This window comes from Scatophagus argus, chromosome 14, assembly GCF_020382885.2.
Source record: "Scatophagus argus isolate fScaArg1 chromosome 14, fScaArg1.pri, whole genome shotgun sequence".
NCBI classification, from domain to species: domain Eukaryota; kingdom Metazoa; phylum Chordata; class Actinopteri; family Scatophagidae; genus Scatophagus; species Scatophagus argus.
Window position 1 is genome coordinate 2,229,792 of NC_058506.1, and position 104,731 is coordinate 2,334,522.

At 39.6% G+C, this 104,731-nt stretch overlaps 1 protein-coding gene across 1 annotated transcript; it reads right to left on the reverse strand.

The window, feature by feature from the left end:
• Positions 1 to 12,935: 12,935 nt before the first annotated feature.
• Positions 12,936 to 96,230, reverse strand: pknox2 (pbx/knotted 1 homeobox 2). The gene is made up of 17 exons (XM_046411473.1): positions 95,395 to 96,230; positions 84,689 to 84,767; positions 53,127 to 53,233; positions 50,595 to 50,731; positions 34,951 to 35,122; positions 32,436 to 32,621; positions 32,134 to 32,269; positions 30,695 to 30,792; positions 25,733 to 25,852; positions 25,443 to 25,519; positions 24,611 to 24,789; positions 23,826 to 24,081; positions 21,731 to 21,743; positions 18,331 to 18,523; positions 15,171 to 15,313; positions 14,647 to 14,861; positions 12,936 to 14,108 (listed from the first exon to the last, which is right to left on the reverse strand). The coding sequence occupies exons 3-17, from the start codon at positions 53,211 to 53,213 to the stop codon at positions 13,265 to 13,267; spliced, it is 2,856 nt and encodes a 951-aa protein (XP_046267429.1). The 5' UTR covers positions 53,214 to 53,233; positions 84,689 to 84,767; positions 95,395 to 96,230; the 3' UTR covers positions 12,936 to 13,264.
• Positions 96,231 to 104,731: the final 8,501 nt, after the last annotated feature.

The window sequence follows — 104,731 nt, forward strand, 5'->3', positions numbered from 1 at the left end:
ACTGAAGCTGTATTTGAAAAGGAGCCACATGGTGTCATTTAGAGGTTTTAGTCAAGAGAAACACTAAGCCAGTTTTCAACTGGGTCACTTGATAAATAGCTGTATTGACTAAAGGCCGGGCATATGATGTCAAAAGAAGAGGACATGCTATGGAACACGTGACAGAGGCAATAAGCATCATTTATAACTTGAATACAAGCAGACTCAATTCTACAAACCTAACCACTGCCTGATATGAAAGACATGCCACACAATGAATATATATACAGCACAAACACCAAGGATTGTACACTTGCAGGATTTTTCAGGTTCTGCTTTTTTTGCTGGCAGGAGCACACTGAATCCCTCAGGCCTTGAATAATGTCACATAATCAGTAAAAGTCTGAGAACAGATGCGAAAACCGGATGAGCTTCTTCAGTTACATTGGAGAGGCAGTGTAAAAGAGGCAACATCTAGATTCACCTTGAGCACAGAGATATAGTAAAACCTTTTATGTAGCTAATATATTCTCCTCAAAAAGTCAGCTGTTAGGCAAGTGTGAGTCACATTGACTCTTTAAAATAAAATAAAAAAAAAAAACAAATAAACCTTCACCTTTTAAATCATACCATGCATTCAAAAGTGCTCTCAAAAATCTTTCACAGGCTCAAATGTAGCATCATTGAGGTCTTTAATGGCCGTTCATCCCACTGATGTACTAAGATATGTGCTTTGAGCACAAGAACATCAATCAGAGCACATAAATGCACACTTCAGAAGAGAAACAGAAACTGAAACACACCTACATGAACACATGTATACACACACCTCTCTGGCATATGATGGATCACGACCGTTGACAGATGAAACAGATGTAGATGGGCCAACACCTGGCAGATTTCTATCAGTCTTTGCTTCTCTCCCTCTTTTCATTTCTCTCTCACTTAGGTAAGTCATCGGTCAATGTGGCACTTTCATTCAGCAGTATCAGGTAGACCGCCGTATTTATTGTATGGAGGCAACATGCTGCTAGCACCACATCTACTCCCATACCTCTCCCCTCCCCTCCAGTCGGTACAGAAACCAAACTCATTTCTGCGACCTCATTTAAACCAGAACAATGGAAACTGATGTGCCAATAAAATCCACACCACCCACTGCTCTTTCATCTATAGGTGAGAAAAATGCACAACAGGGCATGATAATCAAGCTGGAAAATGTTATTTTAATACTTGAACTTTCAGCACAACAAAAAGAAGCTATATCCACAAGGAAACATTTGTGTTTTGTACACAAGATGCCAACGGAAATCAATCAGTTGTAAATACTGAGACAAGATGGATGATCTGTAGGCAATGCCCAGAGAAACAACAATACTTGCAGTAATGAGAACAAATAGTAATTAGCAACACCAATCTGTTCAAGATGAGAGAAGATCCTGTGTCAACTAACATGACAGTGGGTTGCACATTCCCTGAAAACTTCATGGTTTATTCAACATTTTACCTGATATTGAGGCAAGCAGGATATAACACAGGATGCTGTCAATAAATTAAAGAAATGTAGTTGAATTGTTAATAATTAACCAATTAACCACTTAATTAAAATTACAACTTCTAACTCCAAGATAGGCTCTCGTTTCAACACATTGATAGTGTTGTCTCATACAAGGTTTTTCAACAGTCTGTGGAAACAGCATAGATCACATGTGTCAAACTCAAGGCCCGCGGGCCACATCCGGCCCGGCGTATAATTATATCCGGCCCGCGAGCTCATTTCATATAGATCTATTATTATTGTGACCAATGGCCCGCCAATATGAAGCGCTGATAACACACGAACTACAGGTCCCAGGCATGATACTGCTCTTGTGTTCTGTTGTTTTGTTTCAACAAGTTAAAACATGGTGCCAACGTGCTGTGTCGTGAACTGCCACAGTCGTTCACACGATCGCTTCGGTAAAATAAACGATCGGGTGAGTTTTTTTCTCATTTCCTACGTGCACGCAAAGGACCTCGGATCTGTGAGCTAACAAGGAGACACCGAATGGCCTGGGTAGCAGCCGTGAGATGACCAAACATCACTTTCAGTACAATCACCCGACACATGTTGGTGTGTTCACGGCATTTTCAGACTGATGTTGGTGGTGTTTTTCTGAAAACAAAATGAATGCCTGGCTTTCTTCCTCTGCTTATTTCTGTTTATCCGTAACATGTCATTGATATGTCAGGCACAAAATCTCCTGATCTGCTACCTGCTCATATGGTGACAAACACCAGGCCTGCGCTTTACAAAGAAAGTTAATGAAACTATGCCTGATGGTGATAATAAATATTGTAGTTCACTAGCAATATATAAAACTATATTCCAACTACTTTAATTGAGCCATAATAAGTCCTCTGTGAGATCATGCCATTTACTCAAGCAATAATGTCTTGCAAGTCTTTTCAGCTTATTACAAACATTCTTGTGAGAAAGTTTTTTTTGTAGCATGTTCGTATTTTTACTTGTTTTGACAGGAGATTTTAATTTATTTTATTTATTTTGGAATGATATTCCTGTCTGTTTTTATTCTGTATGTTTAAAAATGTGTTCAAAGTGTTAACTTTAGATCGGCCCGCGATCTAAGGTGTGCTTTGAGTTTTGGCCCCCTGTGCAACTGAGTTTGACACCCCTGGCATAGAGGTTCGGCGTGGGTTCATCATAGCTAATAAAGAAATACTGACAGGGAGATCATTGGCTGTAAACAGTGTATGAGAAAGACACTGCAGTCTGTAGCCTGGTGTAATGATATTGTATTAAACAACCAATAAGCACATGGCTAAAGCGATGACTTCTCCATTGCCAAACACAAAACGCATGCAAGACAAAACAATCTTCTGTTGGGTGACTGCACTGAGCTATGAGCTACAAGTCTGCTGGAGTGGGCTGAAGTTCACTCCAAAAGGAAATGCACTCTTGAATTCATTGGTCAGTTGGGCTTCAATTGAAGTAAGTGGGAGAGGACTACAGTGAATTGATGCTATATGCCTGAAGTTTGGTGATTGAATGTAGTCATACCAATAGTGGTTCACTTCCCTTTGTGCTACCATGGTAGGTGACAATCCAACATCAGTTGTCAGCCATCTGTCTAGTGTCTATAAGTGAACCCAGCACAGAGTCTACACCATCTTTGCCATGTATTGCTGACTGCTGATACAACAACAGTGTGTGCGTGTGTGTGTGTGTGTGTGTGTGTGGGGGGGGGGGGTTAAAATCATTATATTAGGACTTAAGAAGCTATTTTTAAACCACTCTTTATGTGTCATAACTGTACAGGCTTGTAACCTCAGACTGCAACATGCTAGTGCTGCTATTGCATAGTGCAGCACTTGCTGTCTGACATCTGCCAACAAGGTTGAAGGATGTTTTAAAAGCTGAAGGATGTTTTTGGTCTAATATGTTGGTTTGTCTGTTTGTCAGCAGTATTATGAAATTTGGCGTGAGGGCTGTAGCCAGGGTCAAAAAACACCCCATTACACCTTGTGAGTGAGGGAGTGGATTCAAATAAGATACACAATTTATTTTTTACTTGTGTAGGTAGCTTTAGTAGGATTGGGTTGGCCCCTCTTCTCCTGCGTGGTGGTGGTGGTCAAGCATAAAGAGACGGAGCGGCATCAGCTAAATCAAAGAAGTAAATCAAACTGGTTAAGTTCTAGAGCACATATAAATGCCCTCCGCACAACCCTGCAGACAGGTGCCCCATTGCCAGATTTCACAAAAGCATCTGCAGTTTTATTATTTAATTCATACATCCATGACACTGACAGAGTACAGAAGAGATGCAGACACAGATGTAACACAGTCACAACATTTTCAGCCTGTAGTCCAACCTCATACCTGGCACTCTGTCATTGTCTGGGGACTAAAAGCCTACTATCTAGAGACGGACACCCAGAAACATGACCAATGCAACAAAATAATAACAACAGGAAGAAAGGCACAAACAGGGTGTCTGGTCACCACTGCTTAGTGCCTGAACTATGTAGTGTCTCTTGTACAAAACAGAGAGCAGACAATGAGTGAATGAGGTAGGGGCTTCAAACAAAGCCATCATCTTTTTTCTTCCTTATTAAAACCTGGCACCTACATTACCAACAATGCAACTAGACCATGGGTGACAGTCAGAGATTCTAGTGTGAAAGGTGATTTAAAAAAATAGCATAAAACAGGAAAGCAGGTGATTAGTTTTAATTTTGTGAGGTCACTGTGCAATATGAAGAATCTGATAAATTGGTTGTGCTCCATACTGATGCTGCCGGACACCACATCTAATTGAATTTGCTACTACAAGACAGAGGTCAAACTGTTTCCAACTATTCCACTCATGCAAATGAGTTTGGGCCTTTGAATATCCTCTTTCATCAAACTGAACAGACCTGACACGGCTCGCAAAGAGCTGCATAACGATGTACCTGATTCAGCATGAGCACTTACACCACCAATGTGTCAAAGAAGAACCGGGCCTTTAAATGCTACTGGGGTGTGTTTTGCGTCCCTTTTAGAGACTCTGAAGCCTTCTACAATCTTGTTCTTTAAGTGTTATATATTATATACACATTTAGCATTTCTACAGATGTGGATGTAAGTTATGTGAATTTTGGTGCACATATATATACCTGTTCTCGTGCAAATCTGGCTCGAGTTCCATCAACCAAAACCAAACTGGAATTCTAAGATGTTTAAACAGCTTTGCCCTAAAGGCATTTTATTACGTTTTGATCTTGGAACTTCAAACGTATGTATGGTACACATGCAATAATATAATGTGAAGGTAACTAGGGAGGTGGTGGTAAGGAAGGGTGTGTGCTCCTTGACTGCAATTATTACAGACTGCCACAAGGGAATGAGCAATGAGTGTCTGTCTGGTGTAAGTGTAAATATCTCGTAAAGTGTTTTACTGCTGCCAGGAAAATTCTGTTTACACCCATCAGTCAGTCTGTTGGTCTGTCTGTTGGCTGGAAATGTCAAGAAAGGAAGAGCAGATTTTCAGTAAAATCTGGTGAACAGATTGGACCCATATATTGGACTGTGGTAGTCATCTGGACATTAGATTTTCTCCATTTATGGAATTGCCATTTTCTAGCCTTAATTGTGAAATTAACCGAAGTAGGACTGATTCCAAATCTGAAGAATGTTGGCAGAGTCCAAAAAGATCAGCTCAAGTTGAAAGCTCACTGATCTGAGAGAATGGTTTGTGTGTGTGTAAGTAGTAAACTTAATTTTGATGAACACATTTCTCAAGTAAAAAAATAAAAAGAACCTAAAGATGAATCAAATTATATGGCATAATTATTCACCCACTAAAACTAAGCATATAAAAAGAAGCTGCAGTCACATGCAGAGAACAAATGACATTAGTAGAGCTGCTGGTATGTATCTTGCTTAGCACTTGCACTGTGCTAATGTGTTGTCAATTCTTTCCTCAAACAACCAGGATATTATTTTAGAGTATGTGATATAAATGGCTAAATAAATGAATAAGCTGAAATGATATGGAAGCACTTGCTCAGTGCTCTGCAGTGGAGAAGTGGAGTAGATACGTGACATACAGTATCCACACCTGTCAGGACATTATCGCTGTCAGGATTTGACAGCTCTGACTGAAATACATTGTCAGCCACCCTTTTTCTGTGTCATCCCACATGCTTACCCGCTGACAGCTATACTTGACTTTGACATCTAAGGTAAGCAGCTTGCCAGGGCTATGAGTCAAGAATGAATGTTGGACTGGAATCATACAGAGGGTTGGAAAACCTTAGACTTGGAATACTGTTCTGCAAAAGTGGTTTCAGTTGCTTAAAAGGTTCATGCAAGGTAGCATTCTGTAGTTTTTTTAGTAAGACTACACTGTATTTTATGTTGTACTTAAATATAAAATAGATTTAATAATTTAAAAATTGTTTTGTGGTATTAAACTGGCATCATTATTCAATATAGAAAGAATCATTCGAGGAAAAAGGCAGGCTCTCATTCCATTTGGCAAGAAATATGTGATCATTCAGTGCAGGGGTGTTACTAGTCTTACAGCTAGACTGGGGCACCGCCCCTCCCCCCTATACCCATACCCATACTACCCATAACCCATACTTTTTTGTTTTTGTTTTTTAAGGAGCTATACTGCTATAGTATGTGCTATACCAGTTTCATTATTATGCTTGACTCATATTATAATCTGTGAGTCTGAATTTCATCTTTTGAGTATAGACCTACTTTACAAGACCTATTTTTGTGTTGTGTTGTGTTGTTTTGTATTTTATGTGTCTAATTTAAATGGTCACGAGACTTTGTGCATGTATGGATAAATGAAAGGGAGGAATCCAAACGAGGTGGCACAGCAGTTGTATGACAGAAGGTGAGCAGACCAGGATAGTCATGTTAGCTCAAGATGTTAAGGATAATCAAGAAATCTAAGTTGAAGAAGGCGTCAGAAAATCATGTCAGGCCGCAAGAGAATTAGCCTATTTAGTCAACAAGGTTAGTCAACAAGAATCAAGTGCACTGCTTTTTTTAACCTGTCTTTTGATTGTGATGCCCAATGTTTCTTGCAAATGACCTGGACTACAAGTAAACTAAATTTGTTGCTTAGTTAGCAACGCAGTCAGATACACCACTCCTGATGTTCAACATTACACTCATTTGAGATAAGAATCGATCACCAGCAGCATAATGATTGGTTTAGACGTCGATGCAACAATGTGACGTTTTATGCTTTTTTTTTTGGTTTTTTTTTCACTAAATTATAGAGATTTTAATTTTAAATGAATGAGTTTCTATTTAAAAACTGTCTGGCGTTGAGTTACTATCCCTTAAAGCTACAGTCAGTTTCGTGTGTTGATACATGGATAGCTACATATGTGTCACAGTTCACTTGCTGTACACGCACCCTGACATATGTTGCAACACTTTGGAGTAGAAATACAAACTCTCTGCCCCGAAGTCATGAATCTAAATTAATGTACTGCCATTTTCGTTGAAGATTTTACCGGGGCGTAGGACGTAAATATCGGGGCACGTACCCCGGCAAAAGGGGTTTTGTGTGTGCATGGTTCAGTATACATTGTGCTAAAGCTTCCAGCCCTTGCTTGCTATCATCAGCTTTTCCTCCACTAATCCCGCTCCCCCCGTGGAAATAGCCTGTGTGGTCCTTTCAGATTGTTTTGTCTAAAGTGAGGGGGTATAGCTGTGGACAGTGACAGTTGGCCATGTGTACTGTGTGTTTGATATGCATGTGTAATGTTTTGTGAAACCAATTTTAACAGTTGCTATTAGATTGTTGTTTTGTTAACTTATAATACTGTATAATCACATAATTTCAATAATGTTTATTAAGATTTTATTCTTTTTTATGTATTCACTTCTAATTGGCTTATTATCTTATTCTCATTGCTTTGATATTTTTGACTGGTTGCCTGAAAAACTAATGCAATAGTGAGTGCAGTAGCAGCATTAGGGGTACTGAGAGCATGATTGCTGAAATGGAGGAAGAATGGTGGAAGAAGGGACAATATTGAAATCAAACATCTCTGCTTGACAGTTGTCTTGTTGATTGCCTGGGGGGAGATGGAAGAAGTTGATGCCAGGAAAGGGACTTGCTGCCACCTCTATAGGCTGCTGCCCTAGGGCAAAAAAGACATTAAGGAAAATCAAGCGGTAGACTTTTGCCACTTAAATTAAAAATGCCCTGATAACTCTGATGAAGCTCTGGATTGATCCGTAAGGGCTGCCTTTTTAAACAAACAATCCCACCACATAAATCTGGACGTGTAGTAGAACGTGTAGTAGAACAGAGAAAATTAATTACTTTCGGAAAGTTATATTATAGATGCAATATCATTGAAAAGTGAAGGAAGCAAAATACTTTACAGCTGGTTTGTGTTGCTGGAGTTGGACATGCAGCACTTTCTGAGCACTCTGCTATAGTAATTATAGCCCAATCTCTGCACTGAAAGGTGGAGAAAAGCATTAGACAGCTCTTCTTGCTGTAAAAGTTTACTGATTTTATAACAGCTACACCCATGGCCTGCATGTGACTTGTTATGTGTAAAATGTCAGTTCTAACAACCAAAAATATGCAGGGCCAACCTCAAAACATTTGGAACTTAAGCAACAACTGGCTGCTAGACCTAAAGACTGACTAAAAGCTTTGGCACCACACTGATAGCTGCTGTATTTACTGTTGCTGTTGACCTCAAATCAGGCACAGGAGAGTTTCTGATAGTGATACACATGCAGTGCCTTTTGTAGGAAATACATGAAGTACAAATAGAATGGGAAGTCAGTGAGGTCCCCCATCTCAGGTGTTGATTACGTGCAGTAAAGACAAGGAATGAATCGCTAGCTGAGCTAATAATGATATCAGTAACGCTGAAATCTGTATGCAGTCACGTAATTTAGGGGATGACCTGGCAAATAATATGATTGGTAGCAAATAAGGCATTATAGATAATTACAGCAGACCCTAGAGCTTCTGGTTACGTTGCATCCTATATGCAACATAGCTATAAAAAACAAAAGAAAGTGAACAACAACTAATCTTGTCTTGTGTAATGTTTCTATCCCCTTGGCTTTTATTTTGATAAATGTACTTTTACTTTGGTGTCCTATGTCAGCTTTATTCATCCGATACATGCATGCATGCATTTTGTTTGTTTTAAAACAAAGTTTGAAACAAATATGAAAGGCCTGTTTGGATTTGAGACCGAAGGTGTTTTCAAGGGTCCATGAACAGACTTCAAGGTGACCAGGGGGACTGATCCTCTGAGACAGACCTGCTGGAGGTCCATCTGTCCCCTTTTTATGATTCCCTGACCTTTGTAGCAGTGAGCAATAATTTTAATTTGTTCAGACTTATTTTACAGGGGAACCGTTCTTGATTAATAAAAAATCTTTTCTAAATGTCAAAGTGACTTGCTTTTGCTTTTAAGACCAACAAAGAAACACCTACGTGATTATATTATCAGCTTCTGCTCCTGTTTGAATAACTACACTGACTTTCATAAACACAGAATAATCAAGATTATTTGTCCTCTTGATAGGTCTTCTTCGTTTATTCAGCCTCAGATGACTTGAGATGATTACGTCATGCGCTTGTATATGTTTTATGAGTCAAATTAAAATTTATAGACCTGACACAGCAGGTGTCAGAATCAAAGACAAGAAGTGCAGTCAGTTCAGAATTGATGAACAGAAAACGCTCTGAAAAGACACACAGTTTGGTCACTTAGAGGAAGGAAGGCGTGCTTAAAAGGACACCTGTGAGTGAACGTTTATTTCACCCTCTGATTATGAAGAGCTCTTCATGCTGAGAGGGGTCAATGAGGACTACTGCAGATTTGACTCCTTTTTGTTCAAGTTTCACTAATTTGTCCACAGTGAGTCACTATATTATTGAGGGTGCTGGAAAAGCACTGAAGCATTAACTGCCCAAGACATTATTAAAATCTATAAGAAATGGAATTTTGGAGTTAGTGTTTGGTTGATGTCGGAAATATTTTGGGTAGATTTATCATCTTAAGAATATGATATGTCCAAAAGAATATATGAATATTATAGTCCCACTATAATCCCTTCCTGACAGGTAGCTTTAGCTCTTCTAATCACTGTGGCAGCAACAGCAAAATGCCTGCATGTGTGTGTTTCTTGCTTAATGTGGCCATCGCTTTTAATTTACGTTTCTGGCTTCATTATGCAGCCATCTGAACGAGGAGGTGAGCTATTCAATCAATTCGATCAATTGTGTCATGAACTGGAGGTCACCTCAACCGAGTTTAATGGTTTACTATCAACTCCTGTTTTGCATGCTGTCACAACTTTAAACTTGTTTTAAATTCCTCAAGTATCAAAGCGTGACCTTGCCTCTTTACAGCCCGCAATTTAAATGGCAAAACAAGGTATTTGTGAACCCACACCACACAGAAGAAGCAAGCCGTATTTCAGGTAACTATCACTTGACATGAACACAGCCTCTGTCATGATTAAAATCACCATTTTCCTCATACATCAGTCGTGATTAGATAGTAGAGTAGCCTCAAAGCAAGCCCTACACCCATCGTGTCCTCTCATTAGCCTTAAACAGGTTCAAGGTTATTATAACAGGCAAGGTAGGACCATGAAATGTAGCTCTAACCCCCTCTACACCACATACACATGCAAAATGTAGAAACAAATATTCTGTTGTTCCCAATTAGAATATAATAAAAACATGACGTGTGTACAATATGTGCAGTATCAGTGTCATTTTATAACTCGGATTATATGTAACATCTGATAGGAGTCATTTATTTATGGTTGTGTGCAGGGGAAGATGTGCAGTCTCATTCTAAGGAGTGAAGCTGCTCTGTAGTTTTGCAGTATCACGGGATGTGGCTGGGGTGGGTATTGTCTTGTAGTATCCATTGAGCACTGCACAGATATCTTATTTCAGTCATGTGCTGCGTTGCCTTCAGATCCTTAACCATGCACATCACTCATGCCAGTTTGTTATGTTTCCAGTCAGGATGCTTTCTATTGCTCCACCGTAAAAGTTAACAAGAAGATTGTTATGGGAATCTCATCCTCTTACGTTTCTTTAAGAATCTTTGCATCCTGCACGGAGCTTGCTGCTGTGCAGTATCTGTCAGAGTTATGTAAATCCTGAGATGATATTGTCTCAGCATTGTTTGGTTGTAACAGAGTCATCGCCGTGATCCAGGCAGGCTGGAGTGACAGTGTAGAGAAAGCTAAGAACGCCTTTAATCTTCCATTCCACTCAGTCAAATCCCGCTTCAGAGCATGAGCGTTATGCCGAACATTTTGGGAAACACTGAGTGCAAACAGTGGTAGTTGGTGTCCAGCCTGCTGACATAGCTGAACTCAATGAAGATTGCCAGCAGTTTCTTGATTCCAAAAGGCAGTGCTCCAATCACAGCAACACCAGCCCCCTCACATTTATTGACTCTGGGAAATTGGCTGCAGCACAGAAGCTTTTACAGACTCTGGCAGAAGAGTCTGGACCTGGTGAATGCCTGATAAGGCTGATTTGAATGAGGCTGCTTTCTCTTTTGTTTTGATTACACAAATTATAAATATCAGCAGTGACCCCACTTGTGATGCACCCCTAAATTAATATATTGAAGCAATCAAAACAATGCAGGCAGTCTGGTTTCGGTGTGACTCAATGATGCCCTCAAGTGGCCTGAGCCAGCCAGTTGCAATAAGACAGCAACAATACCATCACTGACTAACAGATACTTATGTTTTTGCCTTTGTGTTTAGCTCTAAATGAAGTTTGTTCCTGTTCAGAATACCCATTTGAGCACATTCATTAACTCCATCTGTCTGCCTTTTTTCTTGCTCAGTGCCAGATGGATGGCGGGGGATGGGATGGCAGTGAGCAGCAGGACAGTCTAACCATTACCTTAACACAAAGAATATCCAAGAAGTATAAATGCCTTGACTATAAAGTTGTCCGTGGTCCATGACCTGTGACTGTTTTGATAATGAAAAACAAACATCCTTTGTAATTGAACATCCAAAGTAGCCTGCATTTGTGAGAAAAGTTAAGTTAAAAAGTCCAAAAACATAAAACCAAGATTTTTATACATCAAACAATAAACAAAATAGTGTGTCTCAGTCCAGCAAGACCTCCTCTGGAGATCATAATTAAAGACGGATGATATACATACTGTTTATCGGTTGCTTGCTGTATCTTCCAATTAATTAACAGTAAACATTAATATACACAACATTTTGACAAATAAAAAAAAAACTTCACTAGTGATCTAATTGCTGTTGAAATGATGAAGTGTGTACAGCTGCCTTAATAAAATGAATTTGATTATCCAAAATTAGCACATTACAATAAAAACTTCATCAAAGACATTTCATGTTTGTAAATGGAACAGTGATGCCAGAGACAAACCATATACCAATGAAAACAGTATACAGTGTAACCTATAGATTAACAACATTTAAATGTACATTTTGTAGTTTCTCATGCCAGGAGTCTTTCAATAAAAACAAAAGACACAGGCAGTGCGGGATCATGGGAGTTGTTGTCTTCATTGTTATACAGCTACCACTGAGGATGTGATGAAGATTTATTCGCATTACATTTGGTCAGACTTGCTGACTTCCTTCCTCACTCTCTGACTCTCTCATGGAAGTCATAGGGACAAAAAAAAAGTAAATAAATGTGAATGACATCATTGCAGAGATGTGTAGTTCTTGGATTTAATGCAGGCTGTTAATGAGAGAAACAATAGTAATTACACAAACCTTATTTATTTTGAATTTCATACAATACAGTAAAATAAAATACAAAACACAAGAATACAATTTAATTCACAGGAAGACAATACTGATTGACAATACTGACAAGACAAGACTGATAACAAGTATACCAAAAGAAGGAAGCGAAAATAAAAGAACAACAAATACAATATTCTATACCTTACCGCACACAAAAGTATTTTTCTTGTATATGGTAATACTGTGCACATACTTGCTTTGTGTTTTCACACTATAATTACAAAAGCCACTTCCACTTGCCTGCCCTCCTTTGGCTAATGGCCAATTTCTTTATTTAAAAAAAAATGAATGGGATCAAACTAAAAGACAGAAGGAAAGTCTGTTGGAGCTGCAGATGCACAGTTGCTGTAAACTGACAAATCCACATCCATTGACATTTCCAGCCGGAACAATATGCCCTGTCATTTTTGTTTTATTTTATTTAATTTTTTTTGTCTTCAGACCACAGTAACCCTTGTCCTCCACAGTCTTTGTGGATACAGTGTTCTACTGTAGAAATCTACTGTAGATCTACTGTTTTTTTTTTTTTACACTGATTCAGTCTGTAGCTGAGCTCTAGTAATGACTAAATGGTGCAGTCTCCTTCAATTCATGGTACCCCTGGTGGTTTGGCTCTGTAAAAAGACAGAGAGGGCAGTTAGAGCTAGGTAGTACCACAGATCTATCTCTTCTACATTAGCCAATGCTTTACATAGTCTTTAAGAAGTTCAGTTTAATTTCAAAGGAAAATAACAAGCACTATAGTTACAGATAATAAAGAGGAAAAAATGACTAAGCAATGTTCAAATAGTTGAATTTACTGCCTACAGTTGCAAATGTTTCTCAAACTGCTTCCTCGGGTCCATTTGGATATGACCTATTCTGTATTCAGTGGCTGTACAGGGAGAACTGCTTCTGCTGCCTTATATATAAAGCACTTGCTATTCATTTTCGAGACTAGCTGTTGTCTGGAGGTCACTTAATAATTTTCTGTACATCCCAAATGATGTATGTGAAAATAGCTGCTAGCAGAATACGTTTGAGTGTGTAGATAAGCGTAACGGTACCAAGAGTCATATTCTCCTCCACAAGAGGCCTCTTCTCGTTGCAGTTTATCACTCTTCCCTGTGCTGCTCCCAGAACAGTCATGATATCCACTAGGTTGAGCTTCCCCTCCTCCTTGGCCTCCTCCACTTCTTCTGCCAGCTCCATCTCAGCCTCTTCACGTTCTTCCATCTCCTCTTGGGTCAAAATTGCATTCACACCCTGCCCTACATTGGTGTTGCCCACCTGTGGTGGCGCCAGTGAGCACAATGCCCTCACCTGACCATAGGACTTCAGGTGTGCTACGTTGGCACGTAAGAAGAGCAGGATCACATTGAGATCATTCAATGGGCAGCCTAGCCTACGGTGGTTGATAACATCCAGGGCTGGGAGAACCTCATAGACAGAGATGAAGGTGGTGTCCCAAACAAAGAGCCGGATCAGGCTGAAGAGAACTATAGGAGCCAGCAGGACATAGATGGCCCCGTTGGCGACGCTTATCACCTGAAAAACCAACTGGCCAACCATTTTACACTGAACCAGTTCAGGAACCCAGTTCTGATCCCGCAGCATGCCTGTGCGAACAAAGCAGCTGAACTCATCCTGCAGAAAGGCAGAGAGGTGGAAGTAGGCCAGGTAGAGACAGGCAGCAGTCATGAAGGTCAGGAGCAGGAAGCCCCTCAAAAAAAGCATGCTAACAAGGAAGTAGGAGTTTTGTTTGCACTTCATGTATCTCTCCAGTAGAGGGTACTCAAAGTACCGTTTCTTCTTTGCCCTGCAGTTGGACAACAAGAAGAGACTCAATGCCATGTTCTCCTTCATGTTGATACAGTTAAACAATTTTCAAGCTGGGAGTGTCCCAACCAAACCACAATATTCTACTTTTGGCTGCTAGGAACTACCCACCAAAACACCCAGTCCTTCACTGAGACTGTAGGAGGTAAAGAGCCTGGCGCCATGAGTGTGTAAAGGGCAGTTGCTCAGAGAGAGCAATACATTATTCTTCATTTTCCCAATGCATACTTTACCACTTTAATCAGGAGATTAAATAACAGTTTAAGATCACTTCTGTAACCTTTGAATAATATTTCTCATTGGCAGATTATCTTCATTTGCTGCTGCAATGACCTGATTTCTCTACAAGAATCATTAAGCTTTAATTTAGCATGGCATATTCTAGTTTGGGGACAGATCCACACTCATCAGACTGGGTAACTCAAAACATAACCATGAATATGGAAACATTTTGTTTGGAACAGACTTAAAGAGCAATTAATATTCGTGCTACAAGCCAACAGTCACCGCTCTCTTACCGTTTCAGTTCGGCCTGAAATGTGAGGGGGTTCCTAGTGTTCTGACGCATGTCCAGAATGCTCTGGGCCAGGCGGATCGAGCGGTTGTATGACTTGTCCAGTTCATCAATTACAAAGAGTAGGTCTGAGCCCAGTGTGGGCATGACAAGCTGGCGCCAGATCAGAGCAGGCAGGTACATCAACACCGCCATGGCTAGGAGAGAGTAAGGGAACATCTGGATGGGTAGTGAGAGAAAGGGGTGACAAAGAGGAAATGCAGATTGAAAGAAGGTGGCAGAAAAGAGATGAAAGAAGCAAATTAGTTTTTTTCTTTTTGAGACTGAGCCTTGAATATCAGCTGCACTGTGTCTGAATACCTAGCAACAAAAAGCCACTCAGCTTCTTATTACAAGGATATGCATGCATTTTCAGTAGTTTTGCAGGTTACAGCAGAGATAAAACACAGTGTCAGAAGTTTAACATTGTCAGCCACTTGAGGTGTGAATTACAAGTGAAGCAAGCATTATCAGAATATCTCAACTTACTTTGTGTACCCAGAGTGAACGCTCCTCAAAGTTCCCATTGCTGTCAAACTCATGATGCATGAGAGAATCCCAACAGTATGTGTCTACATAGCTGGCCTGTTTGATGGTGAAATTGCTGGGAGGGAAACAGCTGATCTGAGGCCCTGCAGAATAGACAAATGTTGTTCTGTAACATTATCTGCTAATATGGGGAATTAACTTCCTCCTTTGATCCTGCTTTATCAATTTGCCTGTAAGCAATCTCTAAGCACTGGATATTTCTCTCACTCTCTCTCTCACATACACACACACTCACGCATGCACACACACATATACACACACAAACACATTACTGGATGTCCACTACCAGACGAGTATATGTGAGCTTGTGCACACCCTTTTGTTTTCAGTTCTTCCCAGAATTTAACTGAAGAAATCATATGTTTCCAAATGGCAACGTGGCATTTAAAAATCATGGGTGACTCTGCTCCAAAACTGGGCTCCTACACCTTATATTTAGTTCACCTTGATATAACCACATGTAGTGCAACCACTTGAATCCATGCTCTGCACTACTACATCATTTCCAGAGGTTGCTCCACCCTTAAACAGAGAGCTTGGGAGGGAACACATCAAGGGTGTGTCCCACCTATTTCTGAGCCTTAGAAACATGGAGCGCCTGTTTTTACAAGCAACCTCCACATCTGCCCAGTTTTCTGTAAGTAGAAACTCTGCCTCTAATTTGCCATCAGGATGTCATTTCCCCAGCTAGTCCACCTCATTACAGGCAGCCATTTCATGTTCCAATTATATGTTTGTATAATTAATCAACCACTTTTTAACATATTGATAGTGACAACTAAAATACAATTATGGCAGTTGAGGTTATGATGGAGTATATTCATATAAAAAATGACCTTGTATAGATATATAAAGAATGAAGAGGCTGCAGCTTGTATTTTTAGACTGACACAACTCAATATAAGCATGTACTGTATTGTCTATGTTGTTCAGTGTCTCATTTGGTTAGCCACATTTATTCTTTTACATTTATATTCTTTCACATTTTTCAGATGAAAGCAGAATGATACTAACAAGTGAACAACTTATTCCTGTTCTTCAACTTTAACCTACTTATGAAGAAGAGAGCTGCAGTATATTAAACATCATATGGAAACTCGTGGAAATGTATCTGGTCACTCAAAACAATACACTAAATTTATAATGCATTTTAGGCCAATTTGCAGTAACATGTTCAAAGAAGATTTTATTGGAGGGCAACATGGTGATGCTAATGATGAGGACAGATGGTGTAAGAAGTAGACTAAACAGTGGTTGATTCATCGTCATCCATTATTGGCAGCCACATGATGAATTCTTATAGGATATCATTTCTATAAGATTTTTCAAAATGTCTGTCACTTTCTCTGTCCCTGAAGCTGGCCCTCCACAAACAAAGGTATTGGGGTGGAGCATTTGATGTAGTCCACATCCAGGTGTGCAAGCAGGTTAGTACTAAACAAATCAATAAAGACAGATTTTTAGTAATATTAGTACCTACTTCTGTATGGTTACCAAATGAGGCAAAAGGGCTTCCTGATAGTTTGAAGTAAAATTTTGCTGAACACTATAGTGATAGGAGCGATTGTGTTGAAGAAACTTGATTAGGTTTGAAGTGTGGGTCATAATACTACTTCACACTCCTGTATGTTCTTATGCATCTTTCTCTGGGAATCTGCTTTTCCACTTTGCTTGTGAGTGCATATGTGGGTGAATTTGTTGACAAGTCACACTGAATATAAAACAACAGCTCGTGCCTCCTCATGAAATCTTGTTAAATATTCCCCCCCCCCCTTCAGCTCCCCACCCCTGTGAGCCATTTGGCAAAGTGACGGAACTTAAATATCTGCCACTGCTCCTATTTCCAACTCCCACTCCCCAATTAACACTGGCAGATCATCTCCACATTTTTGCTTTGGACAAGAATTCTTGGCTGAGAGTCCAGGTGCAAGTAAACCAGACTCCAGACAGCAGCGCAATCAAGCACTGTTGTGAAACTGACAACCCAGCAGATAGGCAGCCAAGATCTATCAATTGAGCTGCGTACCCAGGCACCACTTCATGTTCAACACCCCCCCACCCCCCCTCTGGTTAATCAACATATCCTCTCATTTGACTCAAATCGGGGGGAGCTGCCACAGAAGAACTTCTCCTTGTAATTACAGCGTGCCAGCGTTAGTGAACGCTGCTCTCAATCATCCCCATGGCAATTAGCATCAGGAGCACTGGGCTGATTGCAGACCAGTGCTGAAGAGACAACGTTTAGTTCAATGTCAAGGGAGTCAGCAATAGCAAAGCTTGTGCTCTTAGACTTGCCACGTATACTTTGTATTGTCAGCTATACTTTTTGCTTTCTTTGAGTGACCGTGGACCGAGAAGTTGAGGACATTGTTTCATGTAATAATAATAGCAATTAAAAACACCAATTTTGATTCAAAACATTTTCTTTCTAGTCTAAAACGCCTCTGCAATAATTGAAACATCAGAACAGTCAATAAACGGTCAATAAAGTTTTCCTTTCACTAATTTTGTGCTGTCATATCATGGTATTTATTATGCTGAGAAGTTCTTATTAGAGTCAGCAGTTTGTGTCCCTTATGAGAGGTGCTAATGTGTTTTCTGACACTTGCATCACAGCATCCTAATTTTGATAAGGAAAGTGCTGTGCAATTACAGCTCTCATTGTTATTGCTCTTATGTCCTCAAGTATGAATTTTAAGCAATGAGGTGATGTCTCTGGAAACAGGATAGTCGTGCTCACTTGTCAGGACCAACGGAGCAGGATTAACTTGTCTCCAAAATAAAACACATTTGGGTCACTTCCTTGGTACATGAATGTGAAAAAAATGTGATTTTTGTCTGGAGCCTTGTGTTAACTTTGAATTAAATCCCATGGGACATAGGAAAAATAAGTAGGCCTATCCTTATATTATTATGTATGATATTCGTCTTTATCACAAGTTCAGCTAAATGCAGTTTAGCAAGTTAAAAATAAGCAATCCAAGGATAAACAGTACATGATTGCTTTATAGAAGACACAAATAGTGCAGCTGGAACATAGCCCACAAAGCCAAATTATAAAAAGAATAAAAAGTACAAAAAAAAACAGAGAGTTGCTCACCCAGGGAGATCTCACGGGCAAAGGCCATGCATACCAGCATCAACGGCAGGCCGACAGACACAAACTTGATGACCTTGTCCAGAGGAAGCTCCAGCTCCAGGTGGTTGATCCGGTTTATCCCAGGGCTGTCCTGCAGCAGGGCATCAGATAACATGGCCTTGGCCGCTGCCTTGGCGATGGACATTTTGAAGGCCTACCAGTGATAAGAAAAAGTTTTTTTTTTTGTTTTTTTTTTGACACAGTCAAGTAGGAAAGGAAGATATTGTGCACTCGCAGTACTGTAAGCACAAAGCAGACTCACGACCTTGTCACAGGTCACCGCTCGCTTTTCTCTATCTTATCTTCTCTGTCATTCTCTGTCGTGCTTCATATTATAAGGCAGAATGCCTATAAAGCCACAGTATTAAAAAATATGTATCTCTCTCAAGTAGTGAATTGCTTTTCAGTGAGGAAGAAACTGAGACAGACATGCAATTAACATCACTCCATAGAAATGTCCTCAACATATTATGAAAGCTGTAACCGACTCACCTTAAGTCTTCCAGGTTTCTTTTGCTATTAGAAATAGAGTCCCTCTTAAGACCTGCACTGTGTTGGAAAGCTCCTAAAGTATTCAGGGAGGGACTCTGTAAATGAGAGGTTGGATCTGGGCTGGGCCAGGCCGAGCCGGGTCTAGCTCTAATTACAGAGACGACATCTGGAAGCATGTAGGCGCCCAGATGGCACTGACTGCAGTAGACCTCCAGTACCCAACACTGGGCCATGCATCGTGTGTGTGTGTGTGTGTGTGTGTGTGTGTACTGTATATATGTGTGTGTCTCTTTGGCCTGACCACACTGTGAGGCATGGTGGCTGTGTCCTACTTCAAACAAGTGAACCATCGCCAGTGGCTTTTTCAGCCTCTGTCATTCTGAGACTATTTTTACAGCACTTCAGCCTCAGAGCTGTTGCTGGCTGAGCTACTTCACCATACAACAGGGATGGTCATGTTTCTGACCCTTGAAGTATGGATATTATTGAGAGGAAAAACTAATCGTGTTGAAAAAGAATGTTTGATCAAGCGGATCTGATGTACACAACCTCTGTGGATGGGAGGAATTGTGAATTATGTCGTTTCTGAATCTGAAAACATGCAGAAGAGTGAAAGTATGTTGTGAAGTGGAGTTCAGTCTTACAGATGAGAAGAGTGTTTGTCAATTGTTGAATTGATTACAGGATAGGTTCACATTCACATCCTATGTAAAAGTGGCTTAAAACAGCTCAGGTTAATGTGAGGCCTCCGCATTGTGAGCTTGTCCACTAGTTGCATTCTGTTTCAGTGCTAAATTCCTTCTTTGCAATGCTGTGATGCTGCTCTCTTGCTGAGCTGCAGTGAAGCAACGCTAACATAAAGTGAGAATTTGTACTCAAAATAGAAAATAGCTTGATCTGGTTCCTTTCAAGCAACACTTGTCAAGCGTCACTTGATCCTTGACCACAATCTTTTCACAGACTTAACCAAGTGGTTTTAGTTAATGAAATTAAAAGGAACCTTTAAGGAAACACACTTTTTGACCACTTAATTGCAGCATGAAAAACCTTGAAACCAAAGAAAGACGTGTTGTCACATTTGAAATCAGTATGACTAATTGGTTATTTACACTTTCAGCTAACACGAAGCAATGTAAGCATTCATCGTGAGTTATGTTTGAGTGCACCAGATGAATTCATGTCTCAGATTCACTCCCCTTTTAGCTCTGTTTTTGGTCTCTTCCACCTCCTCAGGGCAGTGTCTTGCTCTTTTACTGCCAAATGTTCAACTATGTTCACAGTCTACTTTGTCTGTCTGTCACTGCTTAGACACGAGCAGGTAGCATTTAGTGTATTTTGCTCAAAACAGCTACACCTGCTATGGCTGTAAATGCTGCATATGAGAGCAGTGAGTGTAAAGTTGTTTTCCTGAAAGATCCTAAAATGCTCCGTATAGCTGAATATTTTTGCCACTGTGAGCAACTCATTTCATTCCACACTGTGAAAATAAATGTGAATGGTGTGCTGGATGTTGTTTCATGTACCTGTGGGATAATACGATTATTCTTTGCTAAGTCCAGCGTGAGTGATAAAACTGTGAGTTTTAAGGCTTATCTTATTCCCAAGGGCTGAACAGGCACTGGTGTTTGAAAGTTACAACAGTGGCAGTAACTTAACTAGAACTATAATAACTGTTTTGTCCTGCAAATTTCCAGGCAAACAGCAAACTACAATGCCCACATTACATATCAAGTAATCTACCAGGAATGAGAATGAGTGCTTCCACAGTTCTGCCAAACATCACTGCAGCTACTCTTTTCCCATTCAAATGATTGAGCAGTGCTGGCCCAGTGATAGACGGGTGACCTCTCCACAAAAACCTCTAACCGTCATTACATTCCCACACATTCACAAGGAAAATATTGGAGCTGACCATTCTTGCATTATTGCAAGTATTATATTCACTGAACAATGAACCCTGCTGGCCTGAACTGAACCATAATATATAGCAATAACCTGACTGATAAAAAAAAATACACTAGCAAATGATTTATGACCAGTTCTGCTGCAGTGGCTAATGCCATCCCATGATAAATGAAAACACCTACCTTAGTTGCTCCATACTGTATGGAATAGATGATTATATTTACATTTCATCCCACTTGCTTATGAACCAGTGTTCAGACATGACCACTGTTCCTCAGACCTGCTGTGCAGTCCTGAATGGAGTTAGAAGAAATGCTGCGATGCTCATACCCTTGATAAAGTTTTTTTTTTTTATTAGATCACTTCAGTATGGGTGATTTCCCTCCCACATTTGAGAATTTCTGAGCATCGCCTCCTCATGGTGATTTTAAGCACCTAATCACCTCATCACATACTGCCTACATTTAATATATAGTATCATTTTGAAGCCCTGCATTGTGACTGCAATTCAAATTCCTCCCACCAGAAAATGTGGTGGAAGGAGGAGAAAAGTATCAGAGGTGGGCAGTAACAGATATTTAATCAGTGCTGCTGCAATTAACGATGGACCTTTTTCAGGGGGCAGAAAACAATGCAAGTATGCAATTACACACAAGCACAAAAGCTGAGTAACAACAATACAATGTGGCTTATGTAGCAAACACCCACAGGAGTGATAATAATTTCCTCCCAGGGAGCAGAATCCACATTTCAGAAAGTGGAACCCCCCCCACGCTGAGTGCTCTTTTGGGTTCTTTTATGGTAGCTGGCTGAAAAGGTGGGAGAGAGTATGGGTGGGTGTCTCCCAGCAAGATAAATCATAGGCTAGAGAGGCAATGGGTGGGAGACTACACATGTGACAGGAAAATGAGGGCAGTTAAGCCAATATTTAGACTACTAACTCTGTAATCTGGAAATATGTTACAGTGGAACAAGGCCTGAGAGGGTTCAGAAGTGTCACAATGTCAAGATGCCGTGTTGTGATCCTGGCTTAGATATGCAGCAGGGAACAATGCTCATGTAAAGACTGCCTGGTGTTTTGTTCTTTTGTGCAGTGCTTTTCTTCTCTAAATATGGTCATGAATCAACCTGCTAACTTCTTGTTTGGGAATATATAGCTTAGTTTGTTCAGTTTGAAAATATACAGAGCTTTCATATTACAAAGTCAAAATCAGTACCTTTACATGTTTTAATTATTAAAATTGGTCTATTGAAACACAATAGATTATGACAACAAAGTGTACAAATGAAATAGAAATATTCCCTATTGTCTGTCACTTGTCTGTCTGGAAGATCCATTTAAAAAAAGTAATCGAGAAAAGAATATTAATGAGCAACATACTTCACAATGAACAATCAGAACATTCAATATAACATGTTTTTTTTCTTATTCTAGACATCTTCACATTAGAAACGAGCGACTCCATTTGTGTGTTTTAGTACAAAACAGAGAGCTGGAAATTGTTTCACAGTTTCTTCAAAATCCTTCACATAAAATTGAAAGAGACGTTACTAATGAGTTCATTCTCTTTCTCCTCCTGGTCAAAATTGTCTTCTTCCTGGAAAAAGTCTGTCGTGTGGGGCTCCCAAAGTCATTGTCCGTCCTCTGTGTGATTTCTCTCGATGTCGAGACAGGTTGTAGTGACTGGCGGTGCTTGTCATGCTTTCGTTTTGTGACAGAATCACTCAAGGTCACAAAAATACACAAGCAGTTTTCTAAGAGTTGAGGGTTGAAGTCAAGTATGTGCATGGCCACCAGCTAATACAACAGCCTTATTCAGAAAGTTTACAAAATCTACAGTAAATGCTGAAGCACTTGTCATTTGTCACGTTGTTCCTTGAGCTACCCTCTGAGGCCACACAAAATCAAAACTGAATAAATATGCAAACTTTTAACACCAGAATGCAAACATATGAAAAATCTAATATACATACTATAAGTGCAGTCTGTATACACTGGTTTACTACAATTTTTTGCTCATGAGAAAAGAAAAAAAAAAAAAAAAAGATTGTTTCAAAAACCATGCTTGAAAAGATGGGATGCTGCAGTGGGTCAAGTGTTTCCCTCGTGAGGAAGAGACATGCTGAACGTGAGTGCTGTCTGACCTGAGAACCTATGAGTCATTTAAAAGGCATGAATGAGGTGGAAGCCAACATGTACAGTCACTTCTACAGATATGTGGATAGAATTACACCTTTTTACCCTCCTTTTTTTGGCTCCTCAAACTTATTTTAGAAAGGATAAGTGGCACAGTAGCTGTCAAGTCAAGGTGTAGACTGCCAATTGAAAACTGAGAGCACTTTTGGTCACAAGGTAGCATTTAAAAAAAAAACCCAAAACAGACATTTTGGTAACTCATTTAACGATGGCAGGGTATTTAGACAGCTTGTATTCGATTAAGTGGTTGTTTTTCACACACGGACAAAAGTTTTCACTGTGCAAAGATTTTTCAGTTTGTAAGAACAACTGATTAAAAGTCCTCCTTCACCTGTCCATCATTTCCTTTTTCAGTTCATTGTAACCTGAATTCAAAGCAGCCTCAAAATGTCATGGCTCTCTGCAAGCATCAAATGTAATCATCAACTGTTTTTTTTCTTTCTTTTTTTTAATGTTAGCCAAAAAATTCTCAAATCAAACCTGCCGGTAGTAATTTTTTTTAACCTTTTAGTTCCTGTGCCATTTCTTTCCACAAATAGCAAGAGCCTTTAGAGTAAAAAAATGTGCTGCTATCCAAGTGTTTCAAGAGCTCACTGAATGAAAACATACTATATAAAAATGAAACAACACATATTCATCATTAAACTAATATTCGTTCTCTATAATCATGATCGTGATGGTCATTGTGCCTGACTCCGTGGTGGCTCTGCAGAAGAGTCTGATGAATTTAGAGAAAACCTAAAATGCCCTTCAGTGCTCCATAGAGTCACCTTAGTGAGCATTAGTTGTCCTTGCTGAGTCTGAATGAGGCCATGCTGAGGGAACAGCTGAGGTCAAATAGTGTTTTCCTCTATTCAGCTACTCCAGTTCCTCTCCGTGCTCCATGCTCAGATCCCTCCTTACTACATTGGACATTTGCCTGCCCCTGTCATTTTCCTCGTCTGCGTCCTCTTCCTCTTCTTCCTCTTCCATACCTTCCTCCTCTTCCTCCTCCTCTTCCTCTTCATCTTCCTCTTCGGTGCCATCCATAGAGTCGTCAGCTCCCAGCATGGCTTGCTGCATGGCCAGCGTGGCTGAGTCTGATGACAGCGACTGAAGGCTGTCCATACTCAGCTGGTCTGAGGGAAGTCAGGGAAACAGCAGAGGTTAGGAGGCGATTATGACCCAGTATAACAGGTTATATAGTCAGATTTCTACATTAATCTGTCAAAATTTGCTTTTAAGGTACCCAAGGCATAAATTATCTCCTGAATGAAAACTGCTCAAAAGAATATTTCAATACAGGGACAAACATCTCAGACATAAAATTGGCCATGACACAATAAGCCATAAGTCATTTTTCTTGTCTAGCGTGTGTGTTAATATGCTTTCTTCAAATAACCATTCTCAACTCTGAGTTGGACTCATATGTTCAAATACACATTCGAATATTCAACTCATGATTCCTGTAGGAATGATTTTATTTTCTTACATACACACAATAAAAGAGTCAATAGTGGCACCTAGTGGTTATCATTTTAACACCAAATATTAAATTGTACTTCTTAACATTTCTTGCATCAATTTAAATAACCAGTACAATCTAGAGACTTAGGCAACAACTGTAATGTGGCTGTGTCTTCTAGAGAAATGTTAGTGCTGACATACTGTCTGAGTTGTTTCCTGTTTGAGATCTGTGTGTCTGCAGAACTCCAGCCACAATGGAGTCGGGCCAGAAGCGCTGAGTTGGACGATGCTGGGACTTCATCTTCTTTGCTTTAGGAGCTGGGTCTGGGTTACTGGCATCCAACATGGGCTGGAGGATGCGTCGACGAGCGTTGATGAACCTGTGAGAATGAAAGAGGGACATGGGTTGAGGAGTGGAGTTAATGTGGTGGACAGATATACGCTCAAGATAGCCATTATTCTATAAAATATAGTACACACACTTAAAGTAAAGTAAATGAAAGAAAGCACAGCAGTCAGTGCAACATCAGTCATGTGACTAATGTATCACTGAAGGTAGTAAGTATATTCAACAACATTAGCCTCATCATTTAAAATGTTTTTAAATCAAATTTCTAGTTAGAAAAATAAGTGAGGAAACAAAATACAAAACCTAACTTGTTACAACTAACTTTTCAAAAATATTCTTTAACGAACACAATCTTTCCAACCAGGGTAAAACAGGTTGAAGTTAACACAAAGTAGAAGGTTCTGCTTTTATAACCGTCACTTGTTGGAAAGTATATTCAAATCTCTTCCATTTCAAAAAAATCGTATCTTTGAGAACAAAAATATAAAAGTTCAGATTGTGCAGGGAGACGCAATTTGCTCTCAGATGTAATTTATGTCCACAGCCAGGAGGTGGTGCCACCTTGTCAGCAATGTGCTGATGAGCTCCAGTTAATGCAAGTAATTAAAGTCTCCAGCCATATTTCCACTACAAAAATATAAAGTTGTGTCTTACTGTTATGGACACACGAGGGCAGCATCTTACCAGTTGTTAACTTGCAAAAGGGTTAGATTTGTTTGTGCTGCAATCTGCCTTTTCTCATCTTCTGTTGGGTATGGGTGCTGGAAGAGGAAAGAATTCATTGTATTTGACTTCATACTGACTTCTCGTGTTAAAACCAACAATGCAACCGCTAAACATTCTCTGACCACTCCGTGAACTCCCATACATCATCCTGTTCTTCTCCACATTCATAACCACTTCCCTTGAAAAGGCCAACAGACACCCACTTCAGACACAAAGCCATACACACTAGGCCTCCATCTCTGCCTCACCATGAGATGCTGAAAGAGCCAAGAGCGCATGATGTTGGTGGCATGTTTGGGCAGGACACCCCTCTTATTCTTGGACTTCTTGTCTTCGCCGTCCAACAGGGATGACAGGTCCACGTTTACCTTTACAAAAAACACCAGGATGAGAAGGGGGAGAAGAAAAGGAAGGGAAAAGGGAGCGGATGGTAGGGCTTAGTTATTGTTGCCACGGAAACAAAGGGAGACTACCAATTACCTATCTTTTTTTTTCAGTGGCAAGGGCAGAAACACCTCCTCAAGTGTCACCATGGTAACTGAATTTGAGTAATGACACTTGTATATATATATGTGTGTGTGTGTGTGTGTGTGTGTGCGTGTGTGTGTGTACATGTGTATAAAGTGGCACCCTGAACTATGTGGAGACACAAGAGGGTCAGTAGTCTGTGTAGTCTGTTTGGTGCTTGAACAGGGAGCAGAGGGTTAGACAAGCCTAAGTTTGGATTTCACTTAGTTTTTGGACTTAGTTTTGGATTTTTGTTGACTTGAGCCTATCTTTGTGTTCAGTGAGAAATCATTATTCAGATGTTATTGATGTTATTGTCAGCATTGAGAGTGCTGAAGGATGAGATGCTCCCAGAGTACTGACAGCCATTAACAGCCTGTGCTGTACATATGGATGTGTGTGTGTGCATGTGTGTGAACCAGTGTGTTTGGTCTAGCTAAACAGTACTTGTGGGGACTGACTGTTCAGAGTACACTGTTCTTCAGAGGACATTTAGGGCTGTGATGGTCAATAAGCGATTGGACTGTGGTTTCAATCACGGTTAAGCGAAGGTTTGTGAAAGTCTGAGATGTTCTACACACAAGGATGGGGATCCAGAGTGACAGATCTTACTCCTCTGTGCCATACAGCTCCATTGTATTCCCAAAACCATTAAAAACACATAAGTGAATGTCACTATTGTACTGGGTGACATGTTCCTTCATTCCAGTGAACAGACATACTGCGGTTTATTTTAATTCAATCCCACGTACACCATCCTCATCCTGCTGCCCCAATTATTCACAAGAGCACCAAATGTGAATTAATCCATCACTGAAAAAAGGCCCCAACACATGAATAATTTCCGCCTGTTTTGAGTAATTTTTGTGAGCCATTTTTCGGGACTTTTATCTTCAGTAAGAACCTTTGTACTATATTGGCTCAATGTTAGAGACAGGAAATACTGTTATGAGGCAGTGTACAGTGTGTAATGCATTCATAATGGTTTATGACTATGCTCATAAACACAAATGATATTTTCTGATCTACTATATCAACAGCCATGGAACATTATGGATGTGACTTCAATTATCAGTTCAAATGTCTCATCGGTGCTCTTGTTACGAGTTACAAACTAAACCAATGTGCCTTACAATATATTATGACTACCTACACTCACCTATACAAAATAATCACTTGAGATGCTGGATTGTTTGAAATGCAAAAAAATGATAATGCTGCCAGGACTTCTATAACAGTCCTTACTGCATTTGATTGATGTGCGTCAGAAACCATTATGTGTGTTGATTAACGTAGTCACAAAGCATTATGAATGCATTACAGTCCTCTTCACTTACATCTCTCACTTAAATCTATTTACACAGTCATCTCCCACTTAAGAACAAAACGTTTGTCTCCGCATGGTAAACCATTAAATACTGGAGCTAGGTGTCAAGGAAAAGGTTGAGGTTAGGATTGTATTTGTTGTGTTTACACGTTAGCTTCACATTCCCCAAAAAGAATTCAAGTCAAGTTTTCCTCAGTGAAAGAAATTCCAGTATGTGGGTGTTCATTTTATTGTGGATATAAATGTATATGTGTGCTCTGAGGCAGACAATATGAAACACAATGGGCCCTCAACAGAAACCATTACCAAACCCGCTCTGACACTATGTACAAAGAGCTATATTTGATATTCTGAATAAAAATACAGAAAAGCGTACACTCATACACATGCAATGAATCACATCACGCACTCCCTGTATTTTCATAAATGTGTGATATAATTACATGAGACAACTCTTTTTAATTTGTCATTGTCATTATACCAAGCAGTAACAGCGACTTTGAGTCTTTTTCTGTTTTTTTCCAAATAAGGTGCCCATTTGTGAAGGGTAAAATACTTCAGATGGGAGCATACCTGTACTTATGAAAATTTCATACGCATAAGCACGCAGGACAAAGTGCATAAAGAAATAAAGAATGCAATTCTGCAAAAGAAAATAAAATTGATTAATTTTATGCAAAGCATAGTAGTGAGAAAAAATCCTGGCAGACTTGGAGATAAATAACAGACAACCCCCCCCCCCCGAACACACAATGCCCATAAGTACACATTCACACACACTCTTATCCCCCCTTATACTCCCCACACAAAACAAGACTCATTACAATTGCAGCTGGGTGTCACGTGGATAACCCTCCTCTTATCCCCCCTCAGCCCTGAGAGCGCATGGGTTCCGGGGGAAAGCGAGGTCGAATTAATTGGCAGCACCAAGCTCGAGAGTGTGATTACTCGAGGCTTGTCGTTAAAGCAGCGACGGGGCTGTGTTCAATTCCCAGCCCACATGTAACACTCTGCCTCAGCTGGGTCATGGCTATTCACCGAGGCCACCTCTGACTGTCAAGCACAGAATTACCTGCCTGAAACTGAGCTGCTCTTCGGGCCACTGCTGCTGCACACGAAGCACTGTTTAAATTCCTCTGCTCCCCAGGTTTTTTATTGATATCTAGAGGCAAATGTTGAGACTGTCAAGGCCGGACAAAGCAGGGCCTCACCGGTGATATGTTACATGTTACATCAACCTAGCTGGGTGCTTTTTCCAGGCTTAGAAATAACTGAATCATGTTCATTCAAATTCCAACTTAGCTGAATCTTTAATTCTGAATTCTGTTACCTATATTCTATTCTGTTACCCACCCACTTGGATTACAGCTTTGTGGTTGACAAAACCACTCATTTTGTTTTCATCCTATTTTTACTACCACTGTTAAGAGCAGAAACGTGACTGTAAAAGGAAAATACATTTTATCAATTGAATTATTGTCTGCATTTTCAACTCGTGGCTCAATAATAATGTGATCTATTATAAATTAAAAAACAAACAAAAAAAGGAAAGAAAACATGGACATTACCATAGACCCTGCTAAGCAGCATGTACATTCGTACCACTTACTCTTGTACAGTTTTTCTCCAAATGAGTTATACTTTATGATCGTTGTCAACAAGTAAAATATGCTGCCCCCAAGTGTTTTGGAAATTTTCACGGCAATGACACTAACTGTGTTACAGATATTACCAATGCTATGGCCAAAGACAAAATTACGAAGAAAATGAGCCGTTTTGTTTTTTGTTTCTTTCTTTCTTGACGAACATCTTATCTGCTCTACATTTGTTGGTCTTTTGTTTCACTGTCAGTTTGGTGTCTCAGTCCTGTGTTGCAACTGTCTTTTAATAAGACAGCACCAATTATGCAGGTCAAATGTTTTGTGCTTCCTTAATTTACAAAGTATTAAAAATAGCTTACTGATGCCTTAAAAACATGAAGGGAACAAATGCTGCATCCTGTGTAAAAAATGTGCAGTGAAAAAAGTTTGAGTCACTTATCTATTTATATACTTACTCACTTTTTTTAAAAAAAAAAAATGTTAATATTTATTATATCTGTTATGGTTAAAATGTAAAGAGGGGAAGTCAACCACAATCAAAAAAAGGAAAGAAAAAAGGGAAAATTCACTGTATTAACATATACTTTAATTATCTGCTTTACTGGAGCCATGTTTAAGCATAACTGAGTACAACGTTTACTCAGCTTTACAAAGCTATTGACAGCAGCCATTAGATCTAATATCGTATATGATGTTGTGTCCCTTCATAACTGTTGTTTTCTGGAATTCCTCTTCTGCAAAAACAAATCACAATTTGTGAATGAAACAATGAAATAAAATGAAACAACACTATGGAATTTATTGTTGTAAAGTTGAAGTTTTCTGGTCACTTCCTGTTTACATACATTCCTGTTTACAATTCTTGCCCTTGTCACTGGATTGGGGTATGTATTTAATGGGGGACCAGAAACACTGAGTTTTTCCTTAATTACTTTGCTACCTCCTGTGCTTGCATGTGCTGCTACTAAGTATGTCACACACAGCTGTTACATCACTGGATGAAATTTGAGGGGTCGGTGGCAAGTGAGGTCTAAGTTGAAACAACCTGAACTGAGCAATTTTGAGAACTGTCCAGTGCCAAGGGTACTGCTAAGTTGGGTGCTGCTGCTCTCCCCATAGAGAAATAGTGGTAATGCCAGTGTGTGGGCAAGTTAAGTGTCTTTTGTTTCAATGTAGCTTTCAGCTAAATTTGAATACAAGGAGGAGGAGGAGACTCATTGACATCCACAACATTCCATTCAGTGAGTTTTCCAGATATCCTAAAACAACTGCCTTTTCAGATGGCATCGACTAAATATAAAAATACGAAAACATTTAATGTGGCATTTAAGTTTTGTGTCATAAAAAAATCCAGTTGCAGGTATTCATAGAGGTCTGACTGTTCTGAAGCCTTTGTTGAGTATATAACACTGTACATAATAATGTTGTGTATTAACTTTGAGCTTTACTTCCTGTATCCGTGTAAATCACATAATCAAGAATATTTGATCCACAGTGTAAATGAAGTTAGTCTTAAGTGCATGTCCGTACATGACATTTACAGTCAAACCTGGCAGGATCCTGGAAATGCCATGAACATCATGAGAATAAACAATTTCCATTTAGTCTGTCAGCGGGGGACTGTGTTCAGACAGAGACAATGAAAAGGCACCCTGGGGGGTTTCTGTGAGATGTAAAGAGGCCCTTTTAATAACAACAAATTGAGAGTTGGTAGTGAGGGCATAGGGAGGAAGCAAACGTGTCGGCTAAAGCATCATCGGTTTGGACACTTTTACCTGTGAGTTTTGGATCTGGATGGTTCCCGGCGGCAGTGTCTGCGTTAACACTTGCCCTTGTGAGGTCACCATGGCAACCGGCTGGTACAGGGTCCCACCTGAGGGGATAATTTGCCGTCATGAGTATGAAGTGGCTTCAGCAGCTACTGCCAGCCACATGTGCACTCCCACCAGAGCCTTATTAACTTCTTGTGAGCCGTGCAAACAAAAACACAACAAACAAGAGACAAAATGATTAAATTCAAGGTGCATTAATGCCCTTTAACCCAGATAAAAAGAGGAGTGGAGTGTGTTTTCGCTACTGGCTTAATTAGTCTTGATCAAGACACTCTCATCACAGTCTGTTTGAGCTCTTCAGTGTGTAGTGATCAAAGGCGGAGGTATTGATTTATTTTGGGTTAAAAGGGATTTCCAGAGGGCAAGATTAACATTTCACTGTACAGCCTTGACATTATAAGAACCTATCAGCCAAGCACCCAGTGAATGATATTATTATGACTCTCTGATACACATATACACAAAACTCAGTCACTATTATATTTTAACAGAACATTAAAATAATAGCATTTAAATGCTAGGATTTACTGTGGATGGTGTGTACTGTATGTGTGAAAGGTGAAATCAGAAATAACTGATTATTCTCCAATATATGCTTTTATCTACTTGATAAATATGGATGGTTGACACTCAAGTCAGTCAGTCAGTTTGTCAGTTTGCATGTACCTTTACAAGAGCTTGTTGTAATCTGTTTAATCCACAGTATTTTAGAGAATGTTATTATTATTATTAATAGTAGTAGTAGTAGTAGTAGTAGTAATAGTAGTAGTAATAGTATTTATATAGTGTGTTTTTCAATGCATTTGCAAAGGGCTTTACAATAAAAAAAATAACAAGGTATAGAAGAAGAATGTTAATGAATAATCATAATACAAATCATGAAACATATTAGATTGAATAATGAGTTTGGTATTTAGGCCACATAGCAGCATTTTGTTTAAGATGTGTTTTAGCAACTATGGTGTCCTGGCTTAGACCTGAATACAGAGAATAATAGTAGCTTAAAGTAGAAGGGATACTTGCAATGCTGTTCTCTCTCAAAATCTCAGAGTTGAAAATGGTTTCATTTTGGCTCAAAGGTCAAAGGTCCACCACCTTTGTCCCTTTATTTTCAAGAAAAAAGTCAAGTGAAGGCACATGCAAATACGATGTAAGACTGATGACTCTGTTGTGACTGATGATAACACTGGACATGTCCAGAAATTGGTGCATTGTAAAACCTGAATAAATGGATGGAAGTTATTAGCAGATTTTACTCTGAGGAGTCAGAAATCCTGTCCTCTATACCACACTGCATTAGAGCACTGATACTATCCAAAATGAATATTGTATGTGTCAGGGTCTTAGCATTGTAATGTTAGCGTGTATAGTCACATGCTCACCTGACACCACTTGAGAGTTGATTGTCGTCATGGCGACATTGCCCTGTTGCAAACCCCCAGCAGGCACCACAATCCCTGAAGGGTTAACAGAGCTGGAGACAGAGGTCATGGATGGAGAGGAGGTCTGAATTAGTTCCTGGGGGATCACAGAGAGACACTAGTGAGTACTGTTGTTTGTGACTCAAATGCCCACAACAGTAAACTATACCTGGTAATAAATGACCAGGTGTGTCTTGGTAACAGCTACTCAGAACAGGATACTATCAAGGAATAGTAATGCCAAGGGAGAGTTCATAACTGACCTGCTGCATGTTGAGACTGGTGTGTGATGGAGAATACGGCCCTCCGAGGTCATTACGGAGGAGGTTGTCACTGTGCATCTTGGTCTTGAGGCAAGTGATGTAACGATTGCAGAAATCTTTACAGAGCTCATTGACCTTCTCTAACTCCAACAGGTGGATCCGCAACACCTGAATGGCCTTTACCATCTGAAGAAAGCAGAGACAGACCATTAACGACATACTACTAAAATGAATGCTTTTATTTACTGTGTGTGTGTGTGTGTGTTTAAAGTCCTATTGATAAATGATTTCAATAATAGTGATTTAAATGTGTTTAAGATATTAATTGGGCTTTAAAGGGATGGTATATTCATTTTCAACTAGCATTAATTGAACATTTTTTGTTTTTTTGTGTTTTTTTTTCAAAAACATTTAGCCATAGCGTTCATACTATTTGTCTATTTGTTTTTAGGGAAACAAAATTAGCAGCAGTTTCTGTTATTGATGAGCAGCGGCATTCAATTTTAATGTTTATTACAGAGATGCATATAGATTACAAGTACACAGGGAGCTGTAATCCTTTCATCCTTCACCCTCTCAAAGGCTGAAATCAACTGACAGAGCTTCCACTGCACTGTCTGTCCACAGACAGGCTGGATGGTGATGGGGATGATAAAATGTGTAGTTTATAGTTTTGGCAGTACATGTCTCTTCATTAGGTTGACCAGAAACATCTTCCATCTATCCATTTTCTATACCGCTTATCCGTCAGGGTCGTGGGGGAGCTGGAGCCTATCCCAGCTGACTACGGGCGAGAGGCGGGGTTCACCCTGGACTGGTCGCCAGTCAATCGCAGGGCCAACACACAAAGACAGACAACCACACACTCTTACACTCACACCTAGGGGCAATTTAGAGTAGCCAATTAACCTAATGTGCATGTTTTTGGTATTGTGGGAGGAAGCCGGAGAACCCGGAGAAAACCCACGCAGGCACAGGGAGAACATGCAAACTCCACATAGAAGGGCCCAGACCGGGATTCGAACCTGGGACCCTCTTGCGATGAGGCGACAGTGCTAACCACTGCACCACCGTGCCGCCCCCAGAAACATCTTACTCAAACTAATATTTACTGTGCTACAGAGAGTACCTCTTCACTCTTCTTATAACCCAACATTACAGCCAACGTTTATGCTTTGGATCTTTCGAAACCTTTGTTACAATCAGTAACCTCTCCTGTATTTCTACCATAGACAGGAATCTATTTAACAGGGGGGGCTTGGTGAGATTGACATTTTGGATTTTTACTTTTCACAGTAACAAAATAGCATCTCACGGTCTTCTTCAGGGAATGCAGACTTTCAGATTTTTGACTATGCAGCTGAAAGCTTTGAAAACTAATCAGTGTTTTGTAAAGCATGCTGTTTCTAAACGTTCAGAATTAATTTACAACCTAAAATCAGTTGTAAAAAAATAATTTCAAATCCTTTAGTTATTTTCTAAACCCAATTACTGTCACTGTATTATGTAAGGTTATAAATCAGCCATTATTGTACAGCAGTAAGCCAGGCGCTTCATGTCTGAATTCAACTCAAAAACAAAGCATTTTTCCCCTGGTGAGTAAGTTATTTGCCACTAACTTGCAAAACAAGAAAATCAAGAAAAATCATGTTAGGGGAACCTCTTACGGTGGAGGAAGATGACATTGACGGAAAAAGCTCTTGACCATGAACATAAAATGTGTAAAACTATGACAAGATTCAAATCTCTCAGTGAATACACAGCATCCATGTAATTCTGTACTTTCTTCTCTTCAGCAGTTATCTGACCATCAACAGTCTGGCTTTTCTCAACTCTGTGCTGAACATTGTAGTGCACTCTCTCAAAGTCACAACTCAAGGTCAACAGAATGGACAGAAAAGTGCTTGGCCAAGGAGAAGATAAATCAGCTAATTAAACTGCACTCACTTAATCAAGGGACCAGTAACTCTTTGCCCATCGCAGCCAGTCAGGCCCAGTGTAACATTATTGCCTTGTGGAAGAGTTAGTGCCCTCTGGGAGGGATGCCCACACCCAGTGCCTCATAAAACACACAGATGCAGGGTTAATTGACTGTTCAGCACTTGTCAGGCTGACATCCCAAGTACTGTAATGGCAAAAGCACACTTTTTTCCTCCTTGTCTCTGTCTTTGTGTCAGTCTGACTTCAGTTCCTCCCCCTCTTTTCTCAGAGAACATGATCAGCATCCTCCTTCTCTTAATTTGCAATTACTGTTAGCTGTTGTGCAAGGGGAAGTGCAGGGGGAGGATGAAGAAGATTACATGAAAAAGGAGGGAATGATTAGGAGTAGCAGACAACCAGGTATTCCTACAGCTTTATTTTTCTTTGTTTTATTCTTCAATCCAGTTATACAACATCCTTAAAATAACGAATGTTGCACCATTGGTTACAACAGAATCGAGGAAAAGTCGATGTACAGTGACTGAAGCTCATGCTAAGCTAACGACTGTCGTGTATGTGACAGCACTTTGCTTACCAAGTTGTCCAGCTCCGGATCTTCACTGAAGAAGGGCTTGTGTTCTCGTTCCTGCTGGTGAACAAAGTTTTCAATGTCCACATCAAAGCTGGCTGATGTGATGCATTCAGATCCCTGTGTGGCCTGCTCACATTTCTCAAACAACAAGGCCAGTAGCGGGAACAACGGATGTCTGAGGAGGAAGAGACACAGAGGCACAGTATGCGTCAGTTTGTGTAGTTTGTGTTTTCTGTGATTTGACTTTAATCTTAATTCAGGTCTACGTTATTGATTGTGTGCTAGAAGTAAATATTGGGTATTGTGTCAAGCGAAGTGAAGCTTTGAAAATCCTCATTTCACTGCATTTCTATAGTTGCAGTTCAGTCTGCTGTTGCAGCCCTTAATTTATCACCTCTACTTTTACCTCTGTTGGTCATTTCCTGCATCAAAACAAAAAACAAAACAAAACAAAACAACCACAGCCTTAGAAAAGGGTGTGAGCCTAATAAATCAACGGTGGGTGTGCAGATGTACAGTATAACTGGCCAACTTGTTTATGGGATAGTGCAGGTGGAAACAAGATGTCAGGTCTAAAAAGAGAAGAAGAATCCAAGACATAATACGAGCTCCACTCCTAAACCCTTCTCCCTCCCTCGCTGCTCTGTTAAAAGTGTGGCAGCTCCATGACATTTCCCTAAAGGACATGCTGAACATACAGACAAGGTTCAGCTAGAGATCAAAAAAAAAGATCTTTAAGTGGATAGGATATGGTCCACTGACAGCGCTAGTCCTCACAGTGTCACCTACATTGTTACCATCTGCCTTTTATAGGGAATGTCACTCACATAAGATCCCCCAGATACACTGTGCAATGGTCCATACTGTGCTGCTGTGTGCAGTACATGCCAAATTATTGAGCATTTCCACTTGGAAGAAAGCTGCTGCCCTAATGGCCAGGGTGACGGAATACTGCAGTGCAATAAAATCTGAGAAGAACTTGAACAGGAGGCTGACGATGAAAAGTTTCAGTGCACATGAATATTTGTGCCCCCAAAGAGCTACAATTATTAGTGGTGAGCTCTGGTCTCTCCTATTCCATCCAGATGCTGCACTCTGCCTCTTCCATCCTCTCACACTGTCCTGTGTTACCTTTGATTTAAAGGAAACCCTAGGCAAACCTCTCAGAATATGTCCATGTCAAATTCATTATGATAAGGTCTCTTGGCAGTATAAGCCCCATAAGCTGCTTACAAGTGGCATATTTCATTATTTCCACGTCCATTGGCTTTGGCTACATAGGGTATAGCCTACAAGAAGGCTTAGAAGGAATAAAGCCAAATTTAATAACAGCAAAAAGCATTGACATAAGAATGAATTATTCTTTTACATGTATGTTTCAAATACAGGACATCCTGAACTGTGTCCTCATATATAGATATAATATAATATGATATATTATGTGACATTTTCACACTAAAATATCTAAAAAGACCTTCGTTATATCACTAAGTCATCAAACTATGTTTTTTGTTTTCCCTGTTTCGACTGAGACACCAGATCAGTATCAAGAGAAGGTGTGCATTTTTGTCACAGTACATATTTTGATACTGCCACCAACTAAAAGAAAAACAAAACAAAACACAGTTTTTAAAATAACGATATTTTTAAAGATGCAAACTGAATTTAGTGATTTTCTTTTCACCTCTGAAAGACTGCAATAATAAGCGTGTTTTCACAACTAACTTCTTTGGCTTGGTTCAAATGAACTCAGGCTATTATGAAAGCTGTCAATCAAACTCTGGTCGAACTAAACAACCAGACTGAGACAACCTAAAAAAGACAGTCCGCTTCACTGGTGTAAAAAAATAACAAGCAGACCAACCACAGGACTTGACTTGTATGAGTTCAAAATCCAAACTATTTTATGGGAGCTCCATAGTATCCCCCCATAAAATCACAAGACGCCTCTTTGTTTGTCCCAAGTTTCGTGCTGTTTGTCACTGTTTATGATAGAGGAGGCCCAGTAGTAGAAGTCCTGACTGTTACATTTTACAACCAGTCGTATCTTGGTGAGCTCTTTATGACACCAGAGAAGGTAAATAAACACAAGGTTGACTGGCTTTCATTCAGAGGGATTTGATTTTGTGTTGGACTTTACTTTGTTAGTAATAAGTCAGTGTGGATGCAAACCAGGATCTGAACACAAAACAGGATTTTTTTTGTTTTTTGGTCCTAACCAAATGAACAAATCTACAAGTGTGAAAGCAGCATAATTTTAAGAAGAAGAAGAAGAATGGCTTTATTGTCAATATATATATTTTTACATACACACACTGAATTTGTCCTCTGCATGTAACCCATCCTTAGTTGAACACACACATGCAACACCCAGCAAATTACATGCAGTGAAACACACACAGGAGCAGTGGGCTGCAGCTATCAAGCACCCAGGGTGCAAATTGGGGGTTAAGTGCCTTGCTCAAGGGCACATCAGCCAGCTAATGAGGGGGGGGGCATTTTCTCTCATTAATCACTTCACCACACACAAATTTGGCCTGCCCATCTGGTGGGGTAATCGAACCAACAACCCTCTGATCACAAGCCGCTTCTAGGCCACAGCTGCCCCCTATATGTAGTCTAGCCTACATGGGAAGGCACAGGCAACTTTTGGTCACTTGCACACCTGTAATTCAGTTCCATGGGTGAATATATGAGTGTGAAGAAGGTTGTTGCTAAAAACAGACAATGAATTAAAAATCTGAATGTTGAGGTTAAATGCACTGAATAGAACACATGTAAATAGAACTGATTTGTGCACTTACTCGTAATTGTTTGCGTAATGATGAGGTATTAGAGGTCCAATTTTTCTCATACTTTTATTTCATACTGTTTCATTGTTGTGGACATGCGCATGTCTGTGGTGAGTGTACTTCGCAGGGGGCTGCACCGACATGGAGGCAGACTGGGTCCCCGCTCAGGCTCTAACCCATGGCTCTCATTTGCAGCCTTTAATAGTCGTCTATATTATACTCTAATCTGCCTGATCCCAATTTAATGCCGCTCCCTCAGCCAGACGTGGCAGGAATACTAAACAGGAGGGTCACGTGCAGAGTGGAGAGCCTCTGCCTTGTCTGTTTAATGTCTGCTTGTGGTGGGGTGGAGGAGAATCTGGGTGGGGGTGAAGGAGAGGGAGGGACTATAAGTGAGAGCAAACAGGGTGACTCCGAGCTCTGCAGATGGTATCTTAACAAGTTATTTACTCTCACATTCAGGCTTAGTTATTTGTGTTATTTTTATTACAGAAAGTGGTTAATACTGCCAGTGGGGTGAGATCATTTAACTTTAAGTTCTCTTTTCTTTTCTATGAGGGTTAATGTCTATAAGAATAAAACAATCATCCCGTGAGTGTTGACATAAATGACACTTTAAGTTGTTGCTTTAAACATCACACAAATCATGCACACTAACACATCTATTCACAGACTTCTGCTGTCAAGGAGAAGTGGCACTGCAGGGCCTGACATCCCAGGGGTATTGTGGGTCGAGCTACACCTTTATTGGCTGGTAAATATATAGACTACTGTGTGAGCATGACAGACAAAACAGCCAGCTGAAAAACAGGCAAATACAGCAATTAAAGGGGATAATCCATATGACAGTAGAATGACTTGCATGTAGGACACAGAAGAAAAACTGCCACAAAGATGTTAATATGCTGTGCATCAAGCGTTTGCCTCTCACAACCCTTAAAAGAAAATCATGTTTTTCATCAGGTTCTTTAAGATTCATAGCACATTTCAAAATAGTAAACAGTAACTTTCTTGCCAAAATCATCATATATCTTGTGAAAAAGAAAAAAAAAAAGATATGTGTCATTATCACATGGTGAGCGCTGTTATGATGAGAAATCTTGGCTATGTTGGTAAAATAAGAAAAAAAAAAGTCCAGTTGATGCCTAAAGAGAAGATGTAGCCTATAAAATGTTTTATATGGTTTGAGTAAAGTTTTATTGCATGCTTGGAGTGATTCAGGGTGTCTTTCCTACTGTCATCTGTTGCTGTTAATAGTCTGTGATAGGAGGGTAGGACATGCCTGAGTCATAGCCTGGTTGCCAACTCTCCATCTGACTGAAAGAGTGTTTGCTCCGACATTTATTGTTATTTATTTGACACTTTACTTGAGATCTGAGAGAGTGAGCCCAGTGAATCTTGAATCTGTATTTCATCGTCAATCCAAATACATATACTAATATACAACTCTCTTTGTTGAATCTTGACGGCTCAGTCTGTAGTTACATTTCACATTCCACATCTTTAATTCTGTCCAAACTCAAAATTCTTTACATCTGACAAGACATCTGCCAAGTGAGACTTTTCATTCATCAGCTGTTCCTTTGGTCCTCCTGTTCTTAAAGCATGTCTTCTTTACTGACACTGAATTTAATTAACATCCAGAAGGAGTGAAATAAACTGCTGAAAATGAATTTGTTCAAAAGACTTGTTGAGCTTGAGCTGAAATGATCCTGAAGTCTGTAAACAACTTGTAAGTTTTATCTAGACAATAACAGAACATTATTTGCATACACTATATTATATTTGCAGTTGATTTCCCTTCTTCTTCTTCATTTATAGATGTGTAAAACATTTCTTCAACATGCAGAGCAAATAAAGCAAAATTGCAATAGTTAAACATATTTAAAGAAACATTTTTCAACCTGCTATTTTGCTTTTTTAACTGGGAAAAAATACAATAGGGTTCTGCAAAACTGATCAACTGGCCTCACTGAAGATTCTGTGCGCCAAAAAAAGCAAGGAACAAACAACCGTCAAATGTGACGTGACGTGTTAAGGCTCGTTATGGGTTTTTGAGATTAGCTTTAGGGCGGATGTGCTATGGTAACTGTGAACTCTAGCCTTTCATTGGTGCTCTGCTACTAACAGCCAGACTCAGAATACATGATGTAAAAGGCTAAAGCTATCAAGGTAATCAGGGTCTGCATGAGAAAACATCTCTCCTTGACGATATACCATTGCACACAGTTGGACTTTGCCAACTTGGAGCGAGGTAAAAACACTACCCTTCTGCGCTTTCTATGACCTTTACACAGGAAGTCAGGATTAAGGTAGATGGGGTGTGAAAAGGCATGCATTTTTATGGACGTGAACATAGCCGCCTGTGTCTGCTATATGTGTGTGTGTGTGTGTGTGTGTGCATGTGTGTGCACGGTCATGCAATGTGTGTTTTCCAGTCCCCTCACTACCTCCTGCAACCAAACTGAGACCCCCTCCACCCTCATGTTGGCTGCCAGAAGCGGCAGGTTCTATCTGCAGTGCGACGGAGTGGAGATTGCTGGCTGGGGGATCATTACAAGGGCCATAAAAGAGCGATTTACAGGACGGCCAGTGAGTGGAGTCAGCGCGGTCCCCACCCTCCAGCACTGCATCGTGCTGGGTCACCAATGAAAAGCTCAAAACGGAGAATCAGAGGCCAGTGGGGGGAGCGTTATGATTTAAACATGAAGGTGAGGGAGCAGCTCCAGTGACATCTGCTTTATGGTGAGTCAAAGGCTGAAGAAAAAGAAGAAGGTGCCACTTTGACATTTGATTAGAGTGCAGTACACATGAAAAAGGTAAAACAAGAGACGAGTTATCATTTATCATTTCCCATACGGAAATTTATTCTGCATTTAACCCATCCAACTTTTAGGAGCAGTGGGCTGGCACGGTGCAACACCTAACTCTGATAGTTCTAAAAGAGTCAGGTTTTGATGGCAGAGGGTATCATGGTCTGATGTTTCAGCTCAATTGGTTTTCTATTTAATTTTGTAATTTTTTTCCTCTTGTGTCTTGTCCAGCTTTACATTTCCTGTCTTATTTTGGTAAGTTTCTTTGGTTCTAGTGTTCCTTGTTTGCACTTCCTGTCTTTGTTCTATTCCCTCTTTTTTTGATTGCTTCCCTGCCTCTACATATATATATATATATATATATATATATATATATATATATATATACACACGCCTGTGCTTTCCTTGTGTATGTTGTTGTCCTGGCAAATCTGGTTCTGCCTACGGACCTTCCGGATCAGTCAATGTGCTGAGCCGAGTTGCTTGAGTTCTTTGAGTCACTTCAGCCAGTATTACCAAGAACCTGCCAGTGAACCTCCACTCCTAAGTCCTCTTGGGTCATGCAAGTCAGAGTCCGCACAATTAAGGGTGCAGGCTGGATCTGTTTGGCACAGTAAGTCCTGCACTCTCACTCGAGTCAGTCGGTAATAATCTGATCAGTTATGTTTCTGTCCATGCAGGAAGTTTTTCTAACTTGATTCCCTGAGTCCCCTGATGATGAAGACAGTAGCAATCCACGTAATTTATGCTATTTGTTACGACAGTTACTTACTAACAACTAGTTAGAACAAATAGGGTAGATTATAAAGAGATTGTGAATGGCACAATTTATAATTTGGTATTTCTATGGGTTGTAGCAGCAAGTGTAGCCAAGGACTCAACAGATCCGGGTTTATGAAGAGAGGGATTCATGAATCTTGGTTATATTTAGGAGTCAGGTGAATTAAACAACTGACTCACAACTCATACATGCCTCGTGAGTTGTCAGTTTGTCTGTGTTTGCTGCCGTCCCTGTGTTCCCCGTTTTTGCTTGCCATTTGGATAATTCTTTGTTTGGACTTTTTTTTTTTGTCTTCCTTCTGTTCCCTTTTGAGTAAGTTTGTTAAATAAAGTTTCTTTTTCATCTTATTCTCTCAGTTGTTGTCTGCACTGAGGGTCCACCATTTTGTGACATTGTGACAGAGGGAAACTGGAGGACATGGAGGAAAACATATTAACACAGGGAGAAGACGAAGGCTTCCCTGATCAGGAATCAAACACAGGGCCCTCTTACTATGAGGTGCCAATGCTAACCATCAAATTATTCTGTTGACAACTCAGCTGTCACTTGATGAAAGCTGCAAGTTTTTTTCAGGTGTTCTGGATCTGAATAAACCTTCAAATGATTTTTTTTCCCATTAAGATACTGTATTGAAGGTCAAAAATTAACTTTCAAGCATTCAAGCTTTCAAGCATTTGCTAACATGGCAAAACATTCCCTGTCAGTCTGTTTAAGTAAGGTTTGCACATTCCCAGTGCTGGTCAATCTGACACTTAATGAACATAATATAAGCAACATGAGCTCTCAGGTTTGTTTGGTTGTAATGCCTAAGGCGGTTTAAGCAAAATATGCAAAGCTCAGTCTTCTTAGGAGACGAGGCTATAAAATCTTAGCTAGCTGACATTTTAGCTAGTTGACATTGATATTAATGACATAGTTTGACTTAATCATGAGCTGATTAAGTTCTTTTAAACATTAGCTTTAATTTGTTTGGTCTCTTGGGGCCAATGGATACATTTTTTAAACAAAGCATTGACATATCACCACCTTTTAAGTTCAAGCTTAAGCTCCATAACGCTGATGGGAGATACAAATTCAGCTGATAATTCTCCTCATGTTCATCACTACAAGCAAGCGACCACTTTTACATTTCTTTCACATTAACTTTTGAGACATTGTTTTAAAATACTTATTATAGCCATGTTAAGTCAATGTTTATTGTGTTATTCATTGGTTCTGAGGCTGTTACAAGCTCAAACTTATTTATTGTCAAATCCTGGTTACTCTGGGGAAAATATGCACAACACCATCCATAAATAGGAAAATGGAAAATAGAAGTAGGACACCATGCTTAGACTCTGTCCAGACAGCTCAGAAAAATGGACATCTGTCTATCTGCACTTCCATCACATATTTAGTTCAGTATATTTAAGAAGAGACAGTGTAAATGTAGAAAAATACATGATAAAAATCAGAATTAGCCAAAAGGGCATCCCTGCCCTAACCCTAACCCTAAGGTGTCAAAAAGGCTTAATAAAATACATCATGTGTTGAAGTTATACAGTCAAAAGCTCCAGAAAAGCTACTAAACCTACCAGTCAGCTAACATTTCCAAGGTCGGTAATGAACCTCCGGTCTCACTAGAACTTATTCCTTAAGTCTGCCACCAAAACGGGAGCTATCAGGTGTTCTCCAGACAATCAAAATGTTAAACCTTCAGATGCAGAGCTGTGCATGAAAACAAGCCCAAATCAAAGCAGTCATGCTTTCACAATAACCTGACAGACCACCAAAGGGGTGCAGAGAGAGGTGGGGGTGGGGTTTGAAGGTATGCATTTATGTGAGTTTGTGTGTGAGTAGGAGAGAGAAAGAGACAGAGAGAGAGAGAGAGAGAGAGAGAGAGAGAGAGAGAGAGAGAGAGAGAGAGGTCTCTCACTCTGTCTGCTCCCCACTGTTTGCCAGTCTAATCAGGCCTGCGTAACCCCGTATATTAGAAGCCAGTTTGTGGTGGAGTCCTGCTGTGTATGCTCCCCAACAAGGCCCCAGTTTCCCCGGGCTACATGTCTGAAGCACACCCTCTCTAAGTGTGTGTGCGTGTGTGTGTGTGTGTGTGTGTGTGTGTGTGTGTGTAAACGCCTGGCACTATCTGAATAAATGCTGTTTCCTTTTCTCTGTACTTTTCAAAAATTGATTGACTTGATTATAACTTGCATTAAGAATTTATGGCCGAACAAAGAAGTGCACTGCACTGCAAAGACTGCACTGTACATGGTCATGGTACATGGTAACTAAAGGTAATAAGTAGGTAATAACTCAGATGAGTGTGTGAACATTTTTTATCAAATCAGGTCTTCCCTCATCTAGATGGTGGTGGCTTGACAGTAAGATGTCCACTGAGGTTTCAGTAAAAAAAAGTTCAGAATGAATGATGATCATTCACTGAAAGTCACACAATCGTATACAGATTTAAGAAAAAAATCTCATCGGTGAAAATTTGAGCACAAACGGATAACTGTTTCCAAAGGATATTATATGACTGCTGCAATAGACAAATGATCTTCTACTTTCTTCTGTATTTGCTGTGGACCACTCTATGCGAAGAAACGATGACAATCATTACTAAGTTTCCCAAGTGAAAAAGAAAAAAAAAAAAAAAAAGAAAGAAAATTGTGAGCTTCCTTTCTCATCCAAAGTCAAGCAGTGAGGAAACTCATAAAACTGGTATCTGAAAGAAACAGCCAATAAAACTACTTGAGCTTTGACACAGTTTCCTGCATTCAGCAGCGGCTGAGCACCAACACATGCTGACCTGCTAAATGGAGGAGGCACGGCCTGTTCTAAGCCCGTCAGACAGCGCATCTTTGCTCTGCTGGAAAGGCAGCACAGTGGTCGAGGATGCATTGATGCATTGTGTCAGTGAGGATAAACAGACTTTATGGTGCATTACAGAGACAGACAAACACAGAGGCGAGCACAAATGAGGAAAACGCCATCCTAAGATGTGTCAAATTAAACACACCCCCTCCTGATGTGTACAGCATGAGAGGTCTTCAAATCTTCACTGCTTTTATGCCATTAACAACAAGTGCATATACAAGCAGAAACACACCCAAAGCTAGAATAATTCCTGTACTTCCTGGAGTTTGGTGACTGTCAGCATGGAGGCATGTTAACCTTCCCACAAATACACACGCACAAAACCTTAAATCTAGTCTCAATGCAAAATACCCAGACTGACCAGCATGAGAGAGGCTTTCAGCAAAGACCCACTACAGAGGGGAGTGAATGATAATGTGCACCATACAGGGCTCCACACTGCAATACTGGCATCTTTGTAAAAGGATCCCACCACTGTCAAAACACAGACTAAATCCAATTTTGTTCCTGTTTTCTTTTACTTTCTGATGCCAATAAAATGTGTTAGATATGATAAAGAGCTGTTTCTTAAGCCAAGCAGAGTCCAGTATGTTTGATGAAAAGGGTCTCAAGCGATTATAAAAGACTGCTTCTTTTATTCTTGACAATTAGTGCAAGAGCACTCTGAGACAGAGTATAGACCATGGAAATGGAGTGAGTGTTTCTCTACACAGCAGATGAGTAAAATATACTTGTCTTGCTACTTATCATCGATTCCCTTAGTTCTCAACATGTAAAGCAAGTGAGCAGTTAACTCAAACAAACTCATGAATGTATGACCTTAATACAGCATATTCTGGTAAACACCAAGTTGTCTGTTAGCATCATAAGGACATTTCCATTTAGAAAAAAAAAAAAGTACTGTTATGATGTCTCTTTCAATTAAGTGCATGTTTCCATCTCTGAGCCAACTCAGCTTTCATCAGCCACGAACACAACATCCCTAACCTGAAAAACAAAAGCCTTTCTGGCTGTTTAATAAGATGCACAGAATCCAGAAGGATCTTTATAGTAAATGCCACAACTCATTAGGCTAATTACTCTATCACACATTTACTCCACTGCTAATAACAAAGTAGGCAGAGAGACAGAAAGAAGGGAGAGGAAACCACACATCTCCTCATAAAGTTGGCATTCTAGCAATTAGTGAAAAGAAACATTAAAGCCCACACAGACTTCCTGAGCAAAATAATTAAAGAAAAAATAGCAGCGATGTTGATTCTCTTTTTCCTTTCTCTTTTCAAAGTCAGCAGCCCCCATATGAGCACTGTGTAGAGAGGCAGGAACACTGGCAGATCAGATATCTATTAAAATAATAGTACTGTTTGTGTCTTTTTACATAATTTGACTCACTGTGGGAGACATGACTCGTGAAGTCAAATTTAATTGCATTTATAACAAGGTAACAAGGTGCTTTTAGTCATTAGGTCCTTGCATGGGCAAAAATAATTCCAAAAATCTGAATGTGCTCAGCCTCCCCTGAATACAGAACAGCAAGGATTTCACTTAAGAGCTACAAATAATCACATTTTAACAGCTCATGCTGATGAATCCACAGCTCTTGTTGCTCCCTGAGCTCAGTGCTGCCACTCTCACTGTTGATCACAACATTTTAATTGGCCATCATACACATTTACAGACTCAGCTGGCTCTATATTCTCCATCGCACCATTTAACTCATGTCCCCTTCTTATTTTATTCTAATCATTTGCTCCCCTGTTGCGTCACATAAAGACACTGATAATGAACATTTTACTGAATGAGAGTACTTCAGAGGAGTCCAACAATAATCCAAACTATGTTAAGTATTCTACTGAACAATGTACTGTATGCATCTATATTGTGTGTGTGTGTGTGTGTATATCTGTATATATCTTAATGTGTAAAATCTCATACCACCACAAAAAAAATATGTATTGTGTATGTATCTGTTAGTTGTAATTGTATAGAACATAAAACATTGCACAATATCAGCTGTATGTATCTAAGAAGTAGTTTCTGCTTTGCATCGTAGAGCTGTGTCAGTGCTATTTTACTCAAAGAATCACTTTTAAAAAAGGGGTGAAAGAACAGTGCAACATACTGGGAAGTATGTTTACTTGCAAGTGAGGCGAGAAGATGGATACAAAACTCTTGTAAAAACTGTTTTTGTTTTTTTTTTAAGTTATGGAGCTGGAATCAGTAAATGACTTTCCGAGTTTAGCATCAAAGCTGGAATCGGAGGGTAACTGCCAGCCTGTCAACACCTACACCCACAAACACCTCTGTAGCCCTCTAAACAAAATGTTGAATCTTGTTTGTTTAGCTTCTGTGCAAACAGAAATTCCATCTGCCTCTCAGGGGTGGATCTACTGGTGTGGCTCGGGGGTGGCAGCATTTTAAAAAAAAATACCTTGTGATCCCAGCTGCTAGCCCAGTTTTTCTAATTTAAAAATACCTTTCTGAACACTGTGGCTAGTTGGAAATTTAGAAGTGATAAAACTGAGTGCATCTGAATACAGCAAGAGATGACATTTGTCATAGACTGCGTGCTGCTACCCCTTCCCCAATAGGAGGTGTGAGCAACTTTGCATACATTCATAGCAAGTCTAGGTGAGAAGTTGTGAGGATGAGAGGGAGATGTGGGATAGACAGAATGTCAAAAACAGATTTTATCTCAATAAAATATGAAACAAACAGACAGCATGCTACAGTGTGGTGCCAGGAGCTGTGACAGGACACAGGATTGGTAAGGGGCCAATTTCACCCAGCAGGCAGCAGCAGCTTTCGGTGCAGTCTCTCGTGGTCCTGGCCACACCTAACTGTTGTCGATGGCTTTTTTTTCCTGCTACGTACATGTGTAGAGTTGCCTACTTCCACTGAAAATACAGAATGGTCACAGATGAGTAGTAGTTGCTTTGCTGAGATATAGTAATTCAAGTTTGAATGTGCAAGGGTTTGATAAACCCAAATATTCAACGGTCTCAGGGCACCTGCAGCCACCATCGTCACTGAAACTGTTCATTTTTCAGACAAACAAATGTCAGATCAGTCCTGAGATGCAACATAAAGAAAGAATCAAGCTTAAAAAGCTCAAAAATAACTCAGAAAGCCCCAATCATTAGTCAGTAATACAGTGACAGATCATTAAAAGCTTAATACACTTTCACACAGTTTCACACAACTGAAGCTCAGAGCTCTAAACTTTTACCGTCAAACACTGGATATCTTGGGTGCTGGTATGGTATGGATTCAGGTTATACAGTATGGCATATCATTTTATGATCTGTTATGGCCATATTTTAGACTTCTAATGCCACCTTCAGCTGTTCCGCAATAATGCCATGTTTTTGAGTTTTAAAAGGAACGTTATTTGGGGGATTTCCCAGAATGAGGCACAGTCACCTCGGCTTCCATTTCTCTTCTCAGACAGGGGCATTTATAATTATCAGATGAAAATGTCATGTTTGTCGAAATTTAAGAATCTCGCTATATTGTTGTTTTGACTTGATTTATTGTAAAAAAAAAAAAAAAAGAAGAGCATCATAGTTTAAAGCTTAGGGACGAGTTGGGAGTGAGAACATGTTGACATGCTGCCGCAGGTCCTCTTCTAGTGTGCATGTTTAAAACGGTTTTGCATTTATTAATGCTTAATGTCCAAGCATTTATATCGGCACTCCCATCAAGCAGCTGATGAAACAGATTAGTATATTAATGTATTTTCTATTCAAGACAAAAAGAAAGCTGGACAGCTGAATCCCTGTTTAAATAAGTAAGAACAATTAGGTCTGTACAATTGATACAAATATTCTTGTGTGTATCTGATGCTGTGAGCTTCCTCTGACCTTGTTTTCCTGTGTATGCATTTAAAGGAAGGAAGAGAAGGAAAGTGGAGACCCAAAAAAAAACCCATGTGGAAGTGGAAGAGGGACTGATTTGGACTGAGACTACACCCCACACACACACACAACCACCACCACCACCACCACCCGGAGCTCCTCCAAACATGGCTGCTGACATCAAAGGCAGCCTTGTATCTCAGAGGAGCTGCTAAGGACTTTACAACAGCTCGCCTCAGGCCTGAGTGCGGGGGCTCGCACCTCCTCAGACGGTAGTGGTGGATACCCGCAGGTGGGACCTGAGGAGCCAGGACCGGCTGCAGTGTCATCGTTACAGGACGGGCTCTGCCAGACAGAGCAGCTCAGCCTCATTCGACTCAACAAATCTAGTAAGTTGCTGTCTACACCAGGAGATCATCCGGCTTGATTAAAAATGTCTGTATTTTGAATAATTTACTTCATAAATAGATAATACAAGCTCATTATAAGGACGCATCAATATTCTAGTGATAAGCTGAGAGAGAAGTGAGGTATTTTCTTTTTTTTTTTTACTAGAGTTTTGGGTTTCACCCAGCAGTGATTTTCTTTATTTTCTACACCTAACAAGGTGGTGCCTTCGAGGGCTTCTACATGGTAAACTAAAGAATAAAATTTGGAACAATGTCTGCGGGGTGATCTGTAAACATCCTAAAATGTTTGTGACAAAAAAGAAATAATGAAAAAAGCTTATCTACAGTTCAGTGTGAAAATCATCAGAAACATTTCACAGTGCTTTTACTCAGAGCTTGCTGCAAATTAATCTTTGTGTGCTTAAAACAAGTACACTATGTAGACATAAGTATTGAGACACATGATCATTACAGGGATTTTAACAACACTGCATTCTAAATATTTAGACAGCTTTGCAGCTACTACAGCTTGTAGCTCTTCTGGGAAGGCATTCCACTAGATTTTGGAGTGTTTCTGTAGGAATTTTTGCGCATTCATGCAGTACAGCAATACTGAGGTCAGGCACTGATGTTGGACCAAAAGGCCTGGCTCGCAGTCTCTGTTCCAATTCATTCCGAAGGTGATCAGTGGGGTTGAGGTCATCCAAACATGTCTTTATGGACTTTGACTTGTGCACTGGGGCACAGTCATGCTGGAATAAGAGGACCTTCAACAAACTGTTGCCACAAAGTTGGAAGCATAACATTGTCCAAAATGTCTTAGCATGCTGAAGCATTAAGATTCCCCTTTACTGGAAATAACAGGCTTAGCCCAACCAATGAAAAAGGGCCCCATAAAGAGGCCTGTCTTGATTCTTTTGTCTATATAGTGTACGGTACATTAATACTGCAGGATTAGTTCTGAGATTCTGGACCAAGAAGTATAGCAAGCTAATAGATTCATTCTAAAATGAGGTCTCTACCACTTGAAGAGTGATGCTTACCTTTGAAAAAGACTGTCGGCGTGAAAGAGAAATAAATTATGTTTTACTGTTTTAGTCTAGAACCTTACACAAAACAATTCTGTTTGCCTGATGAACACTCTTTGGTTGAAATGTGTTTTGCTGGTTTTCTTTAGCCCTGTTGGGTGTTTATAGCATAATACAATGACTGGAAAACATTCCAAAGCATTTTCATTTATTTATACACTGATCTGTTGTCTTGCCTAAATAATTGAGAATCATAAGAGACCAAAACCCACCCCAGTATTCAGTAGTAGTAGTAGTAGTAGTCAGATAAACAGCCTAAATATTGCAATTTTGTCAAATAATTACTTTACAAAGGGTCAGTTCACCCCAAAATCCATCATCCTCGTTTATCCAGCTAGATGGTTTTGGTAAGGGTTGCCTTCTCTTGAATATAATGGAAATATCTTGATGGATTATGGATTATCTTGAATAACCAATTCAGATTTCAGGAATATATTTTTGACACTTTGAGCACAAAGGAAGTACCATCTATTTCTAATTTATTTAAAAGAGGGCAGACATCTTCACAGCTCATATCTCCCAAACAAAAAACACTAAAACAATCTAGACAGATAAACAGCACTGTGGCTAAAGGCAAAATATGTATGTTGATTTGGGGTCAGTTAATTGATTAAATTCAAAGAAATTGAAGGTGTTTTCCTTTGATGAGTGAAAGTGTTTACTGAAGGTTCTCTTTAGTTTATGAATGCCACTTAAGTGAAAATTGAAGGAAGCAGCCCTCAAGTACAATTCTCAAAGGTTTTTATGTCATGGCTAGTTTAAGAGAACATATTAAAAACAACACTAGTGCAAGTACCCTTCAAGGAGCACATCAAGTCAATTTCGTACAATTTCATAAAGCCAGCATGGGGCTGGAGAGAAAATGCAACCATTATTTCAAAGGAAGAACAAGTGAAAGGATATTCAGGGGCAAAACGGTGTTTCACTGCTAGTTGGTAATGGTCAGTGTTCTAAGCGTGATGATTCTGATCCTGGCAAACTTTTGAAGTTCAGATTTGTGCATAGTTCACCCAGAATAGATATGCCAGCCCTACATTGACACATGAAACTCTCATAGGACATTGAGCCAACCTGTAAACAGCCCTCTTGTCAGACTCAAGCTGGGCCTGGGGGTCAAGGGTCACACTGACAGAGGTATTTCCTGCTGCAGTGGCTGCTGGGATATGGACCTGTGGGGTCTTGGTGTTCTGCTGAGTGTTGCCCGTCATCTGGGGACACAAAAACAATCAGAAAATTACATTTCAAGTATATTGTCGCTTTTCTTCAGGTAAGATGGTTTTCAGTTTGGTTCTTCAGTTTAGGACATGAAGCAGTGCAAATGCACACTGTGATTCCAGAGTCTGGGTGTGCATTACAGCGTACTTGCTAACACGCATATAATGATGAAGCTAGCATGATCATGTTTAGCAGGTGTACCTGCTGTGTTTCCAATATTTCCCATCTTAGTTTAGCATGTTAGCATGCTACCATTAGCTACTTTAACACTAAATACATAGTAAAGCTGAGGCTGATGGAGTGTCTGTACAAAAATTCCATAATCCATCCAGTTGATATTTCAGTCTGGATCAAAACTGTGTACTGACCAATAGACCTACAATCTTGAGAACGTAACAGCATGTTAAAAACAACAACAACAACAACAACAACAACAAAAAAACTTTCATAGGGCCTATTAGCCTACATTTGATCCACTCAGGTATTTAAGCAAATAAAGATGGAACTTAAATTCAATAAAGAAATCAAGACAGAAAATGTATGTATTTTTATGTCATTTAAAATTATGTACTCTAAATGGGATAAGTCAGCTTTTTATTTTTGTTAATATTTATGTACTCAAAATACAAAATAAACAAAATCAAATCATTCATTCACTCAAACATGCTCCTCAATTTACTGTCAATCAGACCGAAATAAGAGGTTAATCAAATGCTTTGACTTCTTCTCATAAACATGAAGCTGTTTGTGAAGCCTAAGCAGTCACAGTTCAAAAGCAATATGCAACAAACAACAAAAGCAAGGTGCAACATGCATCTGACTCTGACAGACTACAGATGAGGATGTAGCTGGAATGAATCCGTGTTGCTTGACAGGTCAGTAAGCTTGTAATGAAGCTGTTTAGTAAAATGAATGAGACAGGATAGATTCAGTAATTGAACAAGGCATGCTCAAGTCATATATAGATTCCTGTTAAATGATAAATATTCAAGTACTGTTTAACATCAGAACAGCGTGTTCATAACTGGCAGCTGAATAATTACTCTGGAGAGTCACAGCACCAATGGTGGTTCAACATGGACTCAACAGAGAATCTTTTAACTTCTTTTGATGTTATTTGTGCTGCTGGGTGGGCAGGAGAGTGACATGCTTTACAAATACAAATCCATTGTCTACTTGTATCCTTTACCCCACTTTCCTCTCTCATTCGTTCTCTCTCAGGAAATGAGAGAAACAACCCCCTCCAACCCTGTCACACATACACACCCTTTTTTTTTTGAGTTGGGGTGGGATGGGAGGAAGCTTCAAGTCTTAATCCCAGCACCAAATGGGAAATAAATTAGCTTCTTCACACTTAACTAGCTCTCATTTGCATTTGCCGAGCGTGCAGACTGGAGCTCTGGAGCTCTCCCCTGGCACTAATCCTCTGGGCGAAAGCAGACAGAGGTGGTGTGGACGAGGAGGGTTAGTTGGTCCAATGATCCTGCTCTGCCTCCACTCCACAGTACGGTCTGTAGCATTAGACAAAGCCTGAGTCTAGCCACAGTTAGACTACACTGAATACGTGGCATCACATGTTGTGCTGAACACCGAAGGCTGGGGCTTGACCTCTTATTCCATATGCTAACATGCAGTATGTATTACTCTTGTATTCATGTCTTATAGACTTGTATCTGTAGTTGTCACTTTTGAGATGTTTACTATAATATTCCTCCAGTCACCTTTTCACTAATTATGTATGTAAATGTTCTGCTCTTAACCCCATTATATGAAGTATTTTTTGACAGCGAGAAACTAAAGCCAGTGTCAACAAAACCCAAGGGTTAAATCTAACTTTTTCTTTTACTTTACATGCAGTCTACCATTTACTGTACATGCTATTTATTATTTAATCATTTGTATTATATACAAATAATATACAAATTATCATGAGATTACTAGTTGGCATCAGTAGAAGTCATTAATTTAATAATTAATCACCTGGAAACTTTGTTTTGAAAATTAAAAAATTACCATGAGAAAACAATTTACAGTAAGTTAAAGTTTTGGGGAAAACATTCTAAATAGCAATTTAATACAGTGCTAATTTGTATGAACTGATCAACATACCGATCCAAACTTTTAGATCCCTAAGTTCGGATTATACGCAGTATGAAATCACCACCAATTGGGCCTCGCCCACTTCTAACAGGTAACATAAATACAAAAATGTATCTAAACATTTGCAAAACACTTCTATTTGACAGTATAATACATGGTGTGTTTGTTCAGGACCCCATCATTCACAGTAAGAAACTAAGAAAAACAGGGCCTTTACTGTTAATGCTTAAAAGTGTGTGTTGTTGAGTGTATGAGTGTACTGAGGTCAGTCCTGATGTAACCTCTGACCTGTTGGCTCTCCTGGTATGATGGTGGAGGAACGCTCTGGGTGGCCATCATTGTCACTGCAGGTGCTGGGGACACATGTTGCATCATGGGACAGCTTCACATTGAGACTGGTAACAAAACAGAAAATAAAACAGAGAAACATGAATTCAGTGCAAGTCGTGATTATAAATTCTATTACAGCAGCAACCACCAGGTGCTGCTATGATTAAATAATATGAGATGAGATACTCATGCCACATTTCCTTCTTCCTTTGCACACATTTTCCCCATCTCCTTTTACTACTTTATTTCTTTGCTCTATCTCTATCTTCTGCTGCCATGTATTGCATAGAGCTGACAGAACAGCCAGCATGATGTATTAATATTGAGTGATCTAACAATGTCAGCCAAGCAGAAAGAAAACGAAGCAACACAGACTCAATCATGGAACACTTTACAGAAATACTTTACATACCAGCAGGTTCATAATGACACTGCAAACAAACCTGACTACTTGTTTACCAATTACAGACAGCTATGCTTGTTTACTAATTACAGTACAGCTGGCTTTAAAACAACGCATTGTGGTGGAGTCACCTTGGTCGTCTCTATGTGTTGGCTGCTGGTGTTGTTGTTGCACTATTACCAAGCCAATCAAGAGGGCTAATTAGGGCTCTTGTTGGTGGGCTAATTGCTATTGGCCGGGACCCCACAGGGCTGAAGGCTGTACCCTGTGGAACACGGCTGTAACCGTCGCCCCCACCCCCACTGAAGGAGCTAATTGGTTCAGGGTTCTATTACACATACAAACACACGCATACAGACCCCCTACCATCACCCCGGCTTACTATAGGCAAGAACAGCAGGTACTCCATCCTGAAGCTACATATAACCTATGTGTATACGCTGCATGAAATATATTCTAAATTAACTATTTAACCTGAGGGGGATAAAGAGTGTTTTGATAAATGTGAGGGTAAACTTTATTAAGCCTTCAATTTATCAAACTGTACTGCTTTTAACCATTATAAAACATAAGCACGCTCACAGAACAATGTATATGGACACTTCTGTGGTTCAATTTGGTACTGACAGTCAAATCAACATTGTTCATAAATTTGGCTGAATACCTTGAGCCACTGGACTTATTGGAAAAAAAGCCTTATAATGTACATGCAGCCTTCTGTGGCCATGAAAGGCAGGCAGCAATTACACTGGACCGGTGCACTGGTGGTATTGACCTAGAGGACAGCACTTGATTATAAGCTAGTGAAATGGAACTGGAACATCTGAGTAAAATCTCTGCATCGGTCAGGGCTAACGCCTCAGGAAATAAAAATGGCGGTAAATACCCCTGACTGCTAAAGCTAAGGATTTGCACTGTGTGTGAGTTGTGAACTTCTGACATCATGAAAATCCAACAATCAAATCATTTTTACAAGAATACCATGTGAGATACTGTAAATATATTGATATCATCCAAAAAATAAATTCCATCAAGTCAACGGACTCTTATATAAAAGTGTGTGTTACAGAAACACTGTGTATTTAATTCTGGTGAGAATGAACACCCTTGCAGCAGTACACAGCACTTCATTTCTTTAAATCCCCTGCTGTATGCTTCTCTTATTGTCTCACACTTCTGTGTATAAAAACCTGCACTCTACATTGGGTACTCTTCAGGTTCCTGTTGCCAGACAGACAGCGAAGCAAACATCTCAACCCTGTCTTCAGAATCAGGGCAATGCATGACTTTCTTGGCCAGTGAGCTCATACCCTGCTGAGACCCAGACCCTGTCTATGTCTGTGTGTGGAATAGTCAGAGACGAGACAACTGGCTGACACCCTTCTCGTTTTGAGCGACATCAAACACTGCTGCCAACGTGTTGATGGTAAATGCTGGTTCAGTTCAATTGACGGGTTCTAATTTGGGGTTTTAGCTGTTCTATCATGTCATACTGTGCTTGTGTTTGCTGTGTATGCACGAGTGTGTGTGTCTTCAGCGCTGCAGTACATGAGCATGTTTGCTGTTTGCACTGTGTGTGTTCACACTTGTTTGTGTGCCATGTGCATGTCTCTGCGAGTCATTTTGTGTACTGATTGCGTCTTCTAGTTTCTGTTCTCATTCCAACTGGTATCAGCTGAAAGGCATCTTCTCTGTTATCAGTCCTCATTTTAATTGCAAATGCAGTGAGCGTGTTAGTGATTAAATGGAAAATTGCACATTAATTGATGAGACTGAAGATAAAGCAGTTCCAATTACTGCACAGTATTTTAGGCGGTCTCTCAAGTTTCGCCATCCCTCGAAGGAACGAGCCACCAAACGCCAAATTTGAGCAGGCAATCGTGCATTCCATAAATATACACACACAGAGACATAATATGCACACAAACACACACCATGACTGCTGAAGCATGAATGTACATACAAGAACAGACAAGAACAGTGCAAAAACACCAACAAACAAGATATTTAATTCCAACAGTGAAATTAAAGACACACACACACACACACACAAAAAAAAGCCACATGAAACTTATAGTACAAATCTCTTCCCACAAAAAAAAAGTAAGTACTCTCTCTGAAGTCACCAAAGTTTTACGGTTACACAATAAGTCATAAATTTCATTTTGAGGACAAATGGCATGTTTGTTTCTCAACAAAGGCCTTGAATTATTACAGAGTTCATAATGCATATCAATTGAAAAGTGCCTGTAGTGGCAATCAAAATTCAAAAGCAAGCATAAAATGGAAAATGAGAAGTAGGCATAAAATTACTCCAACAAACATCAAAGGGTTTTGTGAATTTGAATTGGAGGCAGTCATACTCTTTCATCGGATTTTGTGCAGTAAGAAACACTTCTTTTCAGCATTCAATTTTCCAACAAATCTCAGGCACAGAATGGACCTCTGTTGTATTGATGTAAGGCTCGTCAGTGGCATAGCTGCAGTTTCACCCCGTCTACCATGCCATTGAAATGAAAATCCATATCTGGGCACATATGATGTGATCACTGCCTCTGGTCTCCACATTTCAACCATGTCCAAAGCTTTTTTTCTTGAATGCCTTGGTTTGAGGGTGAATTTATTGCATAGTGTTGAACCTCAATTAAATGCAGAATGGGAATGCTTCCTGCTACAAGCTCAGGTGATAAAAAAAAAAAAAAGAATCCTCTTTGTCATTTAAACATAGACTCTGCCCTGGCACCTGAGTTTTGCACCGGTTCATTAAAAGCAGACTTGCCAAAAATATGACTCTCTCATGTTGAATTATCAACACTTACAAAAACTAACAAAGCAGTGTATAAAGGTGACAGGGTTAATAGACACACACAAATTTGAAAGCAAAGGTAGGTTCAATCCTCATGTAAAACTGAAAATAACCATGTTGGTGAGCTAGCTGTTTTATGCAACTGTGACTGTGATGTTCTGATTTTTATAGCACTCTGGAGCAAAACATAACTCAGTCTCAACCCAGCATGAAAGACTGAACGTTAAAAAAAAAAAACAAGACCACAGCCACATTGGCAGCTCTGCTACGTGGGCACAGTGGTGCTTTGAGCGAAACACTGTCAGCACGCTAACGTACTCACAATGGCAACACTAACATGCTAATCTTTGCGTGGAATAATGTTTACTATCATATCATAGTTTAACGCATTAGCAGAGGCTGCTGGTGGACTCTGTTGTCTGAGGGGCAGGTGCAAAACAACAAAAAGGTGGGGACGGGCATGCAGAAGATTACGACGCTTTAATGTGAAACAGTTTCAGTTCTTTAAGATTAAAATTGTTTTATTATGTGACTCAGGTGTACTACTACACCACACATAACTACTACACCTCTGCAATAAAAACACACAGGGAACCTTTTACTATTTAACCAATTAGAGGCACCTGGTGGCTAACTAATTTACCAGCATGTGCGGTGGCCTGTTCAGCACTGCATCACATCTTCCCCACTGGAAAGCACTGCAATGTGGGCACTAGATGAAGTGTTTAGGCCTCACCAAAGTTGGACATACATGTCAGACAATGTTTGATGTTGATTTGTATGTTTTATTTGTCTCACTTTTTTTGTTCGATGTTTTTTGATTTGTACTTTCAGTCACATGTAAGTGGATGTGCTGGTTGTTTTTGTTTTGGGGATACAAGGAATGAAGAAATGAAAGCTTGTCTGAGCCCCGCGGATTTTCATTTCATTTTACTGGTCCAGCAACTAGACCTTCAAATAAACCATGTTGATATTTATGTGTACATTTATTTACTTCACTTAGTATTGATTACCAACCAAGTTCTTCTTAGGGAAAATTCTCCATGCTGTTTTCAAAAAAAAAAACAAAAAACAAAATCACATGAGGGACAGTCCATTTGCTTTCATTGCCCACAGAAGTGCTTAGAAAAAATAATAAAATAATTTCACAAGGGCATTCTGCGATTCTGAAAAACTAACCCAATCCCCATGATGCCAATTCCTCACAAACAACGATGCAAAGACTTGTCTGACTTAAGTAGTGATCAATTGGATCCGCTTCTGGAATCCTGATGCTTTCCATAAATAACATCTTGCCCATATTCATGAAAACAGAGACAGCATATCACAGTTTTATACTCAAGGCTAGATTCAAATCCACCCTAAATGTTGAAACCGTGACAGACCTCAGCACTTTAACCCATTCTCATACCTGATCTAATATCATGTTAATGCATGAAGAGGAGAACCAGCCGAACAGCCTCTCTGTTGATGTAAGGAGCCAAGGAGCTGTCATTTGCACATCTTCACCTCAAAATCTCATCTAATCTGTCCTGTTTGAGTTTGTTGGCTTAAGAGGTTGACCTGCAAATGCAATGAATAAAATTTGGAAGTTGATATGTCACCTTCGTCAGATATTATGCATCTCGATGCCATGCAAGAGAGGAAGATGAATAAATAAATCAGGTGTTTTTGAATATGAGTAGGATCTAATCATCGCCTTATTGTCAGGGCTGATTTACAATGCAAACACCAGGAGGCGAGGCCTTGATGGTGCAGAGTAAACTGGTGGAGAGAAGGGCGGAATGGTAATGAGATTGGGGCAGAGGGGGGGTGTGGGGCGGCGGTGGGGGGCTGTGTACACATTTGTGGTCGGACCCAACACAGAAATCAGAAAACACACAGATCACAGCACAAACACCCCACACACTAGTGGGAATGGGCATGCATGCAAACATAGGCATGTATATTAATGCAAAAATGCCAACATTAAACACCCAGATAGCAAAGCTTCTACCAGTGTCATCCTGAGGGCAATACCAGGCACACTGTCTCTTGCCCTAGCACATAAGTACGCATACATCTTTACACACACACTCAAAGGTGCAAGTGCATACACAGCCGGAGGCAAAGATAGTCTCACCAGTGGTCTTAGGGGTACAAATCCCCCCCAGGCTAAAGCGAGCTCCACACATACTACAGTCAGGACCCAGTCCGCACTCCCAGACCACCTCATTAACCTGAGATAGCAGCCCTCCCTCCACCCTGCCTCACAACACCCTGCTCCTCACCACCACACACTTACAATTCATACTAGTATTATTTATTCATCTGCTCTTGTTGATTGAACTCATCCTCACCCACAAGACAGATAAGGCATGGATTTGAAGGATGTTTCAACATTGTTGTGGACATTGTTAACTCCAGGTTCAGCAAGATCGTGGAAAAAGTGGCAAGGCGCAGCGGACTGATGTAGGTCATGTTTTGGAAGGTTTCATCTCAGGGGTCAAAGGGAAGAAGTTGGTATGTGGCTGCATATCTCTGCAGTGTTTTGGAAGTTCCTGAGTGTTATGTTATTGAAAACATTGTAGCAAGAGATGCAGGTCAAGACGCTGAAATAAAACACACAAAGAACAAGCATGCGCTTCTGCGGTCATTGTATTCTAATTTAAAAGAATCAAGTCAAGAAGCACACAACTGTACCACAAACATTCAAAGAGACTTTGCACAAAATCAACATAATGTGTCGCTTGCTGCTTATGAACCTTGACAGATGAGTTGTGAATGAGTTGGCCATTGAGCAAGCTGAAATGAATTAAATGATCACAAGCTACAGTCAGCAAAACAAACGGGAATGTATCTGAATGAATCTGCAAGAGGCAACTTTACCCTTCAAAATATTAAAATTGTTATTTATTATTGTTACTATTTTGTAACAAAAGCAATACGTCCCAACATCACTGTCAGCATGATAGTACTTTCATGAAGGATACTGAGTCTTTTGCTGTATTCTTCTTTTCACTCACTGGAATGACTTGTCCTTATCAATTTCCAATGACATTTTATGCTTGGGTTTAAATCTATAACCTTTCCAGTTTATTCTCTCATACTGAACTTCTTAATGAACGTCCTTCACATATTCAAATATGCCCCACAGCCATAATGAAGACACAAGGATTTCCCTCGGGTGACAGTTTGCAAGATTCATCACTTTCTTTCTAACTGCTGACAATGGCGTCAGTGCTCCAATCTGACTGCAATTCTTGTTTTCTTTGTATTTATGCAAATGTTTGTTTGGATATTACAGATTCCGGTTTGATTGTGTTCCTTCCTGCTTTTAAAAAATCAGATTAAAGTCTCAACTAAAATGAATGGTGCTAAAACTACAGTACAGTGGAACATTTTTGTAATTCCCCAAGGACAGGTGGTTTGCATGCAAATAACCTTATTAGCATAGCTGAAAGCCCTTATTATAATGAGGTGAGGGTTTTTTTTTCTGAGAGGCTAAACATATAAGACAGAGATGAAACGAATATTGAGGCTGCAGGTAAATGATTGTACCATCTTTAATCATCTGTATCAAGAGGTGCCTGATTTGAAACCTTTTTTTTTTAACCTTACTAAAAAAAGTCAGAAAGAAAGCAAAGCAAGGTCATGCAAGTCTCTGTTCTACTCATGCTCCTTCAGTTAAAATGCAAAGCATGAGGCAAAACTCCAAAACTGTGGCATTTAACTAAGAATTTAACAATTATTTTAACTGTTTTATTAAAAAAATATTTTTTAATATATCACTGAAATCAAGAATTTTTGACAAAAATAATTACAGTGCCTGCATTTATATGAGTAAGTAGAGTTTCTAGTGTGTTAAAGGAACAGTTACATATTCCAAGTTAGTAACTATAGCATAGGCAAGGGCTGGATAATTAATAGCAGGGGGTTAACAAGGGGAGTACAGAAAACAGAGGACTAAATATGTAAATTAAGTATAGTACAGTATTGGAAAATTTGGAAAGTTTCAACCCAAAAATTAAATCAGTGCATATGACATTATATATGGTATTATATGATTGGTTCCTGTGTTTCTTCATTAATGGTAAATAATCGTTTATTGGAACAGAGGTCATCTTTGCTAAAAAGCAAAATATTAGAGAGAGCACTCATTAAAACAGCTTTCCATTGGTTCCAATTCAAATATGCCAGTGTGGAGGTTTGTTTCCTCCCAGAAGTCTGCAGCACACTCCTCAATCCTCCTACATAAAAAATGATAATAAGAACATGGACATGCTCCAGTACATATACTACATGGCAAACATGGTGTGCAGCGACCAAACGGTTGTCGGACCTGCTTCACTGAACTTATTTTTGTTTTAGCTCTGTCGTGGATAAATTTACACAAACTGGCGCTGCATCATTTCCTAAAACAAACACACACACACACTCATAGAAGCAGTTGAGCACACACACTCCTGGGAAGCGGGTGGTGGGTTGGGAGGAGATTGCCAACATTGCACTCCCCTCCACCAACAAAAATAGCACTGCACGAGTATCTGTATGGTGCAGAAGACTCAAAAAAACACAGATGAGATGATGCTGAGTAGAACGAGAAGTTCAAGACATATCAATTTGAGAGATATTTTATAATTTTGTTGTTGTTCAACGAATCCAACGAAAAGATCAAACCATCCTTCTAACAAGTATTGTGTGTATATCAGATCATATCATATATCCTCTTTTTCTGAGCCATAGAGCTCCACTGTTGGCCAAAAATAGCAATAACACATCAGTGAGCCACACCGTTACACATGTTCCTTTATTTTGACTCTATCCCACATCTCATGCTATTGTAAATACTAACCGTTACATCATTTCAGCAGCTAAAAGTCCTTAACAAAACTATATAGGGAAAGTGATTAGGGAAACTACTAAGCCTTGTTTGACAAGAGTAAGAGTCTACACTAAGGTACGCTTGGTCTGGACTTAGGTGCTTTGAGTTAAATGCTCATCAGGAGTGGTGTAACAATCCATCTATATGAATTAATTAGATTCAGTGATCAAAGATCCAATATGATGAATGCAAAGTGAAAACATCGATTCATATCATTTTTAACAAGCATCTTTCTTTTGAAATTTCAATTACATGCCTGTGTCAGTGTTTTGGTCTAAATGTCTCCTTCCAAAGCATTCAAACAGTGCTAGCACAAGGCAGGTAAGGGTATGCAGCTCAGAAAAGATTATATGGATATTTACTCCCCTCTCGGAAATAAATCAGAGGTGTGGAAATATTTTGCATTTTGCAGAAAAGACTGACTAGATCAAGAAACACAATGATCCTGGTCGGGCATCTCACTCGGCAGTACTCTAATTTGTTGTTCTTGCTACTTGCTGCTCTGTTTCAACAATGACAGACAAAAACAAGTATGCAGGCTCATGTTTAACTGTGGTGTTCAGAGATGCAGTGACTTATTCCAACAGTGAGTAAAAAGAAATATAAATGCAATGTGGTTTAGTATGTTAGCATGAAACATTGCCAGTTAAACAAAGTGCAACTGATTCTCATTCTAAACCAAAGTACTGGGAAAATTAAAATATTTGACCTGATGATGGCATTAGATATGAAATCAGAGGATTTCAGTCCCTCAGAAGAGCTTGAATGCCTGAACCAAATAGTCAACATCTAACAGCTGGAGGAAAAGTTAAGAGATCCAAACCACAGACAACTATGAACAGAACTTCCGATTCTGACAAGTGAAGCAATGCAGAAGTGCCTTAAACCTGCATTCTTTCACATGACCAGCAGGGGGAGACTCAATTGGTTCAAAAAGAAGTCTGATTGTATGTAAGCTTATGAGAAAATGAGCCTACTTCTCTCTTGATTTGTTACCTCAGTTAACAGTTTCCTAATGAGTTTATGGTCTCAGTCACTAGTTTCAAGTCTTCTTAAAGACATCATAATGTTCATTTTTCAGTTGAATTCAATTGAACTGATGTTCATGTTTGTAAATGATGATCCCATTTGAGTAAAACAGACCATAGAGCATGGTAAAGTGTGGCTGCCTCTATCACATCCAAGCATGGCTCCAAAACATCAAGATGATAACAGTTCACTTACTCATTCAGATGGTAAGATAATTTTTAGCACATTCAGTATGTACAGCATCAAGTCTTGATATTTAGAATCACCAATCCCTTCTACTAAAGTAAAATAAGATTTTAAACACAGAAGTGAAGCAAACTTATGCTATAATCAAGCCATCTTCTTTTTCCTAGGTGTTTTGCGTGAAATGTGTACATGTACTCCTGCATGTACCTTGAAATTCTTTCAGCTGTGTTCAGCTAACTCCAAGAGTAACAGTATTTTGATGTTGAAAGGTGGTGCGGGCCAGAGTGACTACGTTCTGTGGTCGACACACACACAGGAGGAGCATTTCCTCTGCTGAGCTGATAACCATCAGAACACTGAAGGTAGAAAAATTCGAGCTGAAATTGGAACTGTCAAGCTCATGGAGAGGAAATGTAATCTACAAGAGTTTTCTGCTGAATCCCCCCCCTTCCCTCCCCCCCAACACCACTACCACTTCAGGCCTCTTCCACTGTCATGTTTGCTGGTACATACATTGTGCAGTTATCTGCCATTGCATCTGTGAGGTTCCTTTTCTAAAAAGGATACCTCCTTATCACAGTGTGTGAGTGTCATCTATGTCACTCCAGAACAACTTTAGCTACTGGTGAGGCGACATGACTGACAAGTGAATGACACTGGATGCAGGGTGGCTTATTCACATTAATGTATAACTCTTAACAGAATAACAATAATAATAATAATAATAATAAAGTCTGTGTATGTTCCAAGATTATGTTTGACAAACTCAAAAGCACTTGCACTAAAGGTGATACGAGTAAAATTAATTCATTTTCTCATGAACTGAACTGATGAAGTGAAATGTCTTATTTGGCTTTATGTTTTGTGTAAGAATGTATTATGGGAGAACAGGTTAAGTTGTGACAGTGTGTAACAAGAAGAAAGAAAAGATCTAATCCTTGTATCAATAACTATAAAAAAGAAACTATGTGACCATAAATCAAGGAAGTATGGTTTATATTACTCAATCCATCTTGGACTCAAGCACAAGGAGAGAGTGGTAACCAAACCAAAAAAAATGAATGTTAGAAAAGTGATCAATCTTGCAACCTGATTAAAATTCACATTTTGGACATTATTACATGTTTAGGTCAAAGTCATATAAAACGGGGTCATAAACTTAGCATTATCGTGGATCTGAACCACAGTTTTCTCCAAATGGAGGTTGTGAGGTAAAAGCGCCAGCAATGTTGAGGCTTTGAATCAATGGCTCAGTGTACCCTCAAAAATTGAAATAGATGTGCACAGAGTGACCTGTGTATTTAAATACTTTGTCTTATATTCTACTGTTAAAGTCATGTTGGCAATGCAGTACAAATGGAGGCTCAGATTTCTCAGCCAAATCAAGAAACGTGTAAACCAGTTGGATTAACAGCTTGATTCCACCAAGCACAGATGTGATGTGTTCTGGCTGAAACACGGTTTTGTTTTGTCCTCCACATGGCTTTATACCCCACCGAGAACATTTCACTTTGGCTGCCCAGTTTTGTTGACTTGCTCAGATTATCTTGATTTTACAACACAAGCCAACATTTACCCCGTTTACACAAACATTCATACACTGGTGGCAGAGGATACCATTAAAGGTGATACCTGCTCATCAGGAGCAATAGCCATTCACGCGAACACTCACACAACAGCCATCAGGACCACTTTGAGGTTCAGTCTGCACAAGGTGTTTTATTTTGAAAGTTGACCAGATTCTTTATGCCATTCAAATGAATGGGTGTGATCAGCTTTGTCAGCTGCGTCACACCCAAAATCTAACACAGCTGTGCCCAGCAGAATCAAGCAGGAACCCCTTGAAAAGTGGAGACCTTGCATTTGAGTTGGTAAGTAAGAATAGCATTTTAATTCCTGAAAACTGGACCAAATATTTCACCTAGACATCTCAATTTACCCCTACCTTTGGCCAAGTATTACCATAGGACTAATTTTTTTTAATGGTCTTTGTTCTAAAACATATTAGACATATTAGATGGCTTGTAAGTGTAGGCACATCAGTCAGTGCTTCTCCAGCTAGTTGCTTTAGTAAGACTTGAATGCATAGAATCAACAAGGTTTTACATGAAAAACCTGAACTACACATTTGTCTGTCACTGTGTCAAAGGGATGCTGATTCAATTCTACAGTTGTCAAGAGTTTAATCCTCACAAAATGTTTTCTCATGTCTGTATGCAGCACTGAGCTATGACTTCCATATTTTCTATAAGCTACAGTTCATGCTTAAAGGACAACATATGGTGTTTTCTTTTTTGTTTGTTTGTTTGTTTTGTCTGTATTGCCTTTGGAAACTCAAGCAGGTTAATGAATTCAATTGTTCATTACATTAACTGTTCTTCAGGTCTTACTACTACAGGGGCAAATAGTGTAAAGCTTGTCCTGAGGGTGGAGCCAAATTTTGAGGGGAAGCTCTATGGCCAATGCTGTCTCCTAGAAATTACATTTATTGGGTATGTTTTGACAGAAACAAATTTCCTGGCTGGATTTCATTCAGTGGCAATGTTTTGTGAGTTAATGAAGTGGGAGGTGGTTGGGATGCATGGTGAGCATTCAAATCCAAGAGTCTGGTGTGTAGTTAGATTTTGGCAGCAAAAGCACTTTGGTTAAGGTTAGGGAAAGATTGTGGTTTCGGTTAAATGCTAATAAAATAAACACACTGCTTCTTGTGCTCTAACTCATTTTTGACTTTTCAAATATTTAACCAAGCTCACCATATTTCCCAAGTCAACAAACACTGACACCATACTTTACAAGAGGATACTAGAGCAGATATCATATGGAAAATGAAGCTTGAAATGAAGCATGCAGGCAATCCAATACCCCAGATAATCACACCTATCATTTCGAGTTGAGATGTCTTTATCATGAATGGACCTGCAAATATAAATGGGATGAATGTTACCATGGGAACACAGCTAATGCATCCCATAAACAGCCAGTAGGTTCAGTTGTCCACATGTCTCGGGAATGAAGCTCCAGATAATATAAGGAGACACCACATTTTGTTTTTGTTTTTTTAAAGTGAATATAAGATGGGCTTAAACAGCTTGGACTGAATATAGAAAAACAAAAAACACAGCTCAAGATGAATCAGTTATTTACTCTCCATCTCTAGAGATTGTGGAAGCATGCTTAGCCTACAGTAAAAGTGAGAGTTCCAACTAAAATTTAACATTTTAAATGCACACAATGCTGTGGGACTTAAAGAATTTCCCCTCGGGGATAAATAAAGGAAATCTGATTCTGATTCTGATTTCATCCACCAAAACTGAATTTGGTCCTGTATCAATTGCTTCATTTCATTTTAAAAATTCAAAGTTAAAAAACAAAAGAAAATGGGCTCTTGATAATGATGTTTTCTATTTGTCTGCCTTTTAAACAGGTGGTTGAACATGTCTGTAACAGTCCATTAAGGGCTCCTCAGCAGTGTTACTGGCAGCACCTGATGTTTGAGTTTATGTTGCCCTAAACTCCAGGGTGGGTGAGCATATGCTAAAAACTGGAAATGTTCTACCAAACTGAAATGGACCCAAGCATCTGGAGAAGACCCTGTTGCACTACACCCCCACCCTCACCAACACACACACATACACACTCCTTCACAACGAGATCAGCAGAAGGGAATATTTGAGGAGAGTGGCGGGGGATTAATGAGAAGGGGATTAGCAGGTGGGTGGCTCTCTCTCTATGTATGTGTATGTGTGCTTGTGTGTGTCAGCAATGTTAGCCACTTGAGTGTCAGCTGAGTTGGAGAGGGGAGGGTGGTGAGTTTGTCTTGGAGGGACAAGGGAGGCAGGCTAAGAGCTGCTGCAGGTCAGACAGAACCAGAGTATGAGTGAGCAGACTGGCATGTACAGCAGGCCTGTATTGAGGAGCTCATCCAGGGCAATGACAGGTCAGACTCTTTGAGCATGCAAAGTAGGAAGCAAAGAGGAGACATCTGGCAAGTGGGTGCGGTACAGCTGTCCAAGGTCATTTGCATGCTTCATATATTTGTATACCATAAAAACTGTACACTTACATTTATATACTTACATGGTATGCTACTAAAGGTTTCTATCATTGTTTAGATATTTAGATTTATAGATGTATGGTAGATAAAGTGTGTAGGAAGGGTTGTAATATGAAGCTACTATCTATTTATTTAATTAAAATATCTGTATTCAAATTTATACTAAATATGAATAGAGTCTACAAGGAAATCTGTTTCATTATTTGTATTTGAACCCTACTTTCAGGAAAAGCATGTCTAAACTGAGTCCAAAAAAAGCTTTTCGACTCTTCATCGTCCAGGAAACAAAACAGGATGTTTATGTAGAATTTCTTTGGATCATAGGACAAAAAACAATAATAACAAAAAAAAAAGACTATAAATACAATGGGAGGCAGTTGAGAAGAATATTTTTGTTGCTTTGCAGTGTTTCTTTTTTTAAAAGGGTGAGAAAATTCATTTCCAGATTGGCTAAAAACCTGAAATGTTCTTTTTGCCATTTTGCATAAACTTTTTACACAGTCTCCAGCTTTTAACTCCTCTTTTTCCGTCTACATTGCACAAAGTGCCAGGCTTCAATATCAGATCATGAAGAAAAAAAACTGCACATGTGCAACATCAGTCAAGTGTTATCCTGCATCAACCAATGAATCTGTAAGCAAGGTCTAAAAAGGTATAAAAGGTTATCCAGGACAAACCGTACTGAAAGTCTGAGTCACAAACTTTAAACTATCTACAACTTCTGTTTTTAGCCTAAAGTCGATTACATTTAGTCAAATCAGCATCATGGAAAGTCCTGCTGATTTGGCTGCTGGTGGTTCCTGTTCATTCGGTGCAGACAATCAGCTGGATGACTGAAGAAAAATACTGAGGCGGATGATTATGCGAGTTTTGAAGTTATAAGGAACACTGTCTTTCTTATGGTAGGGATACTGCCAGTATAAAGAGTGAGTTTTATTGATTGTTGCAGTGTGTGTATGATTCCAACCTGATTGAGCTTTATGTGCCTTCTCTGGTAAATTGTGTCTGTGGTGAGCATACATTAGATTTGACTGAAAAAATTCTGATGCTATCTGTTAACTGTTTATATACAGATGATATTCATGTGATATGATATTCATATTTGTACATAGGTAACAAGAAGCTGTCACATAGCCCATATATGTAACCATATACGCTATGTAGAAATCTATAAACTCTATGAAAGCATATGGATGCCACTGGATTTTTTTTACAGATGAGCTCACATATTTCTGCACAATAAGCGCAGTAGAGAACTGAAGCTTTCTAAAACGGAAAACAGGGAGAAGGGAACAAACAGAAAATGAAGCGGAGCTGGAGTCACCTGAAATGTGAAGACCAAATAATGAGGCCAACACCAGTGGTGTTTGCTGCTCTTGGCTGGACAGTCTCTGTTTGTCTTAGTGTTGGGGGCAAAGAGAGATGGTAGACGAATGGAATTCTTAGAAACACCAAACAAACCTATATTAAATTTCCTCTGAAATGCCTTGGGGAGAGGCGTGGAGCATGCATGGCAGGGGAGGATGGACAAAGAGCTGGACAGCCAAGGTATAGAGGCACAATCAGGAGAAGGAGGGAGAGGAGAAAGAACAGTGTGAAGAGAAGGTGGGTGGAAAGAGAGCTCAAAATAAAAGAGAACGTGGAAGAGAAAGGAATGGGAAGATGAGGAGAGCCAAGGATAAAGAGGTTTGCAGACTATTTGGTGGACATGGGGAAAATGCAAAAGGGAATGGGGAGTGCCAGGTCATTCTGGAGAAGTTGTTAGACGAGAAAAGAAAATAGTAGAAAAACATATCAACCAAGCATGAGAAAATGGGTTTAACGAGTTCATCCTTAAAGGACCTTCCCTTCCAGCACATTTAAGAAAGAATTGCAGTGGAGCAGTAAAAAGTACTATCTGTGTGAAGTGTGGCCTCGTAGCCACACAGTCTGTGATGAGATGGGGGACACTGAATGACCACTGCACATAGCCGCCATGCATGGCCATGGTGCCAGTTGTCAGAGCTTACCCGCCATTAATCCACAAATCTTTAGGTTCTTTCAAAATAAAGCACTCTTGCTCATTTCTTCAACTTAACCTTCCCCAGCTTTAACATGACTCTAATGCCTGTCAAAGTTCCACCAGAGTCCATCCTTCCAGTGGACAAACAGATGGTAGTTGATAATGCCTCCAGTGTATGAATGTGTGTGTGAATGAATGAATGGTGGCTCGTGTTGCAAAGCACTGAAAGTGACTGATCAGAGTAAAAAAGCAGTATATATGTACAGTCCATTTGTAATTGAGAGAAGCCACACACACATCTATGGCCTATATCTATAAACTCACACCAAAACAATCTACAGGCATGAGGAAAAATGTTCTTGATCTTGCGGTAAACCGTCCCTTTAGTCTGATATTCAGTTCAATTCAATTCAGTTTATTTATATTGTGCCAAATCACAACAAAAGTTATCTCATGACACTTTTCAATTAGAGCAGGTCTAGACCAAACTCTTTAATTAAACTTTGTAATCCAGAGAAGCCAACATTCCCCCTTGAGCAAGCACTTGGCGACAGTGGCGAGGAAAAACTGCCTTTTAGAAGGCAGAAACCTCGGAGCACACCCCGGCTCTAAGTGAGCGAAAATCTGCCTTGACTGGTTGATTTCTGCAGTGGTTGAGGTGAGCTCAGGTCATATAAACTCCTCATAAATGTGGATGTGTGTGCTGTGAAATTTTATGAGTTTATAATAACAAACAAAAAAAATGAGTGGACACCATAATGTTAATGCTGAGCATATAAAGTTTTTCTTTTTCTGATGATGTGTGTCAGAGCAAATATTCTAGTACACAGAAGCATTTTAAAATGAGTGTTACTTGCTTAATCCTCTATTTTGTGCACTGAGTGTGATTTTACACATGTGAGCACATATTAATTGTTATTATTAATAGCTGTTATTAATGAAAATGACTAGTATTGTTTTATTATTGTTTTATGTGAGACAAGTAGTAAATAGATGGAAATAGAAGGCTCAAAATCATGTTTGTTTTTTTTTGTCCACCCCCAGTGAACTGAGGAGGGGGAAGACAGAAGCAGAGAAAACAAAGCCATGCCAGACTACATAGAATACACAAAGATGTTTAAACACTTATTTGAGAGACAAAACCAAATGCTATTCGGCATGTAATAAATGGGGAAGTAACTCCTTTCAGCTATCAAAAACACAAAACTGCAGGTGCATCAACAACAACCCCCCTGAGGAGAACATTTGACAAACCAGAGCTGTAGTCTATGAGCCAGATCGAGGCCTGCTTTGAGGTACTAAAGCCTCGCATTCCCCCTCTAAGTTCCCCTCTCCCGCTCTCGGCTGAAGGGACATCTGGAGCGCATTAAGGCACTAAGGACATTGGATCTCCCCAGAGCGCCTGACTGAATGGGTGGCCCACTGTAGACCCTTTTCAGCAGCAGAGCCCAGCCCTACCTGATTGATGGAAGGAGCCCTACACCAACACTTAACACTCACACACACTGACAAATCCCACATGGTTGACATGCAGCATGGACCACTGAAACACTGGCAGTGTTGCTAACATGGATTAGTACGGACACATGTACTTCCACCTTTCACTGTGTATGGTTTGTCCCATCAGTCATGCATTCGGTATTGGATATAATTCATGAACTATATATTCCTACTATGCTACCCCACAAATTACAAGTGAATACAGAGATAGAGTGATGGAGTGCCTTGTTTGTACTCAATAAACTCAAAGTGGCTTGGTTTAAATTTAGGTAGCGCTTCCTGACATATGGAAGTAATATAAGATCAATACAACTCTGAACTTCATTGACAACATGCAATTTCTTTAAAGCCTTAAAGCATTCCCTGACACCTCATTCACACAAATAAAGATGTGAATCAAATCTCATCTTGTTTCTCTGAATTGTACTTTTTCACTAAAGTATGGAATAGACACTCCTATAAGATATTTTTCAGCAATGAGAAAACACAAACTTTTTCAAAGGAGAAAAGTTCAAAGAACCTCCTCATTTCCAGTAAATTGCTTTGCCTGATTTGCCATTTCAAATAAATTGCAGTGTTGGCCAAAATTTGCAATTCACAGGAAGTCGTCCCCTCAGCCACACAGAAGAAGTTAATCCATATTTCACGTTTGAATATAAGATGGAAGCAGAGAAAAAAGGAAGGAAAGGGAAGATAGGTAACTCCTTGCCAGGAGATGAGGAGCGGAAGGGGAGGGGTGGCAGGAGAAGCTGTGGGAGTGGAGAAAAGGCGAGAGAATGGGAAGAAACAGGCGCCATTTAGAGTAAATGGCATCCAAAAACCCTCTCCAATTATCTTTGCCTACCATGCCAGTGAGACTGACTTAATTAAAACGACTTGAGAGGGAGGGGAGAGAGGAAGGAGCTGCCAATGATTGAGGGGGCAGGCAGGCGACGTATCTGCACCGAAACACAAAGCTCAGGCATCACGCAGCCTGTCGACCACTCTCCCTTTTCAATTCCCAACTTCAAAAGAGAATAAAGAAATAATAATAAAAAAGGGAAGGGGCTCTCACCAGTCGCAGCCATGTAATTGTGCTATTTAAATCCTACATTTTTTATCATTGTTAGAATATTCGTGTGGGGGAAGAGGAATGTATAAAAATGGATAATAAAACTGCTTTTTTTTTTTTTTTTTGTTCTTGTCTGACTCCCGCCCCCCCTATAATCCTTCTTTCTTTTTCTAAGAAAAACCTCTGACAGTGACCTTTTCGCACGAGGTCTGTTTCTATGGAAACAACACCCAGCCCTTCTATGTTTGGTGTTGTCATTGGGCAACCAAAACTGGCCCACTTCTGATTGAGAGGAAGAATGCATCACATTTTAAGATTTGTCTGCGTGTCTTGAAATTCATGTCTCCACTCATGTGCACTCTGAAAACCTGGAGAGAGGACCTACTTCTGTAAAGGCATAACATCATGGAGGCAGTTTGGCCTTTCTGAGTAAACCGATTTTTGCTTTTGACTTGAGCATTAGATTACATCGAAAAGGATCCTCAATTCAACAAGTCACGCATGACAATCAAAGATGAACCTTAGGTATTTCACATTTTGGAGAAGAGTCAGAACCAGACATTAACAGTATCACTAAAAGGATTCTTGTGATTCATTTGTTCATTTATTTTGGCCTCCAAGCTGGTATATCAATTGGAAACAAACTCCTTTCTTGACATGTTCTAAGACAAATAAAAAATATTCTGCTTTGAATAACAATTTGTTTCCAATATCTGTACACTCTGTTCAAATCCTTAAAATTCCTTCTATTCCTTCTCCCTCATTAAAAAACACAGAATCTGTAAATCTGCAAATACTTTTCATTTAAAAGGTTTAGTTGCTCCGCACAAGATGTCTCCTACTTCAGTGAAAAGTATGTTCTCTCTGTGTTTGTGTACTCAGGGATTTGAAGTTTCCACATCACACTTAGTTACACATTAGATCTTGATTGGTTTCCAAACCAGGTGTGATGTCATAAATCCAGCAGGTACCTATATGTATCAAACTGAGATTTGAGTCTTTCCTCCTTCAGCAGATGAATGAGAAAAGTCTTTTTAGTGTCAGACTCTGCACATCGAAGCCCAAATATCACAGTGAAATAACTTTACCAAAAATACATTTCTGAGTCAAGTGATTTTGAAAATAAAACTTGCTGACAAACATTCACATGTTATCACATAATATGACTTTTGGACTGTTGTGAAATAGACCCACTTTGGTTAGTTTTAGGCAACAAAACTACTTGGTTCAGTAGAGGAAAATATCAAGTACATTAGTTATGTAAGTTCAGTCACATTGCTTATTTTGTTTATAGAATGTAAGTTAAAAACAAGTCGACTTATACATTTGGTCACACAAAGGAACCCTGTTCTGCAGAGGGAAATACACAAGAGGGCCACTCAAGAAATGATGTTAGAGTACAGTATACTCAGAAGCATAATGCCACTGACCAGGCTGCTGTATGTGAAGCACTGGGAGTGAGAATGGGTTGGCCTTCTTCTCTCACACTGCATATAACACTCATGTTAAGCTGTTGTGCGCTCGTCTTCCTTGTATCAAAAGCTCGCCTCCTGACAGGGCTTTTATTCTGAAAAGCCACTGTAAATCTTCTGCTGGTCTATCATCAAATGTGCCTCTTTTTTTCTTTGCATTATTTTGTTCTCTATCTTAATTCATATTCAGTCCTTTGGGAACAGTAATGTCACATTTTAACAAAAGCTCATATTAGGTTTGAATCTGTCACAAAAAGTAACAAAAAATCTTCTAATGCAGTTCATCAAGCATCACACAAATCGCAGCATTACAAGTATTATCCAACACTATTATACAACAGGAGGTTAAAAACTACCATTAAGTGCATTAAGGTTCAGGTTGCTTTAATGAATGTTTAAAATATGTGCATACATTTACATCTAAATATGAGTACAGAGCCGATTTGGCTCTAAAATGTGTTACATTTCAAACAGTTTTATTAGTCACTGTCCTTTCTAAAAACCATGGGTGTAAATCTAAATTCAGTTTAAACTATGTGCTGTTTATGTCAGTAAAAAGTTTTTCTCTATAAAAACACACACATTCACACTCACAAACACACACTCCTCTGACACCTTGATCAGCCAATGCACAGTAACTGCTCATGTGTCACAGCTAACACCTGCTACTAAGCTTTTGTCTTGTGAGTTTATTGTAATAGACTGTACGGTATTTCTCACTAAAGACAACACAAACTGAGGCTGTTTCATCAAATGTGTTTGCACAGAAGGTTGGTGGGCGCTATAATTTGAAGTTTAAGTGTGAGAATACACTGTATACGATAATTGCCAGGGTTGAGGAACCACTGTATCAATATACATTGGCTGGAAAAAAACAAGCAAAGGTAGTCTGGATATAAATAAACAGCAATGTTTAAAACTGACCCATAAAAGTTTAATGTATTTTTAAGTCACTGTCACACAGATCAAAATATTACAAAGGCTTACATGTGAAAATATTCTTTTCAGCAAAAAGTTAACATTAGTTGTCTTGCATCCATTCACTGTGCCTGTAACTGTCACATGTAACTAGCTACATGTGAATAAATTACAAAACAAATGTAATTGCAATATAATTATATTGTTACCTTAACCGAAAAAAAATGACACTGAAACTGACACAATGACACTGATCAGCTATAACATTTTTGCCACCCTCCTAATATTGAGTAGGTCTTCTTTTTGCTGCCAAAACAGCCTTGACCCATCAAGGCATGGACTCCACTAGACCTCTGAGGGAATGCTGTGATATCTGGCACTGAGCCGTTAGAAGCAGATCCTTTAAGTCCTGTAAGTTGCAAAGTGGGGCCTCCATGGATCAGACTTGGTTTTCGGTCCAGTTGAACATCTGTGGGATGTTCAACTGGACTGAGATCTGGAGAATTTTTAGGCCAAGTCAACATCTAAAACTTGTTGCATTCCCAGATTCATTCTTGAGCCATTTTTGTAGCGTGGCAGGGTTAGCATTATCCTGCTGAAAGAGGCCATTGTCATCAGGGAATTCTTTCATGAAGGGATGTACTTGGTCAGCAACAATGTTTAGGTAGGTGGTACATGTCAAAGTAACATTTCCATGAATGGCAGGACCCAACGTTTTCGCAGCAGAACACCGCCCAAAGCATCACACTGCCTCCGCCGGCTTGCCTTCTCCCCATAGTGCAACCTGATGTCATAGCTTCCCCAGGTAAGTGACGCACATGCACTTGACCGTCCACACGATGTTAAAGAAAACATGATTCATCAGACCAGGCCACTTCCACTGCTCTGTGGTCCAGTTCTAATGCTCACATGCCCATTGCAGTGCTTTTGGTGGTGGACACGGGTCAGCATGACTGACCTGCAGTTATGCAGCCCCATACGCAACAAACCGCAATGCACTGTGTGTTCTGACACCTTTCTGTCGGAAGCAGCTTTAACTTTTTCAGCAATATGAGCTACAGAAATTCTTCTATTGAACTGGACAAAGCGGGCCAGCCTTCAGTCCCCATATGCATCAGTGAGCCTTGGCCGCCCATGACCCTGTCACCAGTTCACTGGTTTTCCTTTCTTGGGCCACATTTGGTAGGTCCTGACTAACGCAGACCAGGAACATCCCAGATGTCTTAGAGATGATCTGACCTGGTCATCTAGCCATTTGCTTGCCCCCTTTTCCGCTTTGAACACATCATCTTCAAGGACAAAGCATTCACTTGCTGCCTCATTTATCCCACCCACTGCCAGGTGCCATTGTAACATAATGTTATGGCTGATCAGCGTAAATTAGTTACTAATCAAAAGGTTTATGATTACAAAGAGTTTGCACATGAATATCATTTTCAGTAAAAGGCTATGTACGTTGTACGTTACATGTTTATGTATTTAGCATTCATTCTGTTGTTTTAAATCTGTTTTCCATCCAGGGAGACCTGTCTGGACAGGCTTCATTCATTGGACAATGTGTGATCAAAATGTAAAGCTCTGTTTTTGATTGGTTTTCTTGTTCAAATTTGCACCTCCTCTTGTCTGTCAGTCAATGTGCATTGCTCACATTTGACTGATATTTAATTTTGTAATTTAACTCTATATGTTGTTGGTGCCAGTCTAGAAGCCCACATATTTATGTTTAATTAAGCTCTTTTGTCCAGTTTAAACATTTGTTTTAATGTAACAAGTTAGACTACTTTGATGAAAAAATGAAAATAGTTACATTAACTTGTACTCTCTGACCTTTAACATTATATGAAACTCTTTTGAGAGGACACACATCGTTTTAGTGTTAGTTAAACATTTTTCTAATAAGTATTACATTTGATTAGACACCTGCCTGGAAGGGTTTCGGGTGTGCTTGTTCATGTATGTGTGTAACAGAGACAGAGGAAGGAGGGTTGAGTAAGCATGACAGCCACTATTTTGATGGGGCCAAAGCCAAGTATCCTCAGATATCCACGTTCCCTATTTTTTTCATCCCGTCCTCCCTGCTTTTCCTTCTCCTTCTCCTCTCCACCACTTTCCCCTTCTTTCTTATTCTCACCATTGCTCTCTCTTTCTCTCTCTCTCGCTCTTCTTTCATTCTGAACTCGCGTTCTTCTCTTTTCACTGATCTCTCTTCCCCCCCTCCTTTCCTTTCCCTTTTTTCCCCTTTCTCAATGTCCTGCCCTGCTCTGGGGGCTTCGCATTCCCTTGTGTTGAGCTTAGAGAATAGTTAGAGGAAAAGAGGAAGAGACAGAATATTAATCGTCATATTTTGGTTTGAATGAGGTTGTTTGTTGGTTTGGGGGGGGATGACGGTTTGGCCTTGTCCCACATTATCTCATGGAAACACTCAAAGCCAATAGTCTCTGAAATGAAAGCGATACAGATAAAGTGAGGATCGACCCCATACGCTTAACCCCCAGTACTCTGGTTCTCACTGGCCAGATTTTTCGCTCAAAGACACACACATATACTGTACACACATCACAGATGCACACACACACACACACACACACACACACACACACCACAGTCTCTACTCCAGTTGCCAGGGAGACCGCCATACCAGGGCTCTGACCCAGGAGGTTTGGGACTGTTTTTCAACCCTCCACCCTCCCCCCAAAAGCAGGAGAGATGGCAGCTGTAGGACAGCTGTTCTTACCAGGCCCGAGCCTGAAACCACAACCATCATCCCACCATCAATGCAGCCTGGACGGCATTCTGGGGACAAAAACACCCTGCAGCCCAAATGATTAGACACATCTGCCTTACTTAGTAGATTCTTCAGAAAAGTCTGTGGGAAAGAACAGAGGACAGAGTCCATTCAGTGCAATAAAGACTGAATTTACCATTTATTTCACTGTGCTGTTCTTCTTTTCTAACTCTTGAAGTGTTTATTGGCAAATGGAGTAATCTTTTTTTTCAGAGTCAAAGTATTACAACCAAAATTATTATCACTATATTTTTTTTCTATTAGGTGAACAATGTAGTTCTCACTAATAATAATAATAATAATAATAATAGCAGAACACCAATTTTTGCTTTAAAGTATGTACTCTTTCTTTGAATTTCTAGTCATATAACAACTTGTACATTAGGTGGTTTGGATAATATAAGGTAAAAACATTATTTAGCTAAAAAAAAAAATGCTGATTGGCTTGGTGTGGTGTAATTTAATATCTACAGGTAATGCACACAGTCCCATTTTCATGACATGGTAATTCAACAGCACTGACAAAACATCTTTACAAAAGCCATAGTGGATTCTCCATCATGTTTCATTAGACTGCACCATCTTTCCATCAAATGAATGCAGTTTACCTCTGCCCACAACAGATATAGCCTGTGGCTACTTGGCCTAATTTCCACTGTGTGGCCAGACAGGCTGTAAGATGCTTCCTAGTTGTCTGAATTTTCCTCAAAACAAACTCTGTGATTCTTATTTGCATGTGGTCTCCAGAAGAGATAATTACCTCCTATTTGGGATGACTGTGAAGAGGTAGCCACGGAGAGCCCTAAACTTTTATATCGAGTAAGGGCTTCTGCCATTTTCATGTGACATTCAGAAAAATTTGGGGTTTGCAGAAGCTTAAGTACGTGTAGCTTCTGTAATAACCACAAACAATAGCTTCATATTGTCTTTGCCAATGGTGCACAAAGCCAGGATATATTTCCCAGTATAATGTTATAGCTTGATAACCAATAGCTGACAAACATTCAGCTGTAACAGACTGATTCTCTTCCATGCTCCCATAAACAAAGACTCAAGGTTGTGGTAGTAGTACACCCACTTTACAGTATCCATTACCCCACTGACTCTATAATGCCTGCTTCTCATAGGTGAACACGTTGGTTTATTCAGCGTGTAATAGAATTTGGCAGGCCCTTCATCCGCAGGAGCCAAAAGGGCCATTGAGCTGAAAGTGACGGCAGACAAACCATGTCAGCTTTGAGATGGCGCAGCAAATGAAAGTATAGGACTGCTGATCTTCCAACTGCAGAGAGCACAATGTAACTATATTCCAGTGGGGGAACAGAACGATTTCACCAAGATGGATGGCCACCTTTCAATGCATTTCAAGGGCAGACAGATCAGAAAGGCATCATTACTTCTGTGAAGGGTTGGTTTAGAGGTCTGAATGGAGAACTTTGTGGAAGAGGAAAAAAATAACAACGCACAGACGTATTTTAAGGACACACAATGAAACAATTGTAAGAATGGATTCTGGTCTGTGATGTTACATAAAATGAAGAGAAATAACCCCCCGCCCCCTTGAAATATATATATATGTATGTATATATATGTTCTTGCAGCACATTTCTTTGAATTACTGACACTCTTGTCTCACTGCTCATGTTTGCTTGGAACCACATTATCAAAAAGAACAGATATTTTCATCATAATTAGAGCAGAATTTATCATCAGGCAACAACAATAACAGATTTAATGGCTCTGAATTATTTTATGGCCTACTGGGCTTTTGGTTGGCCTTCAATCCATATACAGATTTACAGTGTGTATTATTGCCTTGGTCTCATAACATCCTGTTGTATTTAAGCCATGTATTCACATCCATCCATGTTTGCACCCATCTAAGTCCATTTCTGTCGAAGTGAAGTGTGAAAAATGTGGGAGGATTTGGACCAGACTGTCCACTCACTTCTAAAATATATAATTTATACATATCTATTGCTGTTACTTTGCCAAGAAAAAATAAAATAGCTTCTGTGAGACAGCTTCCAAGAGTGTGAGACATAAAAATAGCTGATTTTCATGTTCAGATGGACAGCCAGAGCATACTTATTTATCAGTCTGTCTATTTTTCCACTGTAAGTCACTATTGAGCCTTTCAGTATGTCTTTCTGTATAATTAGCTAGTAGTCTTCTAGAGGAAGACTAACCTGTTCTTTTTTGTCATCAGAGTGCCAGGAAAAGGACCAAACTAAGTTAGAGTAGTGGTGATTTGGCTCTCCCCCTCCATCTGTTTTGTTTTCCTTCCATCTCCCTCTTTTTGATGAGCTGGGTCTTCAGTCCCCCTTATAAAATCCCATTAGCTCTTAATGAAGTCAGGCTCCTAGCCTCTCGGCCTCACCTCATTTAGCACGATTGTCTGGCGGCCATTAGCATGGAGGCAATTACAGCCGCACGACAAGAGTAATTGGAAATGCCGACAGGGACCCTGAGAAATGGTAATAAATAAATATAAAAAAAATATTCAAACTAATAAGCTTCCATTCAGATGGTGGGGAGGGAGCCGCATGTGTCTAAGTTAAATCAACATAATTACAATTAGGGTTGGTAGGGTAAAGGGGTTGGTGAGGGAGAAATGGATATGGATGGATTGGAGGATGACGGTTAAGCATAAAGGTAGCAAGTGTGATGGAGGGAAATGTGGGATCACACATTGAAGCTAATAATGTGGAGCTAAGCGTGACCCCAAACTCATGTAACAGAGAGGTCGGAGACAGTATGATGGCGCATGCCAGTTTGCCTTAAAATCTTCTTTGATTATAGCTTTTCCATTCAGTAGCAAAAACAGAGCCTAAAATTTAATTAGCTCAGAAAATCCTCTAACCTAAGGCCAGATTACAGGAATCTGACAAATTCTTTGCAGAAGATGGTGTGATATTTACAGAGACAGAAGAGGCTAAATGAGTTCCACAGCTGCAGAATTTTCAAAGTGCAGCCTAAACAAATTTATATCTGCTCAGGCCATGTGTTAAAATGCCACATCTATAGCATATACACCATTTTTCAACATTATGTTTATCTGCAACAACTATATTTAGCTCAATTCCCAAAGTTCTAAAATAATTACGATTAATATGCACTCCCAGATGTCTTGATTTAACTGAATTCACACAGAATGAGCACACAAGCCTGGCAGGCCCAAAATCACAGCTGAGGAAACCTGCAACTCTAACTCAGGAGGAAAGGCAAATGAATTTCTTTCCATAAGCAAGGCTAAATGAGGCCCAAAATACTTTACTGCCAGCATTCCCCAAGCATCCAATCTGTAAGAGCGTGCTGTGTTTGTGAGAAGAAGTCCTGTAATGAATTACAGCAGGTTCTATTATTTTGTTACCCCAACCAAGGAGGTTATGTTTTTGGTTTTTGGTTTGCTCATCTGTTTACTAATCAGATTCTTAATAGATTCTCTAGTGAGTCAGTGGTCATATGTTTGACTCATTCGTGATTCAAGCATTGTCTGGAAATGTTTGACTGAGAATCTCAAACTCCTCTCTGGAAAGTTTTGAACACTTTAAGTCTTAATTATTGCTTCTTATCTTTTATTTCCTTGACTTTTTTTAAACTTTTTTGTCTTTCCTCTGAAAGGTACTGTATAAATAAAACTGAGTAAAAAAATCAAAAGGCCTGCCAACCCCTCACAGCTTCTTTCAAGAATGGACATAAATAAAGTAATAAATTGTAATCTAGACAGATTGTAAAATTGTGTGTGAAAAAGATCAGATGAGGTAAATACACTAAGCAGTGTAGGACATTTATTACCTTTTTTAATGAAATGTTCATTAAGAGGTTATAAAGTGTTCTTAACTATACTTAAATGTGCTACTGTGATGTCATGTGTAATATACTACAATGTTTAGCAAATCTAGAAAAAAAAATAACATGACAGTGTGTAAAACTGGCTGACTTTATTATCAGATCAAACAAACTCACCACTGCATGAACTAGAAGGACTACTTGAGAAGTCTGGGAGGTTCTACTGAAACAACAGCAGGCTGTAGGCTTGGTGCCAGATTGCCATGGCATCTTTCCCATTAACCCCCCACCCCCTCCATCCCACCCCCCACCTCCACCTCTCTACTTCCACCACCCACAGCTACTTTTGCCCCTTTTCCTGCCTGCTAAGCTGAATGACAGGTGGCAGAAACCCGATCAGCACAGGCCTTCATCAAGGAAGCACTCCCATCTGAATGGGCATGCTGCCCACTTGCCCACCCGACGGTCATAGCGCAGGGGCTTCTGGGGCTGGATGGAGTGTGTGTGTGTGTTTGTGAATGGGGATGGGAGAGCTGGGCTACAATGGACACAGAGACATGGGAGGGAGAAGGGAATGAGGGGTGTAATGGACTTTTTGGCTAAAGAACCGAGCAGCGGAGCTGGCACCGGGTGTCCAGTGCTTGAACGGGAAACAGGAGGCTGGCCCTCACAATAGTCAGTGTGAGAGTCCCAGAGGGTCTTCCACAATGGCAGGGTAAGCGGCTGCTATCAACAATAACCTCCAAGGCTTCGCTGCTTGAACTGAGACAGTCCCACCCTTCAGCATTTCCCTTTTAGAGTTGTCACACAGTTAATGCAGGGATTATTATTAGGAACACATATCTGGAACATGTGTGCATTTGTCAGTGAAGTCCTGCCACTTGGATTTGCGTTTGAGCTTTGGCTACTGAACTACAATAGCAATGATGGATTACACGGCATGAGAGGGTCAGAATAGGACTGTTTTGTAGACAATCCTAAAACAGCTTCTTGATTTTCAAGATGTAATAAAATATTCTAACCTATATAAAACACTGTAAAATGCTTGGAGAAAACTGAGATCCGTTGCAAAGAACTTAACCAGTAATCTGTTTACTAGCACCTGCTGACATGCTCTGCAGCGCCTCGTCTTTATGATGCAAAGACATTTCGATGTACTCGACAACTACTTCCTGGCCTGATACACCAAATCAGATTTGAAAAGCTATTGGCTATCACAAGTGCAGCAGAGCATCTTGGCGCGAAATTGGAAATCCACAGTGTAACACAGGCCTGTCCTTGTGCAACCCACTGTCCCTGTTCTTCATGAAAAAGTTTATTTGTCTAAAATAGCTCTAGAAGCAATCACTCCACAGGCTGGAATGATTGTAAGTCTAAAGGGGGGGGGGTAATGTAAGGGGGATAGGTGGGGGTTCTCCAACCAGGAGGAGATTTAATTAGTGAAATCTCATTAAGTCTAACAAAATTAAGCGTAAAACAATCCTTGGTGGGGAATCGTGCTGGAGGTTTTGGGTGGGAAGAGGGAGAGCAGAAGCGGGGAACAAATAGGGGCTGAAAGGACATGGAGACTGACTGTGCGATCAGCCTGGCCTGCGTGTAGGAAGAGACAAATGGCTTAGTATAACCAGACCTCCTCTGGCAACCAGCTAGATACTGCCATGTGTGTACAGATCCCCCATTGTCCTCGCCATTACTTTGTCTGCGGCCTCATACCAATAAAAGGGTATTTCCGGAATTTGACGACAAACATGAATTAAGATTTAGAGGCAATTTTTTTCAAAAGCAAAAGGTCCACAAAAACAACACTTTACATGAAGGGGTTGATGTTACAAGTATGGGAGAATTGCAGAGGATAGAAAATTTGAATCCCAGAGCCAGCAAGGAAAATGTTGGTGTTGTGGAAGAACCCTTTCACTGGACAAGAACATCACAATTGTGCAAAACCTTGAATATGTTTAACAGCAATGTATTTTAAAATCTAATTGCATCTAATTTTTTATTGTCTCTTTTCTTACAATATCTGCATCTGGCAATCACAGTAACGTTTAGGCAAATAAATTACAGCTATGGTTAGTCAACTAAAACACTGAGTGAAGCTTAGGAAAAGATTATAATTACACTTAATAAACACCAGCCTTAAGTGCACATCATGTGATGAGACGTCTCCTGCATAAAAGTCAGATGCACTACAATCCCATCCCAATCCCTGCATTCCTACTTGCCAGTCCACTACATTGAAGATACAATACTACACTAATAATAATCCACAGTTGATCCTGACCAGCTCACCAACGCTATAAAACAGTTTTCATGGTTCAAAATCTATGAATTTCATCCAGTTTGAAAATGTGAAAACCCTTTTTTTTCCTGAATGCTGGATTTAATCTGCAATGGACATAAAAAGACACAACCAAAAAAACACTGACAGCAGTGTGATGCTCCAACACTCCTGCTGTGATCATGATGTACGCATGGAGGCAAGTCTGCTAGAAATCCTCCGGGTTTTAAATACAATGACTCACAGCCTTAAAACCTGCAGGAATATGAGACGCTGACTGGGCCTGATTAGACTGAATACACTTTGGACCTGGTTGGACTGGGGTTCCAGGTTGAGTTCAATTACTAGGAATCAAGTTAACCCCTAAAAAGCTCAGTGCTGAAAAAATGATGGTGACTTTCTGTATATAAATTAACTTCAGAACAGTCACGCGTAGTTATTGACGTTAACAAATACACAGCAGTTTTCACATTATTAAAACAAACAAAAATAAAATCCCCACTCACATATATCCTTGTATAGCACTGCAGACTGGAAATGACACCGAGCCATCCTGACCATTTAGCAGCTTTTGCTAATACGTCACACAACAAGATAATGTTTCAAAAGGCATGTTTACATTACTAACTAGATAAGTAACTGTTTCATGTCTCGAATTTGTTCTAAATGTGGCATCACAGCCAGCAACCCCATTTACCAATGTACTCACACACACAGTACTCCGAATATTTACTCTTTCCTGGCTTCATGGATTGACCCGTTGGCTGTGATTGACTGGATGGCTGTTCAGTAAATTTAATGTGAACAATAGGTTTTCCTATGCACAAGACCTCATTCTCTGAAGCATTATTTTTTCTTTTTTACAGATATTAGTGTAGTGTCATAATCTCAGGAAAAAGTGGTGGTGCGGGGGCAACATGTGGGTGAGACATGCCTGAATACAAATATGGGGGAGCAGAGAACACTAAAGTACTTTGGCAGGCAGTAATATTCAAATGCCCCAAGACAGCAAATTCCACCTAATTTCTAATATTGTCTGGTGGAGGTGGATATGACAACAACAACAAACAAAGCACACAGTTCTGGCAAACAATTCCTTGTGCATGATTTAAACCGTCTAATCATCATATTACCATGTTCAAATAATAATAGTGGGTATAGTAATAATAACCCTCTGTGTTGCCCGAAAATAGCTCTTTGTCTCATTATCATAACTGTTTTTTGTGTAGTTTTACGGAGAGCACATTTTGTGACAGCACTGTTAGCAGCTGCAATAGCTTAAGTCATCACAGCATCCTACACACTGGTACTCAACATAGCTACAGCAACTGAACACTTAATTATCTTGTCTGAGAAAAAACGTCAGCGCTAAGATAACTTTTCTGGTGCAGCTGTCACTTCTCTTAAGTGGCAAAATGTGTTTTAGTCTGTTCTGTGCACCCATGTCTCCTTGTATGTACATACAATCTGAACACAGCATTACATGAAATGAAATGCCAGAAAAACAGAATCTGAACTATTGGGGACCAATATTTTATCTTAAAGTGCACTATGGTTACCCCACCCTCTCAGTGACTCAACTCAGTGAACAACTCAAGTTCCAGTCATGGACATCCAAAAACCATTTGGGGACATTAATGTCCCATTCTGTTAGGGTGATACATTATAGACCCACTATCTGCTCCAGTGGAATAGCCAGACAACTGCTTATTAGAAACCAGTATTATGTCCTACTCTCCCTGAAAGCACCACATACCATTAGAAAGCAGCCTATTTGCATTTGCTTTTAGTTCCCACTGCCTCATCATTTCTTGTCAAGACCACAAACCACCTGATATATGTTCAGTGTTTGGGGTCCCTCTTTTTTATTACTTGGCCTTCTGGGTATTGCTCAGAAGGAGCATTTGTGGAAACCTAACACTACAATTACCATAAGGTCACATTCATTTTCATCCTAGTCCAAAATGCAAATAGTGTGTATGTTGGAGAGTGAATCATCAATCATTTAAAAAGCTATACAGACTGAAGTTCCAGCAAAGCCTGAGCACAGAAATTGAAATTCTCATTTAGGTGTTCAAGAAATGCTGAGAAAATATGCTCAAGGAATTGAAATGATGGCTTGGTTTCAACTGCAGGGTTAACTGTGCACTCTGGTATGTCAACATGTTTATCATATGCATTACATTTGATTGTGTGCTACTGAAAGTCTATCATGGCAGAATGGACGTTCTGTTCGTGAAACACATACATGTAATATTCACACAGCTTTGCTAATGACATATAAAGTATATAAAGTATATACATAAAATGTATATAAAAAAGCACAAGTATATACAACCTGGTTATCATAAAGTTTATAGGAGGGCAACTGAATACTTACAGTTAGCTTGCCCAGAGCAACACAGCAGCTTTCAGTGTTCTCTGTTCTGTGGCACAGTATCCAACTCTCTGCACAAAGCCTGTGAACAGATGAAAATATTTAAGTGATGCAATTAATTAATAAAGCCATCATCGACAAACAAACAATTATCAAAGCCAGGAAAGGTCAGTAAAAATTGGAACATGCAGAGGATCAGTAAAAACATCTGATTATCCATGCATTGAGAGATGCAGTAAATGACCAAATCCATTTTTATTTATTTTACTGGAAGGATGCATGGTCACCATCTTCAGCAGACCTAACACCTTATCACAAGCTCACTGATGCAAACTCTGAAGTATCAGTATTGGTGCTGACACAGCGGCAGGAATTGAGGTTTGTTTTTGTTTTGTTTTTTTTGGATTAAAACTTATCATTGTAAAGAAAATACTGATTGCACAGTGCAAATGATATAGAAAAACTGCACCATCTGCATTTGTACCGGTTCCCTATAAGCCTCACTTTCACTGCGCTATTCTGTCTGGTTCAAGGTTCAAGGTTTGCTGTCCCTGGTAGCCATCCCCAAGTTAACTGTGGAACAGTAACAGAAACTCTATCCTGCAGAAGAAAAAAAGTCCCATTGATGGAGGAGGCCAAGAAGGCGTTAAAGCAGCCCATTCTCACTCCCAGCGCATCAAACATGGCCGCCTGGTCAGTGGCCCTTTGCTACAAAGTATGACGCTGTAGGTGGCCCTTTAGCATCATTACCAGAGGCGCCTGTCTGGCATAATGAGCAAGAAAAGTCAAAATCAGTAGGAGGCTGTTTGAACTTAAGCAATCTAACTTGCATGTGGACATAAGGTAAGATATGTAATGTATGACACATACGCAGGTCATTTATGTAAGTTAAGCAAAAGTATGATTTTTTTCATCAATATAACTAAGTGGTTTTTGTGCCTAAAGCATTGAATCAGTCTGCTTCACAAAGCACAAATGATATGTTTAGATAAAGCTGTTCTCCTTGTGCCTTTTTCCTACTGCCAAAAAGAATCCCATGGAAAGTTAAAAGTCAGCCTTGTGTTAGTCCATCCATCAGTACTTTGTCAACTCCCCATTCTGCTTCTGCCACTGACACAACTGGTTCTAAGGACAAAAATATTTAAAAGCAACTTCCATGGTAATTTCCTACAACAACTGGGCACTGTATTTTTTAACAAATGTTACTCAAACATGAAGAAATAATAGATTTGTTCAGTCGTATATTAATACAGATTTGGTGGGTATTTGGGGCAGCAGGATGGTGTCTGTGGGAATGAGTCAAAATAAACTACAGTGTGTGTTCATGGTAATGAAGGAACATGTCACCCAGTGCAACAGCGTGACTCACCGATGTGTGTTTAGTTCTTTAGTTTTATATTTGTTACTCGATACATTCATTGTGAGTTTGTGTCTTTTTGTCGATTGCAAGAATAATCAGGCATTTTAAGGCAATGAACATACCATGTAGTTGTGGTGGTACCAACAATTTATAATATTTGAATGCAGGACTAATTGATGTTGGTGTCTGTGTTCTAAGCATAAACGGTATCCATTCCAATAGTTAATAATAATTAATAAGCAAGTATTTAAGTTTTGTTTCTGTAGCTCATCATTCCTAATCATCATTTTATCATTTTATTTTTCAGTTTGATGGACTTAGCAAAAGCCATAGCCCAGGCAAAACAAGAGTTCAGAAGGCCAGGCAGGTTTTAAACAAAATCCCCAGTTTATGTCAATAACCCCTTTTGGTAGTTTGCCTTTATTGGATTATAGACCTCTAAGACCATCAGCAAACAATGGCATGACATGCAACAAAGATCATTGCTGGATTCAAATTGGGATGGTATGGATCCATGGTAAACTCTGGCTGAAAGTCTGATGTAGTTTTGAAAAATCTAATGGATGTCTTTAATCTTGAATTATAAGATAACAGTTAGTGTCTAAATTGTTAATATTACCAGCAGGGATAATAAATCTCCTAAAGAAATGAAACTGTGAAACTATGAAAATAAGACCTTTATATAGCTTTATAAATAGGCATAAATACAGACAGAAGTGCTTTATTTGGTTACATCAGTGTTACCACCCCATAGTAACTATTAATTTGATTTACTGTTAATCCATCTTTTTGTAACTCTCTATCACTGCAAACAAAAACACAGATTATAATTTTCTGTGACATCGGTGAAAACAGGAAGGTCAGAGGACTGCTGTGACTCAAATTCCTTTGAGCAATTGACTGGCTCAGCCACACATAGCACAGCGCCACAGAGAGAGTTATGGCGCACATGCAAAAGATTTAAGTTCAATCAAGCATTCAGGGCTGGACACCTGATCTTTCGCTTAAAGCTCCTCCAGAACAGTGGGAGTGTGGTCGGGCCTCACAGCAGGCTGCCTACCTCCAGCAATCTGTGAACACAGAGCCTCTGAAGGGATGGTATTTATCCAGTCCTGCACAGCTCAGTGGGGACTACTGTGTGTGTGGTAGGTAGGTACTACCAGAGGCCCAGAGTGGATGGAGGGGGGGTTGGAATGAAAGCTGTGGACATTTAGCAAGAAGAACCCAAAGGTTTCTTTTTCTTAAAGTTTTATTAATCTCCCAAAAGCAGAACAAAACAATAAAAAGTTTTATCATCTTCCACTGTCAGGCAAATTTGGAGGAACTTGAATTAGGAGTGTTTACATCGTCTGAGATGTAACAAATAAACTGCTTTATCGAACATAAAATTGATAAGCATCAGAAAATTAAAATGTTCTAATAATTTGAATATACTCTTTGAATATGACAACTATGTATCTGATGCTGTGATGCTTGGAGACAGATTTTGGATGAATTCGGCATTTATCCAATGTTTAGCCTCTCCATTCCAATATTTACATTTACATTCAGTTCATCCTATCAGAATGCAATTAAGTGTGCTTTATTTGAAGGGAAATCCAGCCATAGTATTGGTTGAACCTGGCTTCATGTCCAATTGGCTCTAAATAATTTGAAGTTCATAACTCTCCATGTCAGTGATAATATACCAATAGTAAAGAGAAGCTCAAAGCCCAAGACAACAGCAAAGTCTTTCAAATGTAGCTTGAGTTACCAAGCCTGACAAGCCTTCTCAGACCAAGGGAGATTTGGGTGAGAGCATTTCTTAGGTTTCCTTCAGCCACAAAGAAAACATTTTAGCCTCTCAGTAATCCTTTCCGAAGCCCTCCCTAAGCGCCAAGGGCCCTTCCTCCCTCGGTCATCCATTTGGCCCTCAGCATCTCTGTGTTAAAGCCAACCACACACACACCGTTCACCATCTTTCCATGACCCCTCTGGGACCCAGATGACCTTCCTGTTGACGTCAAAGTAAATCAGAGTGGGAGCTGGTGCAGCAAGGGGCTCCACCCAGGGGGCTGGAGGTCTAATCACCTTGTTCCTCGCAAAAGCCACAGAGGAAACATTAGCATTCCTGAATGTGCGCACCATCATTCACACTGCAGCCTCTTCTCTACATGACACAGGTACACACATACAGTCAGTGGTGGAAAGTAACTGAGTCTTTTAATTGGTAACTTTTATTCCACTATATTACTCCGACAGCTGTAGTTAAATGACTATAGAGATTAAGAGATTCAGATTAAGATTTGCTATGTAAATTGTATGGCCAGCTTCTAAAACATGAACTGTTGTTATTTGGTTCATTTCAAGTTTGACCTTTATACAGCTCAAAGAAAAGAAGAAAAAAAACAATAAAATTTGAAAATTGAAGACATCCAAAGTTTTGGTAATATATGTCCAATGAAGAGTGCAATAAAAAGTTCTATTGATCACTACAGTTGGAGCTTACCCTAAAGTAAGCTATAAAAAGTATAAAAAAAAGTAATAAAATAAAAAAAAAATAATAAAAATTTGTAGAGCTTAAACAATTTCCCATTTAACAAACTTGTTCAGCACAAAATCTGTCAGCAATTATTTAAATAAATGGTTCATTTATCTAAATACATCCGATTAGCAAACATTCTTTGGTTTATTTTTTTCTCCATTTTATACTGAGATATTTAAAAACGTCACCTTGGGCTTTGAGAAACAGCGATGGGCATTTTTAATTACTCTCTCTCTCTCTTTTGACATTTATTTGTCTTTGTTTGTTAGCAGAGAATATATGCCTAATAAGCAGTCAGCTATCAAGACACCCATTTCAAACAGTTTTCTGTATTAGGGACCAATAAATGAATCAATAAGTTATCAGTAGCAAAAGCAGTCATTAGTTGCAGTCCAAAATATTTCATCCAGAACCACCACAACAGTTAAATGATGTTTACATGTCAAGCAGTACAACAGATCAGTCTGCTCAAACACAACTGATACTTTAAGAACGCTGACTGATAATCATCTCGGACATTCACCCATAGCAGTGGCCAATGTTTATCTGCTGTGTCACATCAGCTTTGCACTGGCACATTCTCGAGGTGCTGGCTCATGACATCCTTTCACGGTCGGTGCATACGTACATTATAGCATTTCTACATTTAGTTAAATAATATTTCTGAGTACTTCAAACTCCTGTAGTACTCATCATACAGTCTTTAAATCAAAAAGGCAGTGACCACAATACTAATAATCCTTACCCACACATCTACACTTAGTTAATTCTGCATTAAATTAAACAGTAGGAGGATGAAACCTTGCTTTTGGTTTATGTGCCCTCATTATTATGGCAGAAGGGATTGGACTCAGAGAGTGCTGCTCCCTGGACAAGTTGTGCTTCTTGTGAAATGACTGTTTCATTGTTGCACCGTGTACAACATTTGCTCATATCAATAATGGGATATGCTCCAATGCATCAGGCAAGCCCTGGGAGAGAATCTAGCTTCATTTGACTCATTTGATTTCACTGCTCACATTTGTGGCAAAGCAGGTTTGGAGAAGACACAGACATGATTAAATATTCACAACTTCCTGCCTAACTTCTCTCTAATCATGTGGAGGCTCTGTACAGCAGAGAAAGAAAACTCCAGATGGACATCTTTAAGATTCCCAAATCCTCCTCTTTTAGCTAGCAGGAGTTTTGGGGTCAAGGTGTGAAGGGAGGACCAGAAGACCCGCTTCCCACAACCCCTCCGCAGCAATAGCCCCCCAGCTGTTCAAGGGCTTCCATAACAACAGCTGCGCAGAGGTTTAGTGGTTCATGTTGCTATGACAACAGCAGGATCAATTGGCATGCACAGACTCTCTGTGCTAATAGCAAAAGTGACATTATACCATAATTTCATTTCAATAAAACACACGCAGGTTTTTTACTGCGCTAAGATTCAGGCAGACATAAAAATAATTAATTTTGCATTATAATGCCCATGGCTTGTCCGCCCAAAACTCACAGGAATCTCCCACGCATATGGACAACCAACTCAGTAACTTCACACTTCAAAATCATTCTCTGGCATTAAACATTAAGTCAGTACAGAGTGTGATTGTTTCTGAGCTCATACAATAGAGGCTAAATAAGTCTTCATGCCTGGCAGCTGTATATGCCACAGATCACTGACCGACAGGATGTGCAACAATCAGAAATATTTCTGTTCTCCTGACAAACAGGATATTGGGTCACTTGGCCACCTTAACAGTGAGGAATCAGACACTATGTGGTGGGAGGGGGGTGAGGCAACTGAGGTTTATGCATGCAAGACAAAAAAAGTCACAAGCAGAACCCTCAAATGCGGTAAAAGTGAACAATGAAACTCTTTATTAGCCAAAACTTGCACTAACTGCTTCACCTCATGTACTGAACAATTATCCAAAGCTTAGTTTTTACAGTTTTTTCTAACCAACCAAACTTCAACCATTTGTGGCTAATACCAGGGAATTATAAGGGGCTCACACTGACAATGGCAGGTATTCCCACAGGAGTAACCAGAGCCGGCACGGCGTCAGCACGGGTTTAATCCCAACATTTAACGAGCATGCAGCTGATACAGGCAGCTGTACCAGACAAAACACAGCACAAACATACACATTTAGACTACATAAACACACTCACACACATCAACACCAGCACTTTATCCAGCTGCTACACATACTGTGTCTAACCTACAGCATGACACAAGGCTTTTTAACTTTCTCTGCCACTAATCGACTCCTGGATGATATTTGACATTGATTATTCCTGCCTGTCTCACGGAATATGATAGCCCCTTGTGAACAGTGGGGGAAAAGCCAAACAGGAATCCACTGCTAAAAATACCCATGTCGTGATGAGTCAGGATGGGCTGAGCAAACAAAAAGAGACCAGTCGAAATTCCTCTAGTCTGGACTTTCTGTTAAGACTTTCAGAAAAGAAGCTCTACTCTTAACACTCTTGAGTGCCACCAGTGGATTCCTCTATTTAATGAATCGAGCTGCATCAAGTAGAAGAAAAATGAATCTGCAGACTAGTGGGATAAAAAGAGATTATCCAAATGGTGGCTAATGATGTGAAAAAGAATCACAGACTTAAAGAAAATAAAATTGCAGGAACATGAAAGTGTTTTGTATTGAGATTGTTAGCACTGACTAAAATTTCGGATCTATGTCTATATATCACAGTTGTAGGTACACATAACAGACTTTACAGTGTGAAGTGCCAAAACCAAAGGATAGTAAGGAAAACTGTGCAAGATGAATAAAAATGACAAGTGATTAAATGACCAAATGTGTGCTAAGACCAAAGAACTGGAAAACCAAGGAAATGTAAACTAAAATAAGCTAGTGAAAGATAAACAAGAGTAAAATCAATGTAGTTTAAATTATTTTTTCGATATAAAGGGGAAAATGAAGCACTTTGTACTTTCATTTTATTTATTTCACACACATTTGTATTTTTGTATTTTTTTGTATTGATATGTTCACTGATATGTTTGTCTTTGATGAACTCATGGGGTTTTGGGACTTCGCACATGCAGATCTAATCCATCACAAATGTCTTATTTTAAGCCAGTTTGCTCAACTTTTGACAGTGCTAAAAGTCAGCATGATTGATTTTCAATAATGTATATTTTGCAGAACACTTATATTTCAGGTCAACTTACCAAATGCAATAAAAGAAAAGTAAGCAGTAAGCTACTGCATATAGAGTCTATCATGTGAACAATGCTTTTCAAACCCCTCACCCATTCTTAGTCCAACTTAGTATGATCTCATAATTTTGTTTTAGAAAAATATAAACAGATTTTATATATGAAAATACAGTATATACTTCCAACCCATACTCAGTGCAGATGTTCCATACTGTGCCAGCCACTTGGTTAAGGTGTTCCACGTATGCTGTCCCTGCCTGCATCTTACGCCATGCTGTTATGTGGCGAATTGTCTCAGGAGCATGTTTGCACAGCCTGCAACAGGGGTCCTGTCTGGTGTGATAGACCCCAACCTATATTGATCAGTCCAGCCTTTTCCAGCCATTGGTAGCATTCCTTAATATCAGCCATTTCTTCTATCTGTTGGCGGCACATACTGTGCTGGGGCTTGTCCCTCCATGATGGTTTGTCCTCCTGCTTCTCATCATTGCCAGGTTTCTGCAGCAGTTCATCTCTGGGGGCTATCTCCCTGATGTATATCTGGACCTTTATTGTTTCATCCTGGGCAGTTGCCCTGACACTCACTAGTCCTTGGCCTTCCTCATTCTGCTTTGCGTACAATCTCACGGTGCCGGACATGGGGTGAAACCCTCCGTGCATTGCGAGGAGCTTCCTGATCTTGACATCAATGGCTTCTATCTCCTCCTTTGGCCAACTTATTATGAGTCAATGTCTCGCTCACTCTTGGCGTACAGCTTGATGTCATCCATGTAGAGGAAGTGGCTGGTGGTTGCTCCACTTTGGAACCCATATCTGTAACCACTCTGTGTGATGATCTGACTAGGGGAGTTCGGGCCTATGCAGAACAGCAATGGGGACAGTGCATCACCTTGGAATATGCACTTGATAGTAACTTGTGCAGTTGGTTTTGAGTTGACCTCTAGAATTGTCTTCTACAGTCCCATTGAGTTCTTTATGAAGATTCTTAATGTCCTGTTGATGTTGGACATTTCCAGTATCCACGTGTGTGGCACTGAATTGTAGGCTTTCTGGTTGTCAATCCAGGTGGTGCACAGATTGGTCTGCCTGGTCTTGCAGTCCCGAGAGATTTTACATTTCAAGGTAATACAATCCCTCACTCTGAAGAATATTCATCTTTATAAGTAAAAAACGATGGGTGACGTTGGCCGCTCCTACAATCTGATTGGCCAGCCCAAGTTCCACCCTATTATCCTAAAGTATGAGTGACTCTCTGCCGAGTGAGAGGCAAACACCAGCACACATGCCCCACTTGGGCCACCACAGTCTAAAAATTTGGACATGTCCCTGACTATAGTGAAAATAACTTGAGAGGGCAGAGGTACTCTTTTTATATTACTGCATTTTCACATTACTATTTTCGCACTAGACAACGGAAGCATGATCAACTATCTATACAGTGGCAGATATTTTATTGGTCCAGGGAAAAACAATTTGATACTCCATACAGGAGTAGACATGTTAAGGTGGATATTTTTGCAGAGCAGCAAAATCCATTGACTGTACTCCACGTGTATCTGAACAGGAGTAGATTAAACTGATTCTGGTTGAAACAGAAACCTTTCCCGAGCTCCAGATTAAACAAGCTGTGTTGGTCCAGGAGGACAGCTGGCAGTCATGCTCATGAACACAAGACCTGCTTGATTTTAAATCAAAGAACAGAAGCTTTGGTCCTTACTTACTGAGGCTGCTCTTTTGATATGTGGAGAGCAACATGTATGAGTGTGTTTAAAAAAATTATTTGCCATTGCAGATTTCTATGATGCAGGTACAATAATCAAACCTTCATTTACTTTAACATTTACTTCTTAAGGGTCATTTTTCATTAAATTTGTGTTTTATAGGTTTGGTTAAATTAAATTTCTTGATATGAACAGAGCATTCTGCCATATGTTGTCTTGGGTTAATATCTAAAAATGTACAAAAAGAAAATGCATTTGTCAAAATTGGAGATTTAATACAAGATTTATGAGCCTGCATGATGAATATTTTTACAACGCTGCCCAGCTTGCACTCTGCCACTGTGACCTTCTTCCTCCAATCAAATATCTCCATCTCTCCTACTTCAACATCACTAATATTCAGTTAACTCAATCCAGGATAGTGCCCTCATGTACACAACTAAGCTAGCTGCACACATGCATATGTTTCATGTGCATGCATACTTTATGTAAATGTATGTCTACGCTGCTGCACTGTGTGGTACGAGACAAACAGCAGGTAAAAACACAGTCATGAAAAAGCTGAAGCATGCCTTCACACTGTACCAGCTGACTCTGAAATCTAATACGTTAAGGGGACCCTGCACAAATATCCCTGGAGGATTCATACAAAAGAGAAAATAATACAGACAGGTATACACCAGATATAAGAAGCCATCAGGGCTACCATGCAATGCTGTAAAATATCCGCCTCAGGTCTTTCCGTGTGGTGTTCATATCTTCCATTTATCACATAAACAATCTGTCAGTGAGGATATTTTTACAGTGCAAATGCTCCTCAAGCAGCTTGAGATAGCTTGTAAAATCCCTCTCCATTATCAAGAAAATGACATTCACTGACATTTAGTTTAAATTGGTGTGAATGAAAGTGAGTGAAATCAATCAGCTATTTTGGCACAGTGACGACCTCCATGATGAAACGGTGAAATTGTATGGTATGGTGTAAGGGGAAATAAAAAAATTGGCTTGTGTGATGGCAGCATTCACACAACACTGCAGCGTCCATAGCATGGAAAACAACCATGTATATGTGTAAACAAATGTAGATTAACAAGGGACGTGGTGCACTCTCTGGAAACATGAAGAAAGTTTTACCTGACGTGAAATCAGTCAAGCATTTACACTATTATTTCGTTATTTATATATTTTTTCACTTTCGAGATGTGAAAATGCCTTAGAGATTTTTTGTAGCAAATTTACACACTCTTATTGTCTGGGCATGAAACAGAGAAGGTAGCCAGGGAAGACAGAAACACAATGGACTTGGCAGAGATGGCCGGGGCAGAACAGACTGCGAGGAATTCCCCATCAGTGTCTGAAGTGAGCTAACCTTGTTTTTTTTTTTTTTCTTCCTGACTCTTCCCTCCTGGTGAGTGTCCAAGGGAAGAAAGTTAACTCTTTCACTGACATGCTGGATGTCTGCTTCAGTTGTTCTGAGTTAGTACAACTTAAGAAAGCATTCCATCCCAAAGGAGTGAACCTGAAGAATTTACTGATGGCCAAGTATTCTCTGCATGTCTGAACTATGCATTTCCACACATTTGAAATGCACCACTTATTTCACAGCCCCCTTCAGTTCCATATCCAGGTAGTTAAACACAAAATATTTTCTGTCCATTTCCCAGGACAGCAAATAGTGTCTTTAAACTGACTGGTGGTCTACTATCTGTATCAGATGTCTACAGAGGTTTATAACTGAGCAGCAGTAAGTTGGAGAAAAAGTAAAAGCTCAGAGAGCCACATTCTCAATCAATTTGCCCCTCCTCTTTCTCTGTCCCTACACTCACACACACACACACACACACACACACACACATCTATATAAATAGGCCTGTTTTGAAGTGGGTGTCAAGAAGGCGGGTGTCATCCCTCATCTCTTGTCATGGTACGTCTCACCTTCATAGCCCGACGGTCAGCCCTCTCCAAGTCACTACTCTCGGAGAAGTATCTCCCTGCCTCCGTGTTGACCTTTATCTGTTAAAGAAGTACATCAAGTTTTTTGGAGATTTATCAACTGAGATGAAAGCATAAAAACTCCACGTTTTCCTCATGGAAGCTTTTCCATGGTGTTAAATGTTAAATCCACAGCATGCAATATGTTACAGGATAGAAGCCAACCGACACGAGGCATAATTCCGAAGTAAAAACATGATTTAAATTCTCTTCCTCAAAAGGGCAACCCACACAGTTACCTGCCCATCTCAGGTAGCAGAACCACCTCCAGTTTTTTTAACAAAATGCAATAGTCTACGGACACGTGTCGCTACAGAAGCCTGCTTGTTTTAATTCCTTCTTGCTCCTCTTTTTTTTTCTACAGTGCACAAACTGAAGTGTAATCTCCACATGCAAGCTGCTCAGATCACACATGTCTCACACTATTTATATAATGTGAACTGTATCCGAAATGGACGACCAAGGCCTCCAGTTTCTTTTCTCAAAGCCTAAAGTGACTCAAACTTCAGCTCAACTCAACTTTAGAAACAATGCACAATGCACTGACTTAAACACATTTCGTCCAGTAAATTTGTTCAGCCTGCTAAAGACAGTAGGTGTCACCTTCAGGGGACAGGTGTTTCTCTACCGAAGAACACAAATAAAATTTTTCGGAGTGTTACGCTAGGCTAACGCTGCATTGTTGTTTGAGGAAATGTTTGAAGATTTATGGACAATGGTTATGGATTTGTGCACGTAAGATGCTTAGTATTCACTAGAAGAGTCACACTCACTAGACACTGCTAAGCGGCGCTATGACCAGCACACCAGCCCATTTATGCTTTATTCTCTTCAAGTGGCTTTAAGTTTAGGCTTAGCTGCTAGAGCACACAATTAAATTACATACTGACCATTTACAGTGAAATCTCACGTCTTTATAGTCAAATGTTATAAAAAAATGTTATAAAAAAAGAAAAAAAAAGTTACTAATGTTAACAGTGGTTAACTGTTATGACTGTGATAAGCAATACTTTTTTGGACTATATTTTTATATTTAACCTTACAGAAGAAACTGTGCTCAGTTTTGTGTGTATTATTTATTTATTTTTTTTACTTTTACACTAGTCTACTAGTCTCAAGTTTAAACGTCCTGTTTAAAGGTCAGGGAAATTAGTCATCAGAAATATCCCTGGTGTCTACTGCACAGTCATACAGGAATGAATGCTGATTGCACTCTTTCCCGCTGAAGACAAAAGCCAGATGTTAGAGGGTGTTAGTGGGTTTTTTTGTCCAGTGTGAAAGGGGTAAGATCATAATGTTTAAATGTCAGCATAGAGGACTTGAGCAATCAACTTAGGTCACACAGATGATTTCACATAGGAGAGAGGCTGACATACTACTCTACACTCCCCACCAAAAACTTTTCCTTTAAAGCTAAACAAACAAATCTGATCCCCAGTCAGCACTATCGCATTTCAAACTCCCATTTACACCACACTGACACTGTAGCAATGCCAAATCAGTGCCAGCAGGGAGACGGGCACAGACATACCACAGAGGTATCGAGACCTTGACCAGAGGAAAGCGGCTGTGGGGAGGGCCGGTCGGAAAGCTTTCTCTCATCACCCAGCAAGAGGCTTGTCACAGAGCAGCAGACATGACAGCGTACCGCCTCCAAGCTGCCTTATTTAACCACACACTGGCTCGGCAGCTGTTTAAAATGGCACAGAACCTTCATCGCTCTTTGCAGACAAACCTTTTATTAAGTTACACAGGGAATGGGAGGTGCGTGTCCGTGTGTGACTTTGTGTCATTTTTTTAAAAAAATCTTTAATTCAGTATTTTTTAATTCTGTAATAATTGTTGTCCTCTAAACTTTGTTACGAAGTCTTTGGAGACGCACCATCACCTCTCTGGCTGCACACTCTTGTAACTGGAGGAATCCCAGTGTGTTTTTTATAGTCTCTATTGTTATTTTTATTTAGGAATTGTGTGAGTTTTAAGAATAGTGAATACATCTGTATGAACTCAGTGGAATATGAATCATGTTCCCTGGCGTTGTCATGCTGTGTTTGCTAGGTGCAGAAAGGAAATCTTTTCTGTGGAGATCTTGCTTATAACTGCTTACCTTGGAGTCAAACAAAAAACAAAAAGATCTTACTCTGTGGTAATTACTATGTGTCACTTATTGATAATATCAGGAATCACATTGAAAGTAATTTACAATATCTCCTTTTAAATATGAAGGATTTCTTTCTTAATTGAAAAATTGCTGAAAATAGGTTTTCAGCACAGGTCAGTGAAAGGTGCCACTGCCAAAAATGCTGCAGGACCAACAAACTACAACTGAAACATTTGGCGTCAGAGAAGCCGTTCTTCTTATTTAATGGTGGAAAAAAAAAATGCAAACATCTGAGAAACTGCAAACATGTATTTTGACACCAACAGTCTGAGAGGCTGATTTCAAATCAGGGTGGTTAACTTTTTCAAGCCCTTTTAAATGAAACTGCAGACAAGCAGACTATAAATTCACTGCTGCTTGACATTCATCCATGTTCATTTATATACATATATCTTTTCAATGGTGTTGAATACACAGTGAAAATTGGACTTTAATTGGGCAGTGAAAATATGAAGTTAGTGCATTTTCAAAAAATCCCTGCCTTTATAGCCAGTTCAGACTAAGTCCAGGCAAGTCATCACAACTGGACTCAGTCCTGATTGGTTCTCCTCATTAAGTAACGACTGAAATGTTTCCAAACAGAGCAGCATTAAACTGGAAAAGCACACAGCAGCAGGTTTACCTCATTTGAATTGGACAAGCTGTCATATTAAGACTGCTCTGCTTTTAACACAGTTTAAGTAGTTAAAGTCAGTCTTTGACTGAACTTTATTCATTTGAATTACACGTCAAAGGTGAAAATGTCCATATTCCTACATATATACTCAGTATACAAAAAATGAACACTTAACCTATTAGATCATTATCAAAATATGCTTACTTATGCCTAAAATGTTCACTGAGATGATGCACAGCTGTCATTTGGATTGAATGATATACTTATGCAGCGGAAAGCTACAAAAGTCAAGTAGAATATATCGGTTTCACAGTAGCCGCCATTGTTCTCCTGTGTCTTGGCATGTCTCCTGCATATAAACAGCTGTCTGCTCGAGACCCTGAATCCAAAGTAAAATACATTTAAAAGGTACTTCACTTGAGAAATTTCCCCCAGACAGACAGGGGAAGTAAACTTACATGCAAATTCGCACTTAAAATCAGAGTATTTCTTGATACATTCATCACTAGATTGAGATTGATGGTAAAATATTCAATTTCTTTCTGCATTTCTCACTTTTCAGGAATGTCTTGAACAATACAATCTTTGAGAGAGCAAGCCTCTTATCGAGGCACATATCCTAACATGCTAATTACCCCACGCACAGTTTGAGTTCATTTATTATGCATGAAATAATCTAATATGATGACTGTGATAATTATGCGCACATAGATAAGATAAAAGAGTAGTAACCAATTATGGTGCAGGAGTTGGGAAAAGTAATTATTCTTTGTAGTGGAAAGGAGTCTCCAAAAATGGGGCTCAGTCTGCTTTTTTTCATTCAGTTCAATTTGCAGTGCTGAAATTAACATGTGGAATCATGTCTGCACTCCCTGATAATAAGGATAAGGAATATTTTCTTGATTAAGCTTATGGTAACACAGATATGCCTTGTTGTTATAAGTATTGTTGTTATAAGGATGTATAAGCTTGCCACTGAGTGACAAAATTGTAAAAATAAAATAAACCATTAACACTACAAAACCTGCACGGGAGCACTTTCTAAAGCAGATGTTGAGGCAAACTGCTTTCTGTATAGCTTCATTTACAGCAAGGTGTCTGTTATGATAATTGTGCACGCTCACTCCCTGAGACTCTTCACACACTCCAGAAATCTGACATGTTTACATTATTACTTGAAAGGCAACATGACTCGTTGCCTTGGGTCTCGTCAGCTGCAGCAAATCAGAAAGGACACTGAAACGAAAGAGTGACGCTTAGAGCCGAGCGCTCGCAAATCAGACGTGTGTTGTAGAGTCATTAAATATTACCACTTCTAAAATCAGAGCTGGCGTGCGGTTAGCCCGCGCTACACTGCAAACACACTTAACACAGCACAGCTTTCTTTGACAAATTATGCGCTTGCCACCACAGGCAGGAAACAGAGACTCTTCAGTAATTTAATTTTTCTGTGACTGTTGAATTGTGTTATAAATCAAACTTTTATGTGATGGAATGTGGCAGCCTGGAAACAGAGTTAAACAGGGTTTAATATGTCTGCATCCATTTTGCTTGAAGTGAAAGAAAGAAATGTTTCACAGCTGCTCTTGGATACTTCAGATAAGGTGCCAGTGCTCAGATGACTGAGTCACAACAGAACATGTGAAACAAAATTAACAAATAGAGCAAATGCATGGAACGGCATTTCTGCCATTGTGTTTTAAAAACAAAAAAGAAGAAATAAAAGAAACAAAGATCTTTCTTGAAATAATCATCTAATATCGCAAAATAATGAGTTATTATCTCAAATAAAATAATTATCATCACTTGGTGAACGTTTATCATTATTTTGAAACACTAAGTGATTATTTCAATAAGGTTTCACATTATAATGAATTATAGGATTTTGTTTTAATCACATTGGCAGAAATGAGCTTTCGTACAATGAATGTTAAACGACCACAAAAAGTAAGGTACATCAGACATCATGTCATGGAGGATTGTCTCACTGTCCTCTACATAAAACCACATTTATCTGACTCAGGAGGACAAACGTCATCTTCACACTTCCAGAAAACTCTGTCACCCATTATCAGGTCCACATCTCCTTTGCTCCACTGTAGTTGACTCATGATTACTTGCAGAGTCTAAACTTCCAGCTAAACGTGATAATCTCCATAAAGAGTCGTCAAGAGGAAATCTCTAACAGAGGATGCCAGGTCACTTTTAAGGAGGACTGTTAGATTTTCCAATTCATACCAAACATCAGAGCAACAGGAAACATGATCCTGGAAAAAACAAAATGTCTTTATGTAGGTGTTGATTCTGCAGTCATTTCAGAAGGGAAAATAAATGAAAAGAACATAAATATGAACAGACTAAGACTAAACTCACGATAGGCTCTGTGTGTGCTCCGTAGCTTTAAACTTGAGGTTAATGCCAGTGACACTCGTATTTCCTCACACTCTCAGCAAAGTCATAATGTTCTGAATGTAATGAAGTGAGGAGAGGAGAAAGCAAGGACGATGAACGCAGTCAAGACGACGATCACCGCATTGCCGCGTTTCATATGTACAGCTGACGTTGGGAATAACCGGTCTGCTGTATGATTTTGCAGAAAGTACTTTTTCACAGGCCTGTTTATTCAGACCTCAAGCCATTCTATAGCACAGATGCATTCGAGAATTTCCCAAGGTTACCTCGGAGGCTCAGAGAAAAGATTCTTTTTACAAAGCAATAATTATTTTACTTGTAAAATTAATTGGATTTACCGTGTATATTTTTTGCTATGACAAAAATAATGTGAAACGCATAAAGGTTTTACATTTTAACTCGCGCCTTGCTTTTACATTAGCACAACAGCACAGATGAATGGACTTTGAAGAATCATCAAAGCATTTAAACAAACCTGGTCTCTATTCATAAAACTACTTATACACTTAACAATTTGCTTGTGAAGTGTCACACACACTGTGTGCCTGTAGTACTTTATGTCTGATGCCTGTGTAAAAAGAGCACGTAACAATAGAACTCCATATAGATACATCTAATGGCATTATTTTGTGTTGTACCATGTATCCAATCCCATCTTCTCCAGAATCTGCATTTATTTCTTTTCTCTTTTTTATTTATTTTTAGGAAAACAGTGTGTGCCAGAAATGTCCTCGGGGATGTTTTTCCCAGGAAACAATGTGCCACGTTATTTTACCGTGAGGCAGTCATACAGTCTATGGCTGACGTGGATGGTGGATGTGCAATATTGTAACACCACAGACGTCCTGAGTCCTGTCTGTGGTCACTTTCTGGCAATAGAGGCTCTCTGGTTAGAGTTTGGGACAGACTGTGACTTTGGTTAAACTAAGTTAATGAAGTGAACACGCCCTATCTCGTGTTTCTAATAACTGCTGACTTTTGAAATATACAGTGTCCAACCTGACCTTTAAAGGGCGTTTGTTTCCCAAACATAACCATAAAAATCAGCATCATGATTTTATTGCCATGAGTAGATATGGCACAGGCATACTGTGGAACACATATTGAAATACTTTGTTTTTTTAAAGGTGTGGTCAGTTCCAGTATTTGGCAGCTTATATCCTTATTATGTTAGGAAAACTGGAGTGACATTGCATTTCTCTCTAAATGTTTTTGCTGTTGCAATTTGGCTGCATATAGTACTATATGAACAGAATCTCTAAGACACAGGGCTGCTAAGCTGGTTACTATGCATTTGCCCGAGTGTTATGTAGCATTACTAGCAGCACTTAAAATTAAAAGCTACTGGCTAAACACTTACATTCCAGAGTAACAATAGGACTTCAGTGTCTGTCAGCGTTTAGATCCTTCGGGCACTGATATGAAATTCTATGAATCCAGCAGCACCGAAGCATCCAGGATGCCGAAAGCCTTGATGAAATATAATACAGGAATAAAACAGGGTAGCCCTTCTTTAATATTTTAAGAGTGACAAGTCTTATGAAACACCATAAAAGATGTAGCCTTCCCATGGAAAATGAAGTGCACCTCGACTGAAGCCTTCACTGTCATAAAATCATGGCACTTTTATAGCAGGGGACAGAACTACATAAAAAAAAAAGTCATTTGCAGCTAATAAGAGCAATCACTAAAATGCATTAGGGCAAATTAATCTGTCCTTGCCACTGCACAGTGCTTTTACTAAACTCTGTTGATAAGCTGCTGTTTCGCCCAAGAGCCTGCACACTAACAAGTGTTTCAGCAGGCATCTGCAAAGACCACTTGGAGAACGGCAAGGTATACAAATGGATTGGAAGAGAAAGCTGCTTTTGTTAAAGTCTAATGTCAAAATAAAGAAGCAGCTATAGACCGAGTGAAAATATTGTCCTTCAGATCAATGGTGTCCTGGAGTGCAACAGGCTGAAACATTCAGATGAGATGTGAGTGGCAGAAAGAGCAACACACTTGAATAATATCTTTGGAGAGGCTAGTGAAAAATGGAACCACGCTCCAGTAAATAGCTTTTGGAGGTCACAAATTTAGCACCGTTGCATTTCTATTCAAAGTGCAGCAGACTTCACTGGACTGCTCTGCAAGTAGTCAAAGTGGAGTGGTTTCAAAAGGCCACAGAGCACCATTTCAAAAAGACAAATTTTTCTTTATTGCACACTTCTCACACATTGCCTTATGTTTTGTGCACCCAAACTGTCTCTCGTTGCAGCAAATCTGTGTAATAATAAAGCCATGTAAGAGTGAAAAAAACAAACAACTTCAGGAAGTGATCAGAGATGCAAACATAGCACATCACTGAAAGGTTAGCTTAGTGTCCGCAAAAATAGCTTCTCTTGATGTGGCCGCAAGACTATTTTGTCTTCAACTTTGTAATGAAAGTTGCTCTGACTCCTAGAGAAGGAACAACAGCTTTCCTGCTGGCAACAGCACAGCAGTGCCAAAAAAACAGCTGGAACATTTCCTGCACTACGTAAGGACTTAAGTTTGACTCAGAGAAAAAAACAAAATAATAGTATGATAGTAATTTTGCTGCAAATCAAGCTGCAAGCTGCAAACATGCATTTGCATTTGGAAAGACAAACCACTACTTCTTTTACAGACTTTATTTTGCCAACATATTAATGCGCTAGGCTATGTCTGGAAAACCAATATTGACATTTCGCTCTTAACTAAGTTTTAAAGAGTATTACACGGGAGGAGGTTTTCAATAGCATTGACACCAGTTTGGCCTGTGCATTTATTCATATTCAAGAGAAGCACAAATATGCAGCCACACAGTACTTGGTGGGATTTTCTCCGCTATGATCTGCTGTTGAATTCAAATCAAATATTTTGAACATCACCCAGCTCAGCTGTTACCAGGACTCTCAAATATAATAAATTCAGGATTTACTGGCAGGCTTCATATTTCTCTGTGTGAAGCCCTACTCATTTATTAGGATTATGTACATTCCACCAGAGATAAGAACCAAAGGCACAATGAGGTTCAGAGTCTTGTTAAAGGTCTTTAAATGCAGAATATATAATAAGCTGTTGCTAATTTGATTTTGTGCTTGATCCTTGAATAATAACCACTGATGTCTAAAAATAATATGTTTTAATTGTTTTTTTTTTTACTGCAAAAAATAATTACATCAAAAGCAATCTACATTAACACTATGAATACAGAATACATTAGAGCAGAAATAGCCTACTTCCTACACATCTTTGAAATTTCACCCACAGTAAACACTGTGTCTATGTGTGCATCCTGCTATACTGTCCTTAGGTCCTCCATTCTATGCGATGTCTTTGACTTAGTTTATGGAATGTGTCCCTGCTGGGTTTTCATTTCCTCTGTCTGACAAAAAAGGAATGCAATCGGAGAACTGATGTTAAAATCATTACCTAATGACTAAAGCCTTTATACGACTTCTTCCATGCTGCGGCATTCACTGTTCAAGCGCACGTCACATTTTATTGTGTGGAGAAAAGCATTTCTAAAAGTTTGTTTGAGGACTGTCTGCAAGGCCAATTGAATCAAATGTGCTAAGCCTCATTGATCACTGAATAACATACTGGACTGATATGGATTTTTCCTGACATCTAGGTAGTCTTTTTTCAGCAGAGAATATTTTAATGACTTTCTAAGAGCAAACCCTTTTTGAGATAACACGCTGTACATATGTTGCATAGTAAAGCAACACGGGATGCTACTGTCCAAACCAAACTGCATGTATTTTGAAAATAAAGTATGCTCAAGGGCTTACTTTGCTACAGCCTAAATATTAATAACATCACCTGCATGAATTTTCTGTGCAAACTGTCAATGTGTTATTATCAGAGGGAGTCTCTGTGACACCAGAGCTAGAGCTGTGGCAATACAACACTTCATCAGTTGAGAATATGATTTCACAAAACAAATTCACAAAACACAAATTGTGCTGATCTTCCTTCTTTCTTTCTTCCTTTTCTTCCTTTTTTGCCATGCAGCTTCTTCTGTTGAATCAGTTCCATCGATCTCAAACCGAAGACGTATTTTTAAGTGTTCTACTTAAACT

Bases quoted from the DNA above. Each gene is read 5' to 3' on its own strand.
- pknox2 (XM_046411473.1), bottom strand. From the start codon at position 53,213: ATGATGCAACATGTGTCCCCAGCACCTGCAGTGACAATGATGGCCACC. The intron at 25,520-25,732 runs GTGAGGCAGAGA...TTCCTCTTCCAG, and splicing joins GGCTCTTTCAGCATCTCATG to CACCCATACCCAACAGAAGA. The intron at 24,790-25,442 runs GTAAGATGCTGC...TCATTCTCACAG, and splicing joins CTTTTGCAAGTTAACAACTG to GTTCATCAACGCTCGTCGAC.